Source organism: Poecilia mexicana, unplaced genomic scaffold (genome assembly GCF_051168715.1).
Source record: "Poecilia mexicana isolate PSO_F unplaced genomic scaffold, ASM5116871v1 scaffold_8, whole genome shotgun sequence".
In the NCBI taxonomy this organism is placed as follows: domain Eukaryota; kingdom Metazoa; phylum Chordata; class Actinopteri; order Cyprinodontiformes; family Poeciliidae; genus Poecilia; species Poecilia mexicana.
This window is the reverse complement of record NW_028263377.1, coordinates 1,435,108-1,579,286: the sequence shown is the minus strand read 5'-3', so window position 1 is coordinate 1,579,286 and position 144,179 is coordinate 1,435,108. Positions and strand designations below refer to the sequence as shown.

The 144,179-nt window shown below is 38.7% G+C and overlaps 1 protein-coding gene and 1 long non-coding RNA gene across 3 annotated transcripts; one reads left to right on the top strand and one right to left on the bottom strand.

Annotated features, from left to right (window-relative positions):
• Positions 1-35,052: 35,052 nt before the first annotated feature.
• LOC106923867 (voltage-gated potassium channel KCNC1-like) lies at positions 35,053-141,594 on the bottom strand. Of its 2 annotated transcripts, XM_088008003.1 has the most exons (6): positions 141,007-141,594; positions 73,281-73,412; positions 72,025-72,886; positions 68,796-69,008; positions 35,792-35,806; positions 35,053-35,204 (listed from the first exon to the last, which is right to left on the bottom strand). In XM_088008003.1, exons 1-6 carry the CDS (start codon positions 141,547-141,549, stop codon positions 35,053-35,055), a joined length of 1,917 nt encoding a protein of 638 aa, XP_087864129.1. In that variant the 5' UTR covers positions 141,550-141,594. The 2 variants fall into 2 exon arrangements, with proteins under 2 accessions (XP_087864129.1, XP_087864130.1); XM_088008004.1 differs by lacking the exon at positions 35,792-35,806.
• LOC148157826 (uncharacterized) lies at positions 79,834-81,759 on the top strand. Its single transcript, XR_015764052.1, has 3 exons — positions 79,834-80,096; positions 80,387-80,479; positions 81,370-81,759. It is a non-coding gene; the product is annotated as an uncharacterized LOC148157826 (long non-coding RNA).
• Positions 141,595-144,179: the final 2,585 nt, after the last annotated feature.

Here is a 144,179-nt window from a genome sequence, read left to right as displayed (position 1 = left end):
ACTTCTTTCGCTGAGATAAAGCGTTTTTGGCTTCTGGCTTGCTGATCATAAGCAGAGCAAGTAATTTCAGTTTAATACAGCCAGATCTAGTGCTCCTCACCATTTCGGAGCTGTCCAACAACTAACAAAGCTGAAACTTGAATGTAAACCTCGAAATTCACAGATAGTCCATTTTTAACTTTTCTCGCTGAGACAAAGCGTTTTTGGCTTCTGGCTTGCTGATCATAAGGAACATAAGCAGATCAACTAATTTCAGTTTAATACAGCCAGATCTAGTCCTCCTCAGCATTTAGGAGCTGTCCAACAACTAACAAAGCTGAAAATTTAATGTAAAGCTACAAATTCACAGATAGTCCATTTTTAACTTTTCTCGCTGAGATAAAGCGTTTTTGGCTTCTGGCTTGCTGATCATAATCAGATCAATTAATTTCATTTTAATACAGCCAGATCTAGTCCTCCTCAGCATTTAGGAGCTGTCCAACAACTAACAAAGCTGAAAATTGAATGTAAACTACAAATTCACAGATAGTCCATTTTTAACTTTCTCGCTGAGATAAAGCGTTTTTGGCTTCTGGCTTGCTGATCATAAGCAGATCAAGTAATTTCAGTTTAATACAGCCAGATCTAGTGCTGCTCAGCATTTCGTAGCTGTCCAGCAACTAACAAAGCTGAAACTTGAATGTAAACTTCGAAATTCACAGATAGTCAATTTTTGACTTCTTTCGCTGAGATAAAGCGGTTTTGGCTTCTGGCTTGCTGATCATAAGGAACATAAGCAGATCAACTAATTTCAGTTTAATACAGCCAGATCTAGTGCTGCTCAGCATTTAGGAGCTGTCCAACAACTAACAAAGCTGAAAATTGAATGTAAAGCTGCAAATTCACAGAACGTCCATTTTTGACTTCTCTCGCTGAGATAAAGCGTTTTTGGCTTCTGGCTTGCTGATCATAAGCAGATAAACTAATTTATGTTTAATACAGCCATATCTAGTGCAGTTCAGCATTTAGGAGCTGTCCAACAACTAACAGAGCTGAAACTTGAATGTAAACCTCGAAATTCACAGATAGTCAATTTTTGACTTCTTTCGCTGAGATAAAGCGTTTTTGGCTTCTGGCTTGCTGATCATAATCAGATTAATTAATTTCAGTTTAATACAGCCAGATCTAGTCCTCCTCAGCATTTAGGAGCTGTCCAACAACAAAGCTGAAAATTGAATGTAAAGCTGCAAATTCACAGAACGTCCATTTTTGACTTCTCTCGCTGAGATAAAGCGTTTTTGGCTTCTGGCTTGCTGATCATAATCAGATCAATTAATTTCAGTTTAATACAGCCAGATCTAGTCCTCCTCAGCATTTAGGAGCTGTCCAACAACTAACAAAGCTGAAAATTGAATGTAAACTACAAATTCACAGATAGTCCATTTTTAACTTTTCTCGCTGAGATAAAGCGTTTTTGGCTTCTGGCTTGCTGATCATAAGCAGAGCAAGTAATTTCAGTTTAATACAGCCAGATCTAGTGCTCCTCAGCATTTCGGAGCTGTCCAACAACTAACAAAGCTGAAACTTGAATGTAAACCTCGAAATTCACAGATAGTCCATTTCTAACTTTTCTCGCTGAGACAAAGCGTTTTTGGCTTCTGGCTTGCTGATCATAAGGAACATAAGCAGATCAACTAATTTCAGTTTAATACAGCCAGATCTAGTGCTGCTCAGCATTTAGGAGCTGTCCAACAACTAACAAAGCTGAAAATTGAATGTAAAGCTGCAAATTCACAGAACGTCCATTGTTGACTTCTTTCGCTGAGATAAAGCGTTTTTGGCTTCTGGCTTGCTGATCATAAGCAGATCAAGTAATTTCAGTTTAATACAGCCATATCTAGTGCAGCTCTGCATTTAGGAGCTGTCCAACAACTAACAAAGCTGAAACTTGAATGTAAACCTCGAAATTCACAGATAGTCAATTTTTGACTCCTTTGGCTGAGATAAAGCGTTTTTGGCCTTTGGCTTGCTGATCATAATCAGATTAATTAATTTCAGTTTAATACAGCCAGATCTAGTCCTCCTCAGCATTTAGGAGCTGTCCAACAACTAACAAAGCTGAAAATTGAATGTAAAGCTACAAATTCACAGATAGTCCATTTTTAACTTTTCTCGCTGAGATAAAGCGTTTTTGGCTTCTGGCTTGCTGATCATAAGCAGATCAAGTCATTTCAGTTTAATACAGCCAGATCTAGTGCTGCTCAGCATTTCGTAGCTGTCCAGCAACTAACAAAGCTGAAACTTGAATGTAAACCTCGAGATTCACAGATAGTCAATTTTTGACTTCTTTCGCTGAGATAAAGCGTTTTTGGCTTCTGGCTTGCTGATCATAATCAGATCAACTAATTTCAGCTTAATACAGCCAGATCTAGTCCTCCTCAGCATTTAGGAGCTGTCCAACAACTAACAAAGCTGAAAATTGAATGTAAAGCTACAAATTCAAAGATAGTCCATTTTTAACTTCTCTCGCTGAGACAAAGCGTTTTTGGCTTCTGGCTTGCTGATCATAAGGAACATAAGCAGATCAACTAATTTCAGTTTAATACAGCCAGATCTAGTGCTGCTCAGCATTTAGGAGCTGTCCAACAACTAACAAAGCTGAAAATTGAATGTAAAGCTGCAAATTCACAGAACGTCCATTTTTGACTTCTCTCGCTGAGATAAAGCGTTTTTGGCTTCTGGCTTGCTGATCATAATCAGATCAATTAATTTCAGTTTAATACAGCCAGATCTAGTCCTCCTCAGCATTTAGGAGCTGTCCAACAACTAACAAAGCTGAAAATTGAATGTAAACTACAAATTCACGGATAGTCCATTTTTAACTTTTCTCGCTGAGATAAAGCGTTTTTGGCTTCTGGCTTGCTGATCATAAGCAGATCAAGTAATTTCAGTTTAATACAGCCAGATCTAGTCCTCCTCAGTATTTAGGAGCTGTCCAACAACTAACAAAGCTGAAAATTGAATGTAAAGCTACAAATTCACAGATAGTCCATTTTTAACTTTTCTCGCTGAGATAAAGCGTTTTTGGCATCTGGCTTGCTGATCATAAGCAGATCAAGTAATTTCAGTTTAATACAGCCAGATCTAGTGCTGCTCAGCATTTCGTAGCTGTCCAGCAACTAACAAAGCTGAAACTTGAATGTAAACTTCGAAATTCACAGATAGTCAATTTTTGACTTCTTTCGCTGAGATAAAGCGTTTTTGGCTTCTGGCTTGCTGATCATAAGCAGAGCAAGTAATTTCAGTTTAATACAGCCAGATCTAGTGCTCCTCAGCATTTCGGAGCTGTCCAACAACTAACAAAGCTGAAACTTGAATGTAAACCTCGAAATTCACAGATAGTCCATTTTTAACTTTTTTCGCTGAGACAAAGCGTTTTTGGCTTCTGGCTTGCTGATCATAAGGAACATAAGCAGATCAACTAATTTCAGTTTAATACAGCCAGATCTAGTCCTCCTCAGCATTTAGGAGCTGTCCAACAACTAACAAAGCTGAAAATTGAATGTAAAGCTGCAAATTCACAGAACGTCCATTTTTGACTTCTCTCGCTGAGATAAAGCGTTTTTGGCTTCTGGCTTGCTGATCATAAGCAGATAAACTAATTTCAGTTTAATACAGCCATATCTAGTGCAGCTCAGCATTTCGTAGCTGTCCAGCAACTAACAAAGCTGAAACTTGAATGTAAACTTCGAAATTCACAGATAGTCAATTTTTGACTTCTTTCGCTGAGATAAAGCGTTTTTGGCTTCTGGCTTGCTGATCATAAGCAGATCAAGTAATTTCAGTTTAATACAGCCAGATCTAGTGCTGCTCAGCATTTCGTAGCTGTCCAGCAACTAACAAAGCTGAAACTTGAATGTAAACTTCGAAATTCACAGATAGTCAATTGTTGACTTCTTTCGCTGAGATAAAGCGTTTTTGGCTTCTGGCTTGCTGATCATAAGCAGAGCAAGTAATTTCAGTTTAATACAGCCAGATCTAGTGCTCCTCAGCATTTCGGAGCTGTCCAACAACTAACAAAGCTGAAACTTGAATGTAAACCTCGAAATTCACAGATAGTCCATTTTTAACTTTTCTCGCTGAGACAAAGCGTTTTTGGCTTCTGGCTTGCTGATCATAAGCAGATAAACTAATTTCAGTTTAATACAGCCATATCTAGTGCAGCTCAGCATTTAGGAGCTGTCCAACAACTAACAAAGCTGAAACTTGATTGTAAACCTCGAAATTCACAGATAGTCAATTTTTGACTTCTTTCGCTGAGATAAAGGGTTTTTGGCTTCTGGCTTGCTGATCATAATCAGATCAATTAATTTCAGTTTAATACAGCCAGATCTAGTGCTGCTCAGCATTTCGTAGCTGTACAGCAACTAACAAAGCTGAAACTTGAATGTAAACTTCGAAATTCACAGATAGTCAATTTTTGACTTCTTTCGCTGAGATAAAGCGTTTTTGGCTTCTGGCTTGCTGATCATAAGGAACATAAGCAGTTCAACTAATTTCAGCTTAATACAGCCAGATCTAGTCCTCCTCAGCATTTAGGAGCTGTCCAACAACTAACAAAGCTGAAAATTGAATGTAAAGCTACAAATTCAAAGATAGTCCATTTTTAACTTTTCTCGCTGAGATAAAGCGTTTTTGGCTTCTGGCTTGCTGATCATAAGGAACATAAGCAGATCAACTAATTTCAGTTTAATACAGCCAGATCTAGTGCTGCTCAGCATTTAGGAGCTGTCCAACAACTAACAAAGCTGAAAATTGAATGTAAAGCTGCAAATTCACAGAACGTCCATTTTTGACTTCTCTCGCTGAGATAAAGCGTTTTTGGCTTCTGGCTTGCTGATCATAAGCAGATAAACTAATTTATGTTTAATACAGCCATATCTAGTGCAGCTCAGCATTTAGGAGCTGTCCAACAACTAACAAAGCTGAAACTTGAATGTAAACCTTGAAATTCACAGATAGTCAATTTTTGACTTCTTTCGCTGAGAAATAGCGTTTTTGGCTTCTGGCTTGCTGATCATAATCAGATCAATTAATTTCAGTTTAATACAGCCAGATCTAGTCCTCCTCAGCATTTAGGAGCTGTCCAACAACTAACAAAGCTGAAAATTGAATGTAAACTACAAATTCACAGATAGTCCATTTTTAACTTTTATCGCTGAGATAAAGCGTTTTTGGCTTCTGGCTTGCTGATCATAATCAGATCAATTAATTTCAGTTTAATACAGCCAGATCTAGTGCTGCTCAGCATTTAGGAGCTGTCCAACAACTAACAAAGCTGAAAATTGAATGTAAAGCTGCAAATTCACAGAACGTCCATTTTTTTACTTCTCTCGCTGAGATAAAGCGTTTATGGCTTCTGGCTTGCTGATCATAAGCAGATAAACTAATTTCAGTTTAATACAGCCATATCTAGTGCAGCTCAGCATTTAGGAGCTGTCCAACAACTAACAAAGCTGAAACTTGAATGTAAACCTCGAAATTCACAGATAGTCAATTTTTGACTTCTTTCGCTGAGATAAAGGGTTTTTGGCTTCTGGCTTGCTGATCATAATCAGATCAATTAATTTCAGTTTAATACAGCCAGATCTAGTGCTGCTCAGCATTTAGGAGCTGTCCAACAACTAACAAAGCTGAAAATTGAATGTAAAGCTGCAAATTCACAGAACGTCCATTTTTTTACTTCTCTCGCTGAGATAAAGCGTTTTTGGCTTCTGGCTTGCTGATCATAATCAGATCAATTAATTTCAGTTTAATACAGCCAGATCTAGTGCTGCTCAGCATTTCGTAGCTGTACAGCAACTAACAAAGCTGAAACTTGAATGTAAACTTCGAAATTCACAGATAGTCAATTTTTGACTTCTTTCGCTGAGATAAAGCGTTTTTGGCTTCTGGCTTGCTGATCATAAGGAACATAAGCAGTTCAACTAATTTCAGCTTAATACAGCCAGATCTAGTCCTCCTCAGCATTTAGGAGCTGTCCAACAACTAACAAAGCTGAAAATTGAATGTAAAGCTACAAATTCAAAGATAGTCCATTTTTAACTTTTCTCGCTGAGATAAAGCGTTTTTGGCTTCTGGCTTGCTGATCATAAGGAACATAAGCAGATCAACTAATTTCAGTTTAATACAGCCAGATCTAGTGCTGCTCAGCATTTAGGAGCTGTCCAACAACTAACAAAGCTGAAAATTGAATGTAAAGCTGCAAATTCACAGAACGTCCATTTTTGACTTCTCTCGCTGAGATAAAGCGTTTTTGGCTTCTGGCTTGCTGATCATAAGCAGATAAACTAATTTATGTTTAATACAGCCATATCTAGTGCAGCTCAGCATTTAGGAGCTGTCCAACAACTAACAAAGCTGAAACTTGAATGTAAACCTTGAAATTCACAGATAGTCAATTTTTGACTTCTTTCGCTGAGAAATAGCGTTTTTGGCTTCTGGCTTGCTGATCATAATCAGATCAATTAATTTCAGTTTAATACAGCCAGATCTAGTCCTCCTCAGCATTTAGGAGCTGTCCAACAACTAACAAAGCTGAAAATTGAATGTAAACTACAAATTCACAGATAGTCCATTTTTAACTTTTATCGCTGAGATAAAGCGTTTTTGGCTTCTGGCTTGCTGATCATAATCAGATCAATTAATTTCAGTTTAATACAGCCAGATCTAGTGCTGCTCAGCATTTAGGAGCTGTCCAACAACTAACAAAGCTGAAAATTGAATGTAAAGCTGCAAATTCACAGAACGTCCATTTTTTTACTTCTCTCGCTGAGATAAAGCGTTTATGGCTTCTGGCTTGCTGATCATAAGCAGATAAACTAATTTCAGTTTAATACAGCCATATCTAGTGCAGCTCAGCATTTAGGAGCTGTCCAACAACTAACAAAGCTGAAACTTGAATGTAAACCTCGAAATTCACAGATAGTCAATTTTTGACTTCTTTCGCTGAGATAAAGGGTTTTTGGCTTCTGGCTTGCTGATCATAATCAGATCAATTAATTTCAGTTTAATACAGCCAGATCTAGTCCTCCTCAGCATTTAGGAGCTGTCCAACAACTAACAATGCTGAAAATTGAATGTAAAGCTACAAATTCACAGATAGTCCATTTTTAACTTTTCTCGCTGAGATAAAGCGTTTTTGGCTTCTGGCTTGCTGATCATAAGCAGATCAAGTAATTTCAGTTTAATACAGCCAGATCTAGTGCTGCTCAGCATTTCGTAGCTGTACAGCAACTAACAAAGCTGAAACTTGAATGTAAACTTCGAAATTCACAGATAGTCAATTTTTGACTTCTTTCGCTGAGATAAAGCGTTTTTGGCTTCTGGCTTGCTGATCATAAGGAACATAAGCAGTTCAACTAATTTCAGCTTAATACAGCCAGATCTAGTCCTCCTCAGCATTTAGGAGCTGTCCAACAACTAACAAAGCTGAAAATTGAATGTAAAGCTACAAATTCAAAGATAGTCCATTTTTAACTTTTCTCGCTGAGATAAAGCGTTTTTGGCTTCTGGCTTGCTGATCATAAGGTACATAAGCAGATCAACTAATTTCAGTTTAATACAGCCAGATCTAGTGCTGCTCAGCATTTCGGAGCTGTCCAACAACTAACAAAGCTGAAAATTGAATGTAAAGCTGCAAATTCACAGAACGTCCATTTTTGACTTCTCTCGCTGAGATAAAGCGTTTTTGGCTTCTGGCTTGCTGATCATAAGGTACATAAGCAGATCAACTAATTTCAGTTTAATACAGCCATATCTAGTGCAGCTCAGCATTTAGGAGCTGTCCAACAACTAACAAAGCTGAAACTTGAATGTAAACCTTGAAATTCACAGATAGTCAATTTTTGACTTCTATCGCTGAGAAAAAGCGTTTTTGGCTTCTGGCTTGCTGATCATAAGCAGATCAACTAATTTCAGTTTAATACAGCCAGATCTAGTGCTGCTCAGCATTTCGGAGCTGTCCAACAACTAACAAAGCTGAAAATTGAATGTAAAGCTGCAAATTCACAGAACGTCCATTTTTGACTTCTCTCGCTGAGATAAAGCGTTTTTGGCTTCTGGCTTGCTGATCATAAGGTACATAAGCAGATCAACTAATTTCAGTTTAATACAGCCATATCTAGTGCAGCTCAGCATTTAGGAGCTGTCCAACAACTAACAAAGCTGAAACTTGAATGTAAACCTTGAAATTCACAGATAGTCAATTTTTGACTTCTATCGCTGAGAAAAAGCGTTTTTGGCTTCTGGCTTGCTGATCATAATCAGATCAATTAATTTCAGTTTAATACAGCCAGATCTAGTCCTCCTCAGCATTTAGGAGCTGTCCAACAACTAACAAAGCTGAAAATTGAATGTAAACTTCGAAATTCACAGATAGTCCATTTTTGACTTCTTTCGCTGAGATAAAGCGGTTTTGGCTTCTGGCTTGCTGATCATAAGGAACATAAGCAGATCAACTAATTTCAGTTTAATACAGCCAGATCTAGTGCTGCTCAGCATTTAGGAGCTGTCCAACAACTAACAAAGCTGAAAATTGAATGTAAAGCTGCAAATTCACAGAACGTCCATTTTTGACTTCTCTCGCTGAGATAAAGCGTTTTTGGCTTCTGGCTTGCTGATCATAAGGAACATAAGCAGATCAACTAATTTCAGTTTAATACAGTCAGATCTAGTCCTCCTCAGCATTTAGGAGCTGTCCAACAACTAACAAAGCTGAAAATTGAATGTAAAGCTACAAATTCACAGAACGTCCATTTTTGACTTCTCTCGCTGAGATAAAGCGTTTTTGGCTTCTGGCTTGCTGATCATAATCAGATCAATTAATTTCAGTTTAATACAGCCAGATCTAGTGCTGCTCAGCATTTCGTAGCTGTCCAGCAACTAACAAAGCTGAAACTTGAATGTAAACTTCGAAATTCACAGATAGTCAATTGTTGACTTCTTTCGCTGAGATAAAGCGTTTTTGGCTTCTGGCTTGCTGATCATAAGCAGAGCAAGTAATTTCAGTTTAATACAGCCAGATCTAGTGCTCCTCAGCATTTCGGAGCTGTCCAACAACTAACAAAGCTGAAACTTGAATGTAAACCTCGAAATTCACAGATAGTCCATTTTTAACTTTTCTCGCTGAGACAAAGCGTTTTTGGCTTCTGGCTTGCTGATCATAAGGAACATAAGCAGATCAACTAATTTCAGTTTAATACAGCCAGATCTAGTGCTGCTCAGCATTTAGGAGCTGTCCAACAACTAACAAAGCTGAAAATTGAATGTAAACTACAAATTCACAGATAGTCCATTTTTAACTTTTCTCGCTGAGATAAAGCGTTTTTGGCTTCTGGCTTGCTGATCATAAGCAGAGCAAGTAATTTCAGTTTAATACAGCCAGATCTAGTGCTCCTCAGCATTTCGGAGCTGTCCAACAACTAACAAAGCTGAAACTTGAATGTAAACCTCGAAATTCACAGATAGTCCATTTTTAACTTTTCTCGCTGAGACAAAGCGTTTTTGGCTTCTGGCTTGCTGATCATAAGGAACATAAGCAGATCAACTAATTTCAGTTTAATACAGCCAGATCTAGTGCTGCTCAGCATTTAGGAGCTGTCCAACAACTAACAAAGCTGAAAATTGAATGTAAACTACAAATTCACAGATAGTCCATTTTTAACCTTTCTCGCTGAGATAAAGCGTTTTTGGCTTCTGGCTTGCTGATCATAAGCAGAGCAAGTAATTTCAGTTTAATACAGCCAGATCTAGTGCTCCTCAGCATTTCGGAGCTGTCCAACAACTAACAAAGCTGAAACTTGAATGTAAACCTCGAAATTCACAGATAGTCCATTTTTAACTTTTCTCGCTGAGACAAAGCGTTTTTGGCTTCTGGCTTGCTGATCATAAGCAGATCAAGTAATTTCAGTTTAATACAGCCAGATCTAGTGCTGCTCAGCATTTCGTAGCTGTCCAGCAACTAACAAAGCTGAAAATTGAATGTAAAGCTACAAATTCAAAGATAGTCCATTTTTAACTTTTCTCGCTGAGATAAAGCGTTTTTGGCTTCTGGCTTGCTGATCATAAGGAACATAAGCAGATCAAGTAATTTCAGTTTAATACAGCCAGATCTAGTGCTGCTCAGCATTTAGGAGCTGTCCAACAACTAACAAAGCTGAAACTTGAATGTAAACCTTGAAATTCACAGATAGTCAATTTTTGACTTCTTTCGCTGAGAAATAGCGTTTTTGGCTTCTGGCTTGCTGATCATAATCAGATCAATTAATTTCAGTTTAATACAGCCAGATCTAGTCCTCCTCAGCATTTAGGAGCTGTCCAACAACTAACAAAGCTGAAAATTGAATGTAAACTACAAATTCACAGATAGTCCATTTTTAACTTTTATCGCTGAGATAAAGCGTTTTTGGCTTCTGGCTTGCTGATCATAAGCAGATCAAGTAATTTCAGTTTAATACAGCCAGATCTAGTGCTGCTCAGCATTTCGTAGCTGTCCAGCAACTAACAAAGCTGAAAATTGAATGTAAACTTCGAAATTCACAGATAGTCCATTTTTAACTTTTCTCGCTGAGATAAAGCGTTTTTGGCTTCTGGCTTGCTGATCATAAGCAGATCAAGTAATTTCAGTTTAATACAGCCAGATCTAGTGCTGCTCAGCATTTCGTAGCTGTCCAGCAACTAACAAAGCTGAAACTTGAATGTAAACTTCGAAATTCACAGATAGTCAATTGTTGACTTCTTTCGCTGAGATAAAGCGTTTTTGGCTTCTGGCTTGCTGATCATAAGCAGAGCAAGTAATTTCAGTTTAATACAGCCAGATCTAGTGCTCCTCACCATTTCGGAGCTGTCCAACAACTAACAAAGCTGAAACTTGAATGTAAACCTCGAAATTCACAGATAGTCCATTTTTAACTTTTCTCGCTGAGACAAAGCGTTTTTGGCTTCTGGCTTGCTGATCATAAGGAACATAAGCAGATCAACTAATTTCAGTTTAATACAGCCAGATCTAGTCCTCCTCAGCATTTAGGAGCTGTCCAACAACTAACAAAGCTGAAAATTTAATGTAAAGCTACAAATTCACAGATAGTCCATTTTTAACTTTTCTCGCTGAGATAAAGCGTTTTTGGCTTCTGGCTTGCTGATCATAATCAGATCAATTAATTTCATTTTAATACAGCCAGATCTAGTCCTCCTCAGCATTTAGGAGCTGTCCAACAACTAACAAAGCTGAAAATTGAATGTAAACTACAAATTCACAGATAGTCCATTTTTAACTTTTCTCGCTGAGATAAAGCGTTTTTGGCTTCTGGCTTGCTGATCATAAGCAGATCAAGTAATTTCAGTTTAATACAGCCAGATCTAGTGCTGCTCAGCATTTCGTAGCTGTCCAGCAACTAACAAAGCTGAAACTTGAATGTAAACTTCGAAATTCACAGATAGTCAATTTTTGACTTCTTTCGCTGAGATAAAGCGGTTTTGGCTTCTGGCTTGCTGATCATAAGGAACATAAGCAGATCAACTAATTTCAGTTTAATACAGCCAGATCTAGTGCTGCTCAGCATTTAGGAGCTGTCCAACAACTAACAAAGCTGAAAATTGAATGTAAAGCTGCAAATTCACAGAACGTCCATTTTTGACTTCTCTCGCTGAGATAAAGCGTTTTTGGCTTCTGGCTTGCTGATCATAAGCAGATAAACTAATTTATGTTTAATACAGCCATATCTAGTGCAGTTCAGCATTTAGGAGCTGTCCAACAACTAACAGAGCTGAAACTTGAATGTAAACCTCGAAATTCACAGATAGTCAATTTTTGACTTCTTTCGCTGAGATAAAGCGTTTTTGGCTTCTGGCTTGCTGATCATAATCAGATTAATTAATTTCAGTTTAATACAGCCAGATCTAGTCCTCCTCAGCATTTAGGAGCTGTCCAACAACTAACAAAGCTGAAAATTGAATGTAAACTACAAATTCACAGATAGTCCATTTTTAACTTTTCTCGCTGAGATAAAGCGTTTTTGGCTTCTGGCTTGCTGATCATAAGGAACATAAGCAGATCAACTAATTTCAGTTTAATACAGCCAGATCTAGTCCTCCTCAGCATTTAGGAGCTGTCCAACAACAAAGCTGAAAATTGAATGTAAAGCTGCAAATTCACAGAACGTCCATTTTTGACTTCTCTCGCTGAGATAAAGCGTTTTTGGCTTCTGGCTTGCTGATCATAATCAGATCAATTAATTTCAGTTTAATACAGCCAGATCTAGTCCTCCTCAGCATTTAGGAGCTGTCCAACAACTAACAAAGCTGAAAATTGAATGTAAACTACAAATTCACAGATAGTCCATTTTTAACTTTTCTCGCTGAGATAAAGCGTTTTTGGCTTCTGGCTTGCTGATCATAAGCAGAGCAAGTAATTTCAGTTTAATACAGCCAGATCTAGTGCTCCTCAGCATTTCGGAGCTGTCCAACAACTAACAAAGCTGAAACTTGAATGTAAACCTCGAAATTCACAGATAGTCCATTTCTAACTTTTCTCGCTGAGACAAAGCGTTTTTGGCTTCTGGCTTGCTGATCATAAGGAACATAAGCAGATCAACTAATTTCAGTTTAATACAGCCAGATCTAGTGCTGCTCAGCATTTAGGAGCTGTCCAACAACTAACAAAGCTGAAAATTGAATGTAAAGCTGCAAATTCACAGAACGTCCATTGTTGACTTCTTTCGCTGAGATAAAACGTTTTTGGCTTCTGGCTTGCTGATCATAAGCAGATCAAGTAATTTCAGTTTAATACAGCCATATCTAGTGCAGCTCTGCATTTAGGAGCTGTCCAACAACTAACAAAGCTGAAACTTGAATGTAAACCTCGAAATTCACAGATAGTCAATTTTTGACTCCTTTGGCTGAGATAAAGCGTTTTTGGCCTTTGGCTTGCTGATCATAATCAGATTAATTAATTTCAGTTTAATACAGCCAGATCTAGTCCTCCTCAGCATTTAGGAGCTGTCCAACAACTAACAAAGCTGAAAATTGAATGTAAAGCTACAAATTCACAGATAGTCCATTTTTAACTTTTCTCGCTGAGATAAAGCGTTTTTGGCTTCTGGCTTGCTGATCATAAGCAGATCAAGTCATTTCAGTTTAATACAGCCAGATCTAGTGCTGCTCAGCATTTCGTAGCTGTCCAGCAACTAACAAAGCTGAAACTTGAATGTAAACCTCGAGATTCACAGATAGTCAATTTTTGACTTCTTTCGCTGAGATAAAGCGTTTTTGGCTTCTGGCTTGCTGATCATAATCAGATCAACTAATTTCAGCTTAATACAGCCAGATCTAGTCCTCCTCAGCATTTAGGAGCTGTCCAACAACTAACAAAGCTGAAAATTGAATGTAAAGCTACAAATTCAAAGATAGTCCATTTTTAACTTCTCTCGCTGAGACAAAGCGTTTTTGGCTTCTGGCTTGCTGATCATAAGGAACATAAGCAGATCAACTAATTTCAGTTTAATACAGCCAGATCTAGTGCTGCTCAGCATTTAGGAGCTGTCCAACAACTAACAAAGCTGAAAATTGAATGTAAAGCTGCAAATTCACAGAACGTCCATTTTTGACTTCTCTCGCTGAGATAAAGCGTTTTTGGCTTCTGGCTTGCTGATCATAATCAGATCAATTAATTTCAGTTTAATACAGCCAGATCTAGTCCTCCTCAGCATTTAGGAGCTGTCCAACAACTAACAAAGCTGAAAATTGAATGTAAACTACAAATTCACGGATAGTCCATTTTTAACTTTTCTCGCTGAGATAAAGCGTTTTTGGCTTCTGGCTTGCTGATCATAAGCAGATCAAGTAATTTCAGTTTAATACAGCCAGATCTAGTCCTCCTCAGTATTTAGGAGCTGTCCAACAACTAACAAAGCTGAAAATTGAATGTAAAGCTACAAATTCACAGATAGTCCATTTTTAACTTTTCTCGCTGAGATAAAGCGTTTTTGGCATCTGGCTTGCTGATCATAAGCAGATCAAGTAATTTCAGTTTAATACAGCCAGATCTAGTGCTGCTCAGCATTTCGTAGCTGTCCAGCAACTAACAAAGCTGAAACTTGAATGTAAACTTCGAAATTCACAGATAGTCAATTTTTGACTTCTTTCGCTGAGATAAAGCGTTTTTGGCTTCTGGCTTGCTGATCATAAGCAGAGCAAGTAATTTCAGTTTAATACAGCCAGATCTAGTGCTCCTCAGCATTTCGGAGCTGTCCAACAACTAACAAAGCTGAAACTTGAATGTAAACCTCGAAATTCACAGATAGTCCATTTTTAACTTTTTTCGCTGAGACAAAGCGTTTTTGGCTTCTGGCTTGCTGATCATAAGGAACATAAGCAGATCAACTAATTTCAGTTTAATACAGCCAGATCTAGTCCTCCTCAGCATTTAGGAGCTGTCCAACAACTAACAAAGCTGAAAATTGAATGTAAAGCTGCAAATTCACAGAACGTCCATTTTTGACTTCTCTCGCTGAGATAAAGCGTTTTTGGCTTCTGGCTTGCTGATCATAAGCAGATAAACTAATTTCAGTTTAATACAGCCATATCTAGTGCAGCTCAGCATTTAGGAGCTGTCCAACAACTAACAAAGCTGAAACTTGAATGTAAACCTCGAAATTCACAGATAGTCAATTTTTGACTTCTTTCGCTGAGATAAAGCGTTTTTGGCTTCTGGCTTGCTGATCATAATCAGATCAAGTAATTTCAGTTTAATACAGCCAGATCTAGTGCTGCTCAGCATTTCGTAGCTTTCCAGCAACTAACAAAGCTGAAACTTGAATGTAAACTTCGAAATTCACAGATAGTCAATTTTTGACTTCTTTCGCTGAGATAAAGCGTTTTTGGCTTCTGGCTTGCTGATCATAAGCAGATCAAGTAATTTCAGTTTAATACAGCCAGATCTAGTGCTGCTCAGCATTTCGTAGCTGTCCAGCAACTAACAAAGCTGAAACTTGAATGTAAACTTCGAAATTCACAGATAGTCAATTTTTGACTTCTTTCGCTGAGATAAAGCGTTTTTGGCTTCTGGCTTGCTGATCATAAGCAGAGCAAGTAATTTCAGTTTAATACAGCCATATCTAGTGCAGCTCAGCATTTAGGAGCTGTCCAACAACTAACAAAGCTGAAACTTGAATGTAAACCTCGAAATTCACAGATAGTCAATTTTTGACTTCTTTCGCTGAGATAAAGCGTTTTTGGCTTCTGGCTTGCTGATCATAAGGAACATAAGCAGATCAACTAATTTCAGTTTAATACAGCCAGATCTAGTCCTCCTCAGCATTTAGGAGCTGTCCAACAACTAACAAAGCTGAAAATTGAATGTACAGCTACAAATTCACAGATAGTCCATTTTTAACTTTTCTCGCTGAGATAAAGCGTTTTTGGCTTCTGGCTTGCTGATCATAAGCAGATCAAGTAATTTCAGTTTAATACAGCCAGATCTAGTGCTGCTCAGCATTTCGTAGCTGTCCAGCAACTAACAAAGCTGAAACTTGAATGTAAACTTCGAAATTCACTGATAGTCAATTTTTGACTTCTTTCGCTGAGATAAAGCGTTTTTGGCTTCTGGCTTGCTGATCATAAGGAACATAAGCAGATCAACTAATTTCAATTTAATACAGCCATATCTAGTCCTCCTCAGCATTTAGGAGCTGTCCAACAACTAAAAAGGCTGAAAATTGACTGTAAACCTAGAAATTCACAGATAGTCCATTTTTAACTTTTGTCGCTGAGATAAAGCGTTTTTGGCTTCTGGCTTCCTGATCATAAGGAACATAAGCAGATCAAGTAATTTCAGTTTAATACAGCCAGATCTAGTGCTCCTCAGCATTTCGGAGCTGACCAACAACTAACAAGGCTGAAAATTGACTGTAAACCTAGAAATTCACAGATAGTCCATTTTTAACTTTTGTCGCTGAGATAAAGTGTTTTTGGCTTCTGGCTTGCTGATCATAAGGAACATAAGCAGATCAACTAATTTCAGTTTAATACAGCCAGATCTAGTGCTGCTCAGCATTTAGGAGCTGTCCAACAACTAACAAATCTGAAAATTGAATGTAAAGCTGCAAATTCACAGAACGTCAATTTTTGACTTTTCTCGCTGAGACAAAGCGTTTTTGGCTTCTGGCTTGCTGATCATAAGGAACATAAGCAGATCAACTAATTTCAGTTTAATACAGCCAGATGTAGTGCTGCTCAGCATTTAGGAGCTGTCCAACAACTAACAAATCTGAAAATTGAATGTAAACTACAAATTCACAGATAGTCCATTTTTAACTTTTCTCGCTGAGATAAAGCGTTTTTGGCTTCTGGCTTGCTGATCATAAGCAGAGCAAGTAATTTCAGTTTAATACAGCCAGATCTAGTGCTCCTCAGCATTTCGGAGCTGTCCAACAACTAACAAAGCTGAAACTTGAATGTAAACCTCGAAATTCACAGATAGTCCATTTTTAACTTTTCTCGCTGAGACAAAGCGTTTTTGGCTTCTGGCTTGCTGATCATAAGCAGATCAAGTAATTTCAGTTTAATACAGCCAGATCTAGTGCTGCTCAGCATTTCGTAGCTGTCCAGCAACTAACAAAGCTGAAAATTGAATGTAAAGCTACAAATTCAAAGATAGTCCATTTTTAACTTTTCTCGCTGAGATAAAGCGTTTTTGGCTTCTGGCTTGCTGATCATAAGGAACATAAGCAGATCAAGTAATTTCAGTTTAATACAGCCAGATCTAGTGCTGCTCAGCATTTAGGAGCTGTCCAACAACTAACAAAGCTGAAACTTGAATGTAAACCTTGAAATTCACAGATAGTCAATTTTTGACTTCTTTCGCTGAGAAATAGCGTTTTTGGCTTCTGGCTTGCTGATCATAATCAGATCAATTAATTTCAGTTTAATACAGCCAGATCTAGTCCTCCTCAGCATTTAGGAGCTGTCCAACAACTAACAAAGCTGAAAATTGAATGTAAACTACAAATTCACAGATAGTCCATTTTTAACTTTTCTCGCTGAGATAAAGCGTTTTTGGCTTCTGGCTTGCTGATCATAAGCAGATCAAGTAATTTCAGTTTAATACAGCCAGATCTAGTCCTCCTCAGCATTTAGGAGCTGTCCAACAACTAACAAAGCTGAAAATTGAATGTAAAGCTACAAATTCACAGATAGTCCATTTTTAACTTTTCTCGCTGAGATAAAGCGTTTTTGGCTTCTGGCTTGCTGATCATAAGCAGATCAAGTAATTTCAGTTCAATACAGCCAGATCTAGTGCTGCTCAGCATTTCGTAGCTGTCCAGCAACTAACAAAGCTGAAACTTGAATGTAAACTTCGAAATTCACAGATAGTCAATTTTTGACTTCTTTCGCTGAGATAAAGCGTTTTTGGCTTCTGGCTTGCTGATCATAAGGAACATAAGCAGATCAACTAATTTCAATTTAATACAGCCATATCTAGTCCTCCTCAGCATTTAGGAGCTGTCCAACAACTAAAAAGGCTGAAAATTGACTGTAAACCTAGAAATTCACAGATAGTCCATTTTTAACTTTTGTCGCTGAGATAAAGCGTTTTTGGCTTCTGGCTTCCTGATCATAAGGAACATAAGCAGATCAAGTAATTTCAGTTTAATACAGCCAGATCTAGTGCTCCTCAGCATTTCGGAGCTGTCCAACAACTAACAAGGCTGAAAATTGACTGTAAACCTAAAAATTCACAGATAGTCCATTTTTGACTTCTTTCGCTGAGATAAAGCGTTTTTGGCTTCTGGCTTGCTGATCATAAGGAACATAAGCAGATCAACTAATTTCAGTTTAATACAGCCAGATCTAGTGCTGCTCAGCATTTAGGAGCTGTCCAACAACTAACAAATCTGAAAATTGAATGTAAAGCTGCAAATTCACAGAACGTCAATTTTTGACTTCTTTCGCTGAGATAAAGCGTTTTTGGCTTCTGGCTTGCTGATCATAAGCAGATCAAGTAATTTCAGTTTAATACAGCCAGATCTAGTCCTCCTCAGCATTTAGGAGCTTTCCAACAACTAACAAAGCTGAAAATTGAATGTAAAGCTACAAATTCACAGATAGTCCATTTTTAACTTTTCTCGCTGAGATAAAGCGTTTTTGGCTTCTGGCTTGCTGATCATAAGCAGATCAAGTAATTTCAGTTCAATACAGCCAGATCTAGTCCTCCTCAGCATTTAGGAGCTTTCCAACAACTAACAAAGCTGAAACTTGAATGTAAACTTCGAAATTCACAGATAGTCAATTTTTGACTTCTTTCGCTGAGATAAAGCGTTTTTGGCTTCTGGCTTGCTGATCATAAGGAACATAAGCAGATCAACTAATTTCAGCTTAATACAGCCAGATCTAGTCCTCCTCAGCATTTAGGAGCTGTCCAACAACTAAAAAGGCTGAAAATTGACTGTAAACCTAGAAATTCACAGATAGTCCATTTTTAACTTTTGTCGCTGAGATAAAGCGTTTTTGGCTTCTGGCTTCCTGATCATAAGGAACATAAGCAGATCAAGTAATTTCAGTTTAATACAGCCAGATCTAGTCCTCCTCAGCATTTCGGAGCTGTCCAACAACTAACAAATATGAAAATTGAATGTAAAGCTGCAAATTCACACATAGTCCATTTTTGACTTCTCTCGATGAGATAAAGCGTTTTTGGCTTCTGGCTTGCTGATCATAAGGAACATAAGCAGATCAACTAATTTCAATTTAATACAGCCATATCTAGTCCTCCTCAGCATTTAGGAGCTGTCCAACAACTAAAAAGGCTGAAAATTGACTGTAAACCTAGAAATTCACAGATAGTCCATTTTTAACTTTTGTCGCTGAGATAAAGCGTTTTTGGCTTCTGGCTTGCTGATCATAAGGAACATAAGCAGATCAAGTAATTTCAGTTTAATACAGCCAGATCTAGTGCTGCTCAGTATTGCGGAGCTGTCCAACAACTAACAAATATGAAAATTGAATGTAAAGCTGGAAATTCACAGATCGTCCATTTTTGACTTCTCTCGCTGAGATAAAGCGTTTTTGGCTTCTGGCTTGCTGATCATAAGCAGATCAACTAATTTCAGTTTAATACTACTGCTGCTCAGCATTTCGGAGCTGTCCACCAAGAGCTGCGAATTCACCGATAGTCCAATTTTCATTTGTTTTTCTCTTGTTTGAAACAGCCAGCTTCACAGCTTCTTACCATTTCTGAAGTGTCCCACATCTAATTAAGCTGAAAATTAGATTCATGGCTTCGAATTCACAGATAGTCCATTTTTCACTTCTTTCGCTGAGATAAAGCGTTTTTTGCTTCTTGCCTGCTGATGACTTGAAACCTTAGATTTAGCACTGATTCCAGTTTGAAACAGTCAGATCAACTGCTTCTCAACATGTCGTAGCTATCCAACATCTAAAACGGCTGAAAAATGAATGTAGAGCTGACAATATACAGATAGTATAACTTTTCACTTCTTTCGCTAAGATAAAGCATTTCTGGCTTCTTGGATTCTGTTCTCTTGCAAACATATGATTTAGACCTGATTAAAATTTGAAACAGAGATCTGCTGCTTCTCAGCATTTAGGAGCTTTCCAACATCTAATAATGCTGGAAATTGACTGTAGAACTGCGAATTCACAGATAGTTCACAGATAGAAGACATGAAAGAAGACTTCTTCCTGAACAGGAAGAGCTGAAACTTGTGGATGTTATGATGCTAGAGTTCAGTGACATCATGATGTTATAAAACTACATAAATAAGAAAAAGGCTCACAACAAATAAATACAATTTCTTAAAGTCATATTTTTATTTGTTGTTTGTTTGATGCTTTCTCATTCAACTGAATGTGTTATTTTTTTCAAACATTTTTTTAAATAATATTCTTAAGTTCTTTTATTCTTCCTATTCTTTAAAACGGTAGTTGATCAAGTAAATCAGCATTCAGTTAGAACTTGGTGTTTTCTTTTACAGCATAGCTGTTTTTATAAGTCTCTTTTCAACATTTGTATTCATTTTCACATGTTTAAAAATAGAAAATGTAAATAACAGGCTAGACATTCAATCAAAATACATTGTGTACAGTGGAAGATACTTTGTACTTTTTTCTCTCGAGTGTTTTGACAATATACTCAGATTCAGCATCTTTATTGCATAAACTCATTCATTTGTTGAAGGAAGCCTCTCATCATTAAGGTCATTTATTTTCTGTCTCTTTATTGTGATCACAAAACAGGGCAAACATACAATTTGTATTTTATTAAAAAATTATAATAGCAGGGCTGTAAAAATAAGGACAAGGAAGCTGCTAAAAATACCATGACTATGTCAAGTGCTATTCTGAATGTCAGTGCTTTAAGTGGGCCGGTATGCAACGGTACGCATTAGAAGCACTTCTAAATATTACCCCACAGTGGAATGGGAATTTTGGAAATGTTAAATGAGTCTTAGATTTTCCATTGGTATTATAAATTTTATATGCCCCGTAATAGTAAAAACTCAAGTCTTTCACTTTTTTATGTCTTTAAGGAGCTTTTATTTTATATCTTGATGTTTTTTTGTTTGATGTCCATGTTAACTCCATGAGGCTTTAAGTTGATCAAAGTGGCTCCATTACACTTTGAAATTTGTTTCCTTCTCATTTCTGTACAATAATACCATTGATCTATATATGAATAGACAGATCTACCTAACAGCATGTCTTTTGTTCCACTTAAAGCACTGTTGAAATATAACATAAACTGAGACATTCATCTGTTCCATTTCAATCTGCTGTTAAAATCTCCACAAAACTTGTGAAGCTCAATCCATTTGCACACTTTTCTCTGACAATGTGTACTCCTGTTAATCCATAAAATTGCTTTCTCCTCTGACAGCGAAAAGAAGAAGAGACAACTTTTTTATCAGCAGAGGAAAGACTTCCTTTCAAAACAACATTTACATTAAAGGTCAGTTCAGTCAGTGTCCTGCACATGCATTTTGGAATGAATCTAAAACACTTTGTAGAAAACGAATTCAAACATAGCATCTTATGGCTCAGGAGCAAGAGATGGAGACATGAAGGGGATGAGGTCAAACATTTTGCCTTTCCTTCAACCTGAAGTCATACAGAAGAGAGATTACTGCTGGAACTCATTGCAAATTTTAAAACTAAAAGTCCATTTTATCACAGATATGTTGATTTAAATGTACAATGACAACTGACCAGTGATTTGAAAATTCTGAGTCTAAATGAACAGTGATCATTTAATATATTAGATTATTATCAGGATGTCAGAGAACTTGCATGGGTCACACACGCTTTTGGACAGCTCCACTGTATTTCTTCAGAAAACTAAACATAAGGTAAATTCACATGAAGTGAGGAATAAACTATAAAAAATGCTTTACAGTGATTTGGAAATAATGGAGTTCCATTATTTAAATGTTTTTCCATTATGATAATTATAATCTAACATATATCATAAATTAGCTCAAAGTAAAAGCTCATGGCTTAGCTAATTCAACCTAATGGTTACCTCCTGAAAAATAAATTAAAATGTTTTTGCACAAACACACATAAAACTAAACACAAATACATTGAGCATAAATATGAAATATATCAAAGTTGGACAAAACAGATGCATGATGGGAATCTTGTAAACAAACTTACTCTTCTGAAATCTGCCTTCCTTTCACATCCTCTGATACGCCAGATAGTGAGGCTCTTTTTACAACCAACGATGTGACAGAAGATTTTATCTTTTGAAACTTTGAACATTTTTTTTTTGACAAAAAACAATAAATGAAGCTCGGGCTGCACTAGTAAGTCACTGCAATCTGAAATTCCTCCACCTTACTGAACTGACCAAGACATTTGTGACACATGACCAGGTGTTTCTTGGAAAGCAATAACCAAAAACTAAACTTAGTTCTTGCATAGGCTTTTAAGTATGTTCAGTACATGCTTTTGTTTCAAAGTCTTTATAGATGCATTTATCTTTCTATTTGTGATCACAGTTTTAAAATTACATGCAAAAAAATGATCTCACTGATGTTCAGATGTTTTTCTGCTTGAAGCAAATACAGAACAGTATTGTGAGATGAAAACATCCACTTGATAAATTTAACATAAGAGGTTGGAACTTCCTTTTAGATCCTTTAGAAGGTGAAGCACATTGGAGCGGTCTGAAGGGGCAGCTCGATACAGCTTTGACTGAAATATCTACCCTCAAGACTTCAAGTAAAGTTGGACAGATCCAGATCAACAGTTTGAAATAACCAGAATATTCATCTGAAGTTAGTATCAATGATCTTGAAAATATATACAGCAGCATCATAGTATTTCACACTGTATGTCTGATTTTAATACAAAATATTCCTGAGAGAGTTGTTCTCTTTGATTTAGTTAATTGCCATTTGTTATAACCCTCCATATAATACAAAGAAATATGCAAATATAACAGCAAAAATAAAATAACAGCAAAACCAGCAAAATCAATCTTTTATCACTTCATTTAGTTAGACTTGTTGGAAATCAAGTAAATGTTACTGTTTATGTTTAGCAGATATATAGTTTGAAGTTTACAAACCTTAATGGAACTCCAGTTTCCAAACTGGAATCATTCCAGTGTCTTTCTGAAACTCAATGTTTCATCTTGCTTGCAGAGGTATGAGCAGGTTTGCAATTATTCAAATACACAAATGACTGTTTTCTTAGTATTTACCCAACCAAAATCAGCCCTCATTTAAATATTTTAAGCAAAGATTTTGTATAAACTTTCATTGCAAAACATTAGGAAATACTTTTATAGCAAGTTTACCAAAAGTACTAGAATTCTAGAAAGACTTCCATAGCCCTTAGCAAAGAAATATTTAACATCCTTTCTTGTGTGTTACTGTCGAGAGATTTTTAATAATTATTTACTTAACTTCCTTAGAGGAAAGCAAGATGATGGGGAGGAAAATTTAGGTAAGATGTTTTGAAAATTTATCTGGTGCAAAATAAAAGATATACACTCGATAAAAGAACAAAGAAAAACAAAACAGAATACTGAGACTATTTTCAGGCTCCAGGTCAATTTACCCCTTTGCCAATTTATACCTCGATCCATACAGGAGGTGCCATTTTGGCCCAACTCAGTCACCTGACATACCACTCAGCACACCATTTCATTTACACAACCACTGGGTATCAGGTTATACTTCTAGGTAGTTAAATGTTCTGGCAAATTATAAAGAGAATTTTACATTTATTTGAATGCATTTATCCATTTTCCAAGGACTTAAAGTAGTGGGGATCAGAACTAGGTTTAATAGATCAGAACTAGGTTTAATAGATCAGAACTAGGTTTAATAGAAACCTAGTTCTGATCCCCATTTGGGCTTGTTGATTTAAGTATCATTATGTTTCAATATTTTGATCAAATCAAAGTAGATTGCTTCACAGTAGATTAGATTTGATTATGGTTTCAAATCTAAAGTGACTAAAGTAGTTGTGAATAGTCCCATGATGAGTAGAAATGAATGCATAGTATGAAATGTCCTGTGGTAGATACCCCATCCTTATATGAAAGGACCAAAAGTACACATTATGCAAAGGCAAAGAGATGAATAGACCTGCACCCTCATTGTTGACATGGACTCTCTCTTTCACTTTCCAGAACAGCTCACACACAGCACCCTCACACAAACCAAACACTACATGATACAGAACATATAAATTGTACAAATCTTCAGGTGAAATTAAAGTATCAAATAATTGCAAAAATAAAATGTCTGATATAAAATTGTTTTCAATCTATCCAGAAGGTTGATGAAATGCTGTGGGTAGTTGGCCAAATCAATATCCTCTCAACTTTATCAAGTTTTTTTTTTTGTTTTGTTTTTTACTCAGCATTTCTGCCTCTATTGTTATTGCACAATTTCTTTTCTTATTAATTGCTGTACTTGGGTGAATTAGCAGCTCACAGACCCAACTCATTTCAGGAAAATATACTGTTGTCTTTTTAACACGATGAAAACAAACCAATTGGTTTCCACTCTGAGCTGGTAAAGCAAAAAAAAAAAAAAACAAAGCAAGAATTTTCCATTTCCTCTAAAATATTTCACTCCCACTTCCTGCCAGAGAGTTTTTGTTTGCACACAGAAAATTCTAAGCTTCTTCAGTTGACTTCATTACACACATTTTTTGCAGTTTTTGGACTCTATTTCCAAAATGTATTTATGATACTCTTGTGTAAGTTATACATAGCTGGAGGAAATTTGTGCCTTTTTCAGGGAAAACCTAAGAGCAAGATCTGAATTTGAATGGAAACCTTACTGCAATATGACTGCTTGTTTGACAATAAATAAAGGAGTTTCTCTGAATGTTGGGAATACATTTCTGTTTATTGGATAACTAAATGCCGTGAGTTCATTTGAGGTGCTTTTTTTTTTCTTCATTTGTATGTATGGATATCAAGACAAGTTAATGACCCTAGTTTATAAACTGTCTGGCCAAGAAAAAATCATATTTGGTCGGACCATCTTTAGCTTTGATTGCAGCACATATCCACTGCGGCATTGTTTCGATAAGCTTCTGCAATGTGACAAGATTTATTTCTATCCAGTGCTACAATATTTTTTTCACCAAGATCTTGTATTGATGATGGTAGAGTCTGACCACTGTGCAAAGCTTTCTCCAGCACATCTCAATGAGATGGACTCTGTTGTGGCCAATCTATGTGTGAAAATTATGTCTCATTCTCCCTGAACTATTCTTTCACAATTCGACCCCCATAAATCCTGGCATTACCTTCTTGGAATATGGCCCTCCCATCAGGGGTGATAGAATAACCTGGTCATTCAGTATATTCAGGTAGTCAGCTGACTTCCTTCTGTGAACACATGCTGTTGCTGAACCTGGACCTGACCAACTGCAGCAACTCCAGATCGTAGCACTGCCCCCACAGGTTTGTACAGTAATTACTAGGCATGATGGGTAATCACTTCACCTGCCTCTCTTCTAACCCTGATGCATCCATCACTCTGGAACTCTGAGTAAATTTGGACTCAGACCACATGACCTTCTTCCATTGCTCCAGAGTCCAATCTTTATGCTCCCTAGCAGATTGAAGCCTTTTTTTCCAGTTAGCTTCACTGAACAGTGGTTTTCTTAAGGCTATAGATCTGTTCAGACCCAGTCCCTTGACTTCCTTTCACATTCTGCGTGTGGAAATGTTTTTACTTTCACTACATAGGCCAGAGTTTTACTGTTTTTCCTTGATTTCATTTCACCAAAACATTTAAGTGATCGCCGATCACAATCATTCAAGATTTTTTTCCAGCCACATTTCTTCCTTGAAAACAATTGGTCTCCATTTTCCTTCCAGTTTTTAATAATGCATTGGGAAGTTCTTAACACAGTTTCAGTAGTTTAAGAAAACTCCTTAGATGTTTTCTCTGCTTGATGCATGATTTTACCCTTCTCAAAACAGTCGTCTTTTCCATGACCACAGGATGTGTCTTTAGACATGGTTGTTTAAGAAATGAAAGCTAAATGTAAATTCAAACAGGAAAACTCTTTAGCCTCACCTGTGTCATCCAATCGCAGGTGGATGACACAAGTCATCCACCTGATAGGCTGTTGTTCATACATCACAGCCTATCAGCATAGAACCACGCCTGTTCATAGCCAGTCATCATTCAGTCATCCGTTTATAAGGATCTTCATCCATGATACCATCTGCTTTCCAGCCATGCTCAACCCACCTCCACCCCTTCTCCACCTTTCTGCTGCTGGTTCCTCCATGCTACCTCCACCACCAGTGTATGATCCCCGGGGGAAGACTTCTCAAATCATCATCGTTAATGCTCTTCCAAGCTTATTGCAGTTCACAGTACAATGTCTTCTGTCGGGGTCCGAGCGCCAAGGAACTTTAATTCATTTAAGTCAATAAAACTTTCTATTTGTTATTTTTCTCTGTGTGAGTCTCCCCAACTCATTGCACCAGTAAATAACTTGTTGCCAGCTGAAACATAACTGCCAATGGAGTAATTATCCAATAGGAGGCTCGTACCTGTTTGCTTAGTTAGATCCAGGTGGTGACTGTTTTCTTTTTTTGGCCAGCAGTGTACTTTGGCAGTAAAACTGAAGGGCTGGAAAAATATTTGAACTAGAAGTTTCAAATGTTAATACTATGCCAGCTTTGTGACATAGATTTGCCTAAAATATTGCCTACACCTGTGTGTTTGTTCTTAATTCAGGGTCTTTTTTATGCAACTTGCATAACATATATTATTGTTATTATTGTACTCAAGTTATTAATCCCAGTTCCTGACAAAGACATATAAAGTCAAATAAACAAACAGAAAAGCTGTGGTGGGAATATTCCCTTCAGAAATGCATGGAACAGGTTAATACCATAGATATCAGGGTCAGACAGGAAGATCCACATAATGGGACAGCAGACACTTTCAGCTCAGACTCTCAGAATCAGTGATAGCACAGTTTAGTTTAAAATAACATGTTTGCATCCGGTTACTGGCACAGGCACACACAGCTGCCATTGTATAGTCCAAAGTTTGAGTAAAAGCTACAAGAAGGAAAATAGGAAGAACTGCTGTGGGGAGTAAGTAAAAAAGCAGCCATATTGGAAATAGTATGAGTAACAGAAGAAGGTACTAGAATATCCTAATATACCAGAACATATATTTGCATTTTTTAAAAGGGTTTTCATGTATGATGTAGCTATCTTTTTTGTAGCAAGCACAGAATTTTTTGAGTATAGGGATCTTACTACATCCAAAAATGAATGATTTGTCAGTACAGTCTGTGGCATTTAAACACAGTTTAAAGTAAACACACTTAAATCTTTAGAATTATTATTCATAAGGAGAGATCAGAATGGCTTACAAGAGTCATGCAAAATATTCATGCTGGTAAACAATGTCTTGAAAAGTCATTGTCATTTCTGTTCCTAGAATAGCTTAGCAGAGATGTTTTAATATTGCTGACAACCTGCTGTCTTAAAGTTTATCTTCTTTCACATTCTGGGAGGAGCATGATCTTCAGGATCTCTGTTTCTCTTCATTTGAAAAAAAGGAAACAGAAGTGCTTCTTCATTCATTATGTCTCCAGAAAGTGCTGTTTTCAGTAGGATATGATCTTTTTTCTTATTATTCTAACAGCAAGTCGTGGGGTTCAAGGCAAAATATGCATTTTTTTCTAAAATTACTAAGTGGAAAAATATATAATATTTCACCCACTGACCTATTCTCTGGATTTTATTCATTCCTCTGATTGCATTTTCCTGTTTTAAATTGTTTCAATTCATGCCATGCAACATTTGCTGGAGATGAGGAGCAGCTTCAATGCTGAGTTGAAGAGAAGGTAGTGGAGGTGGTATGGAAGACTCTTGCTTGTTATGAGAATTTGAATGAGTTCCTGCTTGTACCATCTGATTTGTCCATCCAAGTGCCTGTCTTTGGTTAAATTCTGTCAAAGTTGGTGAAAATGGACAATATTAGGACTTTAGGGACATGTCATGAACACATTCAAAATGCACTGCAAGATTGGAGAGATGGCTTGTATTTTCTGAAATCTACTAGACTTCAGTGTTTTCTTCTAGGTCCGGTAGCTGAGTACAGATCAGTAGGGAGTGGAGCAGTAGGAAGCTTAGTTCAGCTTTTATTGTCCTCAGTAGAGCTGAACTGATCTAACAACTACAGAAAAAAAAAAGATATGACTGGAGATCCTTCAAACAAAATATGTCATCTGTAAAGCAATAATTATATGGAGCTGTGGAAATAGTGACCTCCAGACCCAACACTCATGATATTCATTTGTGAAGCTTCTTCTGTGCTTCGTTTGCTTCAAAAGTGGAGGAAGGATTTGAAGGGCTCATACCTCTTTTCTGTAGAATATGATAATGGAAATAGTGAGAAAGTAAAACTCAGTTTTTTCACCTTGATAATTTTTCAGTTTCTGCACTGAACATATTAGGGAAAAAGTCGAACAGCAGCACTTGAGATATTTACTGCTGTCCTCTTCATGATGAGAAAGTGTTGGTTGAGTTAGAAGCTCAGCACTGCAAGGAAAGATGAGAAAAAAATCTGTCAGCATCCAAAGATTATAAGCAATAACGCTTGATCCTTCAAACACCAGACTATGGTTCACATTGCCATTTTTGTGGATGGGTAGTCATTGATAGTTCAAAAGTCTAATAGTTAATATTTTTTATAAATGATTTAATACATTTTATTGTTTATTGGATTTATTTTTTACACAGAATGAATACCATCCAGGTCTGGTGTAAAGAAAGGTCAGGTCACTAGTGATGATGCAGGTGGGTAAAATAATGTTTTGGTTCATTTTCACTAACATGGTGACTTAAAATGGTTGAGTTGACAGCACCAGCCTTTACTAATATCAAACAGATTGTGACTTATAACAGCATTTTATTTTAAAAGTTAAACACTATCAGGAGCATTGGAAAGCAGTGTTGGAGCTATGTTTTCCTAAGGTTTCATATCTATTGGAACAAAAAGCACACAGAAGAATAGAAACCAAAATCTCTAATTGGCCTTGAGTCACAGAGAGCAAATGAAACTAAATGCCTGCAATGGCTCCGTTCTACCTACCAGATTTAGGATGTTTGAAGCAGCTGGTGCAGCCTTCACCAATCAATGTTTCTATGACTCCATCTAATCCTAAATCCACAGTTGACTGGCAAGATGGTCAACTGTCATTTAGACCCAGAGAGCCAAACAGCAGGGGATTTAGGAGAATCAGTGAGCAACATTGCAATTATTTTATCCACCCTCACATAAAGAGGTTTACTGTTTTATTTCCTCTGCTGTTAAACTAACACCCAGTATGAAACCACATAACATGCAAGTCTTTTTGCCAAAAGCAACAATACTAAATTAGATTTGTTTTCTTGCCATATATAGTGTAGACAAATTTACTGGTGCTCCTGATAAAGATGCATGAAAAAGCATGAAAATAAAATATTTTATTTAGAGTCTTTAATTGCAGCAGCATAATCTCAACAACAAAAGGAAGAATCCAACCTTTTTCAAAGAGTACATTTGTTTAGTGGTGACAATAATCCTATATTAACATATTAATACTATAATACTATTAATATACATTAATACTTTGTAAAAATTCCTTTTCCAAACAGGAGAAGTAAAATTTTTTCAGAGTGAGGGGTCTCTGTGGTCCAGGTTTCTCCTCCTCAGATTGCCCTTTGTATGAATGTTGCTAGAAATGAACTCGTCTTGCTTTAATATAAATAAGCACACCTTTTAAAAAAAATAATCTTTCTTTTTTTTGCTGACTGATTTTAAATGTAACTACTTGTAAATGAAGCAGAAAATAGCTGCATCTTTAGCTGCAAAGTAAAACATTGTAACTGTCAACACATTCATTTATGTTCTCTTGCTCTTGTGTGTGTCTGAGTTCCAGAATAACAATTAATAAGCAAGTAGGTCATGTAACATGTTTTTAAGGGATTCAGTGTTTTCTTGAGAAAGTAAAACTCATTTTTTTCCTCTTGGTCTTTCTTTCAGTTTCTACACTGAAAATATTAGAGTAAAAAACAAATAATTGGTTTTAATCAAATGTCAATCAATTATTTCTGAACACAGATCCCCTCCCAGTTCCTTCCCTCCCCCCAATAAATGTAATTAAAGGTTGGAATCTTCTTTTTTCTACAGGCTGATATTATGCAACTATGGCAAAATATTAATTTATTTTAAGGCTGTTTCACATCTTTATCTACTTTATTCAGTAACACTCTTTTTAAATTCCTTGACCAAATGACCAAATGAAATGCAAGCCACAGGTCAGTGGCTGCTAGGCTTCAAAGATGCTGCTGGCAAAGAGTCCATTGTGATATTTACAATGCTAAAAATTATGAAAGACATTTTTACTTTGCCACAGGCATTCAGCTTTCAAATAATTCCCTTAAATTTGTGCAAGACTGCAAGAAAGAAAATGGATTCCTCTTAATATGTAGTTTCCAATGTAAAAGTTGTCTCTGTGTGTGGGTGTGTATGTCCTTTGTGTCAGTACAGTAACATTAGAGACATTAGTTCGACACTCCCACAGCAAACCCAGCATGCAAATACACTATAAACAAAGCTTGATTATGACACAGATTACGTCTGGTTAACCCACAACAAGAATTCAAATGCAGAAGTCGTTGAGGAGGCTGCGCAGTTCTCTGATAAAACAATTAGCAATTGGCAATTAAGTTCAATCTATAAAATTGTTAAATTGTCAGAGTTAAATTTTTAAACCAGAGGACTGCAGCCAACCAGGACCAGGTTGAAGTCCAGAAAAAAATAAAGAAAGAAGTAAAGAAAGAAATAAACAAACAGTAGTGAACCTCTGTTGGTGTTTCCCACAATTCTTGTTCAGACCTCACAAACAGTTTTAGTTGCATCACATCAGTGATCATTAATTTGATTTTGTTACAGTTAGTGTTTGCTCACATGACATTCTGCAATCAATCACCCTGCACCTGTGTGAGATGGAAAAAGCTGAAGTGGCGTTTGGAAAGGCAGTTTGGCCCTGATGTGGAACAAACAGAGGCTATCAGAAAGAAAAGGACTATGAAACATAAAACAAAATGAACGGAAAAGAAAGTGTTACAGCGATACACAACCACAAACACGGGGTGAGGACAAACAACACAAACAGTGCACAATACAACTGTGGAGTTCACATTCTTACATGATGAAGGGAATTTTCCTTTGTTTCTTTCTGTCCTCCATCATTTCATCACACTTTTCTGTCTTGCCCAGAACTTTTCCTTCTCCATCTCCTCTCTTCGATGTTGCTCAGTTGATAGACTACTCAGAACACATCATTTAAAGCACTTACACCTCGTTACCTCTTCAATAACATTTCACTCTATTTTTTTCATCAGCTTATTTTCTTTTCCTGTCTCCTCCTCAGTTAAATCCCCTTTTAAGTCAGTTTTTCTATTCATATGCAAAAAGTAGTTCATTTAGCCATTTTATGTAAATGCACTATGTGCATAAAAGGCTGGTGTCTCACAAAAGTGATTTTCTATTATTTGGGATGTGAAGGCAAGGGGACGTCACAAGGAGCAAGGAGCCAGGATACATAGTTGAATAGTGAATGTAAAATAGCATTTTGGAGCAAGGTGACCAGAGCATGTGATAGAAACATGCACAAAAGAGTTAATTTCTTTTTCTCCAGTCTTTTTTTCTATACATACAATGCATAAAGTTGGAAAACATTGCAGAAAGGAATCACAATAAAAGTATTGGAAAATAGATACCTGAGTTGTCAATGAATAAAAAAAAACAGTGTAATGGAAAGAAGCTCAACAAACTCTAATGTCAAATGAAAACATTTCATAATTTCAGATATTTGACTTCTTAGTTAAATTCTGTTTCTTATACATACTCACTTCTGGAATATGAATTAAAAGTTAAATTACAATTGTGGCAAAATATTAGTGAATAGTCATACACTCATACAGTATTTTCTGCATTAAAATAATATCTTCTGAACTCACTGCAGTTTAAGTGAAACCACAGACACCAGGGCATTACAGACTAACAATTAGAATGATGTGTCCAAACTATAAATGCAGAAACTTTGGTGAGAAGCAGTCTTGGAAAGAGAGAGTTTTCTTTTTTCACTTGCAGCAGAGGAGTTGAGATATTTTTTTTTTTTAGTTTCACTGAATTAGTTCTACTTTTGCTTCTACTTGCATATATCTGAAAAATACATAGCTATCACAACAGCTCTTGAATAGAAAAGCAAATAAAAATGAAGTATCTCAACATCTTTAACAAAGCAGCTTCATAGCAGTTACTAGAAATGGCTCCCCTTCCCGTCCTGAAAAAATAATCTGTCCCTCCCTCACCCATCCCCATTACAGTAGCGAGGTTCATCTGTTCCCACCAACATGCATCATTTCAGCCCCTCCTGTTTCCTCCTGCATTCACTGAGATTACAGTAGCTTTGTTCTGCATGCCAACATATGCTATGTGTATGCGTCCAGACGCACACACTCTTACAGCAGTCTAAATGTTTTATATACATTGCTTAAGTTTTAAACTAAAATACCAAGCTTTCTTAAATTATTATTCACATATCTGTAATTGCTGCTTGCGTTGGAAGACCATGCAAATTGTCTACATATTTACAGTGTTGTGACAAGCAGAACCCTCAGGTCAAGTGACTGATGCAGTCATAAGGAACATTTGACCGTAAAGAGACAATGAAGAGTGGGAATTGTATATATCTGTTTATAACATACAATGTATATAAAAAAAGTTAATTTTTTTCTCTTATTTAATCATATGATGCAACTGGCTGTGATGCTATTTTAATGAATGCATACAGCATTGGGGGGACCCTGTTTCTGCTTGTAGTTCCATGTTTTCTAATGGAATATTTATTTGTCAGTCAGTGTTGAATTAGTTGCCCTTTGACATTTAACTGTCCTCTGTCTATCACTATAATAGACATGAACTCATTTTCTTCACAAGTTGAAATCACATTGTAGCCGTAGCTCTGATCTCAGTATGCAACTTTAACTGGATTTTAAAGATCTGCATTTTAAATGCATTTAATAAAAGCTCTGCTTTAATAAAAATTCAAGCTCTTCATTTATCAAATCATCCTAAACTGTGTTCTCAGGTGTCAATAAGGAAGAAATTTGTATTTTTTTAATACTGTTTTCATTTATATATATATATATATATATATATATATATATATATATATATATATATATATATATATATATATATATATATATATATATATATATATATATATAGTAAAATCTTATTCTCTCTCTCCCAGAACACCTTAAGAGCATGAGTGATGAATGTAAGAGCAGGAGTCGGGGCAGCTCAGCTTCCTTCCATCACCATTACTTTATGGCCTGTTGCAGAATTTCTGCACAACAATCTTGTGTAAAAAGCAAAACCTTTAGAAGTCTTTATAGAGAAAAATTATGACAAAGATGTTGAGACAGATTAATCCTAATGAATGCCAAAGTAAACGTGAAAACAATTATGTCTTGGTGTCTTTCTTTAAGACTAAAAAAGCAAAAGAAACAAATCCAGGTTGGAAAATATGGATGCATCTTTGTTGAGAGGTAGATGCAGGTCAGGGCAAACTCTGCTATCCTTTTAATCTCAGCCATTTTTCAATATTCCTCCTCGTTGTTCCCTTCTTCTTTTCTTGTATTTGGCGTCTGCTCTTCTACCATGGGCTGTCACTCCAGTAGCCATTCATGGTGCCTCCGACTAAGCAGTCGCAGCCGAAAAAAAGACAAGATGGACAGACAAAAGAGGGAAGGTAGGGTTTGGGGTAAAGTTTGGGATAAAAACAGGGAAAGACAGAGAAGCCAAAAAGGGAGAAAACTAAAAATACTGATTCTTTTTGCAGATTCAAGTAGTAATGCTATGGATGGCAGTGGCGGTAAGTGAAATGTCAATCAACTCAGACCTGAGGAAAACCCAGCTTCTCATCCTGATGCTGAGCTGCATGCACTGAACACATAACATAAAGTCAGTTAAAGTCAAGGGTAACCAGGGCAACCACTGGCTTCTGTTGTTAACGTCCAACCTCAAGCTGATGGCTCCAACACAGGATCTGTCCTGAACCACAAATATAGACTCTGCTTACACTGCCTGACACTGAAAGTGTTAAACTACAACACAAAACAGAAGATGTAAGAGAGAACTTCATGAGAAAACTGATCTCCCTGTTGCTTCTTTTAACCAAAACTATACTTTGTCTCCAAACTCACAAACTGACCAATTAACTTTAAACATTACTTGATTTTATAAGATTTTCCATATGGCATACATCTTGGATTAACAGCAATTTGACTAATACCATCTCCTTATACTGTATGAAAGATCCATCCAGGTGATGACATTCTGACTCTTTAAAACCTAAACTAATCATTGTATGACAAATTCAGGTTTACAAAGAAATAGCAGGTTTTACAGCTCAGTGTTTGGAGGAGAGCTCAGGTGAGAGGGCAGTAGATGGTGGGTGAAGTTCTGGAAGAAATCTGTTGTTACAGTGAAGGCCGAGCTAAACATGTTCATATGTTGTAATCACGTTTGCTTTCATTTTTCCCCAAGTGAATAAAAATGAATGTTACATGCACCAGCTCTACAGTGTTAATCCCTTTTGACAGTGATTCCCAACAACAATTGGATTGTGACACTTTAGAAGAAAAAACATAATACCCTTACTTATTAATTATTTATTGCTTGATTCAATATGGAATCTTTGTAAAACGTGATTAACAATATATTAGTTTCTATAACTTCTAACTCAGAGATATTTTACATCCCTCAGAGTTTGGGACTCTAGAGAAGCAGCTATCAAGTACACCTACAGAGGAAATGGGGAGGAATTAGAAGCAGAGCTCAAGCTTGTTGTGGAGGCTTTTAGTTGATCAAATTTCTCTCTGGCGTCTCTCAGTTTACAGCAGTTTTATATTACAAGGAAAAATTTTACTCTGCCAGCTAGGTGTTTTTAAGGTGCTGAGTTTTGAGGATGTATGACTAATTGCTTTTACTTTATTTAGTTTACTAATGGGTATTCTATATGCAGTTATTTCAAAAACGTACAGTTTACATACCATAGTTATTGTGTTTGCTGAAGTCTTAGCATTATTTTTCTTCACAGCTACTCTTTAGCATTGAGTGACAGGTCAATCAGCAACAGGCAAGGATTAGTATAAGGTAACTAGACAACTAAGTTATTCTCAGTGTTAACTAACCAAGACCTGTTAGTAGGTAAAGTTTGTTAGTGGAAATTGTATTTCCAAATACAATTGCAAAATGTAATTTTTTGTCTTAGATCTCTCTATAATTAAGGATTTCTGAAGCAAATGTTTTAGAGAATGCAATGAAGGACAAAAGAACAACTTATAAATTCTTATAAGCTTATAAGCACTTCTTCATTGTTATTGCTTTTGTGTTATTTGCATGTAGTCTTTTCTTTTTGGGTGAGCTACAAGATGGATGGGATGGGGGAGTGACATCGCCTGAGGCCAGACGGCTCATAGGTCTCGAAGGTGGAGTTGGTGATTGGAGTGAGTCGCAGTGGACCCCCCGTCATCCCGGAAATGTTATTTAGGCTCCGTGACTTCTCATAACCTGTGACTACATGACATGCAGAGGCCAAAAGGTAATGGTTTAATCAGGGTGAAGATGATTCACAACAGATATCAGAAGGTGAGGGTGTTAATTATATACAAACGGTTTGGAATGGAAAACCACAGATAAATAATGTTTTCATCGATGTTATGTTATGACAGCATTGCACATCAAATACAGCAAGAATAAACCATTTGTTAAAGTCAGAAACATATTAAAATGAAATAAAGTATAAAATCAATAAAAGTAATCCCAAAGAAACCCAATGCGAAACACATAACACATGTTCCAGAGTGAAAGAAGGATTTTTGAAAGAAAGACAGATGGATGGAGGGACAAACAGATGGAGAGACAAACACAGACAGACAGAGACAGAACAAGCTGTCAGTTGCCATTATATTAATGAACTAACTAGAGGTGGCACTCTGCTGACCAAACAAAACATTTATGTTTAAGGGGGATTTTGCATTGTAGAACAAAATGTTTTAAGTAACATATTTTAACATATTTTCACTCTACATCCACTATATTAGTTTAGATTCTTAAGAACACTGTAACAGCACTTTAAAAGGAAATCATATTGAGCAAAACACAAACAATAATACATCCTTTACAGATTCCTCGTTACATTTTTCCTCCCAGCTCTTTTGGCCACTACAAAAGTTGGAAGAACTCACCCTGAAAAACACATATCAAGACGGAAGTACAGACAGAGAGACAGGAAGACAGACTGACCATCAAACCAATTACAGGCTTGCAGTAAGCAATATTTTTGTCCGGCATATGATGATCATATTCAGATTAACTGTCAGAACATTTTAAAGGGACATTTAAAGCATCACACATTTTGATTTCCAGAAAATGTCAAAACTACTCAAAACAAAGATATTAGCGAACAATGCTTGATTTTCAAAATTCCTTACAGTTTTCTGATTTACATTTCATGTGTTTGTTTCTTATGAGCAAACAAGTTCAGGAGGACCTTTTAAAAGTGAAACTTATTAGTTAAGTTTACAATACAACGTTTGGGCACAAGTTTGTCTCTTCAGTTTAAAGCCATTTTAGTCAAGGAAGTACAGTTTTAAGAGTTTTATGCATTTGGCTGTTCATGTGCAAAAAGCATTTCTGAAATGAAGAAAATAACCAAAAACAATGAACAGTGAAGACCAATTTTGAATTTGTATTGCTTGAATTGTGAAAAGCTGACTTGTTCAGATGAAACTTGAAAACTTGAAAAGTGTTCCATTTGGTCACATTCTGTTGAATCATACACAAATTGTGGTTGAACTGTATTGTATCAAATCAAATCTGTGACTACTGATCATATATTGGATTATTGTTAAGCAGCAATGTCTACATACATTAAAGACAAAAGAGTTTCAGACTGACTCAAGTTGCTCTTAAGTTGGAAAAAATAAAAGACTTCAGACTCGCAGACTTTGGAGCCTTGACTCTGGCTGTTGGTCTGAGATAAAGACTCAGACCAAAACTTTGTATCTCATGAATGAAGACTGAAATGAAGCCAGTATGTGAGCTGTAGACTGCTCATCTGGCACATGTTTTATTGTGAAAGGATGACGGTGTTATTGGACAGTAACGCTGGTAGAATATGGAAATTAACGGTTCATAGAAATCTGTTCATGTTAGTTGTAGCTTGACAAGTGAATACTGAATTCAGTGATTGAATCAATTATGAGACGAATTAAATAGCAGTGATAAATCAGCCCTTATGGGAAGCCAATCTTCTTCAGCAAAGGCCTAATTATAAGTCACTGTCCTCTTCTGTTCTCCTGTTAGAGGTTTGGCTGACTGACCTGTCCACCAGGTCATGTCTGCATGTTTACAGTTATTAATAGTCACCCCACTGATGCCATCTACCCAAATTTCTTGCTATATTCAGCAACATTTCAGACAAAAAAATCAGTATAAGTTGGAATCGGCAAGTCAGGTTTATTAAAACTCAGTAACTGGTGATTGACCAGAAAACTGCAATCAGAGCGCCCCTAAAAAAACATAATTTCCCCAGCACTAGTGATACAACTTTATTTATAAAGCACTTTCAAAACAATAACAAAGCGCTGTATAGAACAGAATACTCAAAATATGCATAGGACAAAAGAAAATAGACTATAATCAAATCAGTAAAAGCTCAAACTGATACAACAGAAAAAGTCTCAAAGTGTGTCAGAGGCCAAGGAACAAAAAAACGTTTTCAGAAGAGTTTTAAAAGTGGACAATAAAAGGTCACTTCTGTTGTGTAAAGGTAGATCACATTAGCAGACATTCTCTCTGCTAAGCTAGCGCTAACATTACATGGACATAAAACCCTTCAAACCAAACCATACTGATTGCAATTTATAAGGAAGGAGTGGACAATATGAAGACAGTGATATTAGCGTGTGTTAACTTTATTACTCATTCATCATTACAAAGGAATTAAAAGTTTAAACTTTTTTTGATTCATCCAGAGATTCAATATCAACACGTTTGAATCTGTGTGTTATTTTTATTATATCATATTTCTTAGGGCATAAATGCCTGTTTCTTTTCCTAATGGGGTAAATATCATAATTGAGCATTTTTCAAAGTAATACACCTTTGCTTTTAGCTGATAATTTGGATGGTGAATAAAATGCTATCAAAATATACATTTTAATAAATATGAAAAATAGTTATCAAATATTCATGAGGTAATGTAGGCCTTAAGACAAACTGGTTTGGTACCCTAAACCACAGACTTGGAGGTGCACTAATGTTGTGAATGTAATAACAGAATGGCGTTAGAGACTTGAAGCTTGACTCTGACTTGTGAAATACTTGAGACTTGACTTGGACCAGGGGTCCTCGCATCCAGCTTCCTGCAGCTTTCAGATGTGTCTCTGCTTCAACACACCACAGTGAAATAATGAGGTTATCAGCAGGACTCTGGAGAGGTTGACTGGACACTGAGGAGGTGATTGAGGTGTGTTGGACCAGAGACACACCAACCCTCCAAGCCTGGACTTGAAGACCCCTGACTTAGACTTTCTGCTTAACAACTTGAGGAAATGACTAGGAAAAACATCTCTGCTACAGAAACTAAGAGAAAAATATTATAATAAAACAAACTTTTTTTCTGCATAATAATGCAGCACTGTGCATAATGTATTTGTAAATTGACAAGCAAAATGTTTGCAATAAGCAAAGGAGATTTTACAAACAGACCAAACTAAGTGACAGGCATGTCATGGCCACAATCCTGTGTTAGTTAGGTCAACGAAAATAATGATGGCTTTGTTTGTTGCCTTATGATTCCTCATCTTATAAAAATTGTTTTGCTTTGGCATGCGACCACTTGGCATAGCATACAAGGAGCAGCTGACCTTTAAAAAGCACAGTCTGCAGGTAGCTTCTATCTAGAGATTTCTGGCATTTGTTCAGTTCAATCAAGACTCTTAGCATGTCTAAAACTAACTCATTAACCTTGTAGCGCAAACCTTAAAGTGACCGGATTGTTCAGTAATGCCATAGTAAGATGAATACAAGCAAATGCAAAATAATATTAATACCTGCAAGGTATTATTGCACATGACTTAAGCCACGTTAGTTCTGGCTTCATAAGATTTTTTTAACGGTTTGACAAGTTTCACCACTTATTCTCTTCATTAATGGAAACGCAAGAGGCAAAGCTTTTAATCGCAGCAAATCTGCAGTGCTGTGACATGTACATACCTCCACTGGTCAGACTTTAGTAACACAACGAAGAGGAAGAGACTGAGGAGGATAGCCTGAAGATGGAATGATACACCAATGTTAGATGTTTATGGGGAAAAGACGACACTTGGGAAGATACAGAGGATAAAGCAGAGCCCTTCAAAAGCAACATGGGCTAATATAAGACTGGAAGAAAGAGTGAATATGCTCATTGTGTGATAACACAATTAATCTAGAAACTGTTTTCCTCTTTGATTTTAGGAAAATATAGTTTTAGTGATAAACAGACCTTTTTGTGCCTCTGTTCATCACTTGATAATTATTTGGCCTTTTACTATAGTAAAGATTTCTGTCTAAAGACTGATTTAGTGTTCTGCTCAGTGTGTATCTATTTAGTAATTCTTAGTAACTTGTTTTCCTTTACTCAAATGTTTTTATCCAGTAATCACCTCCTTAGTGTATTTGTCAGATCGTCAAACTCCTGTAGCTCTTTGTCCCTCATGTTCCTGAGTGTTGATTGTTATTCCACCTGAGTCTAACTTTCTGTAAGCTTTGGACTCAGTCGTCTTATTAAAACTTTCCTCATTCCTCCTTTTTGATTCTCAATACATCACAGAGTATCATTCAGGGGGACTGACCCAAATCAATTCTGATTGTTTTGTATGATTCTCCTGACCTGACCTTCTGTTTGATTAAGTGTTATATACAAATAAGAATCCTGGATGTGACTGAATTTATTTTTTACTTCTATGCTTTGAATATCTCATAGAGCATTGTTTAATCCATTATCTTAAATTTAGAAAGTCTATCGTAGCTACCAAATCTATCAAGACGTGTTCCTCTGGCTAAACTGACAAGCCAGGGCAAAAGAGAAATGATCAGAGGGTAACCATGGTAACTCTAGAGGAACTGCACTGTTTGAGTTTCTCTACACTGTATCTCAGGTAACCATTTTCTAATTAACCTTGAGTGAAGATTTTTGGACTTTCCAACGTCTGAAAGGAAACTTCTTCATGTGCATTGTGTGCAACACTTCCTTCTCTGAGTAAAAATAATCAGTCACATGACTTTGACTCATTTGAAATAATTTTGAGCTAAAACAAAATTGGAAGCAGGTGGGATTTTATTCAGAAATAATTTCAAGAGTTTTCAACTTAATGCAGCTGACTCTCAACAGTGGCCACATGCAGGTTACAGACTTGATGCAGTCTGCTGAATTTCCTTAGACATAACTTTGAAACTGTCTCTATGATTGGTTTGAATTTCGAGACAGGTAGTTTCTTTTAAAAAGTATGAAAAGCTACTAAATACTTGATAACTGATAAAAAAGAAAGAAAGAAAAATCACAGTTTTAGACAGCTTTGTTGGGCCATAGGGTTTTTGAAGTAGCACTTGAAAAGCAAAATAAATTTGACTGGCATGTTGTTAAGAACTCCTACAGTGTGCTCAATTTACATTAACATTTAAAGAAAAACTAACTACCAATGCAGACAGATGTCATTATATTTTCTGAGTTGCTCTGATTCTGATCTGTGATGTAAGCTAAGTTCAGTCAGTTATGTGGTTTGTCTGTCTTTCTTTCTCCCTTTTGCTTGTCAAACTGTTGATCTTGCCAGATTGTGTCCTGGTAACTGGGTCAGTTGACCCAGTTACCAAATAAGAAGGTACACTGTAAGAAAAAAAAAAATCTCTGATTTACAGTAAAATACCAACAGCGGCGGTTGCCAGAATTAGTTAGTTATGACATACGGTAAAACTTTGGCAACTCCAGCTACTGGTATTTTACAGTAAATGTTTTGTTTTGTTTGCTTTTTTACAGTGTAATGTATTTGTAGTTTTTCTTCTTTAAGTTGTACTTTTGCATACACAACTTTCATTTTTCCTCAGAAGTCTGTCTTTGCTGCAGAATGCAGATAAGATACACAGAAATTGTTTTTTTAGGAATGAAACATTTTACTAGATTGTCATAGGTATTAATTTTGTTTCACCTTCTGAGGTTTTTTCAAATTATTTCCATGTATATAAAATTACAGTTAGTTGAAAAAGGCTTGTAATGTTGCCATCATTCCATTCATTATCTCTACCAGCTTGCCCTTGCAGGGTCGTGGGTTACCTCGCACATATCTACAGGTGGGCTTTGTGTCAATAAATGCTTGAAATTGTGTTTAACTTTTTTTTTCAATATTGAAAGGTGTAAGCTGCAGTTGCCGTTAAGTGGCAGCTTACAAGTAGTAAAGAAATAAAATGTATGACAAAAAATGTCATAACAGAAAGGACATGTTGCACTAGACTTTCTTTGGATAGAAACACTATTTGGCCTCAGGTTTCATCTGTAAAATGTGCACAATGCATCCTTTACTCTTCTTCCAAAGGGAGTTTATTAACCATGTAACATGTGGCCAGAACAGATCACCAGCTGGTTAAATTAGAAAGCCTCCACAAGTGACAAGAATTCAAAAGGCGGGAGCAAGAACAGAACTGAAGAGAAGAAGCATTTCTAAGAAGAATAAAGTCCAGTTGCCTTTTGTTGAGACAAAAAACTACAAATCACTGTAGATGCACCTTGATGAACTTATGTGCTATTTATAAATGGAGACAACATGTTGATGCAGTGGCATCAACATGTGTTGTGGTCTTTGGAAAAATTTCACTTAATCTGTCTGACCCTAGAGGCTGATATGGAGCCAACACTTTTACTGGAAACAAGTGCCAACAAAGCTGGACCGGCATGGCAAGAAAAGCAGGTTCACACTCCATGTGTGAGATGCCAATATGAAAGTCGTTTGGGTTTGAGATGACTTGTGCTGACAAGAAGAAGGTAATTACAGTTTGATTGCATAACAGTGTGAAAAAAAAACCCTCAAAATATTTTATGCCACAGAGAAATGTTATAAATGAAGCAACATGATTCCACCAGTGCACACAAACACCTTATGGCCCTGTAAAAACCTTTGTCCAAAGTTTACATGGGCTGTCACAGCAATCTTAGGTTGTAGGTAGCAAATTTCTGTGATACTTAAAGGGGCGGTATTATGGGTTTTCCAGGCACTAAGAGCCATTTTATAGTACAATCAACAAGCTATGCCACCATCAGTTGTTATAAAATTTGATTTCTTAATTTAATGTCTTGAAATTGACCTTTGTCTCTTTAAGAAGCTTCTGCTCTTTTTGACACTCTGCTTTCAGCATGTCATCATAAGAATGCCTTTCCATTATGCCATTTGCAGCTGTTCTAAGGAGCGTTGCACTGAGAAGTAATTCATATGATGAGCTCAGCAGATGCTCAGTTCCACCAGCTGTTCACTAACTGCTGCTGTCACTAGTATGGAGGAGCTGAGAGGCAGTAGCTGGAGACAGCTCCAAGGAGGAGCTCTGTGAGCGCAAACATTTAGGGATTTAGGGATCCCTGAATGGTTTCCATGGGAGATTAAAGGATTCCTCAAACATGTATGAAATAATGTTGTTTTGATATAACATGATCAAAACAGCACTCCAGGTATGTTTTTGATGACATTATGACATGATGTAAAGCTCATACTACCACCTCTCCCCCTTTAATACTTAAAGCTTTATTAGGCAGGTATTCATGAGCAATAACTGAGACTGAAAACTATTTAGCTATTACTTTTTTTATAATCAGGATTATTTAGGTCCACCTTACCTTAACTTGGATATAAATTACTAACTCTTAACAATTGCACTAGCATTTGTTAATGTAGTAGCCAAACCAAACCCATTGTTGCACAACAGCTCTGACTGTGCAGTGAGTGAGATGATATGCCAATGGCAAAAGAAACATTCCCAGGTCAAAAGATACAGGAAATGCAGAAAACTGAGCATTTTGAAGCCGCGTATTACACTAAAATGTTGAAAGAAATGATTGTTATCGAGAATGATTTTTCTCTTGAATTGGTAATTAAAGCAACAACACTTCTAATTGATCATCAATGAGTGTAAACACAATGATTAAGCAATGAAAACAGTCCCACTCAGAGACTCTTATGACCACACAGTTCATATCTGTTGAGTTAAGGGATATTAGCCAACATATAGATTTGTCCACACCACTTAAGCTCAGATTGAACAGGCCGTACCAACTGCAAAACCACCTCTGTAGATAAACAGCAGATGTGTGAAAAGACTTCCAGACTTTCTCAGGAAAAATGGATGGATGGGGCCAGTATATGGAGCTTATCTAGAAAGAACATTATCACATGAAAAGAGCTAAATTCTTCAGCCTGCTATTGCCTGTGTACCGCAGTAGTGCCACAGTCACATTGCTGCATCTGATTCAACAAAGACAAGCACAATATGTTGCAGATGCAGAGAATGCATTGCCACAAATGATGCTGGCCTGAGTGGTGAAAGTGACAACTGGAGGTCATGAGACTAGACTTCTCCTGAGGAATAGAGACACCTAAAGTTTTCCTTAATCCTTAAATCAGAAAAGGAAGTTTTGATGAATTTATGTTTGTGGTAAATGTGTATGTTAGTAATTTGAGTTCAAGTTAAACTATTTATGGACAGCTTGTCATGATCCGTGTTTTTCTGTTTAGTTATTTTGGGATTTTCTGTGTTTAGTCCTGTTTCCCTGAGTCTCTGTGTTGTCCTGTCAGCCCTTGATTGTTCCCAGGTGTGTGTCGTTAACTTGATTATCCCCTGTGTATTTAAGTCCACCTGTTGTCTCTGTCTCTTGCTGGGTCCTTGTCAAACGTACATTATATGTCATTTGTCTGCCTGTCATCACAGTAGAACTGTAAAGTCCTGTGTTGGTTTAGCTCTCTTTTTCAGTCCTCAGTTTTTCAGTTGCTACCGGTAATTAGCTGTGTGCTAACTCTCTGCCGTGCTGCCTGTTCTGGACTTTTGAGCTTTCTTCATTAAATCCATCATCATCTTTATCACAACCTGGGTGTCTGCGTCTCTCCTCACCACCTCGCAACCACCACACCTGACACAGCTTCAATGTATTGATAGGGGCAGGAACAGCAACTCCTGAGGGCATAACACTCACTATGCAACTGTGGTTTGTGAGCAGTCTATCTTAAACCAAAGATGGGCAGGAGGACATTGTAGTGACAGTGTCACTACTGTGATTTGTAGTTATGACATCACAAATACAAGTCACAGTGGTGATTTGTACATCACCAGATATAAAGTTATCTTCCTTTACTCTCATTGTGTTGATGGCAAATGTACCTATGTTATTGTACAAGACACTTAATATTTCAGCACTTAGAAGAACCTCAATAAAATCTAGCCAGGAGACGCAAAAGGCTTTCAAGCCTTCAGGCTTTACTTAACATTGGATGAAAGGGTGAAAGGTGTTTTCTGATGTGGATTATGTTTTTTAAAAAGTGACTAGTAAGCATTCTTGGCCTCATTTCTTTCTGAGCACATGCAATTTTGACAGAGGGGTGTTACATTTAGCCAACATAAACCACAAATACAAATCTCATTTTATGAGCTTATAAATTGAACAAGTTAATGCCAGAAAAAAAAACACTCCCTCTCCTCCCACCCGATGAACAACTGTTCATCTGTGTAGGATTTACCTTTCATTTAAGATACTTCTAAAGGGTACAATAACTGAATAGGCCTGCGTAACAAGCCACCAGTCGAAGTACGAACATTGCATGAACGTATGAGACCATCCCTGCCTGGGAAGACCTCTACAATTCTACCCATTTTCCATGTCTGTCTGGGTGTATTGTCCTCCCCCAAAAGAACTACATCTCCTACTTTAAGTAGTGTTGGAGTAGGACTGTTCACCCTGTGGGCTGATTTTAAGTCCATCAAATAATCTCTGCGCCAGCGTTTGCAAAAGCCTATCAAAAGTTTCTGTTGGTATTTCCACCTTCTACCTAGCTGTTCGCGATTTGCAGTGAGAACCTGATTTAGGTGAGGTGATGGAATAATCTTTGGTGGCAAGGAAGTTAAGCGTTTACCAACTAAGAAATGAGATGGGGTAAGTGGCTGGGGTTCTAATGCATCACTAGTTACATAGGACAGAGGCCTGGAGTTCAACACTGCCTCAACTTCAGTAAGAACAGTTGTGAGCTCCTCAAAGCTCAAAGATGCTTTCCCCAGTACCTTTCTTAAGCATGTTTTTACAGATCTCACAAGCCTTTCCCAGAATCCCCCCCACCAAGCTGCTCGCTCAGCGATAAACTTCCACGTGATTCCCTTGTCAGTGAAAAACTCTGTGAGTGTCGATCCTAAGATGTTTTGCCATAACTCCTTTAAATCCTTGTCAGCCCTTTTGAATGTTCTAGCATTGTCAGAGTAAATGACCCTACAAAGACCTCGTCTTGCAATGAATCTCTTTAAGGCCAATAAGAAATTCTCTGTAGTCTGATCTGAGACCAACTCTAAGTGTACTGCTCTTGTCACTGCACATGTAAACAGTGCTATGTATGATTTTACAGACCCGTCCTTAGTTTTAACATATAAGGGTCCAGCAAAATCTACACCAGTAACTTCAAAGGGAGGTGATTCTGTTACTCTGTCTCGAGGTAAGGGAGCAGTAATCTGTTGTGCTGCCTTAACCTTTAGTTTTTTGCAGATGTAACATTTTGAAACAATGTTTCTTACAAGCTGTCTGCCTCTCAAAATCCAATATTGTTCTCTAACTTGAGTTAATGTGTCTCTTACACCAGAATGCATCACTCTTTCGTGACATGACTGAACTAATAGTTCAGAATACTTGTGATTTGTCGGTAGTATCCAAGGGTGTTGTTCTCTGAAACTAAGATCTGAATTCTGCAGCCTTCCCCCAACACTTATTAGACCATTTTCATCTAAGAATGGTTTCAAATCTTTGATTTTAGAATCTACCTTCACATTTTTGTTTGACATTAACTGCAATATTTCAGAACTGAAACAACTCTCTTGTGTTGACTTAATCCAGTACATTTCAGCTGCACCAAGTTCTTCTGTACTTATCTCTCCCTGAACCTTCAGATAAGATCTTGTGTTATTAACAAACCGCTTTACCCATGCAGTGATTCTTAACATGGTCTTAAGCTTGCTGTACCTTTCTAAGTTTAACAGAGGTTCAGTTTGCTCAGTGGCAGTGAACTGCACAACAGTCTCATACCCAGACCTCAGCTCTGCATTCACTTCATCCACTACATAGTCACTACAAATGTTCAGTTCCTTCTCATCCGTAGACAGTGAAGTGGGTCCCTTCCACCACAGCTGGCTCTTAATAAGGCTCCGAGCATGGTAACCCCGCGTAAGAAGGTCGGCAGGGTTCATTTTGCCAGCACAGTGGGACCAGAGTTCTGGATTTGTGAGCCCTTGTATTTCTGCCACTCTGTTGCTCACAAATGGTTTCCATCGACGTGATGAGCTGCGGATCCAGTGAAGCGTGATCATAGAGTCCGTCCACATGTTGAGCTGGTTTTTCTCCATGTTCAATGGCTTAAGGAGGCTGTGTCCTAATCTTGCTCCAATAAGTGCACTTATGAGCTCCAAGCGAGGTAATGTCATTTTCTTTAATGGTGCTACTCGTGACTTGGAGGCCACAAAACTGTTAATAGTCTCTTCTTGGTTGTTTTGTCCTTGAAGATATGCCACGGCACCGTAAGCCTTTTCACTTGCATCACAGTAGACATGCAACTTTACAGTGTGTGACTCTTTGTTAATCTCAGTGTGGTACCACCTGGGAATAGACACCAGGTGTAACAGTGGTAACTCCAGACACCATTGCTCCCACTTCTCTTCTAAGTCAGTAGGTAATGGTTCATCCCAACTCAGTCCCTTTTCCCACATCTCTTGGAACAGGCACTTTACTCGGACTGTAAAAGGAGTAAGAAATCCAATAGGGTCGAATATACGGGCTGATGTTCTTAGTACACTTCTTTTTGTATTTTCTCTGTCTTTCAAAATGTCCATTAACCCCTTTTGATCAAACACAAAATCATCGTGTTCCGGTCTCCAAACCAGTCCAAGTACTTTAAGCACATTTCCACTGGACTCTGTATCACCAGTGAGCTCTACTCCATTCTCTTTCCACATGGCTTTCAGATCAGGTGAGTTGGTAACCCATTTGCAGAGGTTCATGCTTGCCTGAGAGAGAATGTACTTTGCTGCAGTTGTCATGTGAAGAGCATCCTGCACAGTAGGTGAGCTTGAAATAAAGTCATCTACATACATAGAGTCTCTGAGAGCCTGTACTGCCCTTGGCTGTTTTCTTTCAAATTGTTTGAGATGTTTTCTGATAGTGGCAGCAAGCAAGAATGGGCTGGGAGTTACTCCAAAAACAACTCTTTTCATCCTCAGGACACGCACCTCATTTTTCCAGTCCTTAGCTAAAGGTCTGTGCATCCACAAGAACCTGACAGCATCTCTGTCCTTTTCTGCTAGTGAGATTTGAAGAAAAGCCTTAGTTATATCAGCAGTAAATGCTATCTTGTGCAATCTGAACTTTATGAGCACATCTAGCAGGTTTGGGTTCAGGTTAGGTCCAGTGTACAGACAGTCGTTGAGGGATGGACTGTTTGCCTCATGTGAGGATGCATCAAATACCACTCTAAGTTTGGTTGTGGCCTTTTCTTCTCTTATTACAGCATGATGGGGCATATAATATTTCACAGTCTGTTGATTCATTTCTGGTTTTCCATCTGCAACCTCCTCACAGATACCATTTTGAAGATAGTCTTCTATTACATCGTTGTATCTGGCAAATAAATTTACATCAGTCTTCAGCTTTCTCATTAGATTCTCAAAGCGTTTCTTCGCTACCTTGAAGTTGTCTGGAAGCTGGTCTTTGTCACATTGCCAGGGTAACTCAACTTGGTACCTTCCGTCTTCAAATGTTGTTGTTTGTTCAAAACGTTGCATAATTTCTGAGTCCTCTGGGCTTTCTGACTGTTTATTTACAATACCCAGGGACTCCACCTCCCAGAATGCATGCAACTGATTAGACAGCTGGGTGTCTTCGTTCAAACTAATGTGCATACACGTGGTGTCTGTAACACTGGAGGTAGTCACTGGTCCCTGTAAAGCCCATCCAAAGAGGGTTTCAACTGCCACTAATGAATCTGTAACCCTTTGGACCTTTCCAGTAACAGCCTGCCAGTAGTAATCTGCTCCAATTAACATCTGCAACTCTTGTTCATTAGCACCCTCTAGTGGAAAGTCTCCAAGCTGCAGTCCTCTTTTCTTAATCTCTGCTTGAATGGGCTCAGTTGGTACCTTTATTACAGCGGTGCACACCTCGGGGGTCTCTACAGCATCTATTTCGATTTTCCGTTCAGCGTTCCACACATTTTCAAGTTGAACTCTCACTATGTTGCGTTTTTCCACTACAGGACTGGTGGAGCCAAAAACATGGAGTTTTAGTGTCTCTTGCCTCACAACTTGCAGTCCTAGGGCTCGGACAATGTCTCTGTGCACAAAACTACGCTGGCTACCTCCATCTAACAGACAGCGAGATATTCTTTTTTCTTTTGGTCCTACAGCCCATGCCTTAACCGTTTGGAGCAATACTGTGTTCTGAGTATTTGTCTCCACTTTGACTGGGCTGGTCAACGAAGACAACACAGCTTCTGCATTTCCACTATTACTTGTACTGTCGACTTCTGGTTTAGCTTCAGATTGTTCACAAACTGACAAGTGGTGTTTTCGATTGCACTGTCTGCACAAAATCTTCACTCTGCAGTATTTCGCAATATGTTTCGGGCCCAGGCAGACAAAACACCGTCCAAGCCTTTTCAGTTTCTCCCTGCGTGCACTTATTGTAAAACCAGGACAGTTCTCTGGTTTGTGGTCATTACCGTCACAAAACACACAGGTTTGTGGCACGACGCTGGCTGTGTGCAAAGCAGTCGCTGATGGAATGCTCCACTTTCTAGGTTGATCACAGGTATAGGATGGCTTACCCACATGCTTGTGTTGTGGGCTCGGGCTCTTCAATGTGTGACCTGGTCTGGTCAGCAGAAGCGCCCGTTCTCTGCTTTGCACTTCATTTTGCAGAAACTGAATCAATTCTGGGACTTTCCATTCGTTAGTTGAGTTTTGTTGCCGTGTATAAGTAAGTGCTATGTCTTCTGGAATAAGCTGTAGCAACACTGGACATAGGAGACAGCCGTAAGTATCACTTTGCACTCCAAGAGACTCCAAGCTGCGTATCTGGATCTCACATTCATCATAAAGGTGCCTCAAAGCTGCAACATCAGATGATCTTCTCACAGGTGTCAAGTTCAGCAATTTAGACATATGAGCACTTATCACAATATCCTTCCTTCCAAAACGATTCTGGAGCAACTCTATTGCAGCATCATAGTTGACATCTGTCATTGTCAGTCCTGCAATAGTCCGAGCAGCTGCTCCATTTAGGTAAGATCTCAGGTAAGTGAACTTGTCTGTCTTACTTAGTCCATCATTTCTGTGAATGGCTGATTCATACTGTGACCAGAATTCCTGCCATTGGCTTATTTCTCCATCATACTTGATTATCGTTAGTTTGGGCAGTTTAACCGTCTGTTTGGATTGTGATGAAAATGAGCCGTTGTTCACGTCACTCACATGCGCTCTTAGGGTGTCTGTAGCGGTCTCCTGCAATCCAATAACGTTGGTGGTGCGAACCTTCCAAATGAGAATCCGGTCCGTGTAATCCTGTGAATTCGTTATCTCAGTGTCCAAGTCTTCAATTGACGTTTCATCTTCTATGCTCTTGTCCAAATCCAATAAAATTTCCTCCTTAGAAGATAAAACTGCCAGGAACTCACGCAGTCTATCCATATCGGGACTCTCTTTGCCCACCTCATCTTCTAGTCGAGTTAACAGCTTCGTCGTCGCTGTTCGGATAGTCGACCGTTTCCTCTTTAACCGCTCCAGTCCTTCCGTCATGTTGGCTGCTAAACTGAGCCTTAGCTTCACTTCGTTCAAAAAAATCAAAAAATTCTTATTCCCGGGTTTCGGCACCAAAATGTAGCGGAGTAAAGCTTCTTCTCAAACAAGACGGAGGCTCGTATTTCTTTTACTGAACCTTTCTGTTCAGTATTTATTGAAGAGGAAAAAGAGGGCTTCAGCCGATAAAAACAGAACAACAGCAACAAAAACTGCTCGTAACCAAGCAATAAAATCAACAAAGCAAGATAGTGACTAAACAGTAACAGATCCTTAAGCATTCTTCAAAATAAAAGACTTCCTCTATTCAAATAAATCATGTCTTACACTGAAATATATTTCACTTCGCCTTTGTAATTGTATACAATCATATTCAATATAATAATAATAATCATCATGTAAATTATGCTTAACATATAATTGTAATCAGTCACTTATCATGCAAATATACTGAACAACATAAGTGTAAAAAAGTCACAACACCCTCATATGCACTGTATATAAATCAGTATGCATAATGTTGCGACTTTTTGCCACTCTGGTAGATATTACCATATTACTGCCCAATCCTAGTGTTTTGTCATCTAATAATGGCCTGTTGAGCACAACAGCATTCATGTTCTATCCCAAAAAGACAGTGAAAACATTTGGTGCTTCGTCAGCAGGTCTTTAAAACACTTCAGTCTGCACAATTTGCCCTAATCAATTTGAATCAATAGGACATCTTGGGCTGCTGCTTCAGCTGTAAGATGAAACTTGTGTTAACTATCAAGAGATGGAACATGAAATCAACAAACCAATCTACAGCACAGTAGTTGTTTTCACTCTGGAACCCTTCCCAAAACAAACATGCACAGTTAAAGTATTTTATTTTTGTTTTTCCATTTTTATTATTAGTATTCCTACCTCACGGTGTTGCTTCTCTCTTCATTTGCTATTATAAATCTAATCAGAAATCTGGTTGTCTTCTTTCTCTTTGCTTAATGTCATTTGCATACTATGGGATAATATGCTATATGGGCACTTGTTTTGGGACAGTCTTTACCCTAGCTGTAAGTACCAGAGTGAGAAGAGGCTGGGTGTGAGGAGGAGAAGGAGGAGGAGGAAGAAGAGAAGGAGAAAGGAAAGATCACTACGTACAAAACACAGACGATGACAAAAAAAGGGACAGATGTAGAGACAAAAACAGAACAAGACAAAAATATGACAGTGTAACTCAGACTAACAAGTAAATGTTTTAATTCACAATCTGACACACATCCTTGTAAAAGGAGATACATAAAAAACATAAAAATGACAACAACAACAAAAGCTCACATTAGACAAGCATCTGTTTTAGTTGGATTTTTTTGCTCACAGTAAAAAATTCCTTTGCATAACAGGGACACAATGAGAGTGTGGTTAAGGTTAGGTCAATATATTTTTCACATTGTTAAAAACTTTTGTAATCTTTTAATTTATTTTATTTGTTGGTGAGGTTGATGCTGTTAACTTTGTGTTCTCCTGCAGAATATCCCTTTCATCTTTTAATAAAACTACCTAAGTATTTTACACTCAACTGCATACCTATTCTATATATCAAAAACTGCTAACTTTACACACACACTCTTTGCCACTATAACAAATTATCAGGGAAGGCTATGTTTATAGGAATTATTGCCTTCTACTTGAATATACCAAATGTGCTCTATTAGGTTGAGGTAAGGACAGCTTCTTCAACAGAAAATTCACTCATCCATATCTTTGCAGAACTAGTTTTCTGGTGTAGAGACAGCTCTAGATGTTTTGGTCCCCTTCCTTAGCGAATGTAATGTTTTGCTGATAAACACTGTTGATTTGCTAAAGTCTTTTTGAGAAAGTCAGTTATACACTCAAAAAAATGAACTTAGGGGGTTATTAGATTAATAAAAGAATATAATGTACTTTTAACACAATAATTTCATGTTTTAAACAAAAACGTGATAAAATCATGTTGAACAAACAAGAAATTCATCAACTTAACGTTTATGAAATTGAATCATGTTGAGATAACACGATTCATTATAGCCAGACTGATCTTGTGCTGGAGGCGACGAGCGAGATCATGGCAGATCCCGCGAGATCATGGGAAATCACACGAGGCCCTGCGAGATGATTGTTTTTCGTGCCAGGAAAACGCCAGCTGCAGTTTAGAGAATACTAAATTTTCCTGGCAGGATTGTGCACATATCAGTGTTACTATGTACACTGAAAGAAATAACTCTTTGGATTAACATAAAAAAAAATCATGGAAAGATTTTCCACCTGATTACTTTGCTTTATTTCAGCACTATGTAATTCTGTTACTTCAATTTAAAGAAAATGTGTTGGCTCAACTTAACTTTTGTGGTTGATTCAACTTATTTACTTTAGTTGGACCCAATGTAATTTAATAGAACCAGACCAACTAATTTGCAATGTTTTGGACCAAATAATTGACTTTACTTGATTAAGATGAATGCAAATTTAGTTGAAACCAACTTATTTAACAGTGATACCTTCACACTATGTAATTGATGTACTCATGTCAATGGCTAACATGTGTTAACATCACATGAAGTGATGGTTAGCTGGTAATTAATCAGCGTTTTTTCTAACATTTATTGCCTGCTTGCTCCATGCTTGTGTCAAAGCACAACTGAATTGAAGTGGTTATTGCATTTATAAAAAATAACATGTTTAACAGAATTATTTTATATTTCAAAGGCAAATATGACAAAATCACGTCAAATAAACATAAAATTCAACAACCTAGCGTTAATAAAATGTATTCAAGTTGAGACAACGTGATTCAATGTAGTCAGACTAATCTCCCGCCGAAGAGGGTCTAGCGAGACCCGGAGATCACGCGAGACACTGGCGAGATTACGGAAGATCACGCGAGATGCTAGCGAAATTATGGAAGATCACGCGAGATGCTAGCGAAATTACGGAAGATCACGCGAGATGCTAGCGAGATCACGCGAGATCTTGTGTCTGGGAAAACTTCAAACTGTTCTTTCAAGAGAAGCGGGAAGATTCCTGATTTGGATCTGCTTAATTTGAAAAAGGTAAGATTCAGTCTATTTTCATCCGTCTAAATCAAAATAAAAATCGAAATAAAAAGATGCAAATTAATATCATCAGACTTTTTAAAAAAAACATTTTTTTCTATGTTCGGTCACGTTTCTATGTAATTGATGTACTCAAATCATGCTAACATCACATGAAGCAGTGTAAGGGTCACAAAGCTGCTGTCAAGACAAAAAACGGACCCCATAAATGTCACAGTTTTGCTCCTCCTCAGGTTGTTAAAACTCCCTGGAAAAAAGTTGGACTGATGTAAATTCAGCATCTGGTGCCATACAAACTCTGAAGTCTGAGGTTTAGTGGATTTTAAACACTGGGGCCAAACATAAGTCTATTTAAATGTTTTTTTATTATTATTATTATTTAATTTCAGTACTGTTATTATGTAGGTAAATGCAGAGTGGACATTGGATGCACACACACTTTTGTGGCTTTCTATCGTAATACAGATTCTTCATTTATTAATAATAAAAAGTATTAAATTTGAGTCAGAGGAACCTTTTTTTCTAACAGCATTGTTTCATATGCAGACAAAAATATTAAGTAACTTTACCTAAGATGTTAGTACTGATCTATTTGGAAATAACTACCACACATAGTCATGACATTTCCTCCATCCAGGAAATAAGACAGGTTCTTCATGTATAAGATGTTTGGTTTGTGTACAGAGTCAGGGCTTTGTTTGCACATAAGTAGGACTGGTTTGGAATGACAGTCTGTGTGGTGGATCCTCAGACTGTCATTTCAATTGAGGAGAACAGGCCATGGAATATGGGGCCTATTTGGGATTCATCCCTTCTCTTCATGTTTTTCCATATGAGACAATATACCGTATTTTCCGCACCACAAGGTGCACCGGATTATAAGACGATTTTTGTGAAAATGTAGAAAATATGGTACCTTTTCTAAATGGGAAATCTTACCACTGGACTCACAATTAACACAGACAGGTCTTTGATGGACCTTAGCTGTTGTTGAGTCAGCCAAATAAGTGTAAAGTTATTTTTTTATTTAATGAGATGTGAAATCTCTCCCCCGCAATACCCCACCCATGTTCCCATCATCAAGGTGCACAAATGGCCGAGACCGTCTGTGGAATCTGTTATCCGACCGGAGAGTGCAGAGCCTGGCGATGCCAATGAGGATGTTGGGATTCTCCTGGACGGGGTGGAAGTGATGAACAACTTGGGCAATCTATCTTTACATGTTTTTCCAAAGACCGCAGTCGAAAACTAAATTTTAACTGTTACAGTTCGCAAAGTTGAGCGAATTTACTGACACTTTTTATGTTGTTAAGAATTTGATCTATGCTAAACACAGCCCAGTTTTTTTCTGGAAAAACAAAACTGACCTTTTGTTGTTTATTTCAACTTTCAACTCAGCTGTTTTTTGTGCTGTGTAAAAAGAAAATGGATAACAATTTTGAAAATACAGTTCATGTTGTACTTTTTCTCATTGTTGAGTGTTCTTTCTTCTTTCAGTGTGGTCTTAAAACACTTCATTTAATAGCACTTAAGAAAATGTCTTTGATTTAACATAATTCAATCATGGAAAGATTTTCCACACGATTATATAGCTTTCTTTCAGCATGAAGCATGTTTGTTCAGCTAACTTAATTTTCATGAGTTGGATCAACTTAATTAAGTAGTGTGAAGTTATCAGTGTAAAATTAGTTAGGCTGGCTCTATTAAATTACATTGGGTCCAACTAAAGTAAATAAGTTGAATCAACCACAAAAATTAAGTTGAACCAACACATTTGCTTTAAATTGGAATAACCTTAATAAATTAAGTTGAACCAACACATTTGCTTTAAATTGGAATAACCTTAATAAATTAAGTTGAACCAACACATTTCCTTTAAATTGGAATAACCTTAATAAATTAAGTTGAACCAACACATTTGCTTTAAATTGGAATAACCTTAATAAATTAAGTTGAACCAACACATTTCCTTTAAATCGGAGTAACAAAATTACATAGTGCTGAAATAAAGCAAAGTAATCAGGTGGAAAATCTTTCCATGATTTTTTTATGTTAATCCAAAGAGTTATTTTTTTCAGTGTATATGGCAACACAATGTTCAAAAGAAAATTACAATCCAATTGAAAGTAATAGATCACATTGTTTCCCGACTCTGTTGAAGCTAAGAAAAGTTTGAAGGTTCAGCTGTTTTCTTGGCCTGGTAGTCCACAGTGTGCCTAACCAGGACAGAGTAAATTAACCTGCTGCTGAGCAGCAGAAGCAAAACATGCATCAAAAATACTTCATGTGTTCAAAATAAATTACTGAGTTTAGATTATAAATTTATAAAATAAGAGGTTGTATTTCACTTATATAGTGAAAAACTGGCTACACTAACTACAGTAACAAAATTAGGCAACTATACTTTATTGTAACTATACTTTATTAGTCTAGAAGCTAGACTAAAAATATTAGATCCTGAACATAAACAAGAAAACAGTTACAACATTTTTCACATCTAAATGAGCTGACAGAGTGAGACATTCAGAACAAAACCAACCAGAGCTGTTCTTCACCATCAAGACCTGACCAATACATGTTGTAATGACTGTGACCACTAGGGGGTGCTAACATTATTAAAGCTGTTGTGAGGGATTTCTATTCTGGACCCTGGAGAACCCAAACTATATGGGCTCTGTCAGTCTATATGACCCACAGTCATACAAGAACAGTATAGAGCATAAAGCTACATTGATCTTTTACAATCATTTAAAACTGGAAACCAGTGTTTCTAGTGGCAGAATCATTTCTATCCAAGAGAAAATTATGGAAATTAACAGAACAACCAAACCGATACACATTCTGTTCAAAATTATTATGGCTGCATGAACTGAGTGTTAAAATAATAAAACTTGTTCCTATTTGGACATCAAAAGGATTAATAATAATACACTATGTATATAGAGTATTGGGTAACACTTTACCCAATACTTTACCCAATTTTATTAAAAAAAAACTTTAAATATATTTTTACTCCTTATAATATACCATACTCGGTAACACTTTATTTGAAGGGGGTTGAATAAGACTGTCATGACACTGTCATAAACATGACATAACATGTCATGAACATGAATAAGCCTTCATGAATAGTTATGACTGTTGTCATAAAGCGTCATTCGGTAAATTATGACACTTTTAATACAAAGTTGACATTATTCAAAATGTCTTTGTTATGACAACTTGACATTAACCAAGAAATCATTACTGATATAAATTTGTTATAAAAGTATTATTGATTGCACTTTAAAAATTAGGTAACTTTATGTTATTAAAGGTAAAGTTTAAACAGTAATGATTTCCTGGTTAATCTCAAGTTGTCATAACAATGACATTTTGAATAATGTCAACTTTGTATTAAAAGTGTCATGATTTACCGAATGACGCTTTATGACAACAGTCATAAATATTCATGAAGACTTATTCATGTTCATGACAGGTGTTGTCATGTTTATGACAGTGTCATGACAGTCTTATTCAACCCCCTTCAAATAAAGTGTTACCGAGTATGGTATATTATAAGGAGTAAAAATATATTTAAAGTTTTTTTTTAATAATTAATTTATTTTCAACCTTTTATGACATCTTCTTTGCCAATTCACACAGGAAATATTATCCAACAATCATTCATGTTATGAACACTTATATATTGCCGGGCTGACAATGCAAAAACCCTCCAGACTTCATTACATTCAAAGAATTTTATTGGGATATCTGTATGACTGGTTTAGTGTTACTCCTAGTATACTTTGCCAGTAGAAACAGTTTTTAAGAAACTTTCAAACTTCTTTTTTGTAGGCATTTGGAGTCTTTTACTGCGTTGCAGCAAGAAGGTCCTAGATACAAATTCCTGACGATGCGTTCTGTGTAGTTTGCATGTAAGTGCTTTCTGGATACTCCAGTTTCCTTCCCCACATATGAATGTGTTTTGAGTGTCAAGAGGTGAATGTGGCTCTAGTGTTCATACTTTATAATGTAAAGTTATAGAGACCTAGACAAGTCAAAATAGGACTAAATTATTCTGCAGTAAATACAACACAGTTTGTGATATATGAAAAAAAGAACTACTTTTAACTTTAGCGTATAATAATTTAGTCCAGCTTTAAGAATGTTACGGCTTCAGTGGGTCTCTGCCCTTTTTTCCTTTTAGGGTTCTGCAGACAGGTCTCTGCAGGTGATGCGTGTTACCCTGATTGGTGTTCTGCAGCTCTAAAACTGCCAGACATGCAGCAGTGGAGGGGGCTTTTTCCTTCTCTCTCCTCAGAACCCCATTTGGTTTGGTTTGTATCTTTTGGTTGAGATTTGTTAGGTTTGCTTAGCATTTGCTTATTTCTGGTCACTTATAGGTTCTGCTTTAATCTATTTTGGTTTCTCATTTCAGGTATTCTTTTTTCAGGGTTATTTCTTTAATATAATTTAATAAATTCTATTTTCATTAAGTTACTAAATCCTTGTGTGGTCTCCTTTTAATGTTACCCCATCAAACGAGCCTGGTGGACGTAACAGAAGTATTTTTATATTTTTATCCACTGGAAATTTTTATAATTTATAATAATGGACTCCTGTCCAGGAAGAACAGAAAATGTGGATGAATAAAGCAGAGCTGGCTTAAAACAATTGTTGAGTAAATGATGATTTGGGAAAATATCAAAAGATAAGTTACCATTGTAATATTAGTTGCAACCTAAATCAACAATCTTATTTCATGGCAATGCAAACAAATGTACACCACTCCCATACATTTGCTGACACAATTACAGAGTGTTTGTCACGCCTCCACCAGTTAGCAGATGTGGGACCAAGTCATTATTTTGCAAGTCTCAGTCTTTCCACCTCAGTTTTGAGTGAAGTTCCAAGACATAAAACTCCAGAATTTAGTGTACTAAATTTCATAACTTTTAATTTTGACTTTTAAACAAGTTATTTCTCCAAATATATATTCTAATCACAGCACTAAAAAGCAAATTTACTCATTATTGGTAAAAGAATCAAGAAGAACTGAACGTCAAAGATGTAGCAAAAAAAGACATGTTGCTTTACAGTAACTATTAGAACACACAAAACAGCTAATCTAAAATTCAAAAATACTTTATTGATCCCAAAATAAAATAAAATAAGAGAAGAATAATCAAACTGGTCCATAATATTAAAAAACTGATTTCTGTGGAAATAAAAATTATCTCTATGACTCATCAATTTTTGTGTAAGTTTAATTATCAGTCAGATGGTTTTGCCTCTGCTCGCTTGTTTTCAGCTCTCATGTTTTCCATACTTTGGACAGGAATTAATAAAGATAACTTACACTTCTTATTGGAATGAATAGGAGGCACTTTGAATAATGCAGAGGAACCTTTATACTAGCGACATATTAAAGATACCTGGCTATTTTATCTTTTTAATGTCAGCAAAAGAATTTGTCAATTTTCTTTCTCTTTAAATGCTTAAAGATTTCAGTTTAAAATATGTCTCTTATTTAACGCAGTTGTATGATTGACAGGTTCAACTTAAAAAATTCAATTTGTAAATTTTTTAAGCGTACAATTGAATGACAATAAACTCTGTCTATGTGTATGTTTATGTGTATGTCTAGTATTGAACAATATAAACAAAGATTTATCATGATAGGACTTTTTCCATATTGTCCAAACCTTCTGCGATGTATTTGTGAACAAACCAAGCTCAAACATAAAGATTAAACTCACAGCATCACATTGTAACAGTTTGTGAGACTGAAGGACTGTGTGTCTAACCAGGTGATCAGCAACACAGGAACACCACAGGGAAACGTACTCTCACCATTCCTTTTCAATCTCTGCACTTCAGACTTTCAGCACAAGTCAGACTTCTGTCATCAACAGAAATACTCAGATAATTCTGCAGCTGTCAGTTTTATCAGAGATGGACAAGAGGCTGAGTACAAAGATCTGGTGGAGCGCTTTGTGTCATGGTGTGAAACAATCATCTCATCTTAAATGTGAACAAAACAAAGGAGATGATTGATGATTTCAGGAGGAACATGGTTAGATCAAACCCTATTTCCATCATGGGAGAAGAAGTGGTGGTGGTTAAGGAATGTCAATACCTTAATGTTCATCTGGACAACAGACTGGACTGGAGAAACAAGAGTGAAACTGTCAATAAGAAGGAACAGAGCAGACTGTACTTCTTGAGGAAGCTAAGATACTTCAAGGTTTGCAGCAAGATGCTAAAGATCTTCTATAAGTCTGTTGTTGAGAGCGTAATCTCTGCTGCCATCATCTGTTGGGGCAGCAGCATCAGAACCAGGGACCTAAAAAGGCTCAACAACCTAATAAAGAAGGATGGTTGTGTTCTGGTTCTGTTCCGGGACGATTGAGGAACCTCTGGAGATAATTATGCAAAGAAGGATTCTTCATAGGATCAAGAAAATTAAGGACAACCCTGACCGTCCTCTTCACAACACTATCTTGGCAAGGCAGAGCATCTTCAGTCAGAGGCTTGTTCAGATTCAGTGCAGTACAGACTCCTGCAGGAAATCTTTCCTGACAACAGTCATCACGATCTTCAATAACTCTTTGAAGAATCTAAATTAATGAGTTACAACAACATCTAATTTTCCTTTGGGATTAATAAAATACTTTTTAAATGAATTTAAATTAGCACAACAATCAAACTATAATGATTATTCTTTTCACTTTTATAAAGTAAGCTTCTCAATTAAATACAAAATTTAAATGTTAAACAATTAAAGGTTTTTAAAGTATTTCTACTGAAACCATAAAATCTAATTTTAATAGTATTCTCATTCTCAATAAAAACTTTATTATCATTAGGGATCTGTGTGTCATCCGTATGGTTGGTGCTTTCTACAAGGTTTCCACCAGAGGGTGCCATGGGACCAACAACACAGCTTCAGAACCTCCAGGAACCTCCAGCTAGGCTGTCTCCTCCAGAGGTCCCCACTGAGTCTTCCACTCCAACCTCAGCACCAACAACCTTCTGTGATGTAATATCCCCAACTACAGTGAAATTTTTGGATGAGTTGGGCCAAGTTGAAGGTAAAACGCATAAGTGCACCATGCATATAGCCCCATGTGGTTGTCAGTTTAGGGGCATGGGTCAAATGGAACTTCCTTTGCTCTTTTGACATCATGCCTGCAGCAAATGTTCCATTTTGGACCTTTTTGAGGTGCATTCTTCACTTCAAAAAAGCTGCTGCTTTCTTTAACCATTAATGCGACCCAAACTGCAGCATCTACCCCCACTATATATATTTATATATGTATACATATATGTATATATGTATACATATGTATACATATATGCATATGTGTATTACTTTTGTTGGCATAATGAGCAACAATGCTAACCAACAAAACTATCCAAAACCGAGCAACAAACAAATCAAAACAAACATTTACTACTGAGGAGGGAATAGTTGGAGGTTAGAACTATGAAGACACCATCTTGGTGGATGGCAAAAGACCAAGGGAAGCAAATCTATTTGACTCATGAAACTTGATCCCCCAATCTGACAACTACATTGGACTGTGAATATAAGACCAACCCTATAAAAATATCCTTCATTTCTTTCACAGCAGGTAATTGTTGTTTTTGTCTTTATATGATTGGTTTAACCCACCTATGTGTATGCATGGGATTGGTGTGGTCTTTTAACAAGAAGCTTACTGAAAATTTCAAAATAAAATCTTCATTTTTTTCTTACCTACTCTCTGCATATTAAGCTGAGAGATTAGTACAATGGAAGATTAGTACAATGGAATAATGGCTTAGGACAAAGACACCATGTTTGTGATAGAACTTATTCTCAGGGTAGCGTTAACATTTTAAAGGTTATCAACATGCAAGTTATTCAACATGCTAGTGATTGCCCTCACACTAACACAGCTTATGTAAGCCTTACAGCTTACATATGAGCATTTTAGCTCATATTTGATGTGCTCACTAGGAGGCCTGTCGTGATAAACAATACATCAGTTAATTGTACAATAAATGAAATCTATCAACCTCATTTTAATTTATCGGCTTATCGCCTTTTTCTGATGACACTGGATGAAAAAAAGGCTCAACTCCGGTGTTCTCCACTGACCCTCCCTTGCTCATTTCCTTAGTGTAATGCCCAGCTCACACTGCACGATCGTAGAACTGTCGGCTGATTGTTGACCCATTTTCAAAACCTGAGACCACACACTAGCCGACAGAAATCATAACGGGTTCGATCGTGCCGTGTGGTGTCCAACAACGGGCACAAAATAATGGCTACAAGTCCAGTTAACTCATTTTAAAACCAGGCATTAATCAATGTTTTACTACAATCTACCTGAAATGCATGTGGCCAGCGTCAGGTAAAGTCCTGATTGAATGAATATCATTAAAACCACGTTAACGATGAACAGCTGAAATGTTAACGGGTTTATGAACTGCGGTAGCAATTTCACTCCAACTCCTCTCCTGGTCATTTCTGTGGATATTCTTTGTACGAAATGTTGAATAAACATTAATGTTGTTTCCACATACAACCCCTGGCAAAAAGTATGGAATCACCAGTCTTGGATGAGCACTCATTCAGACATTTCATGCTGTAAAACAAACTCAGATCAAAAACATGATACAATATTAAGGTCGTTCCAAAGTGCAACTTGTTGGCCTTCAGGAACACTCAAAGAAATGAAGAGAAAACATTGTGGAAGTCAGTGAATGATACTTTTATTGACCAAACACAGGGAAATAAATATGGAATCACTCAATTCTGAGGAAAAAAGTATGGAATCATGAAAAACGCATAAACAAAAGACCATTCAAAATACATCACTAGTATTTAGTTGCACCACCTTTGGCTTTTATAACAGCTTTCAGTCTTTGAGGCATGGACTTGATGAGTGACAAACAGTATTCTGCATCAATTTGGTGCCAACTCTCTTTGATAGCAGTTGCCAGATCAGCTTTGCTGGTTGGACCCTTCTTGTGGACCATTTTTTTCAATCTCCACCACAGGTTTTCAATTGGGTTGAGATCTGGACTATTTGCAGGCCATGACATCGACTGAATGTGTCTTTCTTCAAGGAATGCCTTCACTGTTTTTGCCCGATGGCACGATGCATTGTCATCTTGGAAAATTATTTCATCATCACCAAACATCTGTTCAATTGAAGGGATGAGAAAACTGTCCAAAATGTCAATGTAAACTTGTGCATTGATAGAAGAATTAACCACAGTCATCTCCCCAGTGCCTTTGCCTGACATGCAGCCCCATATCATCAAGGACTGTGGAAATTTGGTTGTTTTCTTCAGGCAGGCCTCTTCATAAATCTCACTGGAACGGCACCAAACAAAAGTTCCAGCATCATCACCTTGTCCAATGCAGATTCTTGACTCATCACTGAAGACAACTTTCATCCAGTCATCCACAGTCCATGATTGCCTCTCCTTAGCCCATTGGAGTCTCGTTCTTTTATGTTTAGGTGTCAATGCTGGTTTTTGTTTAGCTTTCCTGTATTGAAATCCCATCTCCTTTAGGCGATTTCTTATGGTTCGGTCACATACATTGACTCCAACTTCCTCCCATTTATGCTTCATCTGTTTAGTTGTACTTTTTCGGTTTTCAAGACAAATGGCCTTAAGTTGTTTGTCTTGACGCTTTGATGTCTTTCTTGGTCTACCAGTACGCTTGGCTTTAACAACCATTCCATGCTGTTTGTATTTGGTCCATATCTTGGATACAGCTGACTGTGAACAGCCCACATCTTTAGCAACCATGCGTGAAGGGTTACCTTCTTCAAGAAGTTTCACAATCCTCTCTTTTGTTTCAAGGGACATTTCTCTTGTTGGAGCCATGGTTCTAACCACTCCACTTCGTCCAGCAGCCCTCCAAGGTGTCATGACTGCAGGTGTTTTGAACTGCACACTAACGGGCACATCTAATCTGGGGCAGGTGTCCATTTAGGGAAAGGAAATAGACTGGGTGTGTCCTTTTTTTTCTACCTCCAATTTGAGTGATTCCACACTTTTTTCCTCAGAATTGAGTGATTCCATATTTATTTCCCTGTGCTTGGTCAATAAAAGTATCATTCACTGACTTCCACAATATTTTCTCTTCATTTCTTTGAGTGTTCCTGAAGGCCAACAAGTTGCACTTTGGAACGACCTTAATATTGTATCATGTTTTTGATCTGAGTTTGTTTTACAGCATGAAATGTCTGAATGAGTGCTCATCCAAGACTGGTGATTCCATACTTTTTGCCAGGGGTTGTATTATCTCCGATGTCCGCTGCACTCTGTGTTGCGACGTCAGGTGTTTGGGATTCCCCTCTTGTGTTTTCCCCTCAGAAAGTGCGGAGGTGAATCCGCGCTTTCTGACTGACTACCTGTCACATTCAACAGGCTGCGTTCTCGCTCCCTGTCGGGGAAAACCCCTGATTTAGATCGTGTTGAGAAAATAAATTTAAAATAAGCTAGTTTTAAAACTTAACATGTCTTGACTCAAATGGCCTAAATCAGGGGTGGCCAAGTCCAGTCCTCGAGAGCCACCATCCTGCAAGTTTTAGAAGTATCCTTACTCCAACAGACCGGGAACAGCTCTACAAAGGCCTGATAACGAGCCATTCATTTGATTCAGGTGTGTTGAAGCAGGGATGCATCTGAAAGTTGCAGGATGGTGGCTCTCGAGGACTGGACTTGGCCACCCCTGGCCTAAATTGTGGTTTTAAAATCAGTAATGTATTCTGGCCTATTGACCTTTATGTTACCTGTAGTTCCAGCAGATGGTTTGCTAGGGTCGTTTGAACTGTCTTTTGTCTGTGTGGGAAAAGCAATACAGTAGAAGTCAGTGTTGTGTTCAAGACCACCTAACCCGAGACCAAGACAAGACCAAGACCAGAGTGTATCGAGACCGAGACAAGACCAAGACTTTTAGGGTCCGAGACCAAGTCAAGACCAAGACCGAGGAAAGTCGAGACCGAGTCAAGACCAAGACCAGCGGCCGTGCTACATGACACAATAAAATGTAAAATATGATCGAAATTGCTTCTCAGAATAATCTGAAAGATCCATATTCCCATAAAAACACCTAGATATTAAATACTTAATACATTTTACCAATATTAAATATTCCATTTCTGTGTTACAATGTGTGATGGTCTCGTGCCATCCCTAAAAACATAACACCCTGGGAATTTGCCCATATTGCTCATATAAGAATCCACCACTGTTGCACCATTAAACATAGCAATTGAGGCAATGCCCTAAATAACACTCAACTATGAACACTGACCAAGGAGCAACAAGCAAGAAGTAACCAAACAGAAGGCGCTCATCGTGACTGTTTTCACTCTCTATCCCAGTACATGAAGCCAGATAGTCTGACACCATGGCAGACATTACAGCTGCCACTTTGAACAAAAACAAAGAGCAATGTGCATGCTCTGCGTGCTCTTTCGTTCTTGTGTTTTAGTTATTTGTTCATTTAAATATCAACGTACATAATTAAATAATGATGCAGTGTACACAGAGCATTACTAGAACAAAGAACGGGTGTTCTGTCAGGTCAGATCGTCATGCTTAGCACGAACTCACGGTGTTCTGTCAGATCAGCATACGTTGTCAGATAGCTCAGACATGCATAAGCTGTCATTACCATATGATTTTATTTAATCAGCAACATAGAATCATGACGTAGATCATCATACACTTGGTTATTAACAGTTGTATGGCATCCAGCTGCAGCCAGACCTACTTTAAATACACTTTGAAACCACGACAAGGCATGTATATCTATCTAGTTATCATATTATGTCATATTATAAACAATTTAATGACTTATTTTCGTCATAACTTGTTGCATATGCTGAACTGACAACTCCACTGACGGTCGGACTTCTTAAGGCGCATGCGCTAGCACGGTACTCACTGCATGTATGCTAGGAACATAGAATCATGACGTAGATCTGTTATTAACAGTTGTATGGCATCCTGACTTAGCGGTTAAGTGAGTTTTACACGGGCGTGTGTTGTAGCTGACTCCAGCTGCAGCCAGACCTGCTTTAAATACACTTTGCAACCATGACAACACATGTATATCTATATAGTTATCATTGAAAACAATTTAATGACTTATTTTCGTCATAACTTGCTGCATATGGTGAACTGACAACTCCTCTGACGGTCGGACTTCTTAATGCGCATGCGCAGGCATGGTACTCTGCACGTATGCTATTCTGACAGCGTATGGTAATCTGATAGAACAACGGCTCTCAGTGAGTGACACTCCAGTCCTATCTAATAAATAAAGAGCCGTGGAGAAGAATCGACTGTTTCTGAATGTCACATCACTATATTGCAGACTTTTGGACATAGCGTTGTCCTATATATGCGACAAGTCAGTCTACATCTCCGCACAATAATTCAGGCAGTGAGTGACTTTTTTCATCACAAATTCTTATGTGTCTCTGTACAGCTAGCTTTGCTAACATCACGTTAACGGAGCTTACCTTCTTTGAGCTACTTTTCTAAGTGACGAAAATAGTTAGACGTTGTCCCCATCGTCTCTGAAAGGAAGCGCTGCTGAGTTAGCTCTGGCCATCGGATTTCTTACTATTTATGCAGCGCTATTATATTACTGATGATTAGACAAACATTTTCTGCCGCTGAGAGAAAACCACTGCTCATGTCCTGGAGCGCCGTGTGCGAGTGAAAGGTGGGGAGGGAAGGGGGAGGGAGAGAAACATGTAGTTGCTTGGATTTTAATTGGTGCGTTTTGCATCCACTGAAAACAAAGATGTTAACAAATAAACTGGACAGTATGCTGCACGTTTAGTGATATTTTCACAGTTGCGGTCTCGACTGGTCTTGAAATAAAATGCCGAGTCCTCAGAGCCCGAGACCGAGACAAGACCGAGACCAAATGCGGTCGAGTCCGAGACGAGACCGAGACTATCAGAAAACGGTCTTAAGACCGGACTCGAGACCAAGACCGATCTCGAGTACCACAACACTGGTAGAAGTTCTAGCTTTTCACACTCATCTGTGAAAAGCCATAAACACAGCAGGAGTTTATGGCTTCAGACAAAGGGTCAGAGATAGCTCCTGGTTGGATGAGCAAAGATACGCCTTATTTGAATAAATTAAAGATAAGAATACGCCTTCACTATAAAACTTTCTACGCAGGAGTAACAAATTAGATTTGCTCTTGCAATTCTCCAAAGACGTCTTTGGACGTCTTTGCTTTTCTTTCTGTCTTTCTTCTTCTTTCCATTTATGTCAGGTAAACGAATGTATGTCTCCGTTGTTCTGCAGTTTCTGTGTAAGTTTATGCATTGTCTTATATTGGATTAAACTCTGTAATTCTGTGACGTCAACACTCATTGCTGTTTTCTTCTGAGTGACTACACGTGGCCGTCACGAGAGGACCCGGGATCTAAGAGGAAGAGAGAGAGCCAAACTTTTTCCAAAATTAATTAATTCAGAGAATCTCTTCCTTAACAATCGGAGCGGCCACGAGGTTCTACGACTGGACCCGATCGTTCGTAACACGACACACTACAGGATGATCGGCTACAAAATCGCAAGCGACAATGTTAGAACATTTAACATTCTAAGATTGTCGTAAGGGGTAAATTGAGGCAAAAAATGGTGTAGTGTGAACTGGGCTTAAGGGAGGAGTGAACTAGGATATGCCCATCTTCTCTATCTAAATCTAATGATTATTGAAGGGCAAGACAGTGTAGAGACATCATAATCTCTACTCTTTTGGTTGAATGTAGTTATTATGTCCACTTTGGTTTTATGTTATTTAGTTTTTATTCAAGTGCATTTTTTGTTAATGTAGACAGAGTTCATTTTATTTTTGGTTTTGGCTGTTTTGTTTACCATTTCCAGTGTTAAGTGTTCTTTTGAAAATAAGGTGTATCTATTTTTGGAAGGATATCGCTTGCATTATGTCATTTCCATTAAATCAGTGTAAAAGCGTCTTCAAAAATTATTATCGTTTATCGCACTAATTTTTGAGACAATTAATCGCTCAGCAAAATTTGCTATCGTGACAGGAGTTTTAGAATTCTGAATGGATTACATCTTTGTTGGTCAACATGCTAGTGATACTACAGATGCTAATAACTACATTTTGGTTAACCTTAGCATAGCCCTAATGCCAAGATTGAGCCACACATTTTGATACACATATTGCGGCTGTGCACGCAGCGGTACGAGCCGCATTAACGGTGACGGAAGACGAATAAATAAAGAGATGTTCAATTAGGTGAAGAATAATAGGCACCTTCCATGCATTGCACATTAGAAATTTTAATAGGCAGATATTTACGACAAATGACAGAACACGCGAATGACACTCTCAATGGGAGAACATCCCAAATTTTAGGGAGAGAGCAGGATAAAGGAGAGAAACCCTTTGTTGTAACCTTGGGCATACAACTATATGTGTTTTATTGGTATGAACATAGTTTATTTAAAGTAACTAAACGACAGAGAAAGACATTCAAAACGACTCAACGACACACTCAAGCAGGCTGAATGCGTTCCTGTAGAGTGCTCCTTCACAGGGATGCACCTGATTTCACTGGTTGTTTAAATAGCCCTTAATTGCAGAGTAAAAAAGTGATATTAATTTCACTTACATTATTTTGTGTTTGCCTTTTTTAAGTTGGTGTTTAAGTATCGTCAGCTATGTCTTCCAATGGTACATATTTACCAAGTCAAATTTTAAAAATTTCCTGTCAAGTCTTAACATTTTGTAACAAAAACATGGTAGGGTGCTGGTGGACTTTCCTAGCACCTATACCGCCTAGGTTTGCAAGTTTTCTGGGGGGGAATCTTGTGTAAGTTTAACGTGAGTTTATTAGTTGCCCTTTTTTGTTCAGTATCATTGTGTCTGATTTGGCTCAGTAAGATATGCTTTCTAGTTACTCTGTACACCTTATTTATTCAAAAGCACTCTTTCATCTTTGTAAAAGTGTCTAAATTAGTGCCATATTTTCTCAAAGTGATGCAGAAAATTTAACCCATGTATTTGTTTCTTCAATGTAGGATATATAATTTTCAGAATATTAAGAGATAAAAGAAAAAAAAAGAAAACGCGAGTTACGGTATTATTGATTTTGTATCTTAATTTTTTTTTTATTTATTCTTAATTTTTGCAATACTTTCCAAGTATTCTTAGTAATTTAGTAATAACTGATGATCTGGTGAAACATTTGGGGTTAGATTTAAATAATTTTAGAACCAGTTAAAGACCAGATCAAACAGAAAATGTAAGAATTTCTTCTCACCAAGATTGTAGGTCACTAAAGTACTCTGCTTGTCTGAAATACTAAAGTAATGATATTTATGGGACATACATAACAAACCATTCTCCTTTACCAAAAAACTAACTCAACTGAGTTCTTTTCTCTGTCTGTTCTTAGCCTCTTACATCTGCCTGAGTTTGGTTCTGCTGAAGTATGTGAGTTTAAGAATTATTTTTCATCTTGATAAGACATAAATTGTACATTAAGGTTGAAGTATTAAAGCTGTTAAAATTAAAGTTTTATTACTTCAAACTTTAGGTTTGATCTTTATAAATTTCTACTCAGGGCAAAGAGACCACCAAATGCCATTGAAATCTGAACGATTCTTTATGTACCACAAGATAGTGCATGCAAAGTTGAGCGGTCTCAAGGGAGTGACACTGATGAAGCTGAGCTGTTACACCACCTTATAATGGCTCTAGGTAGTAAACTGTGAGATGTGTCTTTATATGTATTAAAGAAGGTATTTTAACAGAAACATTACTTAATTTTTTAATATAAATATATTTCTCTGATTGTGTCAGTACATTTTGAATCTGGTTTTGTACCATTACATGTCATTAACGTATAATTTTTTCAGTAACATGCATCAAGTAAAATCTTACTGGTTTTACTGAGGTTCCCTTTTCCTGTTGCTCGCTTACCTTTCCGAACGTTCCCATCTGTGGTTCGCTGAAACTCCCCAGCACTCAGAAGAAAGCAGGCACGGTCGTGTGGGTACCGTTCACGGCTGGTGTTAGAGCCAAGTCCTCCAGTGACTGGACTGCGCTCATCCCCAAGAACCTGGTCTATGGTAGGACAGTCCTCATTGGCCAAAGCTGCTGCATTGGCAGCTGCATCACCATTCTGCTTAGAGTCTTGGAAAAAAGTTGAAGAAGATGGAGGGAGAGATGGAACATCAGTAAAGTGACAAAATGAAAGTGAAAAAACAGATAACAGTTACTACAAAAAGTGCAAAATAAAAATATAAATCATGAAATAAAGATGAAATACAACTGGGAAGAGAGGAAAAGAAAAAACAGTAGTTTACACTTAGGCCTGTCACGATAAACGATATATCAATTAATCGCACGACAAATTAAACCTATCGACCTCATTTTAATCATCGGCTTTATCGTCTTTTTCTGCCTATTTTTCTTGCTGTTGATGACACTGAATGAAAAAGGCTCAGCTCCGGTGCTCTCTACTGACCCTCCTTTCCTATTTCCTTTGTGTAATGTCCAGCGCACACTACACGAGTTGCCGGCCCATTTTCAAAACCTGAGACACATTAGCCGACAAAAATCCTAGGTATAATGGTTCTATCGGGTTCGATCGTGCCGTGTGGTGTCCAGCCACATGGGCACAAGATAATGGCTACAAGTCCAGTTAACTAATTTTAAAATCAGGCATTAATCAATGCTTTACTAGAATCTACCTGTGATGCATGTGGCTAGAGTCAGCGTAAAGTTCTGACTGAATGAAAATCATTGTAACCTATTTATATCACGTTAGCGAAGAACAGCTGAAAACTTACAGGGTTTATCAACTGCGGTAGAAATTTGGCTCTGACTCTTCTCCTTGTCATTTCTACATTCTTTGCCCGAAATGTTGAATAAATATTAATGTTGTTTCCACATATCATCTCCAATGTCTGCTGGACTAAGGGTTGCGCTGTGTCAGCCGTTTGGGATTCCCCTCCGTAATTTCCCCTCAGAAAGCCCGGAGGAGAATCCGCGCTTTTTGATTGGCTACCTGTCACATTCAGCTTTTAGCTCCCAGTCGGGGAAAACCTCCGATTTAGATCAGAGCGGCCACGACGATCTACCCTAACACACCACACACTGCAGGATGATCCGTTATGAAATCACCAGCGACAAACTTAGATCGGCCAACGATTTAAGATTGTCTTAAGGGCAAATGGGGGCAAGAAATCGTGTAGTCGGATGTGCCCATCTTCTCTATTTAAATCTAGTGATTACTGAAGGCCAATATAGTATACAGACTTTATAATCTGCACTCTTTTGGTTGAATGCAGTATTTATTTCCACTTTGGCTTTATGTTGTTTAGTTTTTATTTAAGTAAGTTTTTTGTTAATGGAGACTGAGAATCAATTTTATTTTTGTTTTTGATTGTTTTGTTTATTTACTTTATCAGTTCCAGTTTTATGTGTTCTTTTGAAAATATAGTGTTTCTATCTATGGCAGGAAATCACATGCATTCTTAGTCAATATTATTGTCTATCGCAATAATTTTTTAGACAATTAATCGCTCAGCAAAATTTGTTATCGTGACAGGCCTATTTACACTGAGAACTCCACGACTTCAACAGAACAAGTAAATGACAGTCATTGTAAATAAACACAAAACTAATATTTTAGTTTGATCAAAGCCTAGAAGCGATATTAACATTTAGGAATGGCCCAACCAAAGTCACAGCTGGAATCCAACAGAGAATCTGATGTAAATGGCTCAACTTTACAATGATTTAGGACTAGCTTTTTTATTTTGTTGTATGTGATTTCTATACATTGAAAAAAAAAACGTTTCTCAACAACCCATTCATGATGCACAATAGAAAGACACACTGCTCCAAATAATACCTGTTAGTACTTGAAATCAAATTTTCTGACATAAGTTATACCAAGCTTTAATGTTCAGCTATTAAGTAAAATATTGTTTATTAGATATTTCTTAGATTTCTTATTTATTAATTTTTCAATAAGCTAAAACGCCTCACTGCATGTCCTCTAAGACACCGATATGCATCCCTGAGAAACAAAAGTCCATTAACTTTTCTTTATTGACTTTTTTATACTAATTTTTATTCCAGTCTATTTCCCAGGTACATAAACTGTGTTCTATGGCAGATCTGACAAAAGATAACCTAGAAATGAATGGAGCATAAAGTAAATGGATTCACTGACAAATGATGCAAAATACATGATTTAAGATTTAATAGCAAGATTTGGCATTATGATTTCCAGAAAACATCTCCAAGTTATCATTATTACCAATTATTAATAATGAAAGGTGTTAAAGACACTTTTTAAAAAATCTGTTAATGAGAAAGTGTAACCATTAAACCAATCATGTTTTCCTGATTTGTTATAGAAACTCTGTCTCCAGCATACTGACAGAGAGAGCCAGGTGCAGATAATTAATTACCATAGCAACGGGTCCCAGAGAGATGCAGTGAGTAGTCTCAAAAAGGCGCAGAGACAGGTCTCACAATATGTAACTTAAAATAAGTGGAAAATATTCGCTCCCTTCAGAGTCCGTGTATGGTTCGTTGATGCACCTTTGGCTGCAGTCACAGGCGCCAGGCATGTGAGTGCTGCGGTTTTCTGAGAAAAATAGCGATGTACTACTGTGAGCAACACTGGGCAATATATATTTCCTGTGACTATTCATATTTTGCTTACAAAAAATTATTATTTCTCTGAATTTTTGAGTGTGAATTAAAATCCTTAGTATGAAAGATGAAAATTTTCGAGAAATAAACTATTACCCGCTGTCTTTATTTTATTTTTTTTATTTCTGACCGTGAGCAAGAACCACATGTGCGAAGCTTATAGTCTCAATCTCGGACTGTAATTCATTGTGCATGAGGTTCAGCTTTTGTACTGCTGCAGTTAATCAGATCAGCCATAGCCTTATGGTGATGAAGGCAAAAGCTTTCAGCATGTCAGTACTGCACTGACGTGTGTCTGTGAAAGTTCTATAGTGCAATCTATAGCTACAATGCTGGATCCAAAGCAATGGGTGCATTTCTGCAGGTCCCATTTAAATTTAAGGAATTTTCTTATTTTCATGCTTATTTTTAATTGCACAATATTTGGTATGTCCTTCATGATATTCTGAAGCATGCACATTTAATCAATATGACTTACCTGCTCTGTTTATTTCAATGATCTCTTCCTGTGCCAATGGACAGTCTCCAGTACCTATCATGCTTCCAGATTCCACCAAGCCTGGCCCAATTACATTGCCCATTAATCTATGTGGAGAAGCAGTTGCCATTGCCAGAGCATCTGGCTTGCAGTAATTAGGACTTCCTGGCTGTGGTGCTCTTGGGATGTGCTTGTTCCTTTTCTTTGGAAGCTTCTGCTTTGCCATGGCCAGCGAGTAGTACATCCCAAAGTTGTTGACAATAACAGGCACAGGCATAGCAATGGTTAGCACACCAGCCAAGGCACATAGGGCACCCACTAGCATTCCCGACCATGTTTCCGGGTACATATCTCCATATCCAAGAGTAGTCATTGTCACCACAGCCCACCAGAAACCAATGGGAATGTTCTTAAAGTTGGTGTGGGCTGCGGCAGTTGGGTCCTTAGGGTCAGCTCCAATACGTTCAGCATAGTAGATCATAGTAGCAAAGATGAGGACGCCCAGCGCCAGGAAAATGATTAGCAACAAGAACTCATTGGTACTTGCCCGCAAAGTGTGGCCCAAAACCCGTAAACCGACAAAATGGCGGGTTAGCTTGAATATACGCAGGATACGGACAAAACGTACCACACGTAGAAAGCTCAACACATCTTTGGCTGTTTTAGAGGATAGGCCACTAAGTGCTACCTCCAGGTAAAAGGGAACAATAGCCACAAAGTCTATGATGTTAAGGGTGCTACGGAAGAACTCTGCCTTGTCAGGGCAAAAGATGACCCGGGCCACCACCTCAATGGTGAACCAGATGACACAGACACCCTCCACATATGTCAGCCAGCCATCTGTCACAACTTCATACACAATCTGTAAAGTAAATGAAAAAGAAATTAGGAGTTTATTATTTACTTAGTGAAATGTATTTACCTTCCGATTCTCTACAGTGTCTATGACATTATTTATATTTCATGGGTATCACTGTATAAAGTACTATTTAATTTGTTGTTCTTCTTTTGTGTCTAATTAAATACAGAGAAAAATTTAAACACAACTTTGTAGAAGTAAAATGCTCCCCCATTTTCATAAAAACATGCACTGATGTTTATTCTAAGATACTGTGGTAATATGACATACAACTGCATATAGCTTCCTCATCCAGCAAAGAAAAAAGGCAATGAAAACCTCAAACAAGAGATGTAATGAGTAGTTTAGGAGTTTTATCCACACTAAGTAACTATAACTATTAATATTGTTGCTTTACCTCCTCATGTGTTATGTTGCCCGTAGTGACATTCTCTGTTTTGTTGTAGATGGTGTTGAAAGCCTCATGGGTCTCCAAGCAGAAGGTGGAGATCGAGAGAAGGATGAAGAACAGCGAGGCCAAGGCCACATACTGCAGGAAGAGAAACAAAGACAATGCAAACCAAAAATGTGTTACATTTGCATCTCAAGCTTATGCATTTCTACATTAAAATATTTAAAAATTACACCATTGTAAAATCACACTGCATGTTGTGAATAAGTGTCTTTCAGAAGAATTTTAATATTCATGTTTTGCAGGCTTAGTTAGAGAAGGTTTTGAGTCATTGCAGTATATGAAGTACAGAAAACTGCCAAAAGGGGGCAGAATTAACATACTGATCAAAACAGAGGAACACTTCTAAGTCAGAAAGAAATGTGCTGACTGTTGAAATCCTCTACATACTAAAGGAACAGAAATATTGATCTTGACATTTGAGTCCTAAAACTAAGGACAGAGGTTCAGCAAACATATTACAAAAAGAGAATAAAAGGAAAACAAATAAATGTAACCATATCCAGGATTACGACAATGATGTGTCTAAAACATTTTATTATATAACCACATTTACCTATCATGGAGGAAAATTAAAAAAGAAAACAGATTTTAAAATGGATTACAAAGAGGAAACAAGTCATCTTATGAACTCCAGTTAGAATAAGACTTATAATAGTGCTGCTTTCATGTGTTATATTAGTTTGATGCAAACAAAAGGTCTGACTTTACAGAGCAAGCTGATCCACATAAACATGACACGCTTTGTTTTGCTGAGGAACATTCATCAGGAAGAACTAGGAATCCCCAAAGTCTTAAAAGCTTTGAATTAGGTAAAATATTATTTTAGATAAACAGACTTTGACACTGCTGGTCAAAGTAAATCATTTTTGTATCAGAACAGATTTAAAAGGCTGAACACCATGTGTCATGTTATGGTGACACATTATCATTTATTATATTTTTCATTTGTTAGGGTTTTAGTATTTCTTTAATGGTGAATAACTTTTTTTATTAATTATGTTGTTTTGTTGACAATAGTAAAAATAATTTCAGGGTTCTTCCAGTCATGTGAGTGCTGCAGTTTTCTGTGAGAGAAATAGCGATGTACTACTGTGAGCAACACTGGACAGGAGAACAGGTGGACAGTAGAGGATTTCAGAGATTACGTTTTTTACGAAACGGTGAGTAGCCTTAGAAAGAAACGGCTGAAACGGAGAAGGAAATAAGGTTCAAACAGTAGAACTGGCAAAGTTCAGCGGACTGTGCTATTTTGAAGTATACTCTGTTTTTGAAGTATACTCTGTTTTTGAAGTATACTCTGTTTTTGAAGTATACTCTGTTTTTGAAGTATACTCTGTTTTTGAAGTATACTCTGTTTTTGAAGTATACTCTGTTTTGCTGCTTTTCATTCCAAAACCAGCAGCGTCATCAGAACATCCTGTGGAGTTACAGAATGGCGGTTGTCAGCTAGAGGATTTGTTTTATTTCACTGTATTTATACATCAATTTTGGGACAATGTATCAATTCTGAATTCCAGTTGATGAGAATTGCAATTTTTATGTGAAATAATTTCTTGGTGCACCCTTGGTACGAATATTTACGTGGAACACCTGGGGCCAGGATGACAGGGTCAGCTTCTGCTGCCTAAGGTGAAGACAATGAGGTCATATGACTGATAGCATGCACAGCTTAATCATTCATAACTGTGTTTATGTGGAATACACACACACATCCAGACACACATCACAGCTTACATAAGGCATACACATAAGGCATATAGGGAGTATGAGGAACATATTATCATCAGTGTTCAGATAATCTTAATTGATCATATATAATATGTAATGTGTCAATAATGTAATTATTTGGGACAGGAAAATTGGATATATGGCATAGCCCACCATTTTAATCTTGTTGACAGGTGTTGCATAAAATTGAGTCTAACTTTGTTCTGAGCATGTTTGAACTGTCCTCATTCTCCTAATGACTTTCCCAAAGAATCAGATGAATCATATGTTCCTTAATTAAAAATAACATGCCATGTTTTTACAACCTGACAAAGTAAAATATTAAATTCTTGATTATTTAATCTTTGACCTTTAACTTCACTTAATAATAAGGTTATACAAAGTTATCAGCAATGTGTTCTTTTCTGTCTCTTAATAACCACCACCTGTTATCGCCATGTATTTATGCAATGCTTCTGTTACACTATCACATTGCCTCTAAGTATTTAGTGTTTATGTAGAATCTGTCATGCATGTTAGTGAATATAATGTCACTTTGACACGTGAACTAAACACTGAAATCCCAGACTGAATTATGATTGACACCATGTTGTTTGAAGGTAAAGAACATTTACATCTCAGTGTTATCAAGATTTTGAGTGGTATGATCATAGCATGCCTATTAAAAATACATTGGATGTTTGCATTGACTATGAAAGTCTTACATGTTAACATATGTATGTGTGTCTGTCAGGTCAGTGATGAAGACAGGCTGATGAAGTGTTTTTTTAGCCCTCAGAGAGAACACTAGGTCCCATTTCTTATTATGATGATCTAAATTAAAACCGCTATATAGAGCTGGCCTAGATATAAACACACACATGCACACACATATGCACACACACATGCACACACCTACACACGCACACACCCACACACACATACACATCTGAGCAGCTGTGGCTCAGCTGGGGAAAAGTACTTTTCCCCAGCTTTTTGGGAAGTTGTGAGTTAGATTTCAGTTTCTCTCCACACCATATTTCAAAGTGCACTTAAGCAAGATACTCATCCCAGAGTGGCCTACTGATCTGTGGATCAAATTATAAGTGTTTTAATTGCATCACATTGGTCATTGCATCACTGAAAATGTGTCAATGTGAGACGTTTGCCATCATGAGCTCATGCAAACATTGGAGATTCTTAGTTTAGAAGATTTTAGTTTGGTTTTGAAGCACCAACTGTACACAGATGCACCAGTTTCCTCATTGGCTGATACAGAGATGAGAATCATTATTTATTTTTTATTTGCAATTAAGTGTAAAGAGAGAGATGACCAGGAATTATCATAAAATTTGTGTTTCAAATGTTTAAAAACTCAAAGACAATAAGTATACCTATAAGTACCTATAAATAATTGCTGAGGGAAATTTATCAAATCTAGCAACTTAGATCAAAATTATCATGTTGGGGCAATACCTGGTTATCAGGAAATAATAGCCAAGTAGATCAGTCTCTTGTTCAGTTATGACCTATAAATACCACCCTGCTAAGGCTTAGGTATTCAAAAAAACAATAAATGAAGGAATAAGTCAAGTAATGTCCACAAACAGCTTCACAAGAGTTCAACTGGTGAGTAAAAATATTTTAATTCAGACATATTTTATTGATCACAAAGGGAAATTAGATGTTGTAACTCGTTAATTCAGATTCTTGAAAGAGTTGTTGTAGATGGTGATGACTGCTGGCAGGAATGTCTGTATTGCAGTGAATTTGAAGAAGCACTCAAAAAAATGAACTTAGGGGGTTATTACATTAATAAAAGAATATCATGTACTTTTAACACAATAATTTCATGTTTTAAACAAAACGTGATAAAATCATGTTGAACAAACAAGAAATTCATCAACTTAACGTTTATGAAATTGAATCATGTTGAGATAACACGATTCATTATAGTCAGACTGATCTTGTGCTGGAGGCGACGAGCGAGATCATGGCAGATCCCGCGAGATCATGGGAAATCACACGAGGCCCCGCGAGATGATTGTTTTTCGTGCCAGGAAAACGCCAGCTGCAGTTTAGAGAATACTAAATTTTCCTGGCAGGATTGTGCACATATCAGTGTTGCTATGTTTGGTTACGTTTCTATGTAATTGATGTACTTTTCTTCTTTTCTATTCACTTTTCTTATTGTGTACTATATTACTTTTTATATTTGTATCATGTTAGAAATAAAAAAAAAATTCAAATTTCTCATGTCAGTGGCTAACATGTGTTAACATCACATGAAGTGATGGTTAGCTGGTAATTAATCAGCGTTTTTCTAACATTTGCACCATTTCCTGCTTGCTCCATGCTTGTGTCAAAGCACAACTGAATTGAAGTGGTCATTGCATTTATAAAAAATAACATGTTTAACAGAATTATTTCATGTTTCAAAGGCAAATATGACAAAATCACGTCAAATAAACATAAAATTCAACAACCTAGCGTTAATAAAATGTATTCAAGTTGAGACAACGTGATTCAATTTAGTCAGACTAATCTCCCGCCGAAGACGGTCTAGCGAGACCCGGAGATCACGCGAGACACTAGCGAGATTACGGAAGATCGCGCGAGATGCTAGCGAAATTATGGAAGATCACGCGAGATGCTAGCGAAATTACGGAAGATCACGCGAGTTCACGCGAGATCTTGTGTCTGGGAAAACTTCGAACGGTTCTTTCAAGAGAAGCGGGAAGATTCCTGATTTGGATCTGCTTACTTTGAAAAAGGTAAGATTCAGTCTATTTTCATCCGTCTAAATCAAAAATAAAAATCGAAATAAAAAGATGCAAATTAAAATCATCAGACTTTTTAAAAGAACATTTTTTTCTATGTTTGGTCACCTTTCTATGCAATTGATGTACTCAAATCATGCTAACATCACATGAAGCAGTGTAAGGGACACAAAGCTGCTGTCAAGACAAAAAACGGACCCCATAAATGTCACAGTTTTGCTCCTCCTGAGGTTGTTAAAACTCCCTGGAAAAAAGTTGGACTGATGTAAATTCAGCATCTGGTGCCATACAAACTCTGAAGTCTGAGGTTTAGTGGATTTTAAACACTGGGGCCAAACATAAGTCTATTTAAATGTTTTTTTTTTTAATTATTATTATTTTATTTCAGTACTGTTATTATGTAAGTAAATGCAGAGTGGACATTGGATGCACACACACTTTTGTGGCTTTCTATGGTAATACAGATTCTTCATTTATTAATAATAAAAAGTATTAAATTTGAGTCAGGAACCTGCGGAAACCTTTGCTGTTAGAGCTTTAAATGTGATTGCAATGTCCACATAAATGTCCACCTGCTAACTATGGATTTCTAGTATTGTTTTCTGGCTGAAACACTCAGAGGATTGTCCATTATTCCTATTAGTCCATGAACAGGCTTTCTTTTTTTTTTTAATGCATATATTCCTCTGCTCTAAAGATGTATTTTGTTATTGTACTTGTTTTTCCCCAAATAATTGTAGTTCAAAAACAAGTTTAAGTTTATCGGTTTAATTTTGAAATGTTGAGGTTTTTGTTTTGATTTTTATGTTTTATATTTGTATTGCTTTCTACCATGTTCAATTCACCACTGTTCTGCAATACATACTTGCATGTGCCCAGTGATTATATTCAGTTTCAGAACAGCTGAAACACTGGGTGCCTTTAAATCTCAACTTAAAACCCACCTGTTTAGAGTTGCTTATAGCTAAATTAGGCTTAGTGCGGTTTTAATGTCTTCAATGTTTTTAATGTTTTTGGCTTTACTTTTTATCTGTTTCACTGTATATTAAATGTTGCATGACTCTGTGTTTCTGTTTTTAATTATGTAAAGCCCTTTGAAATGCCTTTCTGCTGAAATGTGCTGTACAAATAAAATTTGATTGATTGATTCATGATGCATTCAATAGACTTGTACTAAAAGTTTGAATGTTCAGATACAACTCTGCTCAGGGTGAATTACATATTTTAATGTTTGAAAATCTGATCTCTTTCAGAACATCACCTGTCTGTTATCCACCTACATAAGCTCTGGTGAAGGGGGTCATCGGCCATCAAGTTTTAGATTGCAGTGGCTAATGGTAAGTTTTGCCAGATCTAAAATGACTGAATCTAGTGTTAGAGCGATTAAGGGTTCAGCTAAACTTGTATTTGGCAAGTCAGTTTTATTTGTCTTTATTTGCGTGGGGATGTGGAACTGTAAGGAGTGTTGTCTCTCTCTGTCTAGTAGATATGAGCTGCTATCAGCCCTATGCTAGCTACAGAATAGTACAGAGCAAGGGGGAAGAAGGATGAGCAGCAACATGAGATTGGGATTGACCGCACTAAAACTCTCCTGCCACTGACTGGTTGTTTCTAGCACTGGGAGAAGGCAGAGGAAATAGATATTTCACAGTATATCCCCCTATACTGTACCCTTGTTTCAGACATAAATATTTCTTAGGTGACAGCTTCAGTTAGAAGCTTAAATAAAATGTTAAACTTAATTTTAGTCATGGCATAATGAAAGGAGAATAACAATTTTAAAGATCTTTCAAATAGGCTGCAAGCCACTTGATATGGTATTTTGTATTTTTATCTTTTTATTATCTTTTTATTATCTTTTATGTTCTTTGATAATCATTATTCTTTTTATTATCTTTTAACTTGTTCTTTGCTTTATAATTTGATATAAAACTTATTCTGCTCAGATTATTGTGCTCATACGGATCACGTGAACAGGGCGTGCTTGGCTCTGGTTGACTTGGGTTGGGCTCTGATTGGTCTGCTGGTTCACGCTCTCAGCCCATGATTGGCTCATGGTCGGAGAGCGGCTACCTCTGATTGGATGGCTCGCCTGCAAGGATGGAGATGGCCACTCCCCCTTTGCACGCAGGCATCCCTTTGTTTAAGAGATAAAATACGAAAAAGCCCGCGGTTTTAGTCAGAGTCTGCTGTGGGTCGCGTTCGAATGCCCAGCTACGTTGATGCTGCCGCTTGTCTCTAGGCCGAAGGCTCTCCGGCCACGTTTCACGAGGTAAGCGCTGGTAACTTGAATGAATCGAGCATCACGTGTTTAGTCATAGAGTGTTTTGTACTGTATTCTGTGGGGAATAAATCGAGCATATTTGTTCTAGCAGAAACAGCGTTTTGGTTTCGTTATTGCCGCCGATCTCCTTCGACCCTGATTTAAAATTTCATAAAACACCACTGATCACTTTCGTTGTGACTTCCTTTGAATTTAGCTAAGTTTTCAAGTGTGTGACCCTATAGTATACTGCTGGATTTTTGCGGTTGTTCTCACTGTTTTCTGATCTGCATATTTAGGAAAACACGGCTGAAGTCAGACGAGGGTGCATCCTAAAAGGCCTGGGTGCATACCTGGATGAAGATCCAAAGGAGCTGGAGAAAGAGTACATGGTATGTTAATTTATCTTTGTGTCTACAAAAGAGGTGATTATAGTTGGAGTTAACTGGACTTCCTGTGAATTACCAATAAATTTAAAATAAGAGATGATCATTAAAACTCTTCTTTTTTTTCACTTGGGTACATTCAATTTTAATTTGACTTTTGAGATGCTTTTAGATTTCTCCAACAGAAAAGGATAATCATTAGTAAGATTGATATTATTATTGTTATTGTTAAGTGGGTTTAAAATGAGGATTTTTAGGTGAGTTAAACTCCACAAAAAGATCTTTGGCCTGTTTTATTTAGCCTTTTTTTCTAACAGCATTGTTTCATACGCAGACAAAAATATGAACTAACTTTACCTAAGATGTTAGTACTGATCTATTTGGAAATAACTACCACACATAGTCATGACATTTCCTCCATCCAGGAAATAAGACAGGTTCTTCATGTATAAGATGTTTGGTTTGTGTACAGAGTCAGGGCTTTGTTTGCACATAAGTAGGACTGGTTTGGAATGACAGTCTGTGTGGTGGATCCTCAGACTGTCATTTCAATTGAGGAGAACAGGCCATGGAATATGGGGCCTATTTGGGATTCATCCCTTCTCTTCATGTTTTTCCATATGAGACAATATACCGTATTTTACCACAAGGTGCACCGGATTATAAGACGATTTTTGTGAAAATGTAAGGCTTTTAGGTACACCTTATGGTGCAGAAAATATGGTACCTTTTCTAAATGGGAAATCTTACCACTGGACTCACAATTAACACAGACAGGTCTTTGATGGACCTTAGCTGTTGGTGAGTCAGCCAAACAAGTGTAAAGTTATTTTTTTATTTAATGAGATGTGAAATCTCTCCCCTCCCAAAACCCCACCCTTGTTCCCATCATCAAGGTGCACAAATGGCCATAGCCGAGACTGTCTGTGGAATCTTCGTTATTCGACCGGAGAGTGCAGAGCCTGGCGATGCCAATGAGGATGTTGGGATTCTCCTGGACGGGGTGGAAGTGATGAACAACTTGAGCAATGTGTCTTTAAATTTTTTTCCAAAGACTGCAGTCGAAAACTAAATTTTAATTGTTACAGTTCGCAAAGTTGAGCGAATTTACTGACACTTTTTATGTTGTTAAGAATTTGATCTATGCTAAACATAGCTTAGTTTTTTTCTGGAAAAACAAAACTGACCTTTTGTTGTTTATTTCAACTTTCAACTCAGCTGTTTTTTGTGCTGTGTAAAAAGAAAATGTATAACAATTTTGAAAATAAAGTTCATGTTGTACTTTTTCTAATTGTTGAGTGTTCTTTCGTCTTTCAGTGTGGTCTTAAAACACTTCATTTAATAGCACTTAAGAAAATGTCTTTGATTTAACATAATTCAATCATGGAAAGATTTTCCACACGATTATATAGCTTTCTTTCAGCATGAAGCATGTTTGTTCAGCTAACTTAATTTTCATGAGTTGGATCAACTTAATTAAGTAGTGTGAAGTTATCAGTGTAAAATTAGTTAGGCTGGCTCTATTAAATTACATTGGGTCCAACTAAAGTAAATAAGTTGAATCAACCACAAAAATTAAGTTGAACCAACACATTTGCTTTAAATTGGAATAACCTTAATAAATTAAGTTGAACCAACACATTTGCTTTAAATTGGAATAACCTTAATAAATTAAGTTGAACCAACACATTTGCTTTAAATTGGAATAACCTTAATAATTTAAGTTGAACCAACACATTTGCTTTAAATTGGAATAACCTTAATAAATTAAGTTGAGCCAACACATTTTCTTTAAATTGGAGTAACATAATTACATAGTGCTGAAATAAAGCAAAGTAATCAGGTGGAAAATCTTTCCATGATTTTTTTATGTTAATCCAGAGTTATTTCTTTCAGTGAGCCTCTGACTGAAAATTTTCAGTTTTCTCAAGACTCGTAAAAAGGATGGTCAGGGTTGTCCTTAATTTTCTTGATTTTCTATAAAATTGTTATTTGTATCATCATCTCCAAAGGTTCCACAGTCGTCCCCAGAACAGAAGCAGAAGAGAACCATCCTTTTTTATCCAGTTGTTGAGTCTTTTTAGGTCCCTGGTTCTGATGCTGCTGCCCCAACAGATGATGGCAGCAGAGATTGAGGCTCTCAACAACAGACTTATGACAGATCTTTAGCATCTTGCTGCAAACCTTGAAGGATCTTAGCTTCCTCAAGAAGTACAGTCTGCTCTGCTCCTTCTTATAGATACTTCACTGTTGTGTCTCCAGTCCAGTCTGTTGTCCAGATAAACATTAAGGTATTGATATTTCTCAACCACCTCCACTTCTTCTCCCATGATGGAAATAGGGTTTGATCTAATCATGTTCCTCCTGTAATCAACAACCATCTCCTTTATTTTGTTCACATTTAAGATAATATGATTATTCCACACCATGACACAAAGCGCTCCAACAGATCTCTGTACTCAGCCTCTTGTCCATCTCTGATACTGTGGTGCTCATCTGTAGCTGAAGCCTCATGCATAAAAGAGTACAGTTTTCACACTAAAACTTGGTGTATGGAAAATTTTAGAAAAGTGCGGCGCTCAAAAAAGTTTGGATGTATAAAGCCGTGCGTACGCACGTGGCCGTATGAGAGGCCCCATGGGCCAAAACTTAGAAACTCTCTAACACATACTGTCAAACTCTCTTACATTCACTGTCAAACTCTCTTACATTCACTATCAAACTCTCTTACATTCACTGTCAAACTCTCTTACATTCACTGTCAAACTCTCTTACATTCACTATCAAACTCTCTTACATTCACTGTCAAACTCTCTTACATTCGCTATCAAACTCTCTTACATTCACAGTCAAACTCTCTTACACATACTATCAAACTCTCTGACAGAGTTTAATTGCAACGGAAGTTAACTTAAAATTTCAGTTTCTGATTGGACCCCAGGCAGGAGTAGGCGGGTTTTCACGGACAGAAAAATAGCTGAGCAGCAGCAACTCACAGAGGCAACTAATATTTTAAATGGCATCGTTAGCTATCCTACAGTAATGTCAACATTATCAGAAGTGTTTAGAAGCCGACAGCCAGCATCGGAAACCCCATCTATCAGTGGGATAAAGCTAGCCGTCTCTTTGGAAATGGCAGTAAAGCCAGCCTGCACTCGATTTTAATGTGCGTGACAGCACAAGTTATGGCTCTTTCTTTTCAAAATAAAAGCGCATCTCCAGTTTATGTTTGATTCACACATCAAGTTTCTCTCCGGCGGCTACAACAGGCTAAAGCAGGGGTCCCCAAACTACGGCCCGCGGGCCGGATCCGGCCCGCCTCCACATTTGGTCCGGCCCCCTGAACAATACCAGAGAGCATTCAGATTTTTTTTCATTTACCGTATTTTCCGGATTATAAGCCGTTTATATGTGGGTTTTTCTTCAACCATCAGGGGGCTCTTTAGTAGGAAGTGAATCATTGGAAGGTTACTTGTGCGCCAACATTGAGCCCACAAGCAGCAAAATGAGTAAGAAACGGATCAGATGTCTTTGGAAAGTTTCTTTGCAAAGGGGAAAAGGCCCAGAGAAGAGACAGGAGGATGGATTACAAGCTCGCTCTGCGTAACATGCGGCGACCGGCTGCTAATGAGCAGCTGCTTCATCAGGTAGAAACCAAGGCTGTGTTCAAGCAACACAGCTCCAGTGTCATTGTCTCCCATCACTCCCAGATGGGACCATCTCGTTGCAGAGAAACAAGCTCAGGGCTCCCGTTAGTCATTATCGTGAGTTAAAAATTTCACGAAAGTAAAATGTTCGTTTTTGTGGCGCTTCTGTATCTTATTTTGAAGGGATATGTAAACGTTACCATAGCGACCAGAGTCAGAGCGTTTGGGCGGTGGTCGAGAGGAGATGAGTAGAGCTTGTTAGTCTTAAGTCCGGTTTAGGCGGCAAGATTTAAGGATTGTTGGCCGATTCTCCAAACTTCTGTGACCACAGAGCTGATAAAAGTGTTGTGATCTGTGTTTTTCTGTGTAGTTATGTTGAGATTTTCTGTGTTTATCGTTATCCTGTTCCCTGTGAGTCTCTGTCTCTGCTCTTCCCCGTTGATTGTCTCCCAGGTGTGTCTCGTCCCCTTGATTACCCTGTGTGTATTTAAGTCCACCTGTTGTCTCTGTCTATCCTCCTCATACGTTGTCAAGTCTTGTCTGTGATAGTTAGTCTGCTGGCACAGTTGAACTGCTAAGTCCTGTGTCGGCATCAGCTCTCGTGTGCAGTCTTCCCTGATCAGTCGCTACCAGTGTTAGCTTTATCTCTGCTCACTGTGCTGCCTGTTTTCTTGGACTGTTGAGCTGCTTCCATTAAATTCATCCTTCATCTTTCAACCTGGGTCCTCTGCGTTCAATCTCACCACCATACACCGCTACATCATGACAAAAAGTACAACAGGTTCGATCGGTTCGTGTTCAGCCACACGAACCGATTCCAGTCACGAACATCCCGATTCCAGAAGAAAATCCAGTAAAGCCAGTAAAGAATTTAGAATAACCAAACACGGATGACGATGTAGAAGCAATAGTGACGGTTTGTGGAGTCATTTTAAGAGATAAAAGACGTAACAAAAAGAAAAGGCGGTGGATAAAAGACAGCGGGAGCAGCCGCTCTATTTGCTGCACTATGATTTGGAGGCGACTATGTTTTTTCATAGTTAACATTTCTAACTGAATAAACATAAACATATATAATAATGACCTTTACATATAATAAACATTTCCACATATCATCTCCGATATCCACCGGTGTTCTGTCAGATCAGTCTACATTGTCAGATAGTCCTACGCTTAGCTCTGACATGTATAAGCTGTCATTACCATACGATTTTATTTAATCAGCAACATAGAATCATGACGTAGATCATCATACACTTTGCTATGAACAGCTGTATGACATCCTGATTTAGCGGTTAAGTAAATTAATGAGTTTTACACGGGCGTGTGTTGTAGTTGACTGCAGCGGCAGCCAGACCTGCTTTAAATACACTTTGAAACCACGACAACGCATGTATATCTATCTAGTTATCATATTATGTGATATTATAGACAATTTAATGACTTATTTTCGTCATAACTTGTTGCGAATGCTGAACTGACAACTCCACTGACGGTCAGACTTCTTAATGCGCATGCGCGGGCATGCCTACTAACTGCATGTAGGCCATCCTGACAGCGTATGGCTATCTGATAGAACACCGGACTCTCAGTCAGCTGTTTGGGATTCCCCCCTGTGCTTACGTGACCCCGTTTCTGATTGGCTACCTGTCACATTCAACAGGTCGTATTCTCGTTCCAAGTCAGGGAAGGAAAAACTCCACAGGCTGCGATGAAAGGGCCAAGACAACCCAATAGCGCATATTCAGTATTTAGTTGGAACACCAACATGCAGAAGCCTTATCTGACTGTTCATCCCTCCCTTTCTTCCCCAGGGCCGCAACAAAATTTCTAATTCTTGACCGGTCCAGAAAAAAAAATCCAAATAAATAAAGAGATCGTGCCTGTTAGAACAGTAGCACTTTCAGCTGGGCAGAAAGCGTGTCAGAGAGTCATTTGAGTGGGAATGTGGACGTTTATTAGTAGAATCATGTGAATAAGTTGTACATTTACAGAATAAAGATGCCTTAGGTCCATAAAGGTGCATTCACAAAGCTGGCGGCTCCACTGTGTAATAGATTAGTTTGTTGCCCCCTAGTGGTCAGAAATACAGACATAACTGTTTCTAGGGATAGTTTCTGATAGGCCAACTATTAGGTTGTCGAGAGCTGACGTCAGACACTGGTGTGGTTGTTCTGTTCTGTGTTCCGCCATTAAACCAAGTAAACCCGTATTCGCAGCTCCTCTCTCTGATTCCTTTCCAACCGAGAATATCACAACTGGCGACGAGGATTTTAAAAGATTTCCACAGCGTAAAAAAAACACATGAGCCTGTCGAAGGACTCTGTACGGAAGTACAACCCCTGGCAAAAAGTATGGAATCACCAGTCTTGGATAAGCACTCATTCAGACATTTCATGCTGTAAAACAAACTCAGATCAAAAACATGATACAATATTAAGGTCGTTCCAAAGTGCAACTTGTTGGCCTTCAGGAACACTCAAAGAAATGAAGAGAAAACATTGTGGAAGTCAGTGAATGATACTTTTATTGACCAAACACAGGGAAATAAATATGGAATCACTCAATTCTGAGGAAAAAAGTATGGAATCATGAAAAACGCATAAACAAAAGACCATTCAAAATACATCACTAGTATTTAGTTGCACCACCTTTGGCTTTTATAACAGCTTTCAGTCTTTGAGGCATGGACTTGATGAGTGACAAACAGTATTCTGCATCAATTTGGTGCCAACTCTCTTTGATAGCAGTTGCCAGATCAGCTTTGCTGGTTGGACCCTTCTTGTGGACCATTTTTTTCAATCTCCACCACAGGTTTTCAATTGGGTTGAGATCTGGACTATTTGCAGGCCATGACATCGACTGAATGTGTCTTTCTTCAAGGAATGCCTTCACTGTTTTTGCCCGATGGCACGATGCATTGTCATCTTGGAAAATTATTTCATCATCACCAAACATCTGTTCAATTGAAGGGATGAGAAAACTGTCCAAAATGTCAATGTAAACTTGTGCATTGATAGAAGAATTAACCACAGTCATCTCCCCAGTGCCTTTGCCTGACATGCAGCCCCATATCATCAAGGACTGTGGAAATTTGGTTGTTTTCTTCAGGCAGGCCTCTTCATAAATCTCACTGGAACGGCACCAAACAAAAGTTCCAGCATCATCACCTTGTCCAATGCAGATTCTTGACTCATCACTGAAGACAACTTTCATCCAGTCATCCACAGTCCATGATTGCCTCTCCTTAGCCCATTGGAGTCTCGTTCTTTTATGTTTAGGTGTCAATGCTGGTTTTTGTTTAGCTTTCCTGTATTGAAATCCCATCTCCTTTAGGCGATTTCTTACGGTTCGGTCACATACATTGACTCCAACTTCCTCCCATTTATGCTTCATCTGTTTAGTTGTACTTTTTCGGTTTTCAAGACAAATGGCCTTAAGTTGTTTGTCTTGACGCTTTGATGTCTTTCTTGGTCTACCAGTACGCTTGGCTTTAACAACCATTCCATGCTGTTTGTATTTGGTCCATATCTTGGATACAGCTGACTGTGAACAGCCCACATCTTTAGCAACCATGCGTGAAGGGTTACCTTCTTCAAGAAGTTTCACAATCCTCTCTTTTGTTTCAAGGGACATTTCTCTTGTTGGAGCCATGGTTCTAACCACTCCACTTCGTCCAGCAGCCCTCCAAGGTGTCATGACTGCAGGTGTTTTGAACTGCACACTAACGGGCACATCTAATCTGGGGCAGGTGTCCATTTAGGGAAAGGAAATAGACTGGGTGTGTCCTTTTTTTTCTACCTCCAATTTGAGTGATTCCACACTTTTTTCCTCAGAATTGAGTGATTCCATATTTATTTCCCTGTGCTTGGTCAATAAAAGTATCATTCACTGACTTCCACAATATTTTCTCTTCATTTCTTTGAGTGTTCCTGAAGGCCAACAAGTTGCACTTTGGAACGACCTTAATATTGTATCATGTTTTTGATCTGAGTTTGTTTTACAGCATGAAATGTCTGAATGAGTGCTCATCCAAGACTGGTGATTCCATACTTTTTGCCAGGGGTTGTAAGAGAAACAACCGTATATATATATATATATTTTTTTTTTTCATCGCTACGGGATTTAGCATCGAGAAGCTAATATGGCTATGCACGTGGGTCGTGTGGATGCATATGATGAGTCAAAAGAAGATTTTGAGTCATATTTGGAGCGTTTGGAGCAATGGATGTTGGCTAATGATGTTCCGGATGGGAAGACAGTTTGCACGTTTCTCTCGGTGATCGGAGCAGATACGTACAGGCTGCTAAAGAATCTTGTGTCTCCGAAAGTACCGAGCACAATGGCGTATGCAGCGCTGACTGAAGTGTTACAAGCACACTATAAGCCGACACCAGTGGTGATAGCTGAGCGTTTTCGATTCCAAAAACGTAACCAGAAGGAGGGGGAGTCAGTTTCAGACTACGTTGTTGCCCTGAGGCAGTTGTCTACGGTGGCCGACAGGTGCAAATGCGCAGCAAAAGAGAAAACATGCAAACAAAAGAAAAGACACACCCCCGAATCAAATGCAGCAAACAAAAAAGAAAACACCCCCGAATTAGAAAACACCCCCGAATTAAATGCAGCAAACAAAAAAGAAAACACCCCCGAATTAGAAAACACCCCTGAATCAAATGCAGCAAACAAAAAAGAAAACACCCCCGAATTAGAAAACACCCCCGAATTAAATGCAGCAAACAAAAAAGAAAACACCCCCGAATTAGAAAACACCCCCGAATCAAATGCAGCAAACAAAAAAGAAAACACCCCCGAATTAGAAAACACCCCCGAATTAAATGCAGCAAACAAAAAAGAAAACACCCCCGAATTAGAAAACACCCCCGAATTAAATGCAGCAAACAAAAAAGAAGACACCCCCGAATGAAATGCAGCAAACAAAAAAGAAAACACCCCCGAATGAAATGCAGCAAACAAAAAGTGTTGAAAACGGAAGTGCTCCAGACCACTATGGGGAGTCTAACAAAAAATAGCTGTGTCCGAATTCAGGCTCTGCATCCTTTAAAGCGGGTGTTCAGAAAAGCAGCAATGGCGACAAAATAATTTTTGCTGTATTACACTTAAAATTACACAAAATTATTTTTTACAATGTTTTTAGGCGAGAATGTAGATGTGTAGATCTGAAATATCTGCTCGGTTCATTAATAAATCACCTACTTCCAATATTGCTCCGACGTTTTCGGAGATGTCTTCTCCCGCTGCATTAACAGCCAGCTTCACTCGCAAGCTGTCAGCTGGCCGGGCGCTCCATGTAGATATTAATAAAGTATTTAATTTATTCCTGAGCAAATGGGTTTGACTGATTAAAGTTAAGCCTTCAAACATAGTTTATTTAACTGTAATGTCTTAATACCTGAGATCTGGAGAGTATTTGAAAATGAATAATATCCCTTGTATACATTAAACATTTTAGAATCAGACAGATTTTCTTTTTACTATGGAACAACCTTTATTACAAAAGGTGAAGAATAATACAGAAATAAAGAGTAAAAAACAACTGAGTCCGTTTTTTTTCCTTCGCTGCTCTGTGCTTCACGTTGTCACGGTTGCTAAGCAACATAACGCCGAGATGGAGGCTAGGCAGCTAGCCGGAGGCTACAGCTTCTCTCTTCTGGTCGTCCATATTCGTGGCCTTCGAAGGACCCGTCTTCTGTAGATCGGGCCGTTTCTCACATAGACATAATAAAAGGACAGACGCCTAATGGACCGCTCTCGTCTTATCAATACATACTTATATAAGTATACAAACATAAATAAATAATCATTAATACTGAATAATATACATTAGGCTATGCATGATTATGCACGCACACACACACACACACACACACACACACACACACACACACACACACACACACATATATATATATATATATATATATATATATATATATATATATATATCATGTTTTCCAGCCTACGAGTTCTGGTTTAAGAGTGATTCAGCAGCTGAGATTGGGTACAAAATCCGATACGAGATTCATCCGTGCTGTGCAGTGAATCTGTCTCTCCCTTCTTCCTCACGTCGTAGGAAACCTTCAAAACAAAAACGGGACATTTTCGAGTTATCCTACGTTGACTGAGTTAAATAATTAAATAATAGCCATTGTCATCTGTGTAAACTTTGCTGGTGAATGTTATGATTTTTATAATATTGTTTCATTTCTATAGTAGGCTCTTGTATCAGATAATCTAAATGTTGGAGAATGACTGAAACATTTTAAGATTTACGGAATCTCGGTTAGCTGTCAGAGCGGGGGCTGAACACCAAGCACTATAGCTAGCATTAGCTGGTATTTCGCCAGTGGACATAAATACAGTATAGTAATATTCTAATCACAAAAATACACAGTAATATGTCCATCTTACTTGCGAAAAGTCTGTCGAGCCCTCACGTCAGTAGTCCGTCGATCCGATCAACAATATTCCGCAGTGCTGAAGGCATCTTCTGCTGTTTTGGTTGAGCAAAGCAAAGTGTATTTGCGCCGGAGCAGCCAATCGTGGGGGGGAGGGTGTACTCTTTTATTATGTCTATGCTTCGAAGGATCAGTTTCTCAGGGCCCTTGAAAGGATGCAGAGCCTGAATTCGGACACAGCTATTTTTTGTTAGACTCCCCATAGTGGTCTGGAGCACTTCCGTTTTCAACACTTTTTGTTTGCTGCATTTAATTCGGGGGTGTTTTCTAATTCGGGGGTGTCTTCTTTTTTGTTTGCTGCATTTAATTCGGGGGTGTTTTCTAATTCGGGGGTGTTTTCTTTTTTGTTTGCTGCATTTAATTCGGGGGTGTTTTCTAATTCGGGGGTGTTTTCTTTTTTGTTTGCTGCATTTAATTCGGGGGTGTTTTCTAATTCGGGGGTGTTTTCTTTTTTGTTTGCTGCATTTAATTCGGGGGTGTTTTCTAATTCGGGGGTGTTTTCTTTTTTGTTTGCTGCATTTAATTCGGGGGTGTTTTCTAATTCGGGGGTGTTTTCTTTTTTGTTTGCTGCATTTAATTCGGGGGTGTTTTCTAATTCGGGGGTGTTTTCTTTTTTGTTTGCTGCATTTAATTCGGGGGTGTTTTCTTTTTTGTTTGCTGCATTTAATTCGGGGGTGTGTCTTTTCTTTTGTTTGCATGTTTTCTCTTTTGCTGCGCATTTGCACCTGTCGGCCACCGTAGTTGTCAGCTACATGTAATTTTGGACAATATTTGGATGAGGCGCTGAGAGATCGTTTTGTTAGTGGGCTGCGTTCGGATGCTGTGCAGCGCAAGCTACTGTCAGAAAAAGATCTAACTTTTTCTCGTGCGTGTGAGATCGCCGTGAACATGGAACTTGCTTCCAAAAATACCATGGAGTTCTCTGGACACCATGACCCTCACCAAGTAAATGCCTTGATGAATGCTCCAAAATGTTCTGACAGAGGATGGAAGGGACAAAACACAAAAGAGGAAAAAACTAGAATAAAGAGCTGGACGGAATATAAAAAAGACTCAGCAAAAAAGCAACCATGCTATCGATGTGGAGGAAAACATCTGGCACGCGACTGCAGATTTAAAAGTGAACAGTGTCATGTTTGTGCAAAAATAGGACACATTGCTCGTGCTTGCAGGAATAAAAAAAGCAGACAAAAAACTCAAACTCAGTATGTGGAAACTGACAACGTTGCATCAAAAAGGAATGATGAAGCCGAACTTTTTGGAGTTTATTCAGTGTACTCCATCGCTTCTAGTGAGAAAGGTTACACAGTTGATGTTTCACTTGGAGACAAAAACACCACCTTGTTGCTGGATACAGGATCAGCAGTGTCAGTGATAAGTGACAAGTACTACTATTCACATCTCAACCAGTTTCCTATAAGACCAGCAGTTGGGTTAAAGCTCAAGTCCTACTCAGGCCAAAACATCGGGGTTCGTGGATATATTGTTGTACCAGTACAATATGAAGCACAAAAGACTACCTTACCACTGATCGTTGTTCAGGGAAACAGACCATCCCTGATTGGACGAAACTGGTTAAAGAAACTACAGCTGAACTGGAAACAGATCTTCACAGTACACAAGGTTCTAGTAAAAACAGATGCAAAACCCAGAGTACAGGAAGTGATCCAACGCCATCAGGCAGTGTTTTCAGATGATCAAGGCTGCATCAAGGGATTTAAGGCCAGAATCCGCATTAAATCAAACACCTCACCAGTTTTCTGTAAAGCTCGCCCAGTTCCTTATGCACTAAAGGAAGCTGTAGAAAAAGAGTTGGACAGATTGGAAAAGGTGAAGGTGATTTCAAGAGTGGAGAAAAGTGAGTGGGCTTCTCCTATTGTTACAGTACCGAAAGCTGACAAAACAATTAGGATCTGTGGTGACTACAAGGTCAGCATAAATCAGTGCATTGAAGAGGAACGTTATCCACTTCCAAATGCTGAAGACCTGTTTGCTACTTTGGCTGGAGGAACATTATTCAGTAAGCTTGATCTTTCTCATGCCTACCAGCAGTTAGAGTTAGATGAAGAGTCAGAGAAGTATCTGGTTATCAACACACACAAGGGACTGTATAAGTACAATCGCCTTAGCTATGGTGTTTCCAGTGCTCCTGCTCTTTTTCAGTCTGTGATGGATCAGATTTTTCAAGGGATGGACCATGTGACCTGTTTTCTGGATGATATTCTCATCACTGCATCATCTGAGGAGGAACATTTGCAGAGGTTGGAAGAAGTTCTCACTCGCCTGGAGAAGCATGGTGTTAGAGTGAAACTTGCAAAGTGTTGCTTCCTTCAGAGTAGTGTGGAGTACCTGGGACATAGGATTGACAAAGATGGACTGCACCCTGTGGAGGAAAAGGTTGCAGCCATAACAAAAGCACCAGAACCAACAAATGTCACGGAACTAAAGTCCTTTTTGGGTCTTCTAAATTACTACAGTCGATTTCTAAAACATCCATCCACCATCCTACAGCCTCTCCACAACCTGTTAAGGAAAGATGAAAAATGGATTTGGACAACAGAATGTGCACAAGCATTCAAAGATGCAAAAAGGCTTATGCTACAGAACAAGGTGTTAGTGCATTATAGCACATGCCTGCCATTAAAGTTAGCCTGTGACGCATCACCTTATGGGGTAGGTGCAGTCATTTCTCATATCTTGGAAAATGGAGAGGAAAGGCCTGTGGCATTTGCTTCAAGAACATTAACTGATGCTGAGCGGAAATATGCCCAAATAGAGAAAGAGGCTCTTGCCATCATTTTTGGAGTCAAGAAATTCCACAAATATCTGTACGGGCGGAAATTCACACTCATAACAGATCACAAGCCATTGTTGGCCATACTGGGACCAAAGTCAGCTGTCCCAACACTTGCTGCTTTGAGGATGCAACGCTGGGCTCTTATTCTCATGGCATATAACTATGACATTGAATATAGAAGGTCAGCTGAACATGCAAATGCGGATGCGTTGTCACGATTACCGCAAAACTCACCAGACAACACTGCAGAGGAAGGAAGCATATTCTATTTCTCTCATGTGGAAGAACTACCAGTAGTAGCTAAAGACATTGAGAAAGCTACCAGGAAAGATCCAATTCTCAGCAAAGTGTGGAGCTACACCATGAATGGGTGGCCAAATTTTGTACAGGATGAAACGCTTAAGCCTTTTTTCATTCGCAGACACGAACTGTCAGCGGAACAAGGATGTGTTCTTTGGGGACAACGTGTTGTCATCCCACCAGGTTACCGACAGAGAGTGCTGAAGGACCTGCATCATGAACATCCAGGCATCTGCCGTATGAAAGCTCTCGCTCGCAGTTACCTGTGGTGGCCAGGTTGTGATGGTGACATACAAGAACTGGTCCAAAGCTGTCAAATCTGTCAAGCTGTACAGAAGTTGCCAGTGGTCGCACCACTTCACCCATGGAAGTGGCCTGAAAGAACATGGCAACGAATTCACATTGACTTTGCTGAAAAAGACAAACACTACTTCTTAGTGGTTATTGACAGTCATTCAAAATGGTTGGAAGTCTTCCCGATGACATCCATCACGTCTTACAACACCATTGAGATCTTGAGAAGGTTATTCTCTTCATATGGACTTCCAGAAGAACTTGTATCAGACAATGGACCTCAGCTGGTGTCAAAAGAATTCAGCCAGTTTTTGGAGTTAAATGGGATCCGTCACACAACTGTTCCTGCATATCATCCTGCATCAAATGGAGCAGCAGAGAGGTCAGTACAAATTCTAAAACGAGCCTTGATGAAAAATGTACTGGAAGCAGATGGGAGGTCCACGTTGCCACTCAGTCATCGATTGGCCAACTTCCTTATCATGTATCGTAGTACACCTCACACCGTGACAGGTCGCACACCAGCAGAGTTATTCCTGAAACGTCAGATCCGAACCCGTTTCAGTCTTCTTAAACCTGAACTTGCCCAACACATTAAACAGAAACAGTCTGAGCAAAAAAGACATTATGATCGGAGAGCCCCACCGGTACGTGTGTTTTCGGAAGGAGAAACTGTTCGTATCAGAAATTTCCGAGGAGGACTTGTGAAGTGGACCTGTGGAACAGTTCTGAAGAAGCTAGGAGACATCACTTATCAGATACAAGAGAACACGCACCATACATGTTGACCACATGTTACCATGGAAACAAGCAATGGAGGAATCCCCAGTTATGTCTTCACCGGTTCTCGAGGAGAGACCCGAAGAAATCAGAAGCTGTGTTGTTCCAGAGGTAACACCAAGTCCAATGGAAAACCAAACATCACGACCATCGCCTGCTGAATCACCTGGGCAGACAACTGAAGAACCATCAGTACCAACTCCTGAAACAACCCAAAGACCATCAGCGCAGCGCAGATACCCTGAGAGGCACAGAGTTCCTCCAAAGAGACTAAATCTTTGAAAATATATAAAAGATGATTGTTTGTTACTGCCAGTTGATTTTGAGGGATACATCATTAAGAGATGCCTCCATTGTTACATACTTAGTGAAGGCAGTAGGATATTTTATTTGCAGTTAGAATGCATTTTTTCCTACTTATTAGTTGCAGTAACATCTAAAAGGGGAGGAATGTAATAGATTAGTTTGTTGCCCCCTAGTGGTCAGAAATACAGACATAACTGTTTCTAGGGATAGTTTCTGATAGGCCAACTATTAGGTTGTCGAGAGCTGACGTCAGACACTGGTGTGGTTGTTCTGTTCTGTGTTCCGCCATTAAACCAAGTAAACCCGTATTCGCAGCTCCTCTCTCTGATTCCTTTCCAACCGAGAATATCACACACTGCATGATGACTGCAGCTGACTGGTATCGGTACCGCACGGCTCTTTAAGTTTTGCTCAAATATCCAGGATGATCAGTCTGGGCAATCTAGACGCTAATAAACCACCATCAACATTTCACAGCAGATCAATATGATCAATCGCTCCCTCTGAATCCTTCCATTGGCGATGTTCTCCATAAGAGCCAAAGCGCTCCATATTTACGCGGCACACTTTGCGCAGCTACTTGAATACGTGTGATTATACACACTTTCATCACCTTAAAAATAATCAAACCTGTCTGGAGTTAATCTGTTGAGCCAACCCTGTTTTCTTTTTCAGTGAGAATGAAATTACCCCATAGATGCGTTTCATGCGCTTCAGCGCACAGACCAATGCGTTACATCTTTGAGACAAAAACTGAGGAAAATTACTATTTACATTCGAGCTAGGTTTTCACTTCCTTTTATTTTTATTTTCTTTTGTTTGCATGTTAGCTTATTGTCTGAGGAAAAATGCGGTTCGGTTTAATCATTAACGTTTAAACAATAAAATATTAAAATCATGAAAAAACATCAGGTTTTATGCTTCTTGGTCTAAATAACATCAAATATAGTCAGATTTCAGTGGATTTAGGTGAGTTTTGACGATTCGTAGTTTGATATTGTCCACAGAAAACGTTTGCCTGGCTGCCGCTCATTTTCACGCCAGCGACAAAGTATGCATATATTTACTTTGACGCAAAGTTAATTTTTATACGTGCCGACTTGTGCGTAAAATATGGCGCCGCACAATTTTTGTGTGCACGCATGCTTTATGCATGAGGCCCCTGGTTAGATACACAGTCCTCCAGGCTGGTCACTGTTCAAGTTTTTGTGCTGCTAAAAAGTACAACTACAACAAAAACAAAACAATTTTAAGTGTAAAGTATAGCTATGTTTTCCAAAGTCATTGCTGGAGACATTTGACTTGTTGAATACAGAGCAACAGTAGATGTATTCACACATGTTAAGTGCACAGTGAAATAAAATTATTTCAATACTTTACATTTGATTTTTATTATTTTTTTTTTTTTTATTTGGAACAGACAGTTTGCTCTGTGGACGTTGCCATATTTCCAATGGAAACGTTTTATCATAAGATGATTAAAATGTACTTACATTCGATTTAACAGTATTAAAGGTCATTCCTCCTGCTATCATTCAGCTAATTAAATTCAACGGTTACTCAAAAAGAACCATTATAAATGATTGTTACTTTATAGACAAAAATGTAACAAGAAATTCATAAATAACACTCTGATGTCAATTTTATTCCCCTCTACGTTGGAAAGAAAACATTTGTTTACAAATCATGATGATATCTCTAAAGAAAATAAGAACCTAATACCTTTCTTTTCCACTCTTACAAAAAAGTTTAAGAAATTAATTTCAAACTGATGTATTAAGTTTTCCCTGTATTGACTTTCTGTAAAAGAAATTCAAAATCAACAGGGCCTGAGAGAAAACCATGCTTTGCTCAAGTCCCAATACTCTCACATCCACCTTGTTCCACCCTTGCTGTCATGCTGACAGTTTGGAGTGCATAGTGTTTTCCAATTCTTCACATCTGTTTTGCACCCATTTGGGGTCCTATTTCTACACTTGGCTAAGCCCAAGTGGACTTTGGCAAAGTACATTACCCACAACAAGTTCACCGATTGCATTTTTCTGGCTGATCACAGATTACCAATCTTTAAAAAGCCTGACCTGACGATTCTGATTTCGGCCAATACCAAATTTTACTATCTGAAATGTCGCTAAATACAGCAATAATAAAAACCCAGCAAGTAATCTCACTTAGAAAGTGAGTCATTATTGTTACAGGTTAATTTTCTAAACTACAAAAAAGTAATTGGTAGGGAAGCTCAAATATGAAAAGTTGGACTGATGTTTATATCCGATAGCAATACTGCTGTCATGTTAGATTTGTCAATGTTTTATTTTATAAAATTTCTTTTAATCAAATTATTTGATTAATCGTAAGAATAATCGATAGAATACTTGATTGCTAAAATATTTGTCTACAGCCCTACATGTAAGTATCGGCTGATCACTCATCTCCCAAAAGTAAGGAAATCCACCAATCGATAAATTGGCGCACCCCTATTACCCATAGTTAGCTGCGTGTAAAATTTTGAGTTAAAAGGAATTATGGTAATGTGTTTTTTTTTATTTTGGTTTGATAATTTATAGAAAATAGTAGGTCAAGGCACAAATCAGTTACAAAAGTTTCAGATGATAAGCTGAGCTCAAAAAATAATAAATAAAAAATGAAAGATTAAAGTTACACCTCTTCAAATTCTTATGTATTAGTACAGAAATTGTATTCCTTGTACTGTAGAAAAATCTTACGCTTAAAGTTTTACCTCAAATGATCCAAAATAAATGATGTAAAACAAGTGCCTGTATTTATATCTTCACACAGACACCTTTTTAAAAAGATTTTCTTTAACATAGAAACAAGTCAGTGAATGCAGCCACCAGAAACTGCTGATGTTTCTGCAGTTTCTGGTGCAGAAACTGCAGAAACACTGCAGAGCAATTGTGATGTGAGTCACAATTGCTCCTTTATAAGCTACACTAACATTTGTCAAGCTAAAAGTGGAGCAAAACGATTTGTGTCTTGTGGGTCCTACATATTACAGGGTTTCCCCCAGTGTATTATAAGCCTGGCGGCCCGCCATGCTTTACTAGCCCCACCGCCAGGCTAAGTGTTGCTTGTTTACGTTTCTAGGAAAATAAAATAAATAAAAAAATCGGGTTCTTTTTTGTTTGTTTTTTAAAGCCGGGCTGCAAGCGTCTCTGTTGCTCTTAGCATTTATAATAGATAGGTTTATAGTTTATGCATTTAAACCCGACAGCGCGGACCAATCACAGCTGGCGCCTCTGCGTTTTGCCTCGCGCGCTGCCGCTTCTTTACCTCAGCGGGATCGCGGGCGCCTCCTTTCACTCAAACTGGACACAGGCTGACCTGTATGGATATTTACATCAACCTACTGTGAAGCATTATGATCCTTTGGAGAACTCTAGGTAAGAGTTTAAAACCCGCCGCGTAGCTCTGGTTGCGCAGCTCAATGTGAACCGCAGGAATAACTTATAGCGAATTCAGAGGCGCGTTGTGGAGCGGTGAGAATGATTTATCTTTGTGAACGAACAATTATATGCGGCGTTCACATCTCAACACGCTACCCAGCGTGTGGCTCTGTGTCTGTCTTCCCTGTAAAGTTTGTCTGTGGTCCCTGTTGACCGGAGCGTTTGTGGTGTTAATTCTCAGTATTCAGCCACGCCTTTAACTCCTCCCAACTCTAGCAGACTGACTACTGACCAGCTCTCCATCTCACGGGTCCGAAAAGACTCTAATTCTTTAGAGTCTTTTCGGACTCTAAAGAAAGAGTCCGAATTGCGGTAATACCCGCAATTCTAAATTGCGGGTATTACCGCAATTTAGAATTTAGAGAACTTTTATTTAAGCTGGGAGCGAGAAGGATTCGTCTAAGCTCTGACTACCTTCATCCAGACGTTATGCCCCGCTTCAGTTCATGACTCAGACATCGAAGTAGCCCCGCCTGATGTCCGAACTCATGAACCACATCTGTTAACGGTAGCTCCTTCCCTGTAATTAACGTGCACTTGGTAACCGGCTTAGATAATTTTAGCGACTAGGAATAAGTCCCAGGGACATTATTTATCTGAACTAAAGAACTTACGAAGCCACCCTAAATTACTAGGACCATAAGCATTGATTTTACAATGATCAGAGAAATTAACTCTAGATGACTCAATTAATTTAACTGTCCACAACATCAAATTAGACCTTAGTAATTTTATTAGCAAGCTTAAGCAAGGGAAAAGACAGACAGCATCTCAATTGCAAAAATTAAGAAATTAAAACTGTTAAAAATCATCAGAAATTACTCCTACTTATAATCCCTACACTGTGTCTTAATCTAAATAGAGGCTTTGGGGGAGGCAGTATTACTCGAACCCAGATGCAGAGACGATCTTGGCAGCAGAAAACTAACGTCCATGAATGGAGTCCTGTCTTTGGATTTATTCTGAAAGGATTTTGCCAAGACAAAGTTGAACTGGTGAGAATCCTCAACAAACTCAGTTCTTAATCCACAAAAGATCTTTGTCTATTCCCCATGTCCACTGCAGCATCGTTGTAATCCTTTGGGTTGAGTGCAGGGCCACAGTCGAATCAGAATCCCGGGTTGTGGGTAAACGGATCTTGTTCCTTCCTTGGGCAGCGAGCAGTCGTCCCGGGGTATCATCACGCAGCCCTCCGTTGATTCTGCATCTCCATGTGTGCTCGACTCGAACGCTGCGGAACAAAGAACCTCGAACCTTCTGTGTGGTGTCTTTTTATTCTTATCAGCAGCCACACACTTTCTTTCCTCATGGACGTTTTTACTTGACGTCAACTGTTCTTTGGTTAGCCTCAGACTACAGATGAACTTTATTTCTCCTGAGCTGCACTTTCAGTTCCCTGTCTGAATTCTGCACCTGTTTCCTCCGTACTGACTGCTTGGACAGATGATCTAATATCCATCACCATCTTGGAGACATGATGTCTTTTCTAATGACCTAATGTCTTGGTCACCTCTGCTCTCCTTTCGGTTCCTCTTTTCCTGTTACATGACTCTCTTTCTGTCTGACTATGATTTTTTATGATTAAATAGAAAAAAGTAGAATTAAAGCAAAGTTTGCAGGACACTATAACAACACACAACCAGATTAATTTTTTTACCGTCTGACTCTACTGTTGGGTCTTGATGTCACCTGTGTAATCAGCTTTAAAGAGAACTTTATTTATTGTTATTATTAAACTAAAATCTCCAGCATGGGGAAGTGGGCTGAGCTCGACTTTTCTCGACAGTGGATAACGAGCAGCGCTAACCTGATCATGCAGGTTCAGCCCAGTGAGGAGCTTTAATGCTCTCCTCGGAGTCACGCATCATGCAGATTTTATATTACTTTATTATTATTTTTCCGGTTACACGATGCATCAAACCATATCAAATGCGTTGTCTACTTAGAGTTAATACGTGCGGCCGCACGGAGATCTGAGAAACTCGTCCCATAAACTCGACCAACCAGAATAGTTTCTGTGACGCTTAAAAACTCAATAGACAACAAATGGATGAGCTACTAAAGCCACATTAGCAGCATTGAATTAAATCTCCCGTTTGTTGCGCATCTCTGCGTAGTGTAGCAGATTTAACTCATCATGCAGGAGCAGAATCTGATTTAGGGGCCTCTTTTGTTGCTAATAATATCAGCACCTCTAACAGCTTCTGTGTTAGATTTAGTGAAATATGGGAGAAGGGAGTAGTTTAATTGGCCAGCCTAAAAAGTAATAAGTTATCATAGCAGTTTACTAATTTGTATTTGCAAATTCAAAGATTAAATTTACAGCATCAGATTGTTGCTATGGTAACAAAACAATCTAACTATGAATATTGTTCTTTGAAGTTTTACAAAGTAAACTTGCCAGTTTCTTAAAATCTTGTATTTAAATGTTATAATAATTTAATTTATGTATGCCTAAACAATTGAATAAAATTTAACAGCATTGATAATCTCAATAAACAAGTGTTACATTTATTTATCTGTGGTCTGTTTTAAAATATTAACGTTTATGGGGCCCCTGAAGCCCTGGGGGCCTGATGTAGCTGCTGACTTAATTTGGATTAAACAGAAGTACAAATTTGTTGTTTTAATACTAGGTATGGGTTTAAATAGCATTTCACTGGAGATCTTTTCCCGTAACATATAATTACACAGTAATACTTTTACATTTCCTGTCAACTTAACATTTTTTAATACAAAAACACGGTGGACCGCCGGTGGGCCGCCTCGACGCCCCGACCACCGGGCTTTAGGGCTGAAACGATTCCTCGAATGATTCGAGTACCTTGATTACTAAAATTCCTCGTGGAAAATTTACCTGCCTCGAAGCTTCGTTAATTTATGTTTTATTAGTTAGCGCACCGTGTTCCGGCTGGGACTTCATTTGCATTGCGTGGAGCTCTCACTTCCGCCTCTGAGTTGTTGACAAAAGCTAAGTCTCAGCGGCATAAAGTCCAATCTTCAAGATTGGCCCGTGGGGATTTTATTGATTGATGATAATGCCCGACTTTTTATCATTTTTGGGGAACCAATAAGCATCCTTAAAATGACTGGGGGAATGCCTGGAGTACAGCAGCATTTCTCCTCCGGGGCTGCTGGTTGAAAGCGAACGGCGGGAAGAGCGCTGAGGTGAGCGGATAGACTGAACAGGGCGGGCAGCTGAGTAGCTGATGCTTACCGTGTAAATGTAGCTTTACCGACGAACCGCACAATAAATTTCATATCCCGATCTGAAGAAACGGGTGCCGGAGCGCATCGTACATGGCTGGTAGATGAGTTTCTGAGTGTGACCAGTGAAGGTGTCGTAAATATCCCGTTGTGATGGACCGAGCAGTTAAGGAACAGCCAGGCACCGGTTTAAAGTCAAAATAGTTGTTTTTTATTTAACCCAAAACAAAACTTGGGTAAATAATAGAAAAAATGACAAAATTTGGGCCCATAAAAGAGGTCAAAGTAACAAACATCAACTCAGACTAACTCAAAAAAACAGACCTCACAAACAGAGACAAAAGGGGACTTAAATACTGGCTGATCAGGCCACATACAAAACACAAAGGGGAAAATACACAGAAACCTAACTGAAACTAACATAGCAAAATCCCATTCCCCCCCTCTGGATGATGAGTAATGGTGTGAACCAATTTGCAGTCTCAGCTGGCTTGCTCCACCCCTTCTCCACCTCTCTGCTCTCCTAAGGATTGGGGCAGCCAGCACTTAAACTCAGAAACAAAACAAAGATTAAATCAAGCAAAACACAACAATATAAACTAAAATGTGCGCACTTATTCTAGAATACAATGTGATGTGTTGCTTTCTAAACAAAACCAGTTATTCTGTAAATTAAATCCTAAACTTAAAGAAATCTAAATATAAGTGAGATAAACCTATTGCGTGTGGTGAAAGTGAATATTACCACATTTGTGTGGCTGTAACTGCAGCCATCACACCCGTATTGCTTCCCCCCGTGTTCGTCCCCCGGTCTAACGGTTCGTCAGTCCGCTGGTCTATTTCCTCCCCTCCACCCCATCTTACGTTCGTTCATTCGCCCTCTCCTCCCACTCCAGGCGGCATTTCCCGTATTTTCAAACCCAAAGCGTGACAGGTTAGGTGGCAAGGCAAGTGCTATCACAACTTGAGATTGACGAGGTACAACACAAATGCTACGGCAAGGGGGAGGAGCCTGGATGTCAGGACAGGGGGGGAGTTAACTACAACTACCCGCCCAGAGACTGGGTATGTAGCCCCAGTAATGAACTAACCATCAAAGCTGAACGAGGCAGCAGCTGACCTGAGAGAGAGAATCATGGCCCGAATGAACACCAGACAACCCCGACGCCAACTACAGCGGCTGAGTGAAGTACCATCAGAAAGTCTAATTGAAGATGTGAATGCAGCATTGAGAACGATCCCTACCAGCACCATAACAGAAACCAATGAGCTGATATACAACTCAGCATCAGTGATCCTTGAGATGCTTGGCTATAAGAGCAACCATGAGACCCAATATCCACCATGGAAAAGACGGTTAGAGGCTAAGATCAAGATAACAAGGAGGGAAGTGAGCCAACTGTCAGAGCTCCAAAGGGGTGCAATGAAAAGATCAGTTCCTAAGAAGTACAGCCAGATGCCCATACCTGAAGAACTTGAAACTGCCAAACAAAGACTCCAAGCCTTGGCCAGCCGCCTAAAGAGATACACAAGAGAGAATGAAGCCAGGAGGATTAACCAGCCAGTTCTTCTCCACCCAACCAGCTAAAGTGTACTCTCAATGGCAGGGTACTAACAACAGAGCAGGTTGGAGACTGAACAATACTGGAAAGGCATATGGGAAAGGGAGGCGTCCCACAACAGCAATGCACAGTGGCTAACCTCTCTACGACAGGACCACAGCAACCTCCCTGAACAAGCCCCGGTAACCATCACTGTGACAGATGTCCAAGAAAGAGTCTCGGGTATAAAAAACTGGACAGCACCAGGACCTGACATGATCCATGCCTACTGGCTGAAGAAACTCACTGCCCTCCATGAGCGACTGGCAGCTCAACTGAACCAGCTGCTACAAAATGGGACTCACCTTGAATGGTTAACTGAAGGACGCACAATCCTGATACAGAAGGATCCCTCAAAGGGTTCAGTCCCATCCAACTATCGGCCAATAACCTGTCTCTCTACAACATGGAAGCTCATATCAGGCATCATAGCGGCTAAGATAAGCGGACACATGGATAAATACATGAGCACGGCACAGAAGGGCGTCGGCATAAACAACTCCTTGTAGAGTTGGTGTTTGGCCAACTCTACAAGGATCCCTTTGAGGGATCCCTCAAAGACCACACAGTCGCCCGAGACTGCAAAACCAGACACACCAGCCTGTGCACCGCTTGGATTGATTACAAGCCTATGACTCAATGCCACACACTTGGATAATTGAATGCTTAGAGATGTGCAACATCAATAGGACTCTAAGAGCCTTAATCGCAAACTCGATGGGGCTGTGGAAAGCCACCCTTGAAGCCAAATGCAAACCACTTCCACAAGTGTCCATCAAATGTGGCATATACCAAGGAGATGCACTGTCCCCACTGCTGTTCTGCATAGGCCTGAACCCCCTCAGCCAAATCAACAAGACTGGCTACGGATACCAACTCAAGAATGGGGCCACAATCAGTCACCTCCTCTACATGGATGACATCAAGCTGTACGCCAAGAGCGAGCGAGACATCGACTCACTGATCCACACCACCAGGATCTACAGCACAGACATTGGGATGTCATTCGGAAGTGTGGCCGGATGGTTACAAAGAGAGGGAAGGTCGTCCCCACAGAAGGGGTCTCACTCCCAGAAGGAACATTAGCAGACATTGAGGACAGTTACAAGTACCTGGGAATACCACAAGCAAATGGCAACCTCGATGAGGTCACAAGGAAAGGAGCCACAGCCAAATACTTCCAACGAATAAGGCAAGTCCTGGGAAGCCAGCTAAATGGCAAGAACAAGATCTGTGCAATAAACAGCTATGCCTTACCAGTAATCAGATACCCTGCCGGAATAATTAGCTGGCCAATGGAAGAGATAAAGGCCACAGATGTTAAGACTCGGAAGCTACTAATCATGCATGGAGGTTTCCACCCCAAATCCAGCACCCTGAGACTGTACACAAGCTGTAAGGAAGGAGGCAGAGGACTAGTGAGTGTGAGAGGCACTGTCCAGGATGAAACATCCAAGATCCATAAATACATCAAGGACAAAGCCTCAACGGACGATATCTCAAACAATGGGGAACAGAGGATGAGGTGCTGGAGGCACCATCATGGGAGGACAAGCCCCTACATGGGATGTACCACAGACAAATAACGGAAGTGGCTGATATCAGGAAATCCTACCAATGGCTGGAGAAAGCTGGACTCAAGGACAGCACAGAGGCCCTCATCCTGGCTGCACAGGAACAGGCCCTGTGGTGGAGAATGACCGAGCTAAGATCCTGTGGGACTTCCAGATCCAGACAGACAAGATGGTAATGGCGAACCAACCGGACATTGTGGTGGTGGATAAACAACAGAGGAAAGCCGTTGTGGTGGATGTAGCAATACCAAGTGACTACAACATCAGGAATAAGGAGCATAAGGAGCATGAAAAACTGGAGAAATACCAGGGCCTCAGAGAGGAACTGGAGAAGGCCTGGAAGGTGAAGACCACAGTGGTGCCTGTGGTCATCGGGGCCCTCGGGGCAGTCACCCCCAAACTGGAGCAGTGGCTAAAACATATCCCAGGAACAACATCAGACATCTCAGTCCAGAAATGTGCAGTTCTAGGCACAGCCAAGAATCTGAACATCAAGGCATGGAAAAGGTTGAAAAAGGTTATTTTTTTGGAGAAAGTATCATCAACATCAATATTTCCACTAAATAAGAAGCAAAAAAATGTTTTCATAGAGGAAAAATGTCTCAGACTCTGAGCTCAAAGTGAGATGAAAGAGAGCAATAAAACTATTATTTTAAAATTAGTTTAATTTCACATAATTATCGCGGTAAAAGCCATTTGTTTGTTAAATACTTAATGAAACATATTTACCGTGTTTGATGTTTGTTGTGAATGACGTGGTATACTCGCAGACGCAGCAAAGGTAAACAAAGGTAAAATAACTGAACAGGTGATCAACTCAAAACCACTCGCACCTTTTTACTCTCTCTATGTCGTTTAAGCAGACCCGTTGCTGTGGCAACTGCTCGCTCCTTGAGCCGAGCACAGATTACGTTTAAAACATTTAGTCCATTACAATATCACGTTTTCAGGCTTGATATTTATTTTGTGATTATTAATAAGCGCTCTCATGAACACGGCAGTGGTTGATTAATTAATTTTAAACTCCTGCTCTGCTAGTTATTTTGATAATGAAACCGAAATGTGCAGAATTGCGCCACACCTTGTTGAAACAATAATTACTGAGATTATTATTTTTGTTGGGTCATTAATTTGAACACGTTTTGTTGACTTTTTTTTAGTTGTTGTTCTTTAATAAAGTTATGAACGTTTTGATAAGCCAGTCAGAGGAGGACGTGCTGGTCTCAGCGTCCTGGCGGCGTTCAGTTTGTCACCTAATGCCGAGATCGACTCAAAACCTTCCGCTGTCGACGTATTGCTCCCCTGCTCTAGCAAATAACAGTTCAGAAATAATATGATATGGGGGGGAAGCGATTTATAAACTGATTAAGTTGTGTTTTAGATTGTTCTTGAAAAACTAATCAGTCACGGCTTATTAGTGGGTGAACTCAGGGCTGCACAGTGAACCCATTGATTTTTTACAGCTGACAGCCGCTCCCCTCTCTTGCAGGTACTGGTACCCCTGCTAAATCTTTTAGGGGTACGGAGTACCTGACCATACTCCCCTACTTTCACCCCTGATTATATCTAATGCAATAGTTATGGTATTGTGTGAATGAATATTTGTAAGGGAAGTCACACAATTTCATTATGGTCCATGTATTTTTACATATTTTTTATAATGAAAGATATAGATCCTTATTATTTTTTTTTTAATTGTGTTTTAATTGTCAAATTCCTGGTCAATTTATTTATTAGAGTCTTTCTCCTTTGTTGCCTCCTTAAGTTTATCCTACAAACAATTCTGGCAGAGGATTTTTCAGACATATTCTGTCACCAGATAGTCCAGGTGACTTAGGTGACCTTAGGTGACTTAGACTGTCACCTAAGTTTGAGTATCATGAAAAAGTTCAGGGGCTGCACAGTGGCGCAGTTGGTAGCACTGTTGCTTTGCAGCAAGAAGGTTCTGGGTTCAATTCCTGGCCTGGTGTCTTTCTGCATGGAGTTTGTATGTTCTTCCTGTGCTTGTGTGGGTTCTCTCTGGGTACTCTGGCTTCCTCCCACAGTCCAAAAACATGACTGTCAGGTTAATTGGTTTCTCTAAATTCTCCCTAGGTGTGAGTGTGTGTGTGCATGGTTTGTCCTGTTTGTCTCTGTGTTGCCCTGCGACAAACTAGCGACCTCTCCAGGGTGTACCCTGCCTCTTGCCCAGAATGTTAGCTGGATATAGGAACCAGCAACCCACCCGACCCCACCAAGGGACAAGGGTATTAGAAAATGGATGGATCGAAAAAGTTCAGTATTTTCTGTCACTCCTATCTGAAAAAGAAACTCACATAAAATATAGACTCATTACACATACAGTTTAATATTTCAAGCCTTTATTTCTTAAATTTTTTATGATTATGGGTTACAAATAATGAAACATCACCTCAGAAGACAACAAAAAGGAGAAGTAATAAATAGCATTTATAATGTATGGGAAGACTCCTGACAGATCTCCAAGGAACAAATGGAGATTTGTTGTTCACTCCATAGAACAAATGGAGTGAACAACAAAAATAAGTATTTTTGCACAATCACATTATCTATAGCAAAACTCCATAGAGATTTGATGGTGTCATGATGTGGTGTTGGGGTGCGGTGAGGAAGGACGCCATGGACCCAGGTAAGAGATGAAACGTAGATTTAATAAAATAATTTTCCTTTTTAGTTCCAAATGCATTTTAAAACTCATCTAATCATTTATAAATAAATGCCTACAGACACATTCAAATCTGTTATATCTTTAACTCAGTCTGGCTGCTTTCTTCTTTTATTTTACCTTCTTCCTTTTTTCCATCTTTTTCAAGTCACTTTTTAGCATATGAACCTCCAGGGGCATTTAGGACCACTACATTACCTCTGGGGTGTCAAGAATAGCACAAGATAATAGAGTCTAATACAATGCTATGGAGAGGAAAATGAGAAAGAAAGGAAAGAAGGACAAATGGATTAAAGTAAAACAGAAAAGTATTTTTTGTAATGACAACTTCAAGACATCTCCTTTGTGGAGAAACAAGTCACTTGAATTGGTCAGGTGTGATTTTGACTCATTCCAATTATCATCCTCAAATCATCAGGGTTCCAGGGATCCTCACTTCAAAGTCAGGTCATAACAGTTGTTTGACTAATAGCTAAAATTCAATGTGTTTGAAGAATTTCTAAAGTGAACAGATATAAATCATTGTTGAGTTCTGCTGTAAGTCACTGACAGGTTTACATATTTGAAAATAGTTGAGACATATATGCAGTCAAATTTATAAACATATCTGAAAACTTATTAAATCTAATAAATTACATTACTTCAACATAGCAATATAATTACTTTTAAAATAGCACAAATTGTAATGTAGCTGGTTGCAGGTTCACATGAACCTTCTGCCACTGCAGAAGGCCATAAAGACCTTTAGGCCCCAATGACAGGCCTGGACATGCACCACGCAGCCTCCTCTGGAACTTGACAGTCTTATACGTTTGAGCTCCCAGCTCACCATCACCACTCGCTTGTGCTTAGCTGTAATGTAATGCAGAACCCCCCCCCCACCCACCCACACATGCGCGAACACACACACACACACACACACACACACACACCCTTGTCTTTACCTAAATGCCCAAGATGTAAACCTGCAGGTGTAATGATTGTATGAGACACTTTTGGCCAAAAATCACTGAAAAAAGGATGTTTGCAGTTGCTTCTTTTTTAGATGGTGGGCTGAGTTTAAAAAAAAACTTGTTTCAGTTACTTTGTTTGCTTTAACCGCAGTGACAACAAAAATTACCATTGTACTATTCTTCTCAGCAGCTTTTTGAATGCTACTATAAAAATCTATGCACAGCCATCTAAATATAACACCAAAAACAAGAACATCACAAACAGATAAAATTAGAAATAAGTATCAGCACCTGCTCCACCACTAAGGGAGAGCTCATCAAATGCAGTAAACAAAGATGGCCAAAAATTAAGCTATGGTTGCAAAGAAAAAAATATATAAAAACAAAAAATACATATTCTATATCACAGTTTTATTTCTGACTGAAAAACGTCTCCCTTTTTATTCATTATTTTATATTTATAAATATGTGTAAATATTTTTCATGATTGCCTAAAATCATGAAAATATTGCTCAGATTTTTGAGATGGTATGTGGCATAATGGCATATCTTCACCCGCCTTTTTTATTTTGTTTCTTGTAAAGATAAAAATGAGGGGAGATGCGTTGGACTAAATTACTAATACACCTGCCTGTCCACACGCTGTCACACTCAGCAGATACTGTCTGTGCACCTTAACAGGGCAATGCTTTGGTTCTTTCTCAAAGAAATATTCAAAATTTGCCTGAAGAAAACCCAACATATTTTCAGGGTTTTTCCCCAAAAAACCTGGTAAGCCCGGTCTTATCAAATAATTAAGATAGTCTTAAAAAGACCAAACAAAAAATGACAATTAAAATAAATCTCTTTTTTTGCAAGTGCTTTTTCTTCCTCACCAGCACACTACCACACAAGCCAACTGTAGGACACATACTGTACATCAACTTTATCAAGCTCCAGCACTGATACAGAGTCAGGCACCTGACAACCATGTGTCAGATGGAAACACACACACCACACAATTCTTCGATCACAAAGATATGTCATTCTCACGGCATGCTCAACATATTCCTCTAAAAGCGTGACTGAAGTCTGTGTTTGCAGGTCATACTAAGCTAGCACAAGCAGAGCAAACGCTGTGGCTTTTAAAACTGACAACCTTGGTGCAATATTCTCTAGAGGAAAATGAGTCTTCACAAGAACCATAAATGAATATACATGTAGAACATTTATAGGACCATGGTCCTCAGGGACAGCGATTCCTGTACTGCTACACAGCTGCACCTGCTGCTGCACAGCTGGCTGAAATGATTGGATGATTAACAGACTTCTGCAGCAATTGGAGGCATGTCAAGAATTTGATGTAATAATTTCAATCAGTTTTGCTGGAGTGGGGAGAAAACACTGCTCTAGGGAGTGTCTTCTAATCTTTAGTGTGGGACAACCTGTTTTTTGATGCCACTTTAGTATTTTCCCACATTCAAAACATTAGATGTTGTTGAGATTACAGAATCTCAACATGATCTTGTTTATGTGTTTCATTTAAATACATAAATAAGAACAAAAGAGTGGGGTAATGTTAAGAAAATAAATTTCAAATATGCTAGTTTTAAAACTTAACCACATGTACAATATTATATAAAGTTAACAGCGTTTTAAAATAAGAAAATTTGGTTCTAAATTGCCTCCATGGTTCAGTGGGCATCTCATTTGTAGGATGTTTATATTAAATATAAAACAATAAGTTGAATTAAAATAGTTTAGTTTTAGTTTTCTATAATTTAAAACACAGTTCTTAACCTCTGTGGACTGAGCAGGCATTCACAGGGGGTCGTGGCTGTTTGTGTGAGGTTAACCTTTTGACCATCTTGATAAGATTTAAACAGCTGGTGTAAAACTGAATGCAACATAGAATATCTGTAAAATGCATAATCTAATGTGTAATCTCTCCTAGTTGTTAACATGTCTTGATTGAAATAGCCTAATTATAGTTTTCAGATTAATAACTTATTCTGCCCTATTGACCTTTATGTTACCTGTAGTTACAGCAGATTGTTTGCTAAGATCTTTTGAACTGCCCTTTGTCTGTGTGGGAAACAATCAGGAGAAGTTCCAGCTTTCACACTGATCTGTGAAAAGCCATAAAACAGCATGAGTTCAGGCCAGTGGAGGAGAAGCTCTGCTTCCACTTTGTTTAGATAAAGGTGACAACTGATGTTTGATCTTGAAAACAAATTGCAGGGAGTTTCTAACTTTTAAGAGGGTCCGAGACAGTTCCTGGTTGGATGAGCAAAGATACGCCTTATTTGAATAAATTAAAGAGAAGAATAAGACTTTACTATAAAAGTTTGTACACAGGAGTAACAAATCAGATTTGCTCTTGCAACTCTCCAAAGACGTCTTTGCCTTTCTCTCTTTCTTTCTTCTTCTCTATTTGTGTCTCAGGTAAATGAATGTCTGTTTTATTGTGTTTGAAGTGTCTGTGTTGTCTATGTGATTTTATACTTTTAAATGTTAGAATAATAAACTCTGAAAATGTATTACGTGAAGCGTTGACTGTTATCTCTGTGTGGCTTTTGTTTCCACGCATGGAATCATTGAATCCGGGAGCACAAGAGAATATAATGAGCCAGAAGTTAATGATTTTATTCTCTTAACAGTAACATTACAATTCATAAACTACTAATAATACCTTTCATAAAGTTCTGTTCAAATGTGCTTCACTGACACAGACAGGCCTCCGGACACATTGATTAAAAAAAACTGTAAAAATGTCATATAAAAATGTCATGTCAAATGTCATACAATGATGAGGCCACTGAAAATTAAGAAAGTAATTGATTTCAAATTTCAGGCTAAAGTAGCTGGTAGAGTTCAGGGAGAACTCAGGTCCAGCTTGTGAACTTTTATAAAAGTCGAGGTGCTGAGAAAGGAAAACTTTGTCATGTTATGTTTAGAATACCATCTTTTGGGAGATGTTCAGCTACTTGTTCCTTTATTTCTACAGCTATTGTTTTGCTTGAATTTGGTTAAAGCGGTCTCTCAGCTGGCCTGGGAACGCCTTGGGGTTCCCCCGGAGGAGCTGGAACAAGTGGCTGGGGAGAGGGAAGTCTGGGCTTCCCTTCTGAAGCTGCTGCCCCCACGACCTGACCCCGGATGAAGCGGAAGAAAATGGATGGATGGACAGTAAGTATTCATGGTTGTTAAACATGTCTTTGTTTTTAAAACAAAAAGCCTGCATTTTGTGTAGTTCTTAATTCCAAGTACTCCAAAGAGTTTTATACTACAATCAGTATCCACCTATACTTAAACACATTCACACACTGATGGTTTTAAGCTACATCGTAGCCACAGCTGCCCTGTAGAGGCTGCCATTCAATCAGCACCACAGGGACCTCTGACCACTACAAAAGGTAAGCAGGTTGAACAAGACAGATTGAGCAGGGGAGACTGGGAACTTCATGTTCTTTCCAGATCTAGTCACAGAGAATAAATGAATAATATCAGTGAATGTTTTCAATTCAAAAATACTTTATTGATCTCAAAGATAAATTAAATGTTGTAACTCATATTTATTCAAAAGAGTTTCAATTGTAGATAGTGATGGGTGTTGGCAATAAAGATTTTTATTTACTGCCAACAGCAGTAACAGCTGGTAACAGCTTGTTAAAGTTGACAGTATAACATGAGACAGATAATCTGTGAAAAAAATTAAGTTTCTGTGGTTCCTATCTGCTGTCCGACTCCCATCTGCCAAATATATCGCTCCAGGTCAGAAACAACCAATCAGAGACAGGAGCAGGGTCTTAGTGCTGTTAATCACAGCACTAAGAAACTGTGGTCTTCTAATATGCACGCTGCTCAATGTGCTAATGGCAAAGAAACAACTCATGATTACAAGATAACGGTTTATCTGCCATCATTGATGGCCATGCTAAATAGCCTGAGGATTCACTCCTTTGTGAGGAACCAGTTGAAGCTTGGGAGAGAGCAATGGGGAGGGGGTGAGCAGCATGTACATGAGAATGACTGACAGAACTAAGGCCCTCCTGCCAGGTTCTGCTGGTGCTCTTATTTTGCTTTCTGTTATCACATGCTTTTTCAGGATGATATCTTGATGCGCAATAAACAACTTCATACAATTGTCTCAGCAACCTTAGATAACTGTTTATAACATTTATAACATTGAGATTACATTTAATAATTGATTCTATGTAAATTTACTGCCCTGAATTAATTGAACTGACACCTAAGGCGTTTCTGAGAGGACCAATTGACATCTGGCCTTCTATGTACTCTTTCCAGTGTCACTAAAAACATGTTGATTTACGTAATAAAAAATTGGGATACTGTATAAATTTCTCATTGACTTTTACATATTGGAATATTACTAACCTAATGACCAATTGCCCAGGAGAGTTCTAAATTCAGGTACCAAAAATCAACATAAAATATTGCAATTTGCCAAATCTCTGCAGATTTTTGAAAGAATACAGTTGTCATGAAGTGGGTTTGAGGTGGGAATGAGACACACCTGGGGAAGTAATCAACAGGGAAGACAGGACTAGGCTAAACACAGAAAACCTCAAAAATAACTACACAGAAAACACAGAACACAACAGTAAACCCCCCCCCCCCCAAGGGTAACTGCCAGATGCCCCAAACAACCAAAATAGAACAAAAAACGACCCATCAGGGTGGGCGGAGGGGTGACAGTAGGAGGGCCAGAGTTCAGAAGACCAAAAACTCAGTCCAAACAAAAAACTACCCTACCAGGGTGGGTGAAGAACCAGGAGCCAAGGAGGCGGGTCCAGCAGCCGGCGCAGGAAGCGGAGTCCTGGAGGCGGGTCTGGCGGGCGTCGCCGCAGGAGGAGCTCGGGCGGGCCAGCTGGAGCACAGGGAAGCTCGGACGGAGCACAGGGAAGCTCAGGAGGCTGCTCGCCGGCAGCGGACACAGGGAAGCTCAGGAGGCTGCTCGCCGGCAGCGGACTCAGGGAAGCTCAGGAGGCTGCTCGCCGGCAGCGGACTCAGGGAAGCTCAGGAGGCTGCTCGCCGGCAGCGGACTCAGGGAAGCTCAGGAGGCTGCTCAGCAGCAGCGGACACAGGGAAGCTCAGGAGGCTGCTCACCGGCAGCGGACACAGGGGACTCAGGAGGCTGCTCACCGGCAGCGGACTCAGGGGACTCAGGAGGCAGGGACGCTGCAACAGCGGCAGGTAGCAGGCTGGCAGCAGTGGCTGCGAGAGGTGGAGAAGGTGCGGCAACCACTGGAGGAGGTCCCGGAGCTCACGCAGAGAGTGGAGTGAGGACTGAAGCAGGAGCTGACGCAGAGGAAGACGGAGCTGGGTTGGACGCTGGGAACATGATGTTGACTGGCCTTGGCGGCAGAGGTTCCGCTTTCAACACCGCTCTCGCCGTCCGGAATTCCCACTCTACCTCCTGGCGCAGCAGCTCCAAACCCAGATGAGGGCACGGCGGAATCCACTCCTCCAGCCAGACTAGCATCCGGGTGGCAGCCTTGAGGCGGCTGCAAGGAACATACGGCTTTGCCACCTCGTCAGCGTAGCGCTGGATGTTCATCATCATTACCGGTAGCAACTGATGACACTGAAGACTGAATAGGAGACCTAAGCTTAACCAGGACTGTCCAGTTCAACTGGCCAGAACACAACAGACAAAACTGACCTTAGATGAGGACCTGACAAGAGACAAAGACAACAGGTGGACTTAAATACACAGGGTGGGTAATCAGGGAATGAGACACACCTGGGAAGCAATCAACAGGGAAGACAGGACTAGGCTAAACACAGAAAACCTCAAAAATAACTACACAGAAAACACAGAACACAACAACAGCAAAGCATTTAGCATGGTGTGTGCTTGCATGTGTGTCCATACGTTGACTGATTTTCAGCAAAATGTGAAGTTCAGAATTAATTAAACGTAAATATACAAACACATCAAAAAATAAGTCCCTTTGTCTTTGTAGGATTTTCTGCCAACTGCTTCCAGAGCTAAACTAATGCAGGTACCGTATTTTCCGCACGATAAGGCGCACCTAAAAACCTTCAATTTCCTCTAAAGCCAACAGTGTGCCTTATAATCCGGTGCGCCTTATATATGGACCAATATTGAGCCACAACAGGTCTAGCAACTATGGTAAGCATAGACATAATATAAGAGTAGACCCCGCATTGGCTGCTCCGGCGCAGGAAATACGGCGGTCATCTTGGAGCGGTATACCCTCCTACTTTGCTAAATCAAAACAGCAGAAGATGCCTCAGCACTGAGGGATATTGTTGTTCTGATCGATGGACTATTGATGTGAGGGCTCCACAGACAAAATTTCACAAGTAAGATGTACATATTATTGTGTATATATTGTGATTAGAATATTAGGTAACACTTTATTTGAAGGGGGTTGAATAAGACTGTCATGACACTGTCATAAACATGACATAACACATGTCAAGAACATGAATAAGTCTTCATGAATATTTATGACTGTTGTCATAAAGCGTCATTTGGTAAATTATGACACTTTTAATACAAAGTTGACATTATTCAAACTGTCTTTGTTATGACAACTTGACATTAACCAAGAAATCATTATTGTTTAAACTTTACCTTTAATAACATAAAGTTACCTAATTTTTAAAGTGCAATCAGTAATACTTTTATAACAAATTTATGTCAGTAATGATTTCTTGGTTAATGTCAAGCGGTCATAACAAAGACATTTTGAATAATGTCAACTTTGTATTAAAAGTGTCATAATTTACTGAATGACGCTTTATGACAACAGTCATAAATATTCATGAAGGCTTATTCATGTTCATGACAGGTGTTTATGACAGTGTCATGTTAGTCTTATTCAACCCCCTTCAAATAAAGTGTTACCGAATATTACTTTACTGTATTTAAGTCCACCGGCGAGATTCCAGCTAATATTAGCTACAGTGCTTGGTGTAATACGGGTTCAGCCCCGCTATGAAGGCTAACTGAAATTCTGTAAATCTAAAAAATTAATTATTCTCTAACATTGACTTAGATTATCTGACACAAGAGCCTATATTAGAAATGAAACAATATAACACATATTATAAAACTTATATTATGTGTTATAACATTCACCAGCAAAGTTTACACAGGTGGTTGTTAGGATCTGTGTTTTCTGTGTAGTTATTTTTTAGGTTTTTCTGTGTTAGTCCAGTTTCCCCTGTGAATCTGTCTTCCCTGTTGATTGCTCCCAGCTGTATCCAGTTCCCTGATTACCTTCCCTGTGTATTTAACCCCACCTGTTGTCTTTGTCTGGGTCGGATCCTCGTCGTGTGTTATGTCGTCAGTCTGTTCCCTGTGCAGTCTCTGTTGGACTTATCATTAAAATTAATTATTTTCATCATCATCCTGGGCCTGCCTGCGTCTCATCTCACCTCATCAAAACCTGAATCATGACAGTGGTAAAGACTATTATTTATATGTAATTCTTTCACTAGTAAGATACATCCCAAGTCTTCCGTTTTTGTTTTGAAAGTTTCCTAAAGACACGATGTGAGGAAGAAGAGGGAGATATCTATAAAGAGAGACAGATTCACTGCAGCACGGATGAATCTCACATCGGATTTTGGACTCAATCTCAGCTGCTGAATCTCTCTTAAGCTAGAACTCGTCAGCTGAAAAACACACACACACACACACACACCTACACACACACATATATTATTCACTATTAATCATTATTTATTTGTGCCATTATTAATCTTTATTTATTAGTGTTTGTATAGTTATATATATATGCATTGATATTACTAAATAATTTATTAAATAAATTATAAACAGCTCTGTGCTTTGTAATATGCTCATCATACATCAATATCAGAATATTCCATTCCTATTCTATTGTTATAGCCACTAAGGATATTTAAATATGATGAACTATGTATTAAAAACATACTTAAAAAATGCAATTGTTTATAAATGTTGCTTTGATAGATGTTTGAATATGATTTCCAGTAACAAAAAGTGTGTTATGATCGATTAAATGCGCTGATACGTCATTGTGCCTGCTAAACACATAACGCTGAGTGGACTGAGTGGAGAGGTGTACCGCTCCAAGATGGCCGCCCTAAATCTCGTCAGCGACAATAGGCGAGAGCGGTCCATGAGGCGTCTATCCTTATATTATGTCTATGTATCTACCTACCGACCGTCTATAATCAGGTCGTCTGCAGGTCATTTAAGCACCACATTGTCCACAAAGTGGCTTTAGACATTCATCCGGGATGCTTCGACTAGGGCAGAGGTTCCCAAACTGTGAGGCGCGCCCCCAAGGGGGGGGCCGCCGTATCATTGCAGGGGGGGGGGGCGCGGGAAGCCATCTGGATGAAAAAAACAAACAAAACATGAACACTATATGCGCTGGGTTTTTACCTTAGAATGGCCAACTCTGTTATTCCTATGTCAATTTGATACAGTAGAGGCTTCCACACTTCCCATATTTGTGTCCTCTGTCACTTTTATCAGCAGTTAAAACTGTTTAATCCATTGTTAACATGTTGTAACCTGTTTTTCCGAGCCGCCTTCAAAAGCTACATGAGCGCTACGACGCTCGCGCTGGGTTTACACCTGTGAAGGAGACCTGCTGCTGCTGGGCGCAGCTACGTAGGTTTGTGTTAGAATCACGGCAGCAAACCAGCAAAACGCAAAGAACTTTCACAGTTTTTCCCTCCAAACTAACCGACTGAGTTGAGTAAAGCTGTTGGATGCAGGTAATGTTAGCTAAAAGATGACTAGCTAATATCAATACAGAACCTTAAGCTTAACAAGTACCATGTAGGCTACCGATGTTGGTGTCTATTTTCAGCTACGTACATTCATTTTGCCCCCAAAAAAGTCGATGCCCCCCCCTCCCCCGTCACACGCGTCGTTTCAACCAGACAGCCATTTGTAATCCATAGGGGGGGCGCAGAAAATGTTTGGAAAACACTGGGGGGGAGGGGCGCAGAAGAAAAAGTTTGGGAACCACTGGACTAGGGTTACCAAGGGACCAACCCCTATACATTTAAAGCCGGGGGGCAGGGGGAAGATAGACAGAGACTGCAGCGGCAGCGCGTCGGTTGGTCTGTGTTTCCCAGAAAGCAGTTGGGCACAATATCGCAACACCAACACCGTAAGTGAAACAATGACTGGGGCAGCCTACTATATAAGGTACTCAGCGACCACTTTATTATTATACATCCACATTTGTAGAGTACGGAACACATAGCGACCCGTATAGGTTCAATACGGGACAGGTGGTAACCTTAACTGTAGCGTCTATTCTATGTGACTTATATTTAAAAAAAGCCCTAAAATGGGCCATTCATTGAAGGTATGCGGTACACCTTATTGTATTTTGCTTCACATCAATTCTTATAACCGCTGCCACAAACGTTGGTGTTGGTGTTATCTTAAGTGAGCCAGAAGAAAAGCCTTATGTTAGCTCAAGGGGGCCAGCAAAAAACACTTAAAAAGTTGTGAGTGCCATGATAAAAGCTCCTGAGCTCTGTTTTTGATCTGCCCGAATTAGGACAATTGATAAAAAGTACATTTAAAAACACTAACAAAAGGTAGATCAGCAGTAAAATAAGGTGGATTCATCTTTTCATGATCCTGAAGTTTTTTGATATCACTCCACTATGGAGTGGTCCATCCATCCATCTTCTTCTGCTTATCTGGAGTGGGATCATGGGAATAGCAGTAAGGAGGCCCAAACTTTCCTCTCCCCAGTCACTTGTTCCAGCTCCTCCGTTGAAATCCCAAAGTGTTCACAGGCCAGCTGAGAAACATAGTCCCTCCAGCGTCCTGGGCCTTCCCCTGGGCCTTCTCTAGGGGCCCAGGAGAACACCTCACCAAGGAGGCATCCTAACCAGATGACCAAGCCACCTTAACTGGTTCCTCTCGATGTGAAGGAGCAGTGGCTCTTCTCTGAGTCCAGATGATTGAGCTTCTCACCCCATCTCTAAGGGAGAGCCCAGACACCCTACGGAGAAAACTCATTTTGGCCACTTGTATCCATGACCTCCTTCTTTCTGTCATGACCCAAAGCTCATGACCATAGATGAGGGTAGGAACGTAGACTGACCGGAAAATCAAGAGCTTCGCCTTTTGACTCAGCTCTTTCTTCACCACAACCGACTGATACAGCACCAGCTTCATTGCAGGCCCTGCTCCAATTTGTCTGTCAATCTCCCACTCAATTTTTCCCTCATTCGTGAACAAGATCCCAAGATACTTAAACTCCTCCACTTGGGGCAAGACATCCTCCCGGACCAGGAGAAGGCACTCTACCCTTTTCCGGATCAAGACCATGGCCTTGGATTTGGAGGCACTGATCCTTATCCCGGCTGCTTCACACTCGGCTGTGAACTGCTCTAGAGAAAGTTGTAGATCCCAACCTGATGAATCCAGTAGGACCACATCATCTGCAAAAAGCAGAGAAGCGATCGTAAGGCCACCAAAATGGATCCCCTCAACACCATGGCTGCATCTAGAAATTCTGTACATAAAAGCAATGAAAAGAATCGGTAGCAAAAGGCAGCCTTTTGTCACCAGAAACGAGCCCGACTTACTGCATTGCAGACCAGACTCTGACACCGGTCATGCAGGGTCCTAACAGCCTGTATCAAAGGGCCTAGTACCCCATATGCTTGGAGAAACACCCCCCTCCCCACTTCTCCATGTCCGCAAAACACATGTAGACCAGTTGGACGAACACCCACGCACCCTCCAGAATCCATCTGAGGGTGTAGAGCTGGTCCTGTGTTCCATGGCTTGGAATGATCAATTCTGCAGAAATAGTTGCCCATACAGTAAAGATTGTCCTAATTATTTCAAGTTTAGTTTTCAAATACTGCTAGCCTTTTAATATCAGAGTGGGAGAAAGTTCTTCTACAAATGCTGAGTTAATTTCCATTCTCCAGTGCTTCTGGTACTAATTAGACAAGAGATTAATTGGTTGAGATAGGGAAGGGTTAATAACCTTGTTGTCTAAAACAGCATTAATAAATTATGCAACAATAAGAATATCTGCAGGGATATTCAGGAAACTAATATAATTTGCATAGGTTAAATCTTTCCCTGCACTACGATCCTTCTACCGAAACTGAAAAAAACAAAACAAAAAAACAGAAAAAGAATTAAACTTTCACTAGATGTTTACTATTATGTAATCCCATGACACCAAGTTAGCTCTGGTGCTATGTAATCAAATGTCCTCCAGCACCAGTGTGCTCCCCACCGCCCCCCCACACACTCACCCCCCTTCCTCTCTGGCAACAAAGAGAGCACTGTCGCAGCATTATCATGTAAAAATGGGGGAAGGGAACCCAGGTGGATATATTGCTTATATTGCATCAAAACAAGGAGGCATGTGGTGTAGGGATGGGGGAAAAGCAGTACTAAAAAATTTCAAAGAGGAAAAGTAAGCAAGCTTATAAGTATATGTCTACTATTGTGAGAAAAAAGATGGAGGGTGGAAATGGGATGGGGGGCTAAATGTGGTCTTCTATTATGCAGACTTTACTGTTCATCATGAGGTTTCGTCCTGATGACTATAAAAAATATGCATCATCTAAATTTATTTATCTTTCCAATATTTTTGCTAAAATAAACATTGGTTTTTACCTTCAGCGGATATTCAACTGAAAACTCAGATGTATAATTTGATCCAAAATGCTTCTGAATATCCCTCCTTGCCCAAATTAGAATGAAAAAGATAAAAGGCATGTAGTACAAGTGTAAAGAAAGGAGAGTCGAAAGTGACCCCTATCCTGTTCTTTTTTAGTCTTGTACTGCTTCATACTCATGAATTTCTCACTCCAACTAAAACACCTCCCATTCTGTCACTCCCTCCCTCTCTCTGTTCCTCTCCTCCTCATTCTCTGCAGCACTCTAGAGCGCAGTCAGCTACTATGAAGACTGCAGTATTACGCTATAGCACAAGCAAAATGGGGGGCTAGGGGTTGGGGTTGGTCCAGGGAGGAGAAAGACATGCAGTGGATACTTGCTTGAAGGGACTTGATAAAGATATTGGGCTATGCAGCTCTCACTTTTCAAACTGTGAAAATCATAAGGACTCACTGCTGATTCCAGGGAGGAAGGGGAAGAAAAGATTAAAAGAAAGCACAAAAATACAAAGTCATACTTTGAAACCATTTTAAAAAGATGTCATATAAATTACATGGCTAAACTACATCAGACAACTGATTGCTTCTGTTTCTTCCTTCTAAAACTAAGTGATAAATCCTTTAATCTTAAACCACCATAAACTACAATTGTAAACGAGACTTGTCTCCATGTTATATATGTAACAAATTAATGTTTTCATGTTGACAGCACAAGGTGGTGTTGGACATATAGCTGGGTACAAATGTCAGAATAAAACTCATGCAGACTCTGACAAAGTTACTTTGTCCAATCACCGACAAATGCAGAGCAGCATGGGAGACATTTATTCATCAATAGCACTGGAGCACAGAGCAATTCCTCAAGTAAAATAAAGTACCTGTTATGTGTAATAATGTGAGTGTACAAAGTATGAGTGACCAGTGAATTTCCCCACTGTGAGATCAGTAAAATATCTATTAGTATTGTGCGACGCAGTTAGGAGTGTAGTAGTAAATGTAATCACACCTAAAATATCCAGTGCTCCCCTGTCAGTTTTTTATGCACATGTACCAAATAAGTAGAGCATAATTTTATACCTAAACACATATAGAAAGTTCTTATGAATGAACTAAGTGGACCATTCTGTACTATTCTGAAGACTCACAGGTACTGCAAAAAACATAAGCTGATTTCAAAACATAGCTGTTCAACTATTTCAAATATGGTAAATGGTAAAATGACTCGTTCTTTTATAGCACTGTATACAAATCAGGATCAAAACAGCTTAATTTTGTCATTTTTTATTATGAATGAAAACAATCCAAAACACTTATTTTCAGGTGTGTTTATCATATTCCACCCACCCGTCAGTCTGTCCTTCTGTCCATCTAGTCATACATACATACATACATACATATATACATTTTATTTAGCTATGTAGTGTGCTCCCCTTTATTCCCCTTTATTTTCACATAAAATGTATGATTTCATATTTTCACAAAACAATTATTTTAAAGATCTTTAAAGATCTGATGTTATCAAGATGGAGTGGTTGATAATGAGAGCTGAAAGATTAAAAAAGTAGGGGGTTGACTCTTCTGATTCACTGCAAAGCACTGGCTCTTAGAGCCAATGCTTTTCAACATGGCCTATCATTAACAATAATTACAAATTTTCTGCAAAGTTTCAGCAAGTCCCATTTAAAACATTTAAAAAACAATTTAATGCCACCTTGAATGAAATTTAAGACAGAGGAAATATAAATATAGGTGATGGTTGGAGGAACATGCTATATTACAATCAAACATAGCAAAAACTGACAATTCTGAGGTCTGTATGTAGCTTTTGGCAGTGGCTTTGTGCTTCCCTGCATATGGCTATACAGCCTTAAGTCTCATTGTGCTGAGCTTAAATGTGTTTTTGCACAGAATGTACCTAGCCTTGTATGCGTTGGCAAAACAAGAGAGCCTGTGGTGGAGACGAATGCCATCCAGCCAACTGGTGATAAATTTCACCTTACCCATGAAAGACACACAAAGCTAACTAGCTAGCTGGCAAAAGTATATTAAGAGTCTTAAGTGTCTTCAGTCATAGAACGTAATGGAGATGTCAGCAAGCAATTCAAATGTGTGCCTGACAGAAAAGTAAGAAAGAAAACCCTACATAATGGAGAATATACAAGAATACATATAGCTGCCATAACAAAATTTAAGAAATAATGTATATATAGCTTACTTAAATTTTTCTCATGGAATCAAAACATTTAAGGCTTTAGACTTTTTAAGCAGGCATGGACACCGTGAATTAAAAGAAAACATTCCCAGGCAGAACTAATATAATGTCCATTTAAAATAAGAAACAATATCACATAACCAATAAAGCTGGTTGTGTGGCTCAAAAAGAACTACAAATAATTCAACTTATAGTCACTCTTTAGTGGGTGCAGTGAGACTGATGTGAACGCAGATATGTTTGTGTACAAAAGGATAATGTGTGGCTTATGCGTTTACATCTCACACAGAGATTGGTTCTGTGTCTGTGCTTGCTGCTTAATAAAGTTCAAGTTCAAATTCAAATTCAAATATACTTTGATTCCAAAAGGAAAATAGAACTGCATATAGTTTTAATGGGTTTCTCGCTTGACCTGGAAAGTCCCCCCTTTCCAATACACCTCCCGGAACATCTCCCACCCACACACCCCTCACGCATGCGTTCCTCTACCTGGGTTTTGCTGGCACACTGTGTGTATCGACCAAGTTGGCAATTTTTCAAGAAAGTTTTCAGCCCGAAGAGCATTCAGATGCAGGACAGTCCTGAAAATAAATGTGCTGTTGCACCTAATGTGCTAATTGTGAACATCTGGCCCACATGACCAGATGTTCACAATTAGCTAACCTGTGTCTTGCACCACTTTCGGTGTACAACAGGCTGGTGTTGCAATTGAAGAGGATTTAATGCAAAACAAAGTGTGAAAGTGAAACAACACAAAACACAGAAAAATATATACAAATCATATGGTACAAAAACCAGTATGAATATCATACTGTGGCCAAAAAAACAGAACTTTATACAGATATGATTAATTATAAGGTACATTTATTCTACATTTACTGTAGATGAAATTAGACAAGGTAAGTCAAGGTTTAGACAAGTTGCTGGCCAAAATAAATGTGGATATTGATGGGATCTGTGTTTTCAGTGTGTTTATTTCTAGGTTTTCTGTGTTCTATTTCCTGTGAGTCTCTGTGGTGTCCTGTCTCATCCCCCTTGATTGTGTGTCTTGTTCCTTGATTACCCTCCCTGTGTATTTAAACCCTCCTGTGTCCTTTGTTCCTCGTCAGGTCCTTGTCGTAAGTCAGATTGTCGTTTGTCGAGTGTCATATGTCTAGCCCAGGGGTGGGCAATCCTGGTCCTCGAGGGCCGGTGTCCTGCAACTCTTAGATGTGTCCCTGGTCCAACACACTTGACTGTGTGGGTAGAGTAGTCGTCTTGCGATAGGAAGGTTGTAGGTTTGATTCCAGCTTCCTCCTGCCACATGTCGATGTGCCCTTGGGCAAGGCACTTAACCCCAAATTGCCTACCGATCTGCGTATCGGTGTATAAACGTGTGAGTGTTTGTGAGTGCGAATGGCTGAATGTGACTATAGTGTAAAGCGCTTTGAGTAGTCAAAAATGACTGGAAAAGCGACGCCCGCCAGACCCACCTCCAGGTGTCTGCCTCCTGCGTCGGTGTCGTCCGCCGGACTCACCTCCGGGATCGCACCGCTGACCACTGGAGTGATCACGGCAGGTTCCGCCCTGACTGTGTGGTGTTTTATTTATTTATTTATTTTTTTGCCTTTATGGATTGAGTTCATTTTCTGTTCTGGGACTTTTGCCCTCCTTCCGTTGCTCCTGTCCCGCCCTGGTTGGGTTGTTTTTTTGTTTGTTTTGGGCATATGGTAGCCGCCTTTGAAGGGGGTTACTGTTGGGATCTGTGTTTTCAGTGTGTTTATTTCTAGGTTTTCTGTGTTCTGTTCTCTGTGAATCTCTGTGGTGTCCTGTCTCGTCCCCCTTGATTATTTCCCAGATGTGTCTTGTTCCTTGATTATCCTCCCTTTATATTTAAGTCCACCTGTGTCCTTTGTTCCTCATCGGGTCCTTGTTGTAAGTCATATTGTCGTTTGTCGTATGTCTAGCCAGTCTCATCATTTCGTCAGCTCTAGTGTCAGTCTCCTGATCTGTTGATACCAGTATAGAACGAATGTTCCCGTTCTAGCTGTGCTGCCAGAACCTGGACTGTATGAGCTTTCTTCATTAAAACCATCATTTTCACCTCTCTACCTTGGTGTCTGCATGCATCTACTTCACCGTCACACCACAAATCATGAAAGATATGGCTTCATCATATGGCCAAAAAGAATTGCTAACACTATCATGGGAAGTTGTTTCTCATCTGTTGAAAATGTCAGGTCATGTGAAGGCATTTTACACAAAAAAATATAAACATATGAAGAAAACACTGCAAACAAATGAACAGAAAATAACCCTAATAATAAGTCATTATCATATGATACATTCAACCATAACTGCACTAAGGCCGAATAAACAGTTTATATAGATATGATGGCTTAAATGGTTCATTTCACATTGATAACGTCAGACAAAGCTTAACTATACTGGCTAAAAAGCATGTCAAAAGTTGTTGAACCTATGACAATATTCACATTTTTAATGTCTCTCAATGTCATACAAGTCGTATTGGCAGTCAAAGGGGTAGAAAAGAGTGGATGACTTTTGATTGTGAGAAAAGTGTAATGCCTTCTTTCCCCTGACAGACACAGATGGCTCAAAGATGAATCCTTTTGGATCCTGTTGGATTTCTTCCTCTTTATACTTTGAAGATCCTAACCAGCTGCTGAATTTACTTTGTTGTCATTTCATTCCTCCATGGGAGATGACCTGTCAATCATTGATGCTATAAGGAACTTTATTATTTGCAAAAGCAAACTACTTTTGCAAATAAAGTACTTTAAATAAGTACTTTTAATTACTTAAAGAATTGGACCACTAAATTTGTTTTAGTGTTCTGGATCTGGTCTCTCCACCAGACATGAGAGATTTAGCCATGGCCATTTTCAGGACTTGGAGTTCTTCCTACTTGTTTGCCAGTGATCCCACACTGTCCATTATGACTGTTGGAAGACATGGCTTGAGCATCCTCTTCCATTTCTGAATCTGTAAGTAACTCAAAACAACCCCAAGGAGAATTGTTCCCGATTTGCCATAGGGAGTTTAATTTCTGGTGTTAGTATATGAGGAATGCACAGAATATTTTGATGTAAACAAATCTCAGTTAGTTAAAACTCATTAGCACACACCAAAATCCTCATTAAATAAATCTGGTTTCTCAATAGTCAATTCTTAACATCACAAGAAGAACCAGTGCTGGAGGCAGTACTGATGCCAGTGATGTTGATAGTGACTTAAGTCCTCAGACTCTCCAACAGATAGTGTCAGCAATCCAAATGTAGATGTCAGGCTAACTGGCTCAGAATATAGCAGTGGCTTAAGCAACAATGGTGAAATGAGCTGATCTATTTGTACAAACTATCCAATTCTACACACTATCAACCTTTGCACTGCAGCTCAGATGGTGTTCCTCATTCAGAAGAGGTAAAAAAAACTCAAGGAAGATTAATTGAGAAATGGTATGTAACATGCATTTATATAGAGACAATTCAGAAAACAGATTAGTTTGAATTGGACCAAAGCTAATCCTTAAATACAAATGGTTTCTCTATACTCCTGCAATGAACTATCAACCTGTCCAGGGTATACTCTGCCTCTCACCTGTTGACCGCTGGAGATAGGCACCAGCACCGCTCACAGCCCCACTATGTCTGTCTGTCTGTCTGTCTGTCTGGATGGATGGATGGATGGATAGATGGGTTTCTCAATACTCAATTATCTTGATGTTCACTGAAGACAAAATTTTGAGATCCTTGCAATGTCTGAAAACGAAAGAAATATTTTGAAATATGAAAAATAAAAAGAACTATTTATTATGTGTTTTAAGCACAGGTGGAAGTAAAACAACACTATTATACGGTGGCCGACAGGTGCAAATGCGCAGCAAAAGAGAAAACATGCAAACAAAAGAAAAGACACACACACAAATTAAATGCGGCAAACAAAAAAGAAGACACCCCCGAATGAAATGCAGCAAACAAAAAAGAAGACACCCCCGAATGAAATGCAGCAAACAAAAAAGAAAACACCCCCGAATGAAATGCAGCAAACAAAAAAGAAAACACCCCCGAATGAAATGCAGCAAACAAAAAAGAAAACACCCCCGAATGAAATGCAGCAAACAAAAAAGAAAACACCCCCGAATGAAATGCAGCAAACAAAAAAGAAAACACCCCCGAATGAAATGCAGCAAACAAAAAGTGTTGAAAACGGAAGTGCTCCAGACCACTAGGGGGAGTCGAACAAAAAATAGCTGTGTCCGAATTCAGGCTCTGCATCCTTTCAAGGGCCCTGAGAAACTGATCCTTTGAAGCATAGACATAATAAAAGAGTACCCCCCCCCCACGATTGGCTGCTCCGGCGCAAATACACTTTGCTTTGCTTAACCAAAACAGCAGAAGATGCCTTCAGCACTGCGGAATATTGTTGATCGGATCGACGGACTACTGACTTGAGGGCTCGACAGACTTTTCGCAAGTAAGATGGACATATTACTGTGTTTTTTTGTGATTAGAATATTACTATACTGTATTTATGTCCACTGGCGAAATACCAGCTAATGCTAGCTATAGTGCTTGGTGTTCAGCCCCCGCTCTGACAGCTAACCGAGATTCCGTAAATCTTAAAATGTTTCAGTCATTCTCCAACATTTAGATTATCTGATACAAGAGCCTACTATAGAAATGAAACAATATTATAAAAATCATAACATTCACCAGCAAAGTTTACACAGATGACAATGGCTATTATTTAATTATTTAACTCAGTCAACGTAAGATAATTCGAGAATGTCCCGTTTTTGTTTTGAAGGTTTCCTACGACGTGAGGAAGAAGGGAGAGACAGATTCACTGCACAGCACGGATGAATCTCGTATCGGATTTTGTACCCAATCTCAGCTGCTGAATCACTCTTAAACCAGAACTCGTAGGCTGGAAAACATTATATATATATATATATATATATATATATATATATATATATATATATATATATATATATATATATATATATATATATATATATATATATATGTGTGTGTATGTGTGTGTGTGCATAATCATGCATAGCCTAATGTATATTATTCAGTATTAATGATTATTTATTTATGTTTGTATACTTATATAAGTATGTATTGATAAGACGAGAGCGGTCCATTAGGCGTCTGTCCTTTTATTATGTCTATGTGAGAAACGGCCCGATCTACAGAAGACGGGTCCTTCGAAGGCCACGAATATGGACGACCAGAAGAGAGAAGCTGTAGCCTCCGGCTAGCTGCCTAGCCTCCATCTCGGCGTTATGTTGCTTAGCAACCGTGACAACGTGAAGCACAGAGCAGCGAAGGAAAAAAAACGGACTCAGTTGTTTTTTACTCTTTATTTCTGTATTATTCTTCACCTTTTGTAATAAAGGTTGTTCCATAGTAAAAAGAAAATCTGTCTGATTCTAAAATGTTTAATGTATACAAGGGATATTATTCATTTTCAAATACTCTCCAGATCTCAGGTAGTAAGACATCACAGTTAAATAAACTATGTTTGAAGGCTTAACTTTAATCAGTCAAACCCATTTGCTCAGGAATAAATTAAATACTTTACTTAACCAAAAGATTTTACTACTACCTAACTTAATATCTACATGGAGCGCCCGGCCAGCTGACAGCTTGCAAGTGAAACTGGCTGTTAATGCAGCGGGAGAAGACATCTCCGAAAACGTCGGAGCAATATTGGAAGTAGGTGATTTATTAATGAACCGAGCAGATATTTCAGATCTATACATCTACATTCTCGCCTAAAAACATTGTAAAAAATAATTTTGTGTAATTTTAAGTGTAATACAGCAAAAATTATTTTGTCGCCATTGCTGCTTTTCTGAACACCCGCTTTAAAGGATGCAGAGCCTGAATTCGGACACAGCTATTTTTTGTTAGACTCCCCCTAGTGGTCTGGAGCACTTCCGTTTTCAACACTTTTTGTTTGCTGCGTTTCATTCGGGGGTGTTTTCTTTTTTGTTTGCGTCTCTCTTTTTGTTTGCTGCATTTCATTCGGGGGTGTTTTCTTTTTTGTTTGCTGCATTTCATTCGGGGGTGTCTTCTTTTTTGTTTGCTGCATTTCATTCGGGGTGTCTTCTTTTTTGTTTGCGTCTCTCTTTTTGTTTGCTGCATTTAATTCGGGGGTGTTTTCTTTTTTGTTTGCTGCATTTCATTCGGGGGTGTTTTCTTTTTTGTTTGCTGCATTTAATTCGGGGGTGTTTTCTTTTTTGTTTGCTGCATTTAATTCGGGGGTGTGTCTTTTCTTTTGTTTGCATGTTTTCTCTTTTGCTGTGCATTTGCACCTGTCGGCCACCGTACTATTAAACTAGTGACAATAAAGAATCCTCCTAACTCAGAAATGCTGAAACTAATTAGAAAATTAATTCTAAATCCCTGACAGCAAAGGATCTGTGACCAACGACAGTCCTTGAGACTTAGGGGTTTCTATGGTGCAGTATATCACATTCCACCTGTTGCTTACAATGGTACAAGTGTTCCTCTGCAGTTGAGCATATCGTCACTGCAATAATAGTGTGAGCAAAATTCATATTACAAAAGTCAATGTGTATTGCAATAATTTTTGACTAATATATTCCAACAACCAATTGTCATTCACTCCTTGTTGGTTCCTCCTGTTTAATCCCTGTTATCCCTGTTATGTTGCTTGTGATTTTGGTTTCTGGTTTTGTATTACTCTAGCTACCTGTGAGTTTTGTTCTACCATCACTTTTTCCAATTTATTGGTCAGCCAATTTATCGGTGCTGAGTTCCTTCATTTTGGGAGATCTGTGATTGCCTGATACTTACATGTGAAGAAGATCTTATCCACCGATCTTTTTCTACCTCAGTAAAGGTCTAAAATTCAGCCACTGTTCTCTTTAGCTCTTCCGTGAGAGAGGTTTGACTGACAGATCAGGTGCATGCCTGGTGTGCCAGGCAGGACAGTTAACAATAGTTACCATACTGTTGCCAAATCAGTGACTTTCTTGCTATAATTAGCAACATTTCAGATAAAAAGAATTGGTATCTGCCTTTGTGGTTGGTGGGGACGAAGAGGAGCGGGGGAGAGGGACAGGGGGTGTTGATGCACCCACAGTTACTGGAAGGCCTTTTCTTTTGTAGTGCTAAAAATAATGCCAAAATTTACATGTGAATGCCAGAAAGTCATATTCAATAAATTAGATATGTCTTGATCAGGCTTGTCAGATTAATAGTACCTTCCAAAAATGACCTTTTAGCAGGTATTAAACATACTACAAAATATAAATATGTTAAAACATACATAATCTAATTAATCTATATAATGTCTGTGATGGAACTGCTGACAAAGGAACTTTCCAGTCATATTCTAATTTATGGAATCAGCCTGTATTTGCTCAATGCTTGCGTACAGTTGAAAACAGTTTCACAATTCAGTAATATTTTTTGTTAAGAATCATCACATAGTTGCCCTTTATTGTCTGATTTGATCAAGTGCTAAAAGCATCAACAACATGAGATTCTGTAACAATCAAAATGTTAAACATTTTAAAAACAGAATAAGTAATTTCTGTGTAAACCAAATGAATCCTGGTCAGTACAAACTTTGTACTTTTCTATTATGTGATTCTGATTCCAGATTCGCCAACCAGCTGTCCCTCAGCTGGTTGGCGAAACCTTTTGTCTTGCTGACTTACACATAGCAGATGAGATGTGATGTGTCTTTAATATAGCAAATAATAAAGTCACAAAACCTTTTTTGGGTCTGGTTGGGGCAGTTGGTGAGTAGAGTGACCATCGATATTACTGGATTCTATAAAATGTGGCTTAAAGCTGAGATGCTGATGTTTGGATATGTAAAACATATATTCTCTCTGCATATAAATCTATAGTTTGGTTTCTGTCAGTTCTAGAAACAAGAGAGAACAAAGCAAATTTATCTTTATAATGGCCAATAATTAAATTTTACTTAATAGGAGCCACGATTTAAAATTTAACAAACATTGGCTTCTATATGCAAGAGTGTGATGGTCCGACCAGTCAAGGACAAAGGCATATATAAAAAAAAAATCTATTTTTTCCAAAAAACATCTTAACAAAAGGTTTCAACAACCAATCTAAAAAATATGACAAAAATGGGCCTAAAAGAAAACTAAGGCAAACATAACAAACCAAAAAACTGACCTCACACAATGAACACACAGGGGAATTTATACAAACAGGCTAGCCTACACAAACGAGGAGGGATAGGGAAGGAGACATAGACGAATAATGTATAAACATAAATGATTAATTTAAACTAAAACATTTTGACTTAAACACCACTATAAAAACCAAAATAACCCAACATCAAAAGGTTTTAGCAATTATGCCATTAGTGGAGAGAGGCAGATTTTTTCCACATCAAGTCTCCTGCTTCCAGCAGCCTGATGGACTGTTCCACTTCCAGGTGTTCCTTTCAGCCAACCCCCTTCTGTCAGCCAGACCTTAAACTCAAACAAAATAGTTAATGATCTTAAAAAAAACATAAGGCGTTTACTAAATGTGTGCACCCAAATTAGTAAACAACCTAATGCAATAACCACCACCAAAGAAAAAGTGAAAATCTAAATATATTATATGAAAGCATTTAAATAAATACTAACACTGAGGAAAAGGTGGAGGAACCTCCACACACTCCCCTCTTCTGGAAACTCCATGGGCCAGCGTGACAGGTAGTCGGCAGTAGAGTTTAGCTTCCCAGGGATATGATGGACATCAAACTGGAATGGTTGCATCGCCAGGTACCACGCGTTATTCTGCTGTTTGAGTCTTTCATTCTTTCAAGCCACTTCAGAGCCTTGTGATCCATTTCTAGGATGAACCGTGTCCCCAACAGATAATATTTGAGTGAATCTAAAGCCCACTTCACAGCTAGGCACTCCTTTTCTATAGTGGAGTATCGAGTTTCCCTTGGGTAGAGCTTTCTGCTTATAAAAGCAATTGAATGACAGCCCCCTGGAGGCCCTTGAAGCAGCACTGCACCCAGCCACGCCCAGATGCATCAGTTTGCAAAATAAATGGCTGGTCAAAGTCAGGGCAGTGTAATGTTGGAGGTCCACTCAAGGCACCTTGGATGTCCTTAAAAGCTCTCTCTGCTTCCTCCAACCACTGAAGCTGATTAGGTCTCTTGGGGCTGGTCATATCTGTAAGCACAGCAGCTCTGGCAGAAAAGTTAGGAATGAACTTATGGTACCAACCCGACATTCCAAGGAAGGATTTAGCTGTGTCCTGGTCTGTGGCAGAGGACACGACTGAATTGCTTGAACCTTCTGGATCTGAGGTTTGATGACTCCACCATCAAACCTCAAGATATTGAACTTCCTTCTTGGCCAGGGTGCATTTAGCTGCATTAACAGTCAGACCTGCAGCATGAAGAGACTCAAAAACAGCCTTAAGATGTTGCAAATGGTCCTCCCAGCTGTTACTGTAGATGACAATATCATCTAAATAGGCAGATGCAAAATTTGAAAGACCTCCCAGTACCTTATCCATAAGCCTCTGGAAGGTTGCAGGTGCTCCATGTAGCCCAAAAGGCATGACGGTGAACTGATGGAGGCCCCAGGGTGTCTGGAAAGCTGTTAGCTCACGAGACCTGGTGGTAAGGGGAACCTGCCAATAACCTTTAGAGAGATCAATGGTGGTAAGATATTTTGCTTTTCCAAGACAGCAAATCAAATCATCAATACGGGGAGTTGGATACGAGTCAAACTTGGAAACAAAGTTCAAATAGCGGAAGTCTATACAGAACCTCATGGTGCCATCCTTTTTTGGTACAAGGACAATAGGATTACACCAGTCACTGTGAGAAGTCTCAATGATACCCAGAGAAAGCATTAATTCAATCTCCTCTTTTAAAGGGCCAAGGAGACGCTCAGGGATTCTGTAGCTCCTTCGTTTCACAACTGCATCCTCTTTCAGACGAATATCATGTTCAATATAGTTAGTACGTCCAGGATTATCATGAAACACATTGATGTTACAAAGGGCTCTCACTTGCACCTGCTGTTCTGGGGAGAGATGACTCAGGTCAAGAGCAGAAGCTGATGGTAGAGGCAGGTATTATTCCTCCACCTCCTCATCTGATACACTTCTGATAAAAAATACATCTTGCTTCCCCTCAGGCCTTGAGACCCACTCCTTTAGCAGATTAATGTGAAGAACTCTAGTACTGCGTCTTTAAACAACCTCATAAGGAGCTTGCCACTGAGCCAAAAGCTTGCCGTCATCAGTAGGTAACAGTACCAATACCTTTTGACCTGGTTCAAAACTCCTTACATGAGCAGTTTGATCATACCAGGTTTTTTGCTTCTGTTGAGAGACACGCATATGTTCCTGAGCCAATGAGGTCATCTTTTCCAACTTCTCTCTCATCTGGAGGACATAAGAAATTGCATTAACAGGTTCTTTTGCAGGTTTCCCCCCCCACCTTTCCTTCAAAAGGGCCAGTGGACCTCGCACCTCATGCCCAAAAAGCAACTCAAAGGGGGAAAACCCGGTAGAGGCTTGGGGTACCTCCCAATATGCAAACAAGAGGTAAGGGAGCCACTGATCCCAATCAGACCCAGCTTCATTGATGAACTTACGAAGCATGTTCTTAAGAGACTGATTAAACCTCTCTGTGAGTCCATCAGTTTGTGGGTGATATAGGGTGGTTCTCAGTCCCCTAATGCCAATCAGTTTATACACATCCTTCAGTAGTTTGGACATAAAATTTGTCCCTTGATCAGTCAGTATTTCTTTGGGAAACCCCACTCATGAAAAAAACTGAACCAGGCAAAAGGCAACAGTCTTATAGCCTTAACAGATTTCAGAGGGAACACTTCTGGATACTTTGTGGCATAATCAGTGATAACCAACATAAAAGGTTACCTGATTTGCTCTTCTCCACTGGACCTACAACATCCATGCCCAAACGTTCAAATGGTGTATTTATAATAAGAAGAGGCGCTCTCGCTGCAAATCTGGTGGATGTTTTTTGACACTGAGGACATCTCTTGCAAAAACTGGCAACATCTTTGTGTAATCCAGGCCAGTAGAAACACCGTTTGGATTCGGGCTATAGTTTTATGTTTCCCCAGGTGGCCAGCCCAGGGAATTGAATGGCCCAAAGTCAATACTGTTTTCCTAACTTTTCTGGGTAACACAAGCTGCTGTAATTCTCCACATCTCCTATAGAGGATGCCATTTTGCATGTAAAATTCCTCTGCAGTATCACCTTCTTCAACTCTTTTCATAAGGTCAGCCAGACTTCTGTCCTGGTGCTGCAGCTCACTAATATCAGGAATTTCAAAGTCTAGCTGTACCTCAGGTTCAGGTAACACAGGAGAGGCTGTGGTATGTTTGAATTTTTCTTGGTTGCGTTGTGCACAAGACTTGCGATCTTTAGTACGACACCCTTCAATCTCAGCCTCATAGAATGGCAAGGCTTTTAAAGCTGGGCTCATCCTCCCCAGAGTTCTTTGCCTGGGATCGTGTCAGCACAACATTGCACATTTTAGAAGCATTTATTAGGTCAGTGAGAACTGGGAGATCATTTCCTAGGACAACAGGAAAAGATAATTCATCCATGACACCCACATTTAACAGGTAAACATGTCCTTGCACTCTCATGAAAATGTCTGCTGTCGGATATTGTTTTTCATCCCCATGAACACAGCAGATGGGTCTCAGAGGTACAAATACTATGTGGTGGAACATACCTGCGGTGTACCAGTGACTGGGTGCTTCCTGTGTCAATCAGAGCTTTGACCCTCTTCCCATCCATCTCCACAGTAGTCCCCATCAGTGGCTGGCTTTGTCTGTTCACTACATGGTTCTCTCTGGGTACAAAACACATCTGAGAGAGTTTCGTAGGATTTTGAGGACACATAGGCTTTGTGTGGCCCTCCTGCCCACATAAATAGCAGATGGGTTTTTTCACAGGTTTTGTTTGACTGGGGGAAAAACATTTTTCTTTTCCAGACTGCTTATTCACATTTCCAGTTTGACTGTCGTTACCTGGAATTGGCATAAACTCCCATTTTGCAGCTCTAAAAGCCCATGATTGGGTCTTCCTACGGGCAGCCACAAAGGCATCTGCCAGGGAAACCGCCTCTGTTGCATCTTTTGGGTTTCGTTCCTTAATCCAAACTTTGAGTTCTGGAGACAACATTCGGAAATACTGTTCAAGAATTATGATGTCATTTATTTCTTCAACAGTCTTACCTCGAGGTTGAACCCATTTGCCATACAGTTCTTTAAGTCTCACAAAAAGCTCCTTGGGGGACTCATTTGGCTCCACATGAAGAGACCGGAACCTCTGACGACAAGTCTCGTTATTAATTTCATATTTCTGTAAAATAGCAGCTTTAACATTATCATACTTCATTGATTCATCCACACCCATATGCACCAGGAGTGCATATGTACATATGCACTCCTGGCTTTACCAGTCAAGAGTGGAATCAACTGAAATGCCCAGACACTTTTTGGCCATCGACAAGCACATGCTATCCTCTCAAAAGTTATCAGGAAATGCTCAATGTCATCATCTTCGCTTAGCTTTTGCAGTTTTTGTTCTTTATAAAAATGTGTAGAAACTGAGTCACCTGGCTTAACAGCAGACAGTGCAGGTCCTGGTGGTGAACAAGCCACATCATCAGGCCTCAAGCCTGTAGAGGAAGGGACGTGGTCTTGCACAAAAGGCCTCAGGCCTTCAGAAGACTGGGCCTGAAGCTCCTCTTGAAATAAAGTGAACTGATGTTGGAGAGCCTTAAACCTGTGATCTTGACGTGCCATTTCTTTCTCCCACTCTTCCTCTGGAGCTTTCTGCTGTCCAATGTGGGCCTGAAGGATCCCCGCCAAGTCAGATATGGTTGGCTCTCTTCCCTCTTCATCCTCTTCACAAATTGCACCACACTCCTCATGCTCTGTTTGCGCTTCCTTGTCTGATGGAGCTGACTTGCGTTTACCACCTCTGACTCCTCTCATGGTTTAGGTCTCTTTCTTCTTCTTTTTGGTTCCAAAAAAAAAAAAAAAAAAAAAAAAAAAAAAAAAAAAAAATCAATAAATATACCTTTGTCCTTCACTGGTAAATCCCACTTCTGACACCAACTGTGATGGTCCGACCAGTCAAGGACAAGGCATATATAAAAAAAATCTTCTATTTATTTTTTCCAAAAAACATCTTAACAAAAGGTTTCAACAACAAATCTAAAAAATATGACAAAATGGGCCCAAAAGAAATCAACTAAGGCAAACATAACTCAAGATAACAAACCAAAAAACTGACCTCACACAATGAACACACAGGGGAATTTATACAAACAGGCTAGCCTACACAAACGAGGAGGGATAGGGAAGGAGACAAAGACAAATAATGTATAAACATAAATGATTAATTTAAACTAAAACATTTTGATTTAAACACCACTATAAAAACCAAAATAACCTAACACCAAAAGGTTTTAGCAATTATGCCATTAGTGGAGAGAGGCAGATTTTTTCCACATCAAGTCCCCTGCTTCCAGCAGCCTGATGGACTGTTCCACTTCCTGGTGTTCCTTTCAGCCAACCCCTTTCTGTCAGCCAGTCCTTAAACTCAGCAAACAAAATAGTTAATGATCTTAAAAAAACATAAGGCGTTTACTAAATGTGTGCACCCAAATTAGTAAACAACCTAATGCAATAACCACCACCCACCAAAGAAAAAGTGAAAATCTAAATATATTATATGAAAACATTACAATAAATAACACTGAGGAAAAGGTGGAGGAACCTCCACAAAGAGTACATGTTATTAAGGTGATAAAAGTTAAGCTAGCATAACTAACCTACTCTTCACCTGCTGTATATTTTTTAATTAAAGCTTTTTACTGACCTGTGAAACGTGATCCCTTTGGACCTTGTTATCTTGATAACAAGGACTATTTATGATAATCCTTGTTATATCAAAACTTTGCGTCCCCTTCTCATATCCTTAGCTTGATTCATTTCCCCGACCACCAATATTTCTGACTCAATGCAAAGCAGCAGCGCATGAAGCACTCTGCCGGACACAGCAAGTCACGTGATGTTCAATCCACTAGGTCACTGAGCGGACTTGCCATTTACGTTTTACAAAGGAATTTTAAAAAGTATTACCTGGCTGTTAATATTTTGAATACAATGTGTATGTAACTCAGCATCGGTGCCGAGTTACATAGATTCAGGCACATAAAGAAAAAAAGGTGCAGGAAATATTGGTGGGGACTGTCCCCTTCATGCCAGAGTTGTTGGAACATGTCCACACCAGTTCTTCAGGAAGTTACGCCTATGGTATTGGCCAAAGTCGGAATCGTCAGGTCAGGCTTTATACAGATTGTAATCAGCGACTGGACAGAAAACTGCAATCGGTGCTGCCCTGATTTAAGATCAGTTAATCAGCTGTTCCAAGTTGTAAAAATAATACCTTGTCAGAACTGTTGCACATCACAAGTATCCAAAAGTGAAACATAATAGAGCAAAAATCCTTCCTGTTATACAGCATCCAAAACCAGAGGGGATAATTGTTAGATACGTAACGTTCAACCCCAAAAAACTGTGAATGAAGAACAAATCAGAACAAACAACAAAGATACTTCAACATGGTGCCACCATGAGTAGCGCTATTCACGAAGCCAAAATTCTGTAAGAACTTTATTGATCTTTTGCAATATTCTAAGTAGGGCAATACAATATAGCAATAAAAACATGCGTCACTACAGACACATTGTCTGATGGAATAGTCAATATACTGTTGTGGAAAGTACCTCTATTACAAGTGATAAGGAGCTCAACAAGTAGTGTGTATGTTGTGTCTGGGTGAGGAAGATGTGTGACAGCGGTCCTCCGGTCAGAAGGGGGCATTGCATGCTGTAACATGTATGTTTTGGAGCGAACGAGAGACGGTGTGTGTGGCAGAGAGGAAGACGGCAACCGAAGCAGCAGTAGTTAGTAAAAGTCTGTGCAGCCTGTTATTGTTGAACATAGGAACTATTAAACAGTTATCTCTTCAGCACCTCTGTGCCACCGTATTTTCATGTGCTTCGGCCCCATCATGGGCAAAAGAGGGAGTTAACCCTAAAGAACACACCTACTTTGGTCCTGGAGGAAATATATCCCCTGTGTTTTCCAACTACGGTCAGAAGGCAAAAGCAGGAACGGTTAACAATATAGAATATTCACTGAACTCCGATTCAGAACTGCACAGCTTTCTGGGGGATGTAGGCAGAGGAAAGGTTTTAGCCACTCAGCATCTCCTGGCTAGCAAAAACAATGTGCTTTGGTTACCTAGCAATAACCTGTTGAGTAATTTGCACATCAGTAGTTTACGGTTTGGCCACTGTGCCTCAAAACTGCTTAAAAATACAAAATTGTCACAGCTGCTGCTGAGCAGTGACCACTCACACCTGATCATCATCACCCTGATCCCCAGCTGCTGCCATATAAGGACGGATCTTCCCCCTGCATGGCGTCAGATTGTTGTGAAACCCTCAGTGGTAACACCTTCAGGCCTGCTGTAGAAATTAGAGCTAACTGCCCAGTTACTAACTTGTCTGTCTTTTCCTTCTGCCTAGTTGCCTCTCCTGTCCCGTACCCTGACCCTCTCCACTGGATAAAGACCTCCTGGCTCTGACCCCCTGTCTGTCTGACCCTGAGATCTGGAACCCGTTTTGACCTGGATTTGGACCCGCTGGCTCTGAACCCCTGTCTGTCTGACCCTGAGATCAGGAACTGCCTGACCCCGATCTGGATTCTCTGGTTCTGACCCTGGCCTGTCTGACTAAGAACAAGTTTATTTCTTAATAAACAACTGTTTTGTATTCTCTGTTCAGTCCCTGCGTCCATCAGTGCCTGATCGTGTCAACAATGGCATGGAGGGAAAACGGTGAATATAACAGGAAGGGTCACAAAACCAGTTTGGAAGTATTTTGGATTTTTAAAACAAAAGACTAATCAATAATTAATCAATATCGACTAATATGAAATATTGCATCATGATGGGTTAGCAACAGTGATTGGGGTTTTCATTATTAGTAAGTGATAATCAACAAGATTATAATAATTAAAGGTTTTAAATATTTAACTATATACTGAATCTGTTTAATGAGTTTAACTTTCCATGAGTAACTACAATTAACTTTTTCCACTATTCAAATTTTTCAAGATGCACCTGTTAGGCCTGCATGATATTTGAACATATTGTGAATGCAAGTCTGAAGTTTCTGACATGAGAAAACAGTGCTAGGTTCTGCTAAATGGATACAATATGGACACAAAATGATCTCCTCAGTGCTGCCTTCTTAATCCATATGACGGTGATTTTGATGAAGATGTACAATGCATTTTGACTTCAGCCCCAAGGTAAAATGTAAACTCCAGTGGGTGCTGAGAGGTACTTGTTTGCTTATTTAACCAATAGGATTCTGTCAGGACCTTAATAATGTGTGATGGTCAACAGGTCTAAGATCATTAGGGGCTGAATGAGTGTCTTTGGTGCAGGATTATCTGGGGTCAGAATAGAATCCCATAGAGCTGCTCCACAAAACCCTTCATGACTGGGCTAACACCTCTGGACCTGCAGCATTGTCACAGTTCAGCTTTTTAAGCTGACTCTTTAGTTGACTTCTAGAGACAGATAGACAGAATGGGGAGATAAAGTGATCACCAGAATGTTCTGGCTTTATTAAGAAGTAGTAGAATCCATGGATGAGCAGCAAGGTGACATATTTGGGGTGTGACAAGAAAGCTGTTGGTCAAAGTCGTGTAGGAGGAGAGATAGATCCTAAGCTTTCTGCTGAACTAAACCTGTTGAGGAATGAGTTTAGCAGAAAGGTTCTACATATAAATGAAAAAGTAACATAATGCATGGATGGCAAGGATTCCCAGCATAACATTGCCCAAAATATCACACTGCCTTCTTGCCACAACAGATCCTTTGACATATGTTCCTTAAGGAAGCAATGTTTGCCCAATCGGCTATCCGTGTGATACAAAAGAAAACATCATTCACTGAACAAGCCATTGCCTTCCATTTATTGGTGGTCCATTTCTGACAGCAGCCAGATGTCACCATAAGCACCTTGACTGGTCTCTGCTTCTATGCAGCACCATATGCAACAAACTGCAGTGCACTGTCAAAATACATAGTGCACCAGAATTTTCTTCTCTAGTAAGTTGAGCTACAGTAGCTCATTTATTGGATTGGATCACACAGCTTCCACCCTGCAACCAGCATAAATGCACCATGATTCTGTCACAGTTCTTTTCCCTAGATCCGTTTTGATCAGCTCTGTGCACTGCAATCCAGAGACATCCCACATAAACTCTCGTGTTTTCTTGCCATCACCATGTTGCCTTTGTCAAACTCACTCAAATTCTTAGGCTATCCAGGTTTCTAACACGTCAGATTTAAGGACAAACTGTTCACTTGCTGCTTAATATACATCACCAATGAAGAGGTACCAACAAGAAGGGGTCATCAGTGTATCTCTGTGGATGGACTTATATATTTGGGTTGCACCAAAAATTGTCAGGAAAATAGAAAGACAAAAAGAAATCTGCTTACAGATGAACATTAATATGTGTCTCAGTACTTCCACATGCAATCCACCACTCTCCATTCATTTCCAGACTCTCCATTCATTTCCAGACTCTCCATTCATTTCCAGACTCTCCATTCATTGCTCCGTTTGCACCAACTAATAAAATAAACAGAATGCCATGAGATTTCAACAGTCAGAAGTGTTGTTTTGCAATGCAAAGACTTAGATCTTTCCTCAGGAAGAAATCTACATATTGTAAATGTTTTTGTATATACTATATCTTGAAATTTATTTAATTAATTTTTTTTATTAATTTATTAATTATTAATAAAACAAATTATATTTTGCTTTTATTAATAAATCCATAAGCAAAATTTTATTCTATTATTTAAAGTAAAGATGCCAGTATTAGTATAACATAGTTGCAAGGGGTGCTTCTTTTAATATATTATTTTATCAGAGTTTCAATTTCTGTTTTTCAGCATCAGAAGTCAAAAAGATTAAAAAACATTTTTAGCTCAGATACCAAAGAACTTATCAGAAACATACATGGACCTATTATTTAGATTACCAGTCTAATGAATCTGACGGAATATTTTAAGAAATTTACTACCTCAACTTTTACCTTCTAACGACAACGAACCACAGTAACACCAAACAAAAAATGAAACAAATAAAAATAAAAATAGTAAAAAAAAAATTGCCACTATGTTATCAAAGCATGCTACTGCACATAAATGGAAAAACATTTGTGACAAAGTAAGAATCTAAACTACTTGACGAGTACATAGTTACAACTACTAAAATCTTTAATGAAAATGTGTCAGTTTCTTTTGGGGGGTAAAGCCGCAGTATACTTGAAATCTTTCAAACTAGCGACTCCAGAAGTTGAACATATATCAGGGACTAAATTAATAGAGCGCACAGAAACAAATTTTAGAAAAATTAGCATTTAAAAATATATATTAAATAGATACTGGAGTTCTGTCCAGTCACTCACCCGGGCGTATTTGGAAGAGTAAGGGTCCTCGAACAGCGCCCACATTCTGGGCTGCCATACTTCCCACCAAGTCGCTTTGCGGCCGTCCTCCTGCATGCAAAGCCGCTTTAGGTCTCCATCCACTCCGCCGGTGAGCGCCGGGTCATCCTCAGGTACGTCTGGCTCCGGAGTCTCAAAGCTGTCCAAGGCTTCCTCTGCATCGCGGTGCTGCCTGTAGTTCATCCAGCAGCACGCCTCCACGTCAGTTTCATCAATGCCCCAAAAGGCGAGCTCCTCTTCAAATAATGGTCCACAGACATCGTTTGGACAGTGGAGCTTACCGGTGCGGTAGTAATTTAGGATGAAAGCGAAGGTAGCTGGATGGCGGTCAAAAAAGAATTCGTCCGACTTAGGGTCGTAATCGAAGTTGCTGAAGGCATCGGGCTCGGTCAGCCAAGACAAACGCGTCCCAGGCAATGTCTTCAAAGTGCTCCGGTAGGTTTCGTGTCGGATCCCGCCGCAGTTTATCACAATCTTCTCGCTGTCTGAAGCCGAGCAAGTCATGGCTGCCCTGGGGCATGCTTCGGTCCTGCGCCCAGCTGCTGTGGATGATGCTCTCCCTCATCCACCGTTGGTCCCTGCTCAGCACTCAGTCAGGACAGTGCCAGAGAAAATAACACAGGGCAGCAAAATTCACGAAAAGAGGAGGAGTTTGGTCATTGTGTTTCTGAGAGAGAGAACACACACAGTACACACACGGAGAGAGAAAGAGAGGGAGAGAGAAATAACAGATTTCATGTTATTTGATGATTAAGCCTAGTGCAGCTTTTTGTTCAGTAGCATCGTGTTTTATTTTGTTTTAGTTAATCCTTTTCAAGAATTTGCCCAGAAATACCATGTACCTGAAGGTAGACCGTACACCACCGATAAGTCTTCTGATGACTGCCTGATCACAAACTGCCATGCAGTAGATTTGTTCACCCGTTGTGAATTCGCAAAGATAACAGATGTATGAAAGGATTCATCAATTTCAATTATCATTCATTCAAATTAATTCCAAAAACTGTCTAAAAATAATGTAAACCAATACAAGATCAGATTCAGTTCAAGTGTAGTGAATTTTACATACGTTAATGTAACCACGCCAAAACATTTTTTCTTGAGTGACTGGTTTTGAATTGTGTTTTTAATACCAGTCGTTCAGTTGTTCAGTGGAAAATTGGCAGAAATCTTTCAAAAGTGCTACAGCCCAGGTTCATTTGGTGACATACATTTTTTCTATTGGAATAATTCTAGAAATTCTATCTGGATTAGAAAGTTGACATGTTTTGGAGAAATTGCTAATTTGATCATGTAAATGTAAAGATTACTGGAGAAAACATTCATGTGTATTCATAAATTTATATAAATTATGAAGTCCTGACATCATTTAAGTAAAATCTGTTTATCTTACATTAAAGTAAGTTTTCATTACTAAAACACTTTGGTGTCCTTTCCCCCCTCTACTCCGCATCACTTCCCACTATCTTTCAATCTACTAAAGCACTTTACTTAATTAGAACACAGTAAAAGGAGTACGGAACAGCTTTTTATGCCCACTAAACATTCTCTCTCTTTTTTTTCTTTCCAAGATTGTCCCTGTACCACTAACCAAAGAGGAGGGGGGAGACCAGGAGCAGAACGAGTATCTGCTGAGCACCACAGAAAATGCAGAAAATACTGCAGACCATCAGTTCCTTAGACTTTTCTCATTTTTTTCCACTCTATTTTCCTCAAATATTACATCCTTTTTCCCTATCAGTCAGTCTTCAACATCATCATCACATCGCCTCCCCTCCATCACACACGCATTAACACATACACATATACACACAAAAACGTATACCTTCCCCTCCCCACTTATCTCTGCCTCTTTCTCTGGTGCAGAGCTAATGTGCTGTGTCGGTCTATTGAGAAAAGCCTGCAGCACTGTGCAGCACACTACAGTATGAGCCTGTTCCAATATCACCGGAGCACACACTTACACTCTATTGGGCTATAGCCTTTTCAGTTTGATGCCCTCAACCTCCACATTAACTAGTGTCCACTGTTGATGACCAGACCGTGATTCATATCCGAAGATGACATGTAAGGAGGAAATGACTTATTCTTGGGACTGCAATCAAACATGTTTTACAGCATGCTGAGCATGCTGTCGAAGCAAAAAAAAATCTTTGTCAGTGGTCTCTAATAAAACAAGTCAGTGTGGGATTAGTTTTTGCTATCTGCATGGTTTTTCCAATGTGGTGAGGGAGGTAGAGTCCTCTGTTACTGTTCCTTCACTGACTCTCCAAAGGATGTATTCACAGTCCCACATTAGGTTGCCTGTGTAAGGGCAAGCCAGCTTCTTAGGTGGACTGGCCATCTGGAGTAATTGGCAATGCCATATTGGCCATCGCAATTCACGGCTCAGGGCTGTTATATCTTAACCAAAAAAATCTAAATATTTTTTGTCGACCTAATTTTCTTGAAGGCTAATCCAATAAAATTTCTCCTTCTCTCTCCATTTACCAAAGTTACCAGATTTTGCCATTTAACCTGAGGGTTAAAAGTGACATAGTTAAATAAAAAATACATAATTAAATAATTAATAAAATCTAATTACATGTTTAAGGAATGTACTGTATATAACATGTATATTTATTTATGTAATATTGCAGTAAATTATTAAAATTTTAAAGTTAAAACACATTATTTTTATACGGAAGCGCATTGCTATCACGCAGGAAAAAAAAAATTTCGAGCGCTATCACGTTATAACGTGATATGTATCTCGTTAAAACGTGATAGTATCTCATTAAAACGTGATACGTATGTCGTTAAAACGTGAAAGTTATGTCGTTAAAACGTGATAGTTATCTCGTTAAAACGTGATACGTATCTCGTTAAAACGTGATACGTATCTCGTTAAAACGTAATAGTTATCTCGTTAAAACGTGATACGTATGTCGTTAAAACGTGATACGTATGTCGTTAAAACGTGATACGTATCTTGTTAAAACGTGATACGTATGTCGTTAAAACGTGATAATTATCTCGTTAAAACGTGATACGTATCTCGTTAAAACGTGATAGTAACTCGTTAAAACGTGATACGTATCTCGTTAAAACGTGATACGTATCTCGTTAAAACGTGATACGTATCTCGTTAAAAC

Coding starts and splice junctions, on each gene's coding strand:
- LOC106923867 (XM_088008003.1), bottom strand. CDS start 141,549: ATGACTTGCTCGGCTTCAGACAGCGAGAAGATTGTGATAAACTGCGGC. Junction 72,887..73,280: donor GCAACATAACACATGAGGAG/GTAAAGCAACAA, acceptor TTTACTTTACAG/ATTGTGTATGAAGTTGTGAC. Junction 69,009..72,024: donor CATTGAAATAAACAGAGCAG/GTAAGTCATATT, acceptor CTTTTTTCCAAG/ACTCTAAGCAGAATGGTGAT.